The sequence below is a fragment of the Quercus suber genome, unplaced genomic scaffold (assembly GCF_002906115.3).
Source record: "Quercus suber isolate HL8 unplaced genomic scaffold, Cork oak 2.0 scaffold_119, whole genome shotgun sequence".
In the NCBI taxonomy this organism is placed as follows: Eukaryota; Viridiplantae; Streptophyta; class Magnoliopsida; order Fagales; family Fagaceae; genus Quercus; species Quercus suber.
Window position 1 is genome coordinate 1,326,035 of NW_027069584.1, and position 123,549 is coordinate 1,449,583.

The following is a 123,549-nucleotide window of genomic DNA, read 5'->3' on the forward strand; positions in this document are numbered from 1 at the left end:
AAAAATATGTTTAGGTGTTTGGTTATTTGGTTAGAGGTTTCCCAGATGAGATTTTGATTGTTGGAAATTGGAAATGTTTATTTCAGCTAGTTTGAATGGTGGGATTTTATGTTTTTGGGTTTTTGAGTGTGGGGTTTTTTTTGTGTGTGTTTTAGTTAAGCTGACAGAGCTGTTGAATCTAATATAGGATTTTGATTTCGATGTAAAGTTAAAAATAACGAAGATGTCAAGTTTGTGTTTTTCCAATAAGCTTCTATGCAATTTTATTATAGTGAAATTCATGAAAATTATAGAACTCATAAATAGTAGGGTACATGAATATGAACTTATTAAGGGATTTGTTTCCATTTCCTGTACGAGAAATAATTCTTCCACTGTGAGGTAGGGGTCTGTTTATGTCTTTACCTTCTGTCCTTTTTGAGAATTGGAAAGATACATTACTTACTTTATCAGATAAGCTATTGGGTATTCACTGTGTTGTTTTGTTGTTAAAGTGTATTGATATTAATCTCCCAATATAAGATCTGACAATGGTTAATTTGGTTTTGACGCGTTTACCGGAGTATCAGAATGGCTGCTGCAGTGTTCCACCAATGTATTGGGGCCATTCAGGTTCGCAGTTGTGGCACTGAGAAATCTGGGAATTCCTCATTAAGGTTTATCTCAAGGGGTTTTGTTATTGACTGTGGATTGTTAAGGAAAGGAACTTGTAGCTCTCATTGGTGTAAATTGCATGTAATACGTGCATCTACTTCCGATGCTTCGGTGATAGATCCTATTTCATCTACCTCACACAATGCCATTGACAGTTCTCAAAACACTTCAAGTGAGTTGATGATATAAATCTAACCAACTCTTAATTTTTTGTGTATTGAACTCTAAACAATTAGTACATTATGTTTCTCCTAGATTATATCATTCTTGAGTTTTGAAATGTCTATATTTTGGAATAGATTAGAATCTAACATCTCCAATTTTGCAATATGTGTTTATTAATGCTTCCTTCTTTCTTTTTTGGTTTTATTGAAAAAAATTGAGGTTCCCTTTTCTCTTTTTTTTTTGGCTGAGCAGGTTCCTTTTTGTCTTTTTTTTTTTAAATTAATTGTTGGTTCCATACTCTCGTTTTAGTTGAAACTGCATTGATACTAATTCGGCATGGTGAGTCTTTGTGGAATGAAAAGAATTTGTTCACTGGTTGTGTCGATGTGCCTTTAACCAAGAGGGGTGTAGAGGAAGCAGTTGAAGCTGGTAAAAGAATCAGTAATATACCTGTAGACATGGTTTTCACATCTGCACTGATTCGTGCACAAATGACTGCCATGCTTGCCATGACTCAGCACCGCCGCAAGAAGGTATCACTTATAGTTATATCTTAACATATAATATCTGAAGATTCTAATAAAATACTTCTGATCGCTTAGATTGCTTAAATTTACAAAAATAAGAATATAATTGTATTGTGAATTTGAAATAGAACAGAAAGAGAAGTTACATGTGTTGATCTGAGAATGGTTTGCAGGTGCCTATAGTCATGCATAATGAGAGTAAAGAAGCAAAAGCATGGAATCAGATTTACAGTGAAGAGACCAAGAAGCAATCAATTCCAGTTATAACAGCTTGGCAATTGAATGAAAGAATGTATGTAATTTTTTATGCTTGACTACATCTTCCATTTCCACTCCATCTTACTTTAAAAACATTGAGCTGGATTGAATTACCAGTTGTTTTCTCTCTCCCTCTCTCTCTGTTTTTCTGTATAGGTATGGGGAATTACAGGGTCTTAATAAGCAGGAGACAGCTGAAAGATATGGAAAGGAAAAAGTGCATGAGTGGCGTCGAAGTTTTGATGTTCCTCCCCCTAATGGTGAGAGTTTGGAAATGTGTTCACAGAGAGCTGTTGCTTACTTTAGAGAACATGTAAGCACATCTAGCTTCTTCTTGCTGACATTTGAGATTCACGTAGAATTTTTTTAAAGTGTTTAAAGTTCCTTAATATATATATATATATATATTTAGAAACCTGAATATTGAGAAGGAATACATTGCAGATTGAACCCCATCTTCAATCTGGAAAGCATGTGATGGTTGCTGCACACGGGAATTCACTGAGGTCTATCATCATGTATCTTGAAAAATTAACTTCTCAGGAGGTAAGAAATTATATTCTTGAGATTGCTCACTTCTGTGCCATAATACTTTCTGTTAGTTGATTATGGACAATCAATGATTCTGTCTGGCAAACAGGTCATTAGCTTAGAATTATCAACTGGGATACCATTGTTATACATATATAAAGAGGGAAAATTTATGAGGAGAGGAAGTCCTGTGGGAGCTACAGAGGCTGGTGTTTATGCATACAATAGGGTATGAACTTTCTGTCCTCTGTTGTGTCTGATCTTCTAATTTGTTAATTTTCTTAGATTTTCAGTTAGTTTTTTGCAAAATTTTTATTTGATGTTTTCTTACCATGTTCTTTTGAGGGGAATATTATCAGTTAATGGAAATAGAAAAAGGAAAAACTTGATAATTTTGTTTGGCATGTATGCTTGAGTACACTAATTCACCTTTTTAAAGCTTAGAGCCTTGTCTGTTACTGTAAGGTCAATCGTATTGGCTTGAGGATGAGTAGACTCAGATATATTTATCTATTTCACCTGCTGGATGGTTGTTGATTGGATGAGTTGGGGACTCCTTGTAATTCCAAAACCAAGGGAACTATTTATATCGGACTTTGGTTTAGTTCCATTCATTTATTGCAGTTTGATAAGTGAAATAACTGAAATTTTACCTAGGCATACAAGAAACATCATGCTTGAAGTGTTACATAGAATTGAAAAGTTTTTTATATGAATTGCATAGTTCTTTTTGGTGGAATTTCATTTACCAAGGACCCAAGGAAGCTTAGTTTCAACTTTTGGAAAGTTTTCATACAAATTGCAATGTATATTTTTCAACCCTTTTGTCAAAGAAGCTAGAACCTATTCCTGTTAATTACCTGACAGGACAAATCGGAGAATTTGTCAACATTTGCGTGTGGTGGGCTAACGTAAAAGGCTTTGTAGATCTACTGTTTAGAGTTGTAGAAGAAAGAGTTAAGACTTAAAATTGACTAGGGTTTTTTTATATGTTTATTCAATATAAGAAAGTATGTGTGGTTTTAGGGTTTTGATAGGTAAAACAAATTACTTGATTTATGGTTGTAAGGGAGAAGGAAAAGAGAGAAGAGAAAGGGAGAAAAGAACTTACAAAGGCTAACATGCATCAATAAAAAATAAGAATTATTTAGAAAGAGACAAGTACTCTATGTTCACGGTGGTGAGTGGTGACCACAAAGTATCTAAGGCTGTGTTTGTTTCGTGTAAAACATTCTCCGGAAAATACATATTTTCCGGAAATGCTATTTTCCGGAAAAGGAAAATATTTTTAACGTGTTTGGTTGAATTATGAAAATTGTTGTGAAAAATATTTTCATGTGTTTGGATGTATTCTAAAATGCTATTTTCCGGAAAATTTTTCACATTATTACAAAAAATTTCAACATGGCATCCAATTCAACAACAATTTTCGGTAGCAAATTCCGGCAACAACAATAACAACAACAACAATCAGTTCATCCAAAAAAAAAACCAACAACAACAATCAAATTAAAAAAAAAAAAAAAAAAAAAACGGAGAGACCGAGGATCAGTTCATCCAAAAAAAAAAACCAACAACAACAATCAAATTAAAAAAAAAAAACGGAGAGACCGAGGATCAGTTCATCCAAAAAAAAACCAACAACAACAATCAAATTAAAAAAAAAAAACGGAGAGACCGAGGAAGAGAGAGTGTGGAGGCGACGGGTCTGGGTCGGCGACGAGATCTCGGTTCGTGGGTTGCTCTGGGTTCGTCGGTTCGTGGGTTGTTGGGTTCGTCGGTTCGTGGGTTGCTCTGGGTCGAAGGCGATGGGTCGGCGACGAGATCGAGGTTCGTGGGTTGCTGGGTTCGTCGGTTCGTGGGTTGCTCTGGGGTCGAAGGCGATGGGTCGGCGACGAGATCGAGGTTCGTGGGTTGCTCTGGGTTCGTCGGTTCGTGGTGCTTGGGTTCGTCGGTTCGTGGGTCGAAGGTCGCCGGCGGTTGCTGGTCTGGGTCGTTTCGTCGGTTCGTCGGTTCGTCGTTCGCTGGTCTGGGTTTCTCTCTCTCTCTCTTTCTTCGTGCTCTCTCTCTGTGTTTTCCGGAAAATATCATTTGAAGTGAAAATAGAAGGTGAAATCAATTTCACCCGTGGGAGCTCTGTTTTACGGTCAAAAGGGAAATCAATTTCCGTTGACCCAATTTTCCCAAGCACCCAAACACAGCAATTTTCCGGAAATTGATTTCCGGAAGTGGTTTGAAGTTGAAACAAACACAGCCTTAGAGAGAAGATGTGACGTTTAAAATCATGCTATGCATTAGTCTTAAATATAAGATTAAAAAGTGCTAACTATTTATTACTGATCACCTGGATTTTGTTTTGATGCTTGAGTAAAGCTGAAGCTATTTCTCTTAATCTATTTCTGTGATATATGCTGGCGTAATTCTGCAATTCTGTGTTCTTGCTGACATATTATGAGATGTCATAACTGGGCTCGTCTGATTGAAATTTCTACTTCTTTGCATTGGTTGTATTTAGTTTTCTGCTATTGCAAACCTTTAATACCAGGAAAGTTTTCTGTTAGTCTTAATAGATTTTACACATTCAAACACCAACATAATAGACATGGTCAATTTGGCCTTTATTCGCACTCATACTAACATATACGACAACAACCAAGCCTTAGTCCCAAAAATTTGAGATCAGTTATGGATCCTCAACAGGCTAGACAAGGGCAGCCACACGTATTCTTTTCATTCTATTCTATTTGAATTCATACTTTTTTTTACTTCCTTAATTGATAGTAATACTTAAATATAATATTAAAAAAAAATGTATGAGAGGAGCCCAGGTTTAATGCTCCTGAAGGCCATTGACATTGCTTTGTTGTGGGAAAGGTATGCATTTATTAAAATGAAAGGAGAGCTTATTTGTGAAGGAAATAGATGATATTGACGATGATCTTTTTACCTCCCAAGTGGTTCTTTCTAGCCCTTTTCTTCCACAGGACTTGATAATTTGAATATTATATATCAGGAAGTAGATTGATACGGCACTATCTGAGCAGGTTGCTCAAATATTTATAACTGAATTCTTCTCTTTTTATTCTCAATAATTATTTTTGACAGCTTTCTTGAGTTTACTGTTTGGCAAGGGTGCTCAGGTTTTGCCGAGCCTTCCATATCATTTTGAACAGTCACGTCTTGACTTTGTACTTTATGCTCATCTTTAGTTGTCCATCAGTGAATAGTGATGACTTTTACCTCACACGTGCTCCTTCATTTTTTTTCCCCTGGCAAGTACTGAAACTGGCTATTTTTTCCAGGTTTCCTTTTCGAACAAGAATGTGGAAATATATGGCATTACATCACTAGGATACCTTTCTCTTGGTGTTGTCGCTTTTCATTTACATACCATATTCTAATTCATTGTCCTGATAACTTCTGTATATCTGGTCTGTAATCATCTTGTCATCCCCCGATACTTTTATTTAGATATTTGTGATCCCCCTATTGATGAAAAGATGAGGAAGAGTCACTTGAGCTAAAATAAAAAGAGGACTTTCACAATGCAAAATTTTTTAAGCAGGCTTCATATTCTGACATTTTGTGGCGGGATAATAAACCAACATAGACACATGTACATACACATCTATAGACAGATACCCCACATAACCAAAAGCATAAACACCCATGCAAGCATATACATATGTCAGAAAACCCATAACCAGATGGACACATTTTCTCACCAGTCTCTTATTCACCGAACCTGTCTGAGGTGCTTCTTTTATATATTCTTCCATTGTTGCAAGGAATGATGGAGGTGGCTGTTTAGTGCAAAAAACATAGTCTGTAAAAACATGCCTTTACGTACAAGGTAGATGTCATCTTTTTAAGGCAAAAAAGGAACCTGTCTCAAAGATGGAAACTGATAGTTCCTAGTAAGATCCAAACCCTTGCAACAGTCATAAAAATCAGCAAGATTTTCAATCTGTATAACAAGAAAACTAATAAACCTAAGTTCCCAAGAATAAATTTCATCCACATTGAACACAAGAAGAAATTCACTGCAATTCATATTGTCAAGAAAAATATCCAAAGAACATTGTAAACCTGTTTGCCAGCTCTTTTGTAAACATTGAGTGCTTTCATAGCATCATGTCTTGACATATCAAAGAACTGCAGGAATGATAGGGGTGAGCTTTGTATTGTAAGGAAAAAAAAAAGTACATGATACAAGGGATTCAGTCCAGAAGACAATAACCATAGTGGAATCCTACCACGTCCACAAGATTTATAATCCCATCATTGATTGCACAATAAATCTTAAAGCTCTCTTTCAATACCTGCAAGAACAATGTTGTTGAAACTTTAAATACAGACATTATAAGAAATTAAGTTTAACATAGATAATATGGTGTGAAAACTGAAAAGTAGTGCTTTTTGATGTACCAAACTGCATCAGTGAAAAAAGAAATTCTTATCTAGGTATCTCTTCATTATTTTGCCAAGGACAAACTGAACAAATATCTAAGCATCTATCCAGATAATTACTACCTAAAAGAAACCTAGAATACCAAACAAGCATTGGTAATCCCCAAAGAAGGACAGCACTTAATTACGGTCTAAGGCAAGTAGAGCTCAAAAGTATTGTAAAATGATGAATTTGTTAAAAGTTAGAAGGAACAGGGAAAGAGGTGGGAGAAGGGCTGGGGGGGAGACAAGACTTAACAACCAATTTTTTAAAAATTGTATATTATAACTGATAAAAGAGTACATGCACATGTGCACATACTTCTGCTATAAAATTTCCGCTGTAATGTTGAGAAGATACCGCAGAAAGCAATACTTGATATATATATATATATAGAGAGAGAGAGAGAGAGAGAGATATCATGCCTACCAGGGCCAAGGCATACTGTATGAGATAATTGCTATAAGCTGCTCCTTCAGGCTGCAAAACTTAGAGCATATTAGAGAGGCCATCCTTGGACAAAAAAATAGCAACTAATTCAATGGGAAGAAGATATCAAAGGCCAAAATTACAAGTATTTGAGATTCAAAGAACTGACTGAATTAGGCAATCCATATCAAACATTACCTGGCAACCAATAAGGCGGTAAAGAAGCTGCTGCAATGCAGGCAGCTGTTCCAAAAGCTCATCACAACCCAACATCCGTGTTCTAGTAGGTACCTGTTACAATCAAAGATAACAATTTTATTCTAATCATGATGAAAGAATTTGACGGATAACCAAGATAATGATATAAAATTATCAAAAGCACATACCTTGGATGCTCCAGCTGACTTTGTGAAACGCTCTGACTCAATATCATATTTTAAGACTCTAAAACACTCGAGCCGTTCCTCTAGATACAGTGCATATGTCCGAACCCATGCAGAACAATCCCATGCTGCAAAGAGATATTTGTTCTGAGAATGAGATGTTACTGTACTAAAAATTACCAAGGGTCTCCAAATCAGACTATTGAAGCAAAAGCTGGGAAAAAATTACAACTATAAATCTGGATAGAAGTATTCACCAAGAGGGCTCGAGTCATCTTTGAAATTGGATATTTGGAGGATGTGTCCTCTGTGCGAGTAATTTAGAAGCTCTTCTCTGAAGGTAGGATCAGCCTCTCTCAATGTTCTGTGAATGACTATCAATGTCTTTATAGCAACCTGCACGTAGTGATTACGTCCATTAAAATCAGTACTCTCTTAAGCCTTAGCACCCATAATGACCAGCTAAGACAGTTTTCCAATTCTTCCTCCTCCACGAAAATAAAATGCCTCAGTGTTCATATTATATGAATATCTAGAAAATGTATCAATTAGGAAAATACTGTCAAAATTATTTAGGCAGAAATTAAAAAAATTCCAATGATTTTAAAAATTGGTCAAGATGTGTTCCAAAAACAAGGAAATAAGAAACCAAAAATACACATGAATGAATGCAAAGAAGAAGAGGCATTACAATCCAATTTTTTGTCTTGGACAATCTCCTTGCAAGTGCATGTATACAGTATGCCACATCGGCCCTTGGACGTGATACTGATGTGGCTGAAAAAATTTCTACAATGAAGAGAAATAAGAACATAAATTAGATATTTAAATGATAATCAAAATGCTTATTGCATTAGAGTCCAACAAAAAATAAAAATTGAAGCAATGTGACACGCGGACACTCAAATTGGAGGTGGTATTTTGTGTAACGGTTGCATACATCATCCCTCTCTCATGGAGGTGGATGTTGTATGCAACCATTACACAAAATAATAAATCCCCAGCTTGGTTGAGCATTGTTTCGATATAGATCTAAATCCTCAATGATACAAAACTCTTACATTCGTTAGCTTTAGTATGTAGATTCCAAAAAATAACACAATAAAAAATAAATAAAACATTGTAGAAGTAGAAACAAATGAAATGCAATGCATAGTTTAATGAAAGAAGACATACTTCGAACATGACGATCCTTGGGAGGGCACTCCACGTGATTGGTGGCCTTTACAATGGCAATGTCCAAATCCTTCCAACCAAGAAAAAAAAAACAACAACAACAAAATTATAAATTAAAATTTTATTAAAAAAAAAAAAAACATGAAAAAGGGAAAACAAAACATAATGGAGGTGGTGGTGTGTATGTGTATATATATATACCTTGAAATCGCTGTTGACCTTGGCGAGGCCAACCATGGTGCTGTCTTTGAGAGCTCCATAGGCTTTTCTAAAGCTCTGAAAGGTACCCATTTGGAATAATAATAATGTGTTGGTATTGCTGAAACTTGTTTATTGTTTGTATGAACTCAGAGAGATCGATAGAGATTAAAATATTAAAAAATAAAAAAATAAAAAAGAAGAAGAAGAAGAAGGAGATGAATGTCTTTCTCTGTTTCTTCTCCGTAACCGTGTCGTGCCAACAACAACGAACAACCAACGACTCTCTCTCTCTCTCCCTCCAAAATGTTCGCAACCAACGATAAACTAAATATGTTAAAGGCCTGTTTTCCTACTTTTCTTCTTCTTGTCTCTCCGCTCTATCACCCTGGAATTCATATTATTGTAACCATTATTATTTTGTCAACTTACTTAAAAATTAGTCTTTTTTTATATATAATTATCTTATTATATTTCTCAAAAAAAAATTATCTTATTATAAATATATACATATATGAAGAATTTTTTTTTTTTTTGGATAACAGATATAGATAACAGATATGTGAAGATTTTTTTTTTTTTTTTTTTTGGTTAATGAGAGAATTCGCAGAGAAACTTTTTTAAACAGAATTCCATCTCATTCTCAAAATAGATAGTACTACATTAATTTTTTAAAGGGTTCAAAATAATCAAGTCATTATTTTAGCGTGTGTATATATGTATCCATTAAAATTTTTAGCATATCATATTTGATATAGAATTTGATATAGTTCCATATTCAAATACAACCATAATAAATGCCTAAGAAGGTCCTAAACAAAAAATTAAAGTGAGTTTAGCTTATCTTTAGTACATTTTTAACTGAACATGTTCTTTTATTTTAAATAAACAATGACAAGGGGTAGGTGGGTTTTAATTCCCCTCTTTTATTTAGTTAGTGGATGATGTGGTAGTCTCTCATTAAAACAAAATGAAATTCCTTTTAAAAATGTACTAGAGATAAGCCAAACCCAATAAAAATAAAAATCCAAACATTTTGACTTTTGGTTGACCTAATAATATTATGTCTCATAAGCTTTTCGAGACCTCATAATTATACATGTCATTAAATATTTGATGGTGGTCTGAATTAAGTTCAATTCGTCCATGGTAGTCATCCTTGACCAAACCGCATCCAGAACAATTCACAAGAAAGGGAACCCAACAAAAGTATCACAGATATGAATAGGATCCATCTATAAATATCATCATCGTCCCAAGCAACCTAGTTCATGTCACGCAAGAGCATGGACAACCAAGTGACACTTAGTAAATTTCAAAGGATTTTTTCTACAAACACTAAGCAATCGGACCACGATCTATCATTCCAGAACGTAGGGAGGATTCTCCGAAATCCGCTCCACTTTCTCCATTAATTATACACATCTTCCATGATGGTAATGGATTTGAACAAGTAAACCCACTAAAAACTCTCTATAAAAGGAATCTAACTCCATCGGCCCAGGATATGTTTTATTGGTCACATAGTCACTATCCTTGTGTTTTAGAGAGAAAATTGACTTAATTGTCGCAGAGTTCTTGACCAGTTCACCCCTGGTCACCCTTGACAGTCTTTCTCTTTCTTCCCAGGTCATCGAACCGTCATTATAGCCCATAGCATTTAGCCTACTGATTTTCATGCATCATCAGTTGGCGTCGTCTGTGGAAAATATAAGCAAAGTTGTGAAGTGTTAACCGCCTTGCTTTCCAAGAAAAAAGGCTACATGGTTCGGACTAGGTCGATGGCCACAAGTCTAGAACACTAGGAAGGCGAAAATGCTTTCAGTCATCCCAATCGCACACTGCCACTAATGACAACTCTGCTACCAGCATCAGTCCAACAACAGCTATAGTCTATGGTAGCTGCCATGGCAGACCTGATGCACCAAAACCAAGAGTTAACTCGAGAAGTTAATAGGCACAAGCAACGTCGCCAACAGCAAACAAAAGGTCCTAAGTAGAATTCAAAGGCTGGAGAAGCAGACAACAAAGCTGAAGGTAGAGAGCAGTCAAGAGGCACCGTCACACGAACGGTGCCACATCTAGAGAAAGAGATGGATTAGATGAAAAAGGCCATGGAAGAGATGAGAGACTCCATGAGAAGGACCAACCACGGGGATGATCTCGTCCACAAAATGGATTCTCCTTTCACTGCATCCATCACCAGTCACCCCTTGCCATCCAAGTTCAAAATGTCTACCCTAGACTCATATGATGGAACACTAGATCCATGTGATCACATTGCCGTGTTCAAGACTACTATGCACTTCTAAGGGGTTCTAGACGAGATAATGTGTAGAGCCTTCCTTACCAAGCTGAAAGGCCCCACTAGAGTGTGGTTTGGTAAGATACCACCAAATACCTTAACCTCCTTCTAGGAGTTAAGTAAGTTGTCCGTCAACAATTTCGTTAGAGGTCAAAGACACAAGCGCTCTTCGTCTAATCTGTTGAACGTTAAGCAATGGGAGAATGAAAGTCTACAGTCTTTTATCAGTCGTTTTAACAGAGAAGCTCTGTTGGTAGACAAGATGTACGACAAAATCTTGTTGGCAGCTTTTCATAACAGAGTTACTTCTAATCTATTCATTCACAAGCTCTATGACCGAAAGCCACAAACGATGGCCGAGTTAATTCACTCAACACAAAGCTTCATGAATGTAGAAGACGCGATCATTGCTAATGGAAGAAAAAGGCTGAACAAGTAGATGCACAGTATTTACATCATCCAGAACAAGGACCCCGTCCAAAGAAGGCCAAGATGGGAGAAAAGAGAGACAAAGACGACAAGAAGGTAAGGTGGTCGTCAAGAAGAAATTCAAGTTATACACCCTTGAATGCCCCACTTGACCAAGTGTTGATGCAAATCAAGGACGAATGTTACGACTTGAAACAGCAAATTGAAGTCCTTATTAAGTAGGGAAAATTAAAGAATTTCCTTGGACGAGATCATAAGGATGAAAGGTTACCAATGAAGGGCAAAGTAGAAGAACCACTACGTCCATTACTTGCAGAGATAAGAGTTATCATGGGAGGAACATCAACTGGAGGTTCGTCCAAAGCTAAAAAGACCTACCTAAGAGTAGTATAGAATGTCCAATTGGTCGTCCACCAAGGGTGCTGGGGGCAAAGGAACCAACCATTTCCTTCACTGACGAGCATGCAAGGAGATTGCATCATCCTCATTACGATGCAATTGTTATCACTTTGACGATTGCGAATTACACAACGAGAAGGTGTTAGTTGATAACAGGAGTTCTGCAGATATCCTATACTATCTGGCCTTCTAGCAGATGAGGATAAGTAAGGAATTACTTCGTCTAGTGAACGTGCCTTTAATCGGATTTGGAGGAATGAAAATTCTACTAGTAGGCACCATATCCCTGCCAGTTGTGGTTGGCTCTTACCTACAACAAATAACTAAGGAAGATAATTTCCTTGTTGTCGATTGCTCGTCCTAATATAATGCCATCATAGGACGACCAACCCTAAACAACTAGAAAGCTACAACATTTACGTATCATCAATATGTTAAGTTCCCGACAGAATACAAAATAGGAGAAGTACAAGGTGACCAACTAGTGGCCAAAGAGTGCTACTTGGCCATGTTAGCAATGGACGAGCAAATACAGATAATGAATATCAAGGAAAGAAGGACAGTTGTAGAGCCAGCCGATGGAAGTACTGAAGGATGTCCCCTTAGATGAGTCCAACCCAAAGAAGTTTACCATGATTGAAACAAGCATGGAGGAGAAGATGAAGTAAGATCTCGTCCGATTCCTGAAGAAAAGCACCGATGTTTTCATTTGGAGCCACGAAGACATGCTTGGGATTGACCCAAGTGTGATTACTAATCTTCTAAAGGTGTCCCCATCCTATAAGCCCATTCGTTAGAAGAGGAGAGTGTATGCCACAGAACAAGACAATGCCATCAAAGAAGAAGTCCAAAAGTTGGTAACAACGGAGTTCGTCCGCGAAATTACAACCTTGATTGGCTAGCTAATGTAGTGATGGTCAAAAAAGCTAATGGCAAATGGAGGATGTGTGTGGACTTTATAGATTTGAACAACGCATGTCCTAAGGATAGTTATCCCCTTCCATGCATTGACCAGCTGGTAGATTCAATAACTGGGCACCAATTGCTAAACTTCATGGACACGTTCTCGGGGTACAATCAGATTAAGATGGACGAGGCATACCAAGAGAAAACATCCTTCATCACAAGCCAAGGTTTGTTTTGCTACAAAGTAATGCCTTTTGCTTTGAAAAAAGTAGGGGGTACTTATCAGAGGCTAGTTAACCATATGTTTCATCCATAAATTGGACGAAATGTTGAAGTGTACGTGGACAATATGTTAGTCAAAAATGCAAAGAAGGCACAGCACTTGGACAACCTATAGGAGACTTTTGACATGCTTAGACGATACAACATAAAGCTGGACCCGAGCAAATGTTCCTTTCGAGTTTTGTCAAGAAAATTTCTTGGATTCATGGTTTCACAAAGGGGAATCAAAGAAAATCCTAACAAAATCCAAGCAATAATAACCATGGAGCCACCAAAGAATGTCAAAGAAATCTAGAGTCTAACTGGACGAGTAGCTGCCCTTAACAAGTTTGTCTCAAAAGCAACTAATAAGTGTTTACGATTTTTCAAAGTGATGAGGAAAGAATTTGAGTGGACGAATGAGTGTCAACGAGCATTTGAAGATCTCAAGATTTATCTCACCACAACTCCTTTGCTGAGCTCATTTAAGCTGGGTGAAGAGTTATATTTGTACCTAGCAGTATCTCTTCATGCAGTAAGCTTAGCCTTAATTAAGGAAGAAGGGAAGGTGCAGAAACCCGTTTACTACACTAGCAAGGCATTAAGGGGAGCTGAAGAATGGTACCTGCTAATAGAAAAGTTAGTCTTCTCACTGGTGACAGCAACGAGGAAGCTTAGGCCTTATTTTCAAGCTCATGTCATCAACGTCCTAACAGACTATCCACTCAAGAAGGCTATGAATAAACTGGAAGCGGCTGGACGATTGATTTAATGGGTAGTGGAGCTCAGTGAGTTTGACATAAGGTATTGACCTAGAGAAGCAATATAAGCCCAATCACTTGCAGACTTTTTCGTAGAATTCACTTCAGCCCATTACCAGCAAGATGGAGGAGAGGGTGCTAAACAATGGATCGTCCATATAGATGGTTTGTCTACTCAATATGCAGGAGGAGTCGGTGTAATTTTACAATCACCCAAAGGAGATCGTCTAAAGAATGCGATACGTCTACAGTTCCAAAAAACCAATAACGAAGTTGAGTATGAAGCCCTCCTCCAGGGCTGGAGTTGGCCAAGTCACTGGGAGCAGAGTCAGTTGTTGTCTAAGGGGACTTGCAACTGATTATAGGCCAAGTGCATGGAACATGTGAAACCAAGGAAGAAAAAATGAAGAGGTATTTGAGCGAAGTCAAGCATTGCATCAAAAGTTTCATATCGGCCAAATTTCAACAGATCCCAAGAAAGGAGAACATGGAAGCAAATAGCCTGGCCAAAACCACCACTACGGACGGCGTCATAAATGAACAAGTTAGGGTCCAATATATCCCAAGCATTGATGTCCCTAAAGTACAGCAAATAGATGGAGAAGCCAACTGGACTACACCTATTATATCTTACCTCAAAAATGGCATACTCTCTAAGGAGAAGGAAGAGGCATGAAAACTGAGGTTTAAAGCAGCTAAATTCATCCTTATGGATGAATTGTTATACAAGAGGGGTTTTTCTCAACCCAACCTGAGATGTTTGACCCCAAACGAGTTAAACTATGTCATGAGAAATGTCCATGAATGAGCATGTGGAAATCATTCAGAAGTAAAGTCCTTCGTCCATAAGACTAGTCGTCCATGCAAGCAGACGCTGAAGCATATGTCAAAGCATGTGACAAGTGTCAGGGCTTCAACAATGTGCCTAGACAACCATCAAAGTACCTTAATCCAATGGTGGCCCCTTGGCCATTTGCCTAATGGGGGCTTGACATCCTTGGTCCCTTTCCTATAGGAACAAGGCAAATGAAGTTCTTGGTGGTGGGAATCGATTATTTCACTAAATGGGTGGAAGCAGAGCTATTAGCGAAGATCACAAAGCAAAACGTTAGAAATTTCGCCTGGAAGAATATCATCTGCCGTTTTGGAATACCTAGGGTGCTCGTCTTAGACAATGCCAGTTTGATAACACACCTTTTAGAGAATTTTGCGAGCAGTTGGGAATCAGGAATCACTACTCCTCACCCTCCCACCCACAGGCTAATAGACAGGCAGAGGTTGCAAACCGATCCTTAGTGAAGATCATCAAGACTCAACTTGAGGGGGCAAAGGGGATATGACCAAACGAACTACCTAGTGTCCTTTAGGCATACAGGATGGCAATAAGGAATCCTACTAGAGAAACTCCTTTTAAACTAGCGTATGAAAGTGATGCAATGATACTCGCAAAGGTTAGCTTGACTAGCTATAGAGTGGCCCACCACAAGGATGAGGAAAACGAGAAACAGCCTCGTCTAAGCCTCGATCTCATCAATGAGGTAAAGATGGACATGGAACAAAGAGTAGCACGCTACAAGAACCTGATGACCAAGCACCATGACTCATTGGTCAAACCGAGGCAATTCAACATTAGAGACCTCATCCTAAAAAGGGTGTCCCTAGCTACTAAGAACCCTGCTCATGGAAAGTTATGACCTAATTGGGAAAGACCATACAGAGTCATCAATGACAAAAGACGAGAAGCATACTATCTGGAAGCCTTAAATGGACAAAAGCTAGAGCATACATAAAAGATGGAGAACCTGAGGAAGTACTATTAGTAAAGACTCGTCAAGAAGGTCAGCATGGATGACCTTAAGCATATAGACTTTTAGTTCCCACCAGCAGTCTACCTGTGTTATTTTTTAGCACTTATATTTTTAGCAGCATTGTTTCTTTTCTAGCATTTGAATTCCCTAAAAAGCACTAGCTACTAGCATGTGCAATGTTTATAGATAATGTCATGAACAAGGTCTGTTTGTATATAAAGTAGTTTGAATTCCCTAAAAAGAACTAGTTACTAGCTGAGCAATGTCTTTGGACAATGTTACGTACAAAGTTCTTCATTGTATATAAAACAGTTTGAATTTTCTAACTTAAGTGTTGATGATTCTCTATAAAACTAAGGTCCACGAAAAGCTTAAAAGCTACAGACGCGTAAAATCTCTGGACGCAGAGATGTATCGTCCTAAGCCATCCTTAGACGAGGAAAAGGCAAATTATCACATGGTGAAATAAAACCTTAAAGGAAAAAAAAAAGTACAAAAGGAAGGAACAAACACATCCCCGTACATTCGTTGATAAATAATAGAGGAAGAAAAGCATGCATGCAACGAATAGACAAAATTAAGGACGACAAATGGCCAAAGCCCCTAAGTAAAGTCCAAACCATGGACGAGCAAACACTTAGGCATTTTGAAACCCATAAATAAGTGAAATCCAAATAATGGACGAGTAAACAAAATTATTTCAAAACCCCTAAGTGAAGTCCAAACCATGGATGAGAAAACACTTGGATATTAAAACTAGCAACAAAAAGGGATAAAAGCAAATTTCCAAACACGGAAAAAAATGTATTTATAAGTACACTTGAGGGTAGACGACCACCGTCCAAAAACCCTTTAAAGTGATGAGCCTAAAAAGGCAAGTGTATGAAACCTCTGTCCTTAAACATGGACGAAGTGAATGTACTCAAAGAAATTTTTTTAAAAAAAAAAAATGGTCCAAAACAGTAGACCTTCAACAATACAAAAGATAAATTTTTGCTTACAATGTAAATTACTTTGATAAACCACTGGGGGCAACGTCCTTAGGCTTCGAATCGTCCTTCGTTGGAAGAGGAGTGGAGGCTATTAGGATTAGTGCCCTAAAATCCTATTGTATGCTATGTATGACATTATGTTATATGTAATAAAGTTGTTTTATTATTATCTAAAATAATGGTAACATGAATATTTAGACATTATTATATAGTCCTTGAAATGCGTAGTATGTGATTTACGTAATTTAGTTACAGAAAATATAAATCATAAGTTCTTTGTAAACTCAAAATCTTAGTTCGTAGTTCGTGATAAAATTGGGCATTTCATCTGCAAAGACTATAACATGTCAATTAAGATAATTTGTCTTGATCATAGAAGTGAAGACTTCTAATTGATATGTTAATATGTTTTAAGTGTATAAAATATATTGAACTGGACTGCTGTGAGATTTATTATTCTATTAACGACTATCAAATAAAAATTCACGACTTTCATTTACATAAACTCTCAATCTTGAGAGAATAATGAACCCAATCATGAAATTTAGGTTGTTTTAATATATCAGGAGTGAGATCTAAACATACGGTCAAAATCTCAATATGTTGGGCAACCACACATAATGTTGAAGGAACACATATTCTCAAGATGGAATTCATAGTTTCTTTATAGAGATATAAAATATTCTCTTGAGATAAGTTTAATGGATTTGGTTATTCAGAATATTATGCCTAACCACTTTAGTAAAGAGTTATTAAATTTTATATTTTATGAAATTAGATTTCATAAAATATATATGAATAACTTTGAAAATTAAATCGGGTACTCAAGGATCAAGATGTAGTAATTTTCAAAGTGATTGTTACACATTATGACTTTGTATTACTACGAATATTTTCATAAAGGGGCTAAATGTTTAATAAAGTCTTGGGATATAATTTATTAATAAGGCCTAGAGTGCAATTATATTTATATAGTGATATTAAATATAATTAATGGTAACTTTGGAGTTGTTAAGAGTTGATAAATAAGTCCAAAGCCCATTAGAGCTAGAGGTAGAGCTTTATTTGTCACCTTTGGTCCCACTCCAAGCCACACATTTAAGCCTAATTAGGTTAGCCCAAAAGGCTAACCCAATTAGATAATCAGTTATTTATTTAATAAGAGTTATTAAATAAAGTAACTGCCATACGTATGATTAAAAAGAGAAAGGTTCAAAGTTTTTTTCTTAAGAAAGACACTTGGTTATCCTCTTAAACAAGTATGTATAGAACTGATTAAGAGGCCACACATCTTGGGCACATTTTGAAATTAGAGTGAAGATTGAAAGTCTTCCCAAATTCAATCTTCATTTGTTTTGAATTTCGCTACACCAAGGTATGTCTTCTTATTTTTTGTTTCTAAAATTCAGATGTTGCATGTTATCTCACATGAATGAAGTAGATCTGGTTATTTCCGCTGCGTGTTTATGAGATAGAAAACTGTATTTTCCATATATTTTCCCTATAGAGGCATCATCCTCAATGGTCACGTCCTCTAAGCTAGTCTACAGTAAAGAACTTTCAACTGCGATAGGAAGCTTGATAGAGTTAAAGTCCACCCCTATAAAGGCTTTAGTGGTGTCCAAACAGAAATTCTCAAAGCCTGCAACATAGTTCTTGTCCAAAGGTTCGGTGAACTTACTAGATGTCCTAAATTCTCTGATAGCCTCACCCTTAGCCTTGCTCAAAGAGGAAGTGAGCTCGTCGCTTCTCTTCTAGAGATGATCTAAAGGAATCTCCTTCTCGATGATATTTGCCTTCAGCTCCTCGATGAGATTCTTCAACTTCTTCACCTCATCCTCCAACTTTACTCTCTCCCCAACCTTACAACTAGACTACTTCTCCATGTCACGAACCTTCGTCTCTAGCCTGATCCTCTCTTTGTCCAAATCAGTGACTTGTCTGGACACTGCCATGAACTTAGACATGACTTGTATTATGAAATATAGATGTGAGACAAAAGGACGAATAAAGTTCAATTTTTCATGAATGACTAGGGATGAAGGAAAATACTTTGAAGAGATCATTAACTGTAGAACGTTCAAACTCCTTCACGGGCATGTCATAGCAGATGGAGACGAGTCATTGCCTATTGAAACCTGTCCCAAGCAAGACACTCACTTCTTAAGAGAGTCAATGGACAACCCTTAGGAGGTGCAACAGCAAATGGAAGGGATGGGCTCGCATCAGGGAGAGGAGTTTTGGCCACCGACAGCTGCTTAGAAACAGCAGGAGGAATGGAAAGGTTAATGTTGACAACCAGGAGGTTGGACGAGGTAAACGAGCCATGTTTAGGCTTTTTATTATCTCGACGACTAGGAAGACTTCCAGTATCAAGCATCCTAGATAAAGTCTTCATTTTCTCCGAAGCTACTGGATGAGACTGGGTAAGGACCTCTTCTATTTGGACGGCTTTATCACTTGCAAGGCCTTTCCCATTATTCTTTTTCATAGTTGTCATTCCTATTCAAGGAAATGAGAAAGAAGATCGTTAGTGTTTAGATGAATTAATTGGGTATGAACGAGTAAAAGTGCAAGGAAACAAAGAACTTACATCAACGAGTGGTGAGTTCGTGAGCTAACGCTACATTTGTAGGAATAGGCCCCAGTCCCCAAGTTAATAGATGATGGATCGTCACTAGAGAATGGAAGGTTCTGTCAGCACAAGAGCATGCTTGCTGGACGCGATTCAAATAGAAGTTGCTGAGTGGAGGACGAGCTACAACTAAAAAGAAAATAATAAGAGCTAGACGAAGGTAATAAGATATTCAAGACAAGACAAAAGTAAGCAGCATACCCTGTGGGCGCAACGGATGGAGTCGCCACCTAGTTATATGGTCTAGGAACCATGAATATAGCGTCCTTTCGAGAAAGGACCTTTGATCTTACTACTAGAGTTTAGGTTTGGAGTTTAGATACATTCTTGGAAAAGTGTTAGGCACCTAAGATTTCCCAACCCTAAGGTTGGCCTCCCATTATTGTGTCTTATACCTTAACCTCATTAAAAGCACTTTCAACACTTGCATCTATACTCTCACACACACACACTAACATACATCTATGCATACAATCACGATATCCTTCATCCTAAACAAAACATACTTATCCAAACAAAAAATGAGCCAAACATATTCAAGAAACCCTAGCATTCATCAACATATGAAAACCCTATCATGCACCTAAAAGAAGGCAGCAACTTACACATGGCAACAAGGCATATCATCATAGTAAGGAAAACATATTACAAACCCTAATTATACATCTAAGCATGTTCATCATATCCTCAAAGTAAAACCCTAACACAAATGCATGGACATTGCTAATGCATGACTTACCTTTTACTTACCTCTCAGCAACGCAGCACACACCTATGACATCAATGCATGAACATGTAAATGAATGGCATTAAAGCTAAAAAACCCTAATCTAAACCCTAATCTAGACAGGTGATAACAGACAAACATGTTAACAGGTGAACAAGCAATTATAGGGCTTAAAAACATATGAAAAAGTGGCTACACAGAACAAACATGTGAATGCAGAAACAAAACAAACAAAAATTAGGGTTTCTGGGTAACAGCATCACGCACACTAGAATTGGTTTGCGTACGCATGAGTTCAACCTGCGTATGCAGGCTAGATCATGCGTACGCAGATCCTTACCCAGAAAACCTAATTTACACAAAAACAAAGCAGAAGCCAAACAAAACATAAAACATAAAATCTAACAACCTAACATGCTTAAAGACATAAAGAAAACCTAAAACTAACCTAAACAAACATATGTAAACATAACACATATTAAAATAAAGATTAAAGATAGAAAAGAAAAGGAAAAGTTTAAAAGGATACCTTAAAGCAAAAGCTCCTAGGCTTGATTTTGACAATTTCCCTCAGTCAAATCTATCACAATTCAATAAAATAGTGATTAGCAATCTTAAACTCAAAGGATTGGGGCCAAAAAAGGTCCTAATCAAATAAAAATTACTTGAGGGTGTTTTATGAAAAACTCCCTCTTGATTTACTATTTTTTAGTAAGTCTTAGGTTTTTCTTGTGGGATTTCTATGTGTTTTGAATATGTACCATGTAAGGCTTTTTATAGTTGAAAATGTGGGGTTTGGAATGGTTCCTAGACGATATGGGATTCATTCTAAACCTCAGCCATTATTGCAAAAAACTTGTCTTTCTTATGCTTCTGAAACCCTAGCTGCGTATGCAAAAATGTGTCTGCATACGCATGCTTTAGCTTGTGTATGCAAGCCGTGACTTACATACGTAGGCCGAGGGCTACTTTGGTCATTTAATTTTCCAAAAATTGATTTTTGCTCATTTAAAGGTTATATTTTTCATTTTAACACTCATCAAGTCATTTTAATATTTGATTGGGCTCTAAACTGGCCTTAGGCCTTAGAGTTTGAGCATCATTGGGGAACGGGAGCTCGAGTCGTAAGGGTACAAAATGCGGTGTCTACATACTCTGAGAAAGTAGACGACCCATTTCACCAGTGTAAGGGGGGAAGGTATCCCTACCTACCTTAATAGGGTTTCCTGCCCAATACCCTGAGATGAAGAAGAACTCCGTCTTCCACCTCCTATCAGATGAGGGAAGGGACCTAATTAACCTACAACTAGAGCCCCTAGCTAAGAATTGGTAGAAACCAATGGATTGACTTATCTTAGAGGGCTTATAACAATACAAGAACTTGTCCACAGTAAGAGGACGATTCCCATCGAAAGCCTCTCTTCATAGTACTTGCATAGACACTATGGTTCTCCACGCATTAGGGTTAAGTTGATTTGGCCCTATACCTAACCAAAGAAGGAGTTCTCCAGCAAAGGTGTTCAAAGGCAACCTAAGGCCCTCTAGTAGGTAAGCCTCATATATGCCAACCCAAGGGGAATTCTGGGTATAACACCATTCCCCAGGGGCAGCAAGATGAGGGTTGACCTCATCTGGAATTTGGTATTTATCTCTAAGCATGATAAGTCTCTTTTCATCCACCTTGGACGAAATATTCATAGCACAATTATGATGTCCACCTCTTCACTAGGAGAAGGAATGGGTGGTTCAAAACTCATGGACGGGCTAGCAGACAACCCAGAAGTAACCCTTTTCCTCATCTCTTCCTGGAGGACCTCTAGAGGAACCCCAGGAACCCCAAACGAGTATTGCTTGTCCGTGGAATTACCCTAACTACTACTACTCTTGTTGCTACTACCACTACTATTACTCTCATCTATTTCTCTCTCGTCCTTATCACTAGACGAAAACACTACAATCTCAGCCATTTGTAAAGAATTCTAAAGAAGAAAACCTACAGATGAAGAAAAGAGGATACTTGATTCTACATAGAGAAGACTAAGGACGGAAGGAAACTTCTAGACAAGGCACGAAGGACGACTGATGTTAGAGAAGAAAATATGAGAAAGTGAGAGGGTAGGAGAGGTATTGGCCTATTTATAGGCAATTGAATGTGATGGGGTTTTCTTAAAAAATTATTTTATTAATCGAGTGAATAAGTAGTTTTTGAGTAATTCAGCAAAAAAAAAAAATTTGAGTAACAATTTCATCAAATCTATATATATATTTTTTTTTGAAACTTCTACCAAAAAGTTCTGGAGTATGGATCTGATCCCTAAAATAATTATTAGAAAATTTGTGTCATATACAAAAATTAGGAACAGCAATCCAACTGAGTTAAGATAGTATGATTGAAGTCTTTCCCTTCTTAGGAATGCTGTGGGGAAAATGTGACCCTTGTGATTGTAAACCCTCATATTCTTTCAATAGACTACAGATGGTAACTATGAGGTTCAAGTAGGTACTTTAATTTAAATTTCATAAAGATTACTTGAACTTGGTGTGTATGAAACTACTTTGGTCTAACAATATCACTTTTTGGCAAGTATTTGTAGTTTCACCCCAAATTCCAATCACTTTATGATTAAGGTCTTGCTCCATCTCAGTATTGGGTCTGTTTTGGAATGTTTCCTCTGGTGAAGTGGATTCCTTGTATTAGTTTAATGCTTCAAAGTATTTACATGGAAATGTGAAAAAGTTTGAATGAATTGTTATGCCTTGCTTATTAGTGAACTTTCCCATGCAGGTAACATATAAAGAGAGTGTTGGAAGGTAGTTGATGAGTTCAGATATTGTTCATCCCTTAGGAATACCTTTGTTCATTATTAAAGTTCTTTTGTATGTGTCTTTATAGTTCTCAGTTCATTACGAGGAGCATAACCATGTGCAGGTATGTGGCAAGTGAGCTGGCGACGGACATCATTCTTATTGTAGGGGATGTAAAACTTTATCTTCATAAGGTACACTGTTCTTTGGCTGAGTAATTTAGTATGTAATGAAGATATTTCTTTTCAATTTTTATTTTTTATTTATTTTTTTTAAAATTTTAATTGCTTGCTCTAACACCTGTGTCACCGTCCTTGAATTGTGGAATTTATGATTCATAGAAGGGACACTAGCTACTTATGCAGCATGAGTAATCTATTTGCACTGGTTGATCCTTATACAAAAATCTGCTACAATTGTTTCTATTTTTAAACTTTTGATCCACTTCCCTTTCCTTCTCTAGACAAAGTACAAGCTTAGTTACTTATATATAAAAGTTTCTAAACTAATTCCAACATACAGAGTGACAATGATCTAAGCTAACTCAGAGTTATCACATGCTTGTGGAGCAGGGCATAAATTTTAAGTGTGATAAATTGGTTTGTTTAATGAAAATTCTATATATCTAATCTATTACTGGATAAAGATTATTAAAATAGCATTAGAATCCACTTAGTTAATAAATGCCTGATAATTTTATTATAGTAATCAAATTGGGCTAAAAAGGAATTATAGGCATGGTTATCAAAGCATGGAATCAAAAGGTTTGTTAAGAGGCATTGGTGGGACTACCTTTAGCTTATAATTTTAGAACTTAGCCCCTGTGGTCTCTAAATTACAACTTCAACGATAAACTGATCAGACTGGGGCAAACATGGCTCAACTCAATTGCCCTCATAATAATACATGTGAATATGTTGTGCAAAATGTTTATTTTCTGATGCCAAATTATGAAATATCTGTTGTGTAGTTTCCTCTACTGTCAAAGAGCGCTCGGTTGCAGAAGTTGGTTGCTACCACTAATGAAGAGAACGCAGATGAAGTTCACATTTCTGACATTCCTGGTGGTCCTGCAGCCTTTGAGATATGTGTGAAGTTTTGTTATGGCATGACTGCTACCCTCAATGCTTACAATGCTGCTGCAGCTCGATGTGCAGCTGAGTACCTATAAATGCATGAGACCATTAAGAAAGGGAACCTCATTTACAAGATTGATGTCTTTCTTACTTCTAGCATTTTCTGCGGCTGGAAAGATTCAATCATTGTTCTTCAGACTACCAAGACTCTCTTACCATTATCTAAGGATTTGAAGGTGGTTAGCATTTGCTTTGATTCTATAGCTACCAAGGCCGGTGTTGATGTTTCCAAGGTTGACTGGTCCTATACCTATAACCGAAAGAAGCTTCCAGAGGAAAATGGGAATGATCCAAACTGGAATGGCGTTAGAAACGGTCTGGTGCCTAAGGTCTGGTGGGTTTAGGATTTGTGTGAACTTGAAATTGATCTTTATAAGCGTGTTCTAATGATTATTAAAGCAAAAAGGATAGTTTCTAATGATGTACTTGGAGCAGCCTTAAAAGTGTACGCTTATAGAAGGTTGCCAGATTTCAGCAAGGGTATGATTCAGTCTGGAGATATGATAAAGCATGAGTCAATAGTGGATGCAATAGTGCGGCTATTGCCTGCTGAGAAAGGCTGTCTCTTGTAGCTTCCTGCTAAAGTTGTTGAAAGCCTTCATTTTGATGGATTCAGGAGAGGTGGCTAAGGATGAGCTAGTAAGGAGAATAGGACAGCAACTGGAGGAGGCTTCTGTAAATGATCTTTTGATAGGAGCACCAGAAGAGGAAACAACAATGTATGATGATGAACTTCAGGAAACAAGGAAGCCGGGGATTTTATCAGATGCTTCCAAGCTGATGGTCGCAAAACTGATTGATGGATACCATGCTGAAATTTCTAAGGATGCCAACCCACCCTTGTTAAGTTTTATTGATCTTGCTGAGATGGTGTCTGGTATCTCTCGGCCGGCTCATGATGGGCTTTTACCACGCCATTGACACGTGTATAAAGGTAAGCGTAAATTTTAATAGCGAACATACATTAATTGGCAAATTTCACGTTGTAAAACAAGCTGTGCATTTTGGTGTATTAGTGTTTCACACTAGAAATTTGTTATATAGTAAAGCACTGCTCGATTCTCACTGCTGTTGAATTGATGTGTTACCCGGATGTTTTTGCTACAAAAATACTAAAAAAGTTGTATTTTTCACTGTGCCTTCATGCAGGAGCACCCTGGGATCAGCAGGAGCACCCTAAAAAAAGGTCTTATTTCATTTAGTTTACCCCTTATAAGACCTTGCTGAAATATGTAGTCCAGAAAAAATGTTCTACTCCTATTAACATGCGTAAATTTTAGCATTTGTTTGGCAAGATTATTTTTGCCAACTTATTTTATTCGGCTTATTTTTTGCTACTATTCATAAGTCTTACTGTACTTTTGGTACTATTCATGGGTCCTACTGTACTATTTTGGCTAATTTTTACCTTTATCTACAATACTTCAAAAAGTTTTCAGTTTCAGCAAAATGAGTGAATTCCAAACAAACCCTAAAATGGTAGGAGTGACAAAGGCAAGGCCAACCTAAATTGGTGTATGCATATTATTATGTTCTATGTAGAATCTAGAAGAATTTTATTTTATTTGTAAGCTTGTTATTGCCTTCGATGTCTGGGATAATGGTAAGAATTTAATTTTGTATGCATCAAATTGGTTTTGTATATGCATAGCAAGATGCTAGGAGTTTTATGGGACTAAAAAGCATGTCATGCATAATAATGTATTTGCTTCTTAACTCCTATTTATGTTGAAGGATTTTGGTTACATATCTTGGCATCAACTTGTTGCTATGAGGCTGTTTAAGTAGTACATTGTTTTTTGCTGAACATTTATTGATATTACATGCATGTATTTGTGTGTAAGCATTTCTTATATTTAACAGAGATCTGGAAGGGTTGGAGAAGAGATTGAAATGCTTCATCTCAAGCTGAAACATATTGAAGAAGGTGTAGCTTTCAGTGGAAGGAGGGCAAAGACAGCTAGATCTCAAGGGAAGAAGGTTCAAATAACTGTTGCATGGAAATTTCAAGGTCAATATTGCATCTTTTCCATTTTTTGCTTTCATACTTGTTATATATTCCAAGGCGCTTACATGATTTTGGTGCTCTTATCAGTGCAGAATACTTGGGAACTTGGCCTTGGCTTACTTGCAGGAACATTACAGGTAAGTTTATTCATTCTTAGAACTCGGCTCGTTGGGCTTCTCTGATAAAATTCTTGGCATAAGCCCAACTTATGCAGTTAAGCATAGAAACAAAGCGTAAGAACTCTACCTTTAATCTCAGCTTGGCTAAGGAAGTGAAAGGGTGAAACTGACTTCATATTTATAAACAGGTTAATTTCTGGCCAAATTTCATGTTTAACTTGTAAATGAGTAGGGAAAAATCCTCCTCATTTTGCATTAAATTTTTTGCTCCGATAGAAATCCTTGTCATAAAGATTTCTTAGAGGGCAGGGTCTTGCTGGTATACTTCCACCAGCTCTAGCGAAGCAAACCAAACTGAACACTATGTAAGAAGAGTTGCCATTATTATTATTATTTTTTTTTAATACTTATTAGCAATTGAAAATCAATTTAAGTTTCCTTGATCAATTTCCTCTTGATTGTAGTGATCTCAATGCTAACTACCTTAGTGGTAATATACCACATGAATTGGGTTCTATGTAGCTGGAATATCTGTAAGTGACTCCAGAGTTCAAGTCCAAGTTAGTCAATAATTGCTCATTCTTACTGATTTAAATGAATTCCAACCTACTTGGGAAATATTACCTCTCTTAAAATAATGTATGCTCTTGTTGTATCTTTCTTTCTCACTAATTATTTAGACTAATAAAAATAAGTCATTTTTTCATTTGCTCTAGGTATAATCTTTAAAATTATATTTAGGAGCATAGAGAGCAATCAGTTTTCTGGAATCGTTGCCCCTAAGATAATTCACATTTGATTGGTAATTTTTAAATTCTCACTAATCTTCTTAATCACTTAACAATTGAAATGGTCTGAACCTTCCTTTTGGTGACTGCAACATTCTTAGTGCTAACAATCCACAGGAGAGTTGCCAGGCACTCTTACTAATCTAACCAAATTAAAAGTATAGTAAGTTGGTGGTATTGATGCCATAGGTGTTCTGAAAGTAATTTTAGTATTTTCAGTGAATGGTAATCTTTGGCATTTGTATTTTGTTCAATTTTCTTTCTAGTTTGGGCCATGTGCAGTAGAATTAGTAGTAACAACTTCACTGGAAGGATGCCTGACTTTTTTCAAACTTAGAAACAACTAAAGAAATTGTATGGGCTTTTCTTCTACATTGTTTTCCAAATCTCTTTTTTAAGTAAAGGATTCAGATCTGATCTCAATCCTTTTGAGCTATGTTGTTAACAGAGAGATCCAAGCTAGTGCTCTTAGGGGCCTATTCCTCCTAGCATTTCTGCCTTGAGTTATTTAACTGAGTTGTGAGTTCTGCCTTCTAAGTTATTAGTTCTTGAGTTTCTTAACCTCTAAGATACATTCATTTAATTTTAAATTTATAGTATTTATTTTTGAAGAGCCTAACAGTAATTGATGATGCAACCCTATTCAGACAAATTAGTGATTTATTCGGAGAAGGTTAAAAATTTCTATCCTTGCGTGGCATGACAAACATGAGCAAATTTGTAAGTCATTATTTTGTTGTAAGATGGTATAATACATTGCTCAGATCAGTTTTCCTTACATGAATTTGTATAAATTTAAGGTTGTTGAGGAGTTGTAATATCAATTTATAGGCGGAAAGAGCTCAAGAAAACTCCTGAAATCATCTTCAATCAGGCTACCAAGTATGTGTTGGGATTCTTGGATGCAGATCACTTTGACCCCTTGCAATCTGTGAGGACAGCTCCAAGGTGGAGGCCTCCTGATGTGGGTTGGGTAATACAGAATGTTGTGCGGTGTCTACTTTTATTTGAACCCTCGAATAGTGCTGCATAAAAACATTCAAAATTCTAAACTAAGTTGACATCTTTGAAACCATACATTCCCTTCACATAATGGCTTTCTGAAATTGCATTGATTATTAGTACAAGCACATAAAAACAAATTGCAGTAGTAGAATCAAGCACAGTACATGAAAATGACTCCTAAAGCAAAGGAGAAAGAAAACCTCCCATTAAACATTTCAACAGGCGAGACTAAACTTGCATGAGATTTATAACACACTTAGAAATCCTAGATTGCATACTTCATCAAGGAATTGTTAAAGAGATTTAGTCTTTCAATAGTTTCACACTCCTGAATTTAACAAAAAAAGTTCATTAGCACACCATTGTATACCTTGGTAGCATCAATAGTAATAGCTATTGCATGCGATAAATGGAAAAAGAAAATGGACAAGTATTATTATAGGAAGGCTGTGCATTTAAATAATTATGAAATTAGTTAGGATATACTGGAACTGATAAAAGATAAATGCAATATCTTTCTTGTATATATAATGTTAAAGAATTTAGGAATTGAAAAAAGAAAAGAAAAAGAAAGTTCATGACTATGATAGTCCTATAATATAAAATATATTTACCTCTTAGTTGAGCTCAATTTAGTCTACGTCTGTGGATCCTCAAATCAACGAAAGTATTTTTGTGCTTTCGTATGGTTTAGACTAATGGTTTTTTTTTTTTTTTTTTTTACCTTTTTGATCTTGATAATTTGTAAAGTAATGAATAATAGAATATTTGAATCTTGTAGTCATTATTACTAAGAAAGAATACCGAAAATGAAAATTCCAATTGATTGTGATTGTTGAACTTTTTTTTTTTTCCTAATAATTTCAGAATTGGATACCTTAATGTCTATTGTTGGGGGCTGAATTGATCTTTAAGGTTGTGATTGGATGAAGAATTTGAGACATACTTATAATTTCCAAATTGAAGGGATTTAAATATGATGGGATTTTCAATCCCATTAATCTAAATCTCTATTCACATATGAAAGGCACTTCTTCTGTCCTTTTGAGTATGCTCTCCAGCCCCTCTGTGGTATAAGCCAGAGCACGTAGTTGTAAACAAGCCTAAGGTACCATGTGGGGTGTCTGAATTGAAGCTGTAAACAAGCCTGAGATACTATGTGGGGTGTTTGAACTAAAACAATATTATGGACCTCAATGTTTTGTTGTTCCTGGAAACCATGGTTTGTATAAATTCTGAGTTTGAGTCTTTCATGATTTATTTTTGTTCCTCCACAAAAGAGAAAAGTTTTTGGAACTGATTATGTTGTTTTCATTTATGAATTCATTACCGCATTTATTTGATAACATGAACTAGTATCAATTTTTTAGACCTTGATTTTGCTCATTGAGAAGCCTTTAAACTTTGTAACTGTCTAGATTGTCACTATGGTGAAATAATATTCTCTTTTTGAATGCAAATTGGGTTGACGGTCTTAATATATTTATAAGGTTTATATGTCATAAAAGCTGGTTGGGCGGCTGGTTTATGCCTCAAAAGAAGAGTTATTTTGCTTTGCAACTCCCTGAAAGGTGGTGGGTATTTGGTCTCAGATCTAGCACTCTTTGATATAAAGGTCTTATTTCATTTAGTTTACCCCTAATAAGGCCTCGCTGAAATATATAGTCCAGAAAATGTTTTGCTCCTAATAACATGTGCAAGTGTCTGTATCTAGTAAAATGTTAGGAGTGGCAAGGCTAGCCTATATTGGTGTATGTATATTATTATGTTCCATGTAGCATATGGAAGAATTTTATCTGATTTGTAAGCTTTTCATTGCCTTTGATATTTGGGATAATGGTAAGAACTTAATTTAGTATGCATCAAATTAGTTTTGTATATGCACAGCAAGATGCTAGGAGTTTTATGGGACTAAAAAGCATGTCATGCATAATAATGTATTTGCTTCTAAACTCCTATTTATGTTGAAGGATTTTGGTTACATATCTTGGTATCAACTAGTTGCTATGTGGCTGTTTAAGCCATGTATTATTTTTCTTTTGAACATTTACGGATATTACATGCATAAGCAAGAAAATAAATTTAAAAAGAATAAGATAAAAAATACTTATGTCATCAAAGTTTCCATGTTAAAATTATAAGTATAAAAGATTTAAACTTAATAAATTAATATTTTCTAGGTAACAAGTAGAACACCATATATCACCATTCTCACTTTCCAAGCATGGCTACTGCATAAAAAAAATTTGGAACAATTAAATTTAGTGGATTGTATTTTAGATATTGCACAGTAAAATATTTCGGAAATCATGAGATTTCGTTAGGGTTTATCCAAGAGTGTATTAGTGGGGGTATATGCTCCTTTACAAAATATAAAGGAGTAAAATTTTCAACTTTAGTTTTGGGAAGGAATGAAACTACCCCAAACATAAAAGGTGAAAGTGATTTTTTACCTCTGTGTGTGTGTGTGTATATATATATATACACACACAACTATTGGGAGTTTTGTAAATTTACTTTGTAGATTTGGTAACTATGCACTTACAACTCAATAACATTCTATGTTAGACAACACTTCTAAACTATGGAAAAGTATAGAAGTCAAATATTTCTTCATTTTTTAAAAAATACTTGTAGGGACTCAATTTGGATTTGACCCAGAGTATGAATGGGTTTTCAGCCCAACAAGCCCAAACAATAAATTTGTAGAGAGTGGATTGAAGGTTTAGGCGCTGGCCGTCGTTCACCAAGTATGAACTCTCTTCTTTTATTAAAAAATACTAAGAACTTATTTACAACTGGGGGGATGCTCCTCGGCCATGGGCCGAGGAGCCCTTTTTCTTCCCCCTTTTTCCCCCCTATCTTACTTTACTCGCTTTTTTTATATAGTCTTCATCGTCCTATCTCGTTTTTCCATCTGTTAATCATCCATTCGCCTTTCTTCTGGCCGTCCGTCCCCTCAGAGGTCTTATCAGTACTCAAGTGGTTCACTCTGATCAACGTTGCCCTGCTAAGGGGTTATATCCCCATTAATGCGGCCAGAGGGGTTAGGTGAATGCATTAAGTGTGAGGGTGACAGCTTGCTCTGGGCCTGGTCTTTCCCAAAATCATCCTTGGCATGCCGAGGACGAAGAGGTCCTCGGCGTGAATCCGGAAAAAAGGCTTTCCCCAATTTAGCCTTGAATGGTCAGTCTTCCTCAACGTGGGCCTTGGGCCTACTACATGATGGGCTGAGGCTATCAGGCCCACGGGCCCTACAATAGCTCCTCAAAACCCTGCTGCACGTTCCCTCGGACGGGGAGGAGGGTTTTGATACCTGCGGGCCCTCTAGACGAATCGCCCCACTTCAGTTCGTGCTAATGCTAGCGACTTTTCGACTGCCCGATGTGCGTTTTTGGCGTTTCAAGACTTAATGTGTGCCCACATTAAATTTTGGCGGCACCATGTTTCCCACTTTCAACGGTATGATGGTAATTGTTCGGTGGAGATCTCCTGCTTTTATGGGCAGACGGTTACATTTGGGGAACCTAAGGGGGAGTATAAGTACCTGTTTGAACCGCCTGGTTTCCTCATTTTCGCGCTTACAACCATTGATGTATATGATTTGAATCTAGTTCAACTTGCACACNACACACACACACACACTTTAAAAAATGTGTTAAAAAAAAAAAAAAAAAAAACTAACCCAAGAAAATTGTGCATATTTTAATGAATTTGGCTCAACAAATTGACTAATCCCCAAAAAAAAAAAAAGTCCATGAACACAACAAAATTTCATGATATTTTTATAGTACTTTCATTTTTAGCTATGGTGAGTCATAGTCTAATATTTTATTATTTTATTTTAGAATAATGTTACGTCCACAGTGTGGATGCCCCCTTGAATTTTTTTTTTTTTTTGGGAAGAGGATCTCTTTATTTTCGGGTTTTATTGCACATTGGGTCCTTAGCAACGTGACTTGCATTTAATTGTGTATCTAGAGTGGGGTGTGTGTGTGTGAGTCCCTTTTTCTTATTTTTATTTTAGGAATCGCCACCAACTACTGGTTTTGTATTAGAGAGATGCTATGTCTATAACATTTTTACAACAAATCACAGATGGTTAGTTGTTATAGGTTCAAATTTGAACTTAACACTAAAATTACTTTTTTGCCCAACAATAACAACTAGTAACAACTTGCCACTTAGGATTTGTTGTAAAAATATTGTGAAAATTTTGAGGACATATCATTTCTCTTTGTATTATATGTGATTGATCATCTAGAAGTCTAATTTATTTTAAGTTACCTAATTAACTAAACCAAATTTTAGAGGGTTCATTAATTGAGGTAAACCAAAAGTCTCTGAACTAAAAATTCTAGGACTCGGAAGTTTGTTTATGTGTGGAGAATGTGTTAGGCACCCCACAATACCCATTCAAAAATAGTATCTCATTTTAATTAAATTCCAACGTTAACTTTTTGCAAATAAATGGAATACTTAGCATTTGGAATATTTTTGAAAAAGGTTTTTGGGAAAAGGGTTTTTGCAAATTGTGTGTATATATATACATATATACATGTGAGTAAATATTTACGTATAGTATTCATGTGATTAATAACTCCATCGAATTATACAATCAAAACATGTAAAATGTATATACCCTTTGCTTGTATATATGCATAATTAGCATTTGACAAGGCATACATATACCCTATACAATAACATGTTAGTATCTATTATTATGTAGCTAGTATGTGAATACTATAATCATACAGAGAAAAACAAGAAGGAATAAAAAAGGAGGGATGGACGAATAGCACCTTGTTGTCATTCACCATTTTCTCATTTGTATTCATGCAAAAAAGAATGACAAAAAGAAAGTTGTTAGTGCCAAATATATTAGGGACAATGTGTGCTTATGGAATGTCCAAGAACTCAAGAAAGTGAGCCTTGAACACAAATCCAAAAATTACCACTATTCTAAGAAAAATGATTAAAAAGAAAAGTCATAACGTTAACGTTATTAATTTTTTTTTAAAAGAAAAAAACCACTTTTTTTGAAAATATTTTACGTGGCAAAAGGTTTCTTGAAAAACATATTCTTTTTTGCAAACCAATGGCGGCTCTAGAAATATTTTTTTGGGGGGTCACTCAAATTTATGAAGTTGACAATGACCACATTGTAAATAATATTTTCTTATTTCATCTTGATTATTAGGATGATAAGATGAAATTTTTCGCAATCTATAATTCAAATGAATATTTTTCAAGTAAACACGAGTTTTTTTAAATAATAAATCTTAGGTGGGAGATGAATCTTGCGGTATACATGATTTCTTTATATAAAATTTATCCATAATACAATAAGAGAATAAAGGATAGACTATAAATTCATTGAGCATATTGTTCCTTAGTATATTGAAGATTAGTGTTGCTAAAATTAAATCTTGGCAATCATCAATTGTCTCTTATTATTATAACAAAGTCATTAATTATTATTGTTAAGTGAACTTATTATTACTTAGAATATTTAATTTTTTATTTTTTATTTTTTGTCTTAACTCTTTTCAATTATTTTATTCAACAATTCAACTCAATTTTGACAACTTATAAGTCTTAATAATTTATTAAGAATAATTTTTTTTTTTTTTTTTTTTTTTTGCATTAATCTATCAAGATTTCAATGCAATAATAAAATCATTAAAAATGAAAAAATAAAAATTGGCTTCACTTCCTAATTCCCACTGTTTACACTTTACTGCCCACTTAATTATTATTTTTCTACCACTGCACACTCTTAGTGCATTGGTAACTTCACAAGTATAAATGCTTGTGGGGGTGTGGGGGTAAGGGTTAGGGTTCAAGTCTTCAGGAGGGAGCTTCACATATATATACACTTAGATTAGGCTAGAATATAAATTTTATCTTGTATCAAAAAATTATTATTTTTTCCTGAGATTTAAGATCAACAAATTACTAATTTTTTTTTGTTAGGCTTGCTATTTTTTTTTTATCAGATTTTAGATCAAATTGATTTGTTGTTATTGTTGTTTTAAAATATATATATATATATAGAGAGAGAGAGAGAGAGAGAGAGAGAGAGAGAAGCCAAGATACATGTCGGTATTGAATTGATTTGTTATTGGTTTATTTAAGGGGTTCAAAATTTCAATTTAGGGTGGTCAAAACAAAAACTTTAAAATATTATTATATGTAAAAAAAAAAAAAAAAAAAAAGCCAGGGGTTCATTTGAACCCCCTGAACACTATGTGGCACCGACACTATTGCAAACCTCTTTTTGAAAGCCCTTTTTCTTGAAGCAATCTTGAAGTGTTTTTAAAAGAACACTTCAAAGACGATCATTTCAAGAAAAAATGTTTTTGAAAACACTTTGGAAGACACAAAAAAATTTGAAAACATTTTTTATTTATTATTTTTAAGTTTTGGCCCTCCCAAAAAAAACATATTTTATTTTTATTCGAATTTTTTTCTTTTTTTAAAAAGCCATGATTTAATGCAGAAAACAATTTTTATATAGCAGAAAACAGTTTTTTTATACAATGAACAGATTTCGTTTTGCGAAACAATTTTTTTTTAAAAGGGTTTTGAAAAATAGATTTTTTTTTTAAATTTCAAAAACATAATTAAAAAAAAAAAAACACTTTTGAAAAATATTTTGAAGAGAAGCAATTGACAAATACCTTTCTTAAGAAACTTTTGAAAAAACATGTGTATTATTTTCTAGGGTTTTGGGTTTCCTTCTTAAAAAGACTTCTTCTTTTTGAACCTTTCTCTTTCTTTTTTGTTAGAGGAGAGAGAAACGTAAAAAAAATATTTTGTTTTGAAAACTTTCAAAAAACATTTTTTCTTAGAACCCTTTTTCTTGAAAAATACTTTATTTTTAAAACTATAACTTTTTTTTTTGAAAAATACTTTATTTTGAAACAAGAACCCTTTCTTTTGAAAAAAAACTATTTAAAAAAAAAAGAGAGAGGTGGAAATAGATTTGTTTAAAAAAAAAAAAAAACATTTTCTTAGAATAGGGGGAGTAATGGAGATGTATACCTAAGCATTTTCTTTATGGCACATTATTAACAAGAAGTAGATAAAAAGGCAACAACAAGATAAAGTGCATAACACAAATGAAGCTTTAACGGTAAAGACTCGAAATATAAAGGCTTGGAATATAAATGACAAGGAAAATAAAAGATTGAAATGTAAATGACTTGAAATATTGTAAAGTTGATTAAAAATGTTTTTTATTTAATATTTTATTTCCTCCTTAAATAGAGTCTAATCCCCTTCAAGCCTTGTGGATCCTTCAACACAAAGAAATGGGAGTTCTTACACCATCACCACTCTTGTGATACAAACCCATATTATACCCTAATGGGGAGCACCATTTAAAGAGGAAGATAGAAAATATTTTTTTTATTGGTGCCTATATATATATATATATATATAGAACAACCATCTACAACAATGTAAAAGGAAAGATTTTTTTTTTTAATAGATGTGTAAAATGATTACAATGATGAAAAAAGGGGATGGGTTTAGTTATTAAGGAACTAAACCCACCCTTAACTCTTACCCACAAAAGATTACAAGATGTGTAAAATGATTACTAGGGTTTTTTTTTTTTTCTTCTCCTTTTTTTTTTTTTTTTTTTTTTTTTTTTTTTTGACTTTGCTCTCTTTTTTTTTTTTTTTTTTTCCTCTATTTCTTACACAAATCCTACATAAATTTCCTACCTCACTTTTCTAATCAATTTCTACATGATTTTTTTTCCAAAAGTGGAGGGGAGGGGGGGGGGTGTATTTATAGCAAAAAGGGGTAGAATAGGAGGCTAGCATTGGTGTACCCTGGTACACCAATGCCAGCTCCATCCTTATCCGTATTGTCAGCGCCTCATCAACATTTTTCATCTTTTTCTGATTTCTGGCCTAGCTGTCGCATGGTTTTTTGGAGGCCTTTCCGAGTTCTGTTTTCTTCAGATTTTATATGTATTGAAATCTTTCCAATGGTTCTGGCCTCATTTGATTTGGAACTACGACTGTCGAGATTTCATGCTTGGAAGGGAGGTGACTCAAAGCTGAAAAATTTTGGACATCTTCCCTTGAAAAATTCATATCTTTTAATCTAGAGTTGATATTGTCGAGCCCTTTGGCAACAATTAAGACCTTGTTCTTCAAGTTGGTCTAGCCCGTTCATCTCAGTTCTTACCTAATTGGTACAATTTATTGTGTGAAGTTGGGGTAAAAAACTGTCAGTTTTCCTGAAATACAGTGAAGGTTTTATTAGGGGTTCAGTATTTTTGAGATATCTTTTCCGTTTAACTCTGATTTTGGCCTATAAACTATCATTTCGAAGGGGAAAACATGCCCTATGAGACGGTCCAAAATTCAACACAACCAACGGTTAGATAAAAAAGTCAAGTTTTTTTACCATACCCAATTAGGGTTTTGGCTAGATTTTCTGTAAAATTGATTTTTCAAATATTGTGACTTTTTGATTCACCATTTGAACATGTTACACTCATTTTTTTTTCCCTTTTTGGCTTTGAAACTCATTTTTGTTTGCATCTCTTCTTTTTTTATTTTTATTTTTTTGGTCTTTATTTTGCCGGGTGAAGCGAGGCTGGACAATATACAGTATCGACACATAACATTTTCACTATAAATCTTAGATGGTAAATTGTTACTAGTTTTAAATTGTGTATTTAAAAAAAAAACATACAAAAAGTTAATTGAAAAAAAAAATAGTGCTTGAAACAATAAATTTTGGCTCACCAAATTTGACTAAACAAAAAAAAAAAAAGCTTGAAACACAACAAAATATCACAACATTTTCACAAAATCTTTTATTTTCCGCTGTGGTAGGTCCCAATCAAATATTTTATTTTTACATCCACAATATTTTCACAACAAATCTTAAGTGACAAATTGCTACTTATTTTAAATGGAGAGAAGTTCCATGATTTGGACATCTTGTTATTGGATGAGTTTCTAAAGTGATGCAAAGTTTAACATAACCTCTTGGTGGCAAGCTACTGAATATTTGCATAGGTTTTGAAAAACTCTTGGGATGAACCCTTTTTCACAACAAAAAAAAATCTTAAGGTGCAACACTTTGTTCCTTTCAGGAAAATTTTTGGCATAATTTGTATAGCAAAGGTTTTTGCAGTGATTAAAAAAAAAATACAAAGCTCTTTTTCTGATACAATATTTACAAAGATCTTTGAACAATGAAACCAATTTCAATACAAAAGGTGTTTGATACAAGGAAAGGAAGGTTCGATCCCTGAAAATTTGAAGAAAAACTTGGCTTTTTTGCTTGTCTTTATGGAGAGACTCGATTGCTTGTCACCCAATTTATCATTTGTATAGTTAAGTGAAAGACATCAGCAAATGCATGCATGCCCTTTTAGGGTCGGGGACCCTTAGAACTTAGGTGGATACTAATGCACGAGCGATTTTGGAACCATCTCTCCTAGGGTTTCTCAATGTTATGCAAGGGGAAAAAGATCATGCCTTCATTGAGAATTGTTCCCTTGCAATCGAAATACTTAAGGACATGCTCCTATCATTTTCAAAATTTTGGCTTGAACCCTTGATCAGGTTTTTATTATGGTAAGTTTCTACAATGATGTAGAATTAATACAAAATGTTTTGGCAAGTCACTAGAACATTCAAATCATGCTTGAAAGTACAGAATGAACCTCTCTTTTTACATTACAATGAAAGAATACTTTTACAAAACTTTGGCTTTTTATAATGACCTCAAAACTGGGCCTTTTACAATGGCACCAAAACAGAGCTTTTTACAATCCCTAAGGTAGATACAAAGAACTTCAATTTTGCAAAATACAGAGGCTTCATTCTTGATAGCCTAGCTTTCTTGAAAAATATCATGGACTTTTGGCAATGTCCTCCATGATGCGGAGTTATGGCTACTTGCCACCAATTTTATCTGTACACATTTAAATGACGAAGCCATTAGTGTATGAACGCATGCCCCTGTAGGGTTGGAAACCCTCAGGGTTTGGGTATGATCTAATGTGCAAGCAACATAGGTGCTTTTCCCTAGGGGTTGGTATGGACGAAGGGGTTGTTTGTTTTAGGAGTCATCATCTAGTTTTGTAATGGCCTAGGAACCATATATATAGCATCCTTTAGAGGAAGGACCTTTTGGTCTTACTACCAAAGATATGGGTTCAAAGTTATGGTACAGTCTTGTGAAGGTGTTAGGCACCCAAAACTGCCTAACCCTAAGGTTGGCTTCTTATCATTGTGTCTTATGTCTTAACCCTATTAAAGGCACACTCAATACTTGTTTCTAACTCACACACACTCTAATCATGCATCTAGCAATCAACATGGCATCAAGCATCCCTAACCATACATCTATCATGCTCACAAACAAAGCCTACCATACATCTAATCAAACAACCTATCATTCATCTAGCATACTTCATCACATCATCCTAGCATTCATATAATCGTGGCATAACATATCATCTCAAACAAAGCAGCACGTGTACCATCAAATCAAGGATATAGGTAGCAAGCACATCATGTCATTATTAAGAGCATTGTATATATATTTCATCAAAGAAGGATAAAGTTTATAAACAAATATATGCATGTACATATGAATGCATGACTTACATTTACTTATCTTGCAACAACTCAGTACCTATGACATTATGAATGAGCATATGAATGCATGATCATGGCAAAAAAAAAAAAAAAAAAAAAACACTAAATAAACCCTAGTTCTAACATGTGAAAGCAAGCAAGCAAATAAACATGCGAAACAAAGAATTTGAAAGCATAAAAACATAGAAAAAGAAGCTAAACGAAACAAACATGTAAAGGCAGAAGCAAAACAAATAAATAAAATTAGGATTTCTAGGCAAGTTCATACGCATGCATGAACAAGCCTGTGTGCACATAATCAAGCCTACGTGCGCAGGCAAGATTATGTGTATGCAAGTTTCTGCCCAAAAACCCTATAAACATAGCAAAGACTTAAGACACTAAATCTAGCATCTTAACACGCATTTTAAACATACACAAATGTAAACCTAGGCTACACAAACATATTATAACAAGAAACTAATGCAAACATAAAGATTAAAGAGCAAAACTGAATAAAAAGAAAAAGAAGGGTTTAAAACTCTTCAAGATTGATTTTTGATCGTTCCTCTCAGTCAAATCTATTTACAATTCAATAAAACAGTGATTAGTAATCTTAAACTTGAAGATGAAGGCCAGAAAATGCCTTAATCAAAAGAAAATTGACTTGAGGATGTTTTGTAAAAAATTCTCTCTTTGATTCACTATTTCTAGTGAATTTTAGTGTTTTACCATGGGATTTCTATGTGTTTTGAAAATAATGTACGGCTACTTATAGTGTGAAAAAAGGGGTTTGAAACGACTCCTAGATGATGTGAGATTCGTTTTAAACCTTAACATTAATGCAGAAAACTTGCCTTGTATTGTTTCTAGAAATCTCTATGCATGCACAAGATTGGGCCTACGTACGCATGAAAAAGTTGCGTGCGCAGGCTGATTCTTGCGTGCGCATAGCGAAGGTTTCCTTTGGTCTTATTTTTCAAAAATAGATTTATTTGCTCATTAAAAGTTATATTTTTCATTTTAATACTTCTCAAGTCAATTTAACTTCTGATTGGGCCCTAAACCAATTGTGGGTTTTAGAATTCAGCATCATTGACGAATAGGGGCCTGAGTCGTAAGGGGTACAGAATGCGATGTCTACAGTTAGTCATAAATGCTATGTAAGCGGGATGGAAAGAACTTGGAGTAGAGCACCACTTTCCAATGCAAGCGAGAACGCATAACCTGGAAAAGGTAAACAGACACTTTCCCCTTGACTCATTTTTTAAACAATCCTAACAAGGATATCCTACCCTAGGCTTGGATGTTTACTTGACTTGGCTTTGCTTAGTCCTCATGGGAATTTGACTTACTCTAGGCCAACTATATGAGACACAGTTTAACAAAAATTAGTTGGTCCTATCCTTAGGGGGGACCTCGATCATCTAATCATTCCCTTCATAGAAGTTATGGGATAGAGCGGATCCAGGGGAGCCTTTTTAGCTACTCTTGTCCACCCATGGACCCAGAAGTGCCTACAGGTTGGTGCCCAGTAACTATTTAAGGTATGCGCGTCAGCAATCGCCTTAAGCATTAAGTCTAGGTTTGAACCAAAATGAAGGGTTATGTCATGCATTTTAAAATGAAAGGGGAAACACTTTCCAAACAAGCACAACAGATATATAAACAGATAAAGGTGCAGCAGAAATTATTTGCAGCAGAAAATAATTTCAGAGAGTGTTGATAGAGTTCTATGTAGTTTTCTTATGAATAACATATAGTGAAGGACTAAGTGTTGATAGAGCCAACAGATGGAGAATCATAGGGATACGCAAAAAAACATTAGTTTACAAAAAGTTCATTACAATCTATCTAATAAAGATAAATTTCTTGTAGTTATACTATTTTTTTTTATTCATTCTTAACTACATTTTCCATTAACGAAATATTTTTAACAATCTTCTTAAGGTAATCAATTATATTAGTTTCGAATCATTCTTATCTAAACTCTTTACCTATTAACTATCTCCAAATTTTACAGATCCAAATTGGGTAGGGCACGTCTACCATCTCAAAATAAATTTAGAAAACTATGGCATGGGTACACAAAAACCACTGTTTACAAAGAAGTTTATAGCAATCTTCTTAAGTTAAACTTCTTTCAATTATAATATTTTCCACTTATTCTTAAATAAATTGCATTTGCTATTAACAAAATGAATTTAACAATCTTCTTAAGGTAACAATGAATTATTCTAAATTGAATAATTCTTAAATAAGCTCAATTACCTATTATCTTCGAATTTGTACAGATCCAAATTGGGTAGGGCAAGTCCATCATCTCAAGATAAGTTCAAAAAACTATGGTTTTGTGCCAAAAAGAAACACTTCTTTTTGTTTCATGATTCTAATTTCCCAGGTTACATGATCTTATTTTGTTTTTATTATAATAGTTTCACAGGTTGAATTCAGATAATTTTACGTTTATAAATGGTATAAAAAAGTGTAATAAGGCGCATAAATAATAAAATAAGTTGACAAAATAACCCATGCCAAAGGTACATTTAGTTTTCTAAATAGTTTTGAAAACGCGTTAAGCAACAAAATTGCTTGAAAATTTAATGTTATTTTGAAATAAAAAAAAAAAAACGAGAAAATTTGACTTGACAGACGACAAGAAGTATTTGGAATTTTGGACCCACTTTGAAATTTGCAAGTGCACACGCACAGCGGTTGGCGAGTTTTGGGTTTCTTTTGCTTGAAACCGAAATCGAAGTCCGGGGGGAATCTGAAAGTTGGAAATGACGGAGCAGATGAAGTTCAGCGTAGTGTGCAGCCTATTTAGTTGGATGCAGCGGAGTAAGTCGTTGGGCAAGAAGCGCTCCAAGTTCCGCAAATTCCTGGACACCTTCTGCAATCCCCGCGATTACTTCACAGCAATCCGCCTCGTGCTCCCCAACCTGGACCGCGAGCGCGGTACCTATGGCCTCAAGGAGTCCGTTCTCGCCACCTGTCTCATCGATGCCCTCGGCATGTCTCGCGACTCTCAGGACGCCCTCCGCCTTCTCAATTGGCGCAAAGGAGGCGCCCAAACTGGTGCCAATGCCGGCAATTTCTCGCTCGTTGCTGCGGAGGTTTGCTGCCCTGTCCTAAATTTATGGTTTGCTCTATTATTATTATTATTATTTTTATTTTTATTTTTATTTTTTACTGACTGAAGGCAGTCTCGTGCGTGCAAACAGGTTTTGCAGTGTAGACAAGGAATGGCGTCTGGTGGACTAACAATTAAGGATGTCAATGACTTACTTGATCGTTTGTCTTCCAGCGAAAACAGGTATATTACATAAAAAGAACAAAGTTTGTTTAAAGAATTACAATAAATCAGATAGAATAACTAAGATAGTTTTCAAAATCACTAGTGGAATTACAATGCGTAAAACCCCAAACCTACCCAAGACCAGTTCCGTTGAGCTGCCAACTCCATTTATTTTAGATCTGTTTGGTTATGTTTTCAGAAATTTGTTTGCAAAAACATTGAGGCCCCTTTTGATACATGCAATTAAACAACAATGTTTAGCTTTTAAACAACATTACACGTATTTTCAAGCATTTTTTTTATCTACACGTATTTTTAAAAAATACAAACGATGTTACTAGAATAACATAGCCAAAAGAAGATGTTTCAGTGGTACAATTATAACTGATAGCTAGTTCATGAACAGTACAAAGCACAGTATAGTCTAAACATTATGTATTTTTATTATTATTGTTTTTTTCATGATGTCATTATGGACCTTCTTGCTCATTTTGTTTCTTTGTATGATGCACTCATGGCTACAGGGCCGAGAAGACATCAGTTCTTTCTACTCTGATAAACAAGACAAATGCACAGGAAATGAAGTGGATTATTATGATTATTCTTAAAGGTGTTTGTTCATTGACATCCTCCATAGTTTGTTGAGCTCTTTCCTTCGTTACTGCAAACTATGTTTGTTATCTAACTTTTTATTTTTATGTTTTGAAGATCTAAAGCTGGGGATTAGTGAAAAAAGCGTTTTTCATGAATTCCATCCTGATGCTGAAGACTTGTTTAATGTTACCTGTGACTTAAAATTGGTTTGTGAAAAGCTGAGGGATAGAACTCAACGGCATAATCGACAGGTCTGTTACTAATTTTCAAGCAATTCTTTGATTCTGTTTTTCATAATTTATTTTCTTTTGGCACTTTTTTTTTTTTTTTTCCTCTTGTGCTTTTGGAGGCATGTTATTTTTAAGCACTAGTTTATGACACAATGTTGTAATGAATATGAGTTGTCAAATGAAGCCAGATATAATAGCATTTAGGGTTTGACTTAAAGTGCGTATAAAGAAACTCACTTGAAGGGCTCTCTTTACAACTGTTAGTGCTATGTTTGGAATCTAGACCATTTATGTCTGCCAAATCAATTCCTCTTGTTAGTACTATCTTTGATTTTCTTTTGCCTCTTAGAATAGTTTTATGATTCCTTTATTTCCCTTTGTTTCAGTTTTTTCCTTTGTTCACTATTGTGAACTCTATGTATTTTTTCTTCTATTCCTTTTTTAATTATATTACTTTCTTAACTATCACAAAAAAAAAAAAAAAAAAACTCATTGGAAGTACCCATTGAACCCAAGAAGACAAAGGTCCAAAATGCATATGCAATGTCACATTGTAACAGCAAATAATCCACAGTTTCGGGGCTTTTGCCATTGGTTTGCAATACTAATCTACTAGAGTGACCCAATTTTAAGAGATTATCACATGTTAGAATCTTTACCCAAGCTGTTGTCCGCACAAAGAATGCAGCCCTTTTGAGAGCCATAGCTTTTTTTATTTTATTTTTAATTTTTTATTATTAAATAGAGCCACAGCTTTTCTAAGAGAAATGTGCATCATTGAACCTCTCAACGCCACGTAATTGCCATTCAACCTCCACATCATATGATCAGAGTATTCTCTCCTTGGAATGCTTGAGTACAAAATATCACAAAATGAATTTGCTGACTCTAGTTCTCAATCATTGAAATTTCTATTGAACATGACATTCCATTAGTGTGCGCTCCCATCATTTTGATAAAGTAAGATTTAATTGAGGATCTTTATCATTAGCCATTGCATACAACTTGGGGTACATGTTCATCTCCTTCAAAGATTGATTACCACACCCTGCAAAATCTTACCTTGTTGCCATTTCCTACCCATATTGTGCATGATCCATTGATTGCCCATGAATGGTTATATAGGGTTTGTTTGGGAACAGCTTATCTAAGCTTTTTGTTGAAAACTTTGTGCTGAAAGTTTGCTAAAGAATACTTGTACCTTGAAAAAATTTGAAAAAGTGAGAAAAGTCGGGAAAAGTGAGGTTTTAAAAAGTTATGCATAAAAGCTAAAAGCTTAAAGCTAACGCCAAACTCACCCATAGTCGCCTCAGATTCAGCATACCACGTACAAGTTAGATTTGGAGAAAGCATATGATCACGTGCATTTAAATTTCTTGTTGTATATGCTTAAAAGATGTGGTTTTGGTCCTAGATGGAGGCAGTATATACTCATACTATCGTGTATTTCCGTGGTTCGATTCTCATTACTTGTGAATGGTAGTTTGGGTGGTTTCTTCCACAGTTTTTAGGGGGAATTTTTTTTTTTTTTATAAGTAATAAAGATTTATTGATATAAAAAAGAGACTTAAGTAGACAAGGAGTATATAGGAGTGTACAGATTAAATAAAAAAATTACATAAATCAAGTAAATTTAAAATTAAAGAAAAGGGTTGGTTTCTCCACACTGACAACCAGTCCAATAAGGTTCTAAAAAATAATAACTTGAAATCAGACATAGAATGCTCACTATCGTCAAATCACCTATTATTTCTTTCCTTCCAAATACACCACATCAAACAATAAGAAACAATGATCCATATATATCCGTTACGACGGTGACCAAATCGACCTTGCCGGCAAGCAAGAAGCTCAATAACAGACTTTGGCATAACCCAACAAATTCCAAATAAACCAAAAACCATAGCCCACAGATCCATAGCAACCAAATAATGAAGGAAGAAATGGTCAACAATTTCACTATCATACTTGCACATATAACACCAATCCAAAATACATACCTTTCTTTTCCTTAAATTGTCAATTGTCAAACATTTCCCCACGGCAGTAGTCCATACAAAGAAAGCCACTCTAGAAGGAATCCTTTGCTTCCAAATGCTCTTCCAAGGAAAAAATTGATCACTATGGCTAGCTAGAAGATAGTAATATGCACTAACCGTAAACCCCTTACTCTTATTAGGTAACCAGCACCTCTTATCCTCCCTAATCCCCTTACAAGATTGCTATAGATGGAATCCATGAAGCTCCAGAAAGCTTCCAATTCCCAATCATGCACATCCCTAAAAAAAATGTATACCCCATTGAAGGACTCCATTGGTGTACCTCATTAGATTAGCCAAACTTGCCTCCTTGGTTTGACAAATCCTAAATAATTCAGGATAGTAGTCAGTAAGAGAAGTCGTTCCACACCACCGGTCTAGCCAGAATTGCACTTTTGATCCATCTCCAACTTCATACGAGATAAATCGAGATAAAGAGGGCCACCCTTGTCTAATATTTTCCCACAAACTGACTCCATATGGACTAGAGATTGAACTAGAACATCAACCACACACTTCACATCCATACATCACCTCTGTCACTTGTTGCCAAAGAGCATCCCTTTCTTGCCCATATTTCCACAACTACTTTCCTAATAAAGCTACATTAAAAATTATCAGATTCCTAATCCCTAAACCACCTGAAGAAAGTGAGGCACAAACAATTGCCCATTTAACAAGATGAAATTTGGGTTCATCCCTTAGGCCAACCCAAAATAAGTTTTGCTGAAGTCTTGCAATTTGGTTAGCCATTGAAGTAGGAATAGGAAATAAAGAAAGAAAATCAGTAGGAAGATTTGGGAGTGCTATTAATAAAGTGACTTTACCTCCCTTGGATAAATAGAATTTTATCCAACCCGCTAATTTCCTTTCTGCCTTCTCCAAAATTGGATTTCAGATTGTCTTGTCCTTAAATTTTGCACCTAAAGGAAGACCCAAATATTTCATTGGAAGAGACCCTTCCTCAAGAGTCTTTTTGAGTGGATAATTGCTTTTGGGCTTGCTTTCTTGTGCTTTTTTGCCTGATTTGCTTGCTCAATGTTCTTTCAGCATGTAATTTTGGTGTATTTGTTGTACGCTTCTTGTGTACTTGGGTTATGCCCTTTCAGATTTTTTAATGAAATTTTACTTATTATTATTGTTATATTTATTTATTTATTTTTTCCATAGACGGGCTAACTCCCATAGAATAACATATCATGTCGGTTGTAGTGGTGTATGGTACAATATGTGAATAGGTAGAGGATTTGGATATCTGAGAACATATTCGTAGTTTGTACAGAACACTTTACCAAGAGCCAAAGAGTGGATGCGTCGGAGTTCTCTTTAATTGATGAGCAGGAACAATTGTCACTAGAGTGGGAATTTGATAGGGAGAAGGTAGTTAAGACATTGAAGGAGATAAACGGTGATAAAGCTGCAGGACCTGGTGGTTTCACTATGGCATTCTTTCAACACTGTTGGTGGGTTCTTGCAGGTGATGTTATGGCTTTTTTACTTTAAACCCCAAAAGAGTATTGCCCTTAATATTAGGGATTTTTGACCTATTAGCTTGGTCAGAAGCATATATAAATTGGTAGCAAAAGTGTTGGCTAACGGTTGAAAGTTGTGTTAGAGAAGTTAGTGTCTGATTCATAGAATGCCTTAGTAGGAGGAAGACAGATCTTGGACTTAGTCCTATTGCTAATGAATGTTTGGATGGCTGGATCAAGGGCAGTGTTCCAGGTCTGATTTGCAAATTAGACATTGAAAATGCCTATGATGATGTTAACTGGGGAACTTTGCTGTATCTGTAGGAGATAATAGGGTTCAGTGGAAGATGGAGGGGTTGGCTCTAGACGTGTGTATATTTCGGTCCGGTTCTCAGTTATGGCAAAACAGTTCCCCTGTAGGCTTTTTAATAGCTTGAATGGTTGAAGGCAAGGTGACCCTCTCATGATCTCACATCTGCCGTTTATTGATGATTTGATTTTGTTTTGTGATGCAAAAAGGGAACAACTCCTTTTATGTTAAAATGGTGTTGAATTGGTTTAAGGTGGTAACAGGATTGAAATTTAATTAGAATAGGAGTGAAGTAGTCTTGGTCTGAAATGTTGGGGGACTGGAGGAGTTGGTTTATATATATATTTTTTGGATAATAAGAGATATTATTACAAAAGAACTATCTCATGCATAAGATTTAAAAGTAACACCAGGCATCCTAATATATATATATATGTATATACTATATACATATAATTACAAGAAAAAGAAATCGATTCAGTAAATTCTGTAATGGTGCCACTATCACACCATGACAATCGACCATTCACAAAGAAGTTTAATAAAGGAACTCTTCAGTTGAAACTCTAATGTATCAATGTCTTCAAAAGTGTTTCACTCCCTCCACAATATCCACCTCAGACACAAAGGAGCTAAATTCCACACAGCAGAACATTTACCAAACCAATTTTGCCAGCCAGAAAGTCAACCACTATCTACAGCATCACTCAATGAACTCCAAACAGTCCAAAAAACATAGTTACACATCACATAAGAAAATTTACAATGTAGTAAATGACCCACCATCACTCTGCATACATAAGCACCAAGCTGCCGATATGACAAAAAAAGAAACCTTTCGGAGCTTTGGCACACCAATTTTCTTTCCATGGAAAATAGACCTTTGGGCACATAACACAGCGCTGTAAGATCTAACATCAAACACCCTAGTATCATGCAAGTGCCATCTCTTCCTATTAGGACCTACACCCTTCATATAGTAAACCAAGTAGGGAAGCAATAGAATTTAACTCCCAATCATTAAGAGCTTGTTTGGTTTGGGGCTAACTCATTACTCAATATCCATCACTCAAAACTCATAACTCAAACTCATTATCCATCACTCAAAACTCATTACTCACCAATAACCCAAAACTCAAAATAATTTGTTTGGTTCATCACTCAGATTTTGATATCACTCATTTTTCCCCCTTTTTAGTGGAGCCCACACCTGCCATAGGAGCAGAACGGTAACCTCAGCCCATATAAAAAATGTTTAAAAACTCCTTCCTTCTTCTTTAACACATGCGGACTCCCTTTTTCTTAATTTTGGCAAATACCTCTTCCCAAATCTCAACACTCTACGAATCCAATACCAATCTCTCTAATTTCCATCTCTAACCCATGCCATCAAATACCCATCTCCAACTCACTACAGATTCCATCTCATATCTCTAATACCCATCTCCCTAAATTCCTATCTCCAGAAAACAGAGAGACCCATCTTGTGAAGTTGTGCGTGGACCCATCAAAAGCAAAGTTCGAAACTTCTCTTCTCCAGCAAAAGTCGAAGACCATCTCTAGCAAAAATCAAAGATTATCGGTGAGTTTTTGTTTTCGTTTCTTAGTTGTAGTGCTCTGTTTCTCTTGCTCTATTGGTCTTCATTTTGTTTTCTTTCTCTGCCCCGAAAGGAACACTGAAATTCATGAATGGGTTCTTAAACTCATATCCTTACTTGCTTCGATCATGGACTGTGGTGCCATGGAGCTAGCTTGCTAGAGATGAAGAGGGAAGTGAAAATGAGAAGAGGCTGAGAAAGGGAAGTGAGAAGAGGTTGAGAGAGGGAAGTGAGAAGAGGGAAAATTTTCGGCAAAAATTTTGGGGAGAAATAAAATGGAACAAGGGAGCTCCAACGGTAATAACCCAAAGCTTGAGATGGATGTGACAATGCATTGGCTTCGAGGCCCACAATCTCATCTTATTTACGCTACTTGCCACTGAGTTTCAGTTTTCAAGTTTTGAAAACACTTGAAACCTGTTTTCACTTTCCATCACCTGCATCCATTTTTTTTGAGTATTTGAGTAATGAAAATAGTGATCCAAAACTCCTCCAAACAAATGCTCATTGGACCCACTCGATTTGGATGATGGATCATGAAAACTGAGTGATATCACTCAGTTTTCATCCCATCCAAACAAGCTCTAAATGGTCTAATGATTGAACACTTCAATCCTTCTCATTTCCGCTGAAGCTAAGTTCTAAATAAGTGGATTCAAATGCATCTGGATTGGCAACTAATGGGAACAAAGCTAGGTACTGCTTCTTCAAGGGTTGATCCCCTCACCACCTATCATGCTAGAAACCCACCCTATCTCCAATCCCCACATTAAACAGTCCCACCCCTAGTACTAATAAAACAGTCCCACCCCACTCGAATATAAGCTACACCACGTGGCTATGCACTGACTTCTTTGTTGTAAAGTTGGGAATCTGCTAATAAACTATTTTGGTATGCTTATTTTTTTGATAGGTAAAAAAAAAAAGGAGTGACAGTAGGGTATGGAAAAAGTTACATCTATCAAAGGGGGATGGTTAATCCTTCTTAACAGTACACTGTTGAGTCTTCAAGCCTTCTACCTCTCTTTGTTTGCCATCCTCTCTCATGTATCAAGTAGATTGGAGCAGTTGGAGAGAAATTTCTTATGGAGTAGACTAGGGGAGTAGTCCAAGTTTCACTTGGTGCATTGGAATATGGTGTGTTCTCCTATTGCTTGTGGTGGCTTGGGGGTGCATGTATTGGGTACATTTAATCACATCTCTTTTAGGGAAATGGTGACGCAGTTCATTTTTAAAGCTAGCTATACTAGTGCTTATGTTGTATGATAAATAGCTCCTTTTACTTTTAATAGCCTTTATCACCTGTAATAGAAAGTTAGTTAGTTGATAGGTTGTTAGTGATAAGTACAATAACTTATTAGTTAATTAGAGAAGTTTTTTAGGCTTTGACCAATCACATGACAACCTCATGGTGGGTTCTTATAACTAACTCAGTAGCTTGCTTATGTAACTATAAATAAGCAAGGTTGTTTGTAACTAGTTTTTTTGATAAGTAATAAGTTTATTGATATCAAAAAGGGAAGCACCCTAGTACATAGGGAGTGTACAAGGGGTCAAACAATCAAGAACAAAAATTACAAGAATCTAGGAAATCAAGAAAAGATGAAAATGATTGGTTCTGCAATGCAGCCAACCAATCCATTAAAGTTCTAAAGAAAAATAGCTTCAAGTCTGAAATTGATTTCTCCTTATCTTCAAAGCACCTAATATTTCTCTCTCTCCAAAGACACCATAATAAGCAGTGGGGAACAATCAACCATATATACCCATTTCGATGACAATCAAATTTGCCTTGCCAACATGCTAAAAGCCCCACTACCGACTGCGGCATAACCTAGCTCACTCCAAATAATCCGAACACCATAGCTCACATATCCCTTGCAACTGGACAATGAAGAAAAAGATGATCAACCGATTCACTATTACACTTGCACATGTAGCACCAATCCAATATCCAAACTCTCCTTTTTCGTAAATTGTCAATCGTTAAGCACTTCTCCAAAGCAGCAATCCAAACAAAGAAAGCTACTCGAGAAGGAATCTTCTGTTTCCAAATACTTTTCCAAGGAAAGCAATAGTCATTAGAGCCCACTAAGAGACTATAATAGTCTTTAACCAAGAAGCCCTTCTTTCTATCAAGTTTCCAGCACATCTTATCCTCGCCAAACCCTTTCACCGAAGCACCATAAATGGTATCCATGAAACCAACCAATGCCTCTAATTCCCGAGCATGCACACCCCTAAAGAAACTCACATCCCAAAAAAAGGACTCCATTATCAAGAAAGAAAAGATGAAAATGATTGGTTCTGCAATGCAGCCAACCAATCCATTAAAGTTCTAAAGAAAAATAGCTTCAAGTCTGAAATTGATTTCTCCTTATCTTCAAAGCACCTAATATTTCTCTCTCTCCAAAGACACCATAATAAGCAGTGGGGAACAATCAACCATATATACCCATTTCGATGACAATCAAATTTGCCTTGCCAACATGCTAAAAGCCCCACTACCGACTGCGGCATAACCTAGCTCACTCCAAATAATCCGAACACCATAGCTCACATATCCCTTGCAACTGGACAATGAAGAAAAAGATGATCAACCGATTCACTATTACACTTGCACATGTAGCACCAATCCAATATCCAAACTCTCCTTTTTCGTAAATTGTCAATCGTTAAGCACTTCTCCAAAGCAGCAATCCAAACAAAGAAAGCTACTCGAGAAGGAATCTTCTGTTTCCAAATACTTTTCCAAGGAAAGCAATAGTCATTAGAGCCCACTAAGAGACTATAATAGTCTTTAACCAAGAAGCCCTTCTTTCTATCAAGTTTCCAGCACATCTTATCCTCGCCAAACCCTTTCACCGAAGCACCATAAATGGTATCCATGAAACCAACCAATGCCTCTAATTCCCGAGCATGCACACCCCTAAAGAAACTCACATCCCAAAAAAAGGACTCCATTATCAAGCTTCATAAGTTCAGCCACACTAATCTCCTTATCTCAGCAAACTCTAAACAATTTAGGATAACCGACTACAAGAGAAGTCTCACCACACCAATGGTCTTGCCAAAATTTCACCTTAGATCCATCCCCAATATCATATAGAATGTGGCGAGAAAAAGAAGGCCAACCCCGACTAATATATTTCCACAAGCCAACACCATATGGACCATTAATAGGCCTAGTACACCAGCCACCCCATTCACTGCCATATTTCACCTCTATCACTTTCCTCCAAAGGGCATCTCTCTCCATCCCAAATCTCTATAACCACTTCCCAAGCAAAGTTTCATTAAAGAGTCTTACTTTTCTTATCCCCAAGCCACCCGATGCAATGGGGCTACAAACAGTAGCCCATTTAACCAAATGGAATTTTGGTTCATCTCCAATGCCACCCCATAAGAAATTTCTCTGAAGTTTCTCAATTCGGTTAGCCACAGTTGCAGGAATAGGAAATAGAGATAGGAAATAAGTGGGTAAATTAGATAAAGTGCTTTTAATTAAATTGACTCTCCCTCCCTTTGATAAGTACAAACGTTTCCATCCTGCTAATCTCCATTCTATCTTCTCCAGAATTGGGTTCCATATTGCATTATCCTTGAATTTAGCACCCAAAGGAAGACCCAAATTCTTCATTGGAAGAGTACCTTGTTTACAGCCGAGTACAATCAACAATAAATCCAAATTATCCACCATACCCACTGGAACTAACTCTGACTTACCCAAATTTATCTTTAGACCAGAGACCGCCTCAAACCAAATGAGTATCATACGGAGAAATAGAACCTGATCTAAATCAGCACCACAAAAAATCAAAGTGTCATCCGCAAAGAGAAGATGAGACACCGCCAATGATATTCCTTCTTCATGACCCACACAAAAGCTTGACATGTGACCATCATGGACAGCTTTATCCAACATTCTCCCAAGGGCTTCCATAACCAATATAAACAGCAAAGGGGACAATGGGTCACCTTGTCTCAACCCCCTGGAACTCTCAAAAAACCCATAAAGAGAGCCATTTATCAGAATAGAGAAACGAACTGCAGATATGCAAAAGAATATCCATTGCCGCCATTTAGCAGAGAACCCACCATTTTCTAGTAACTGCATAAGAAATCCCCAATTCACATGATCAAAGGCCTTCTCAACATCTAATTTACAAAGCAGCCCTGGTAACCCAGTTTTCAATTTGCTATCAAGACATTCATTAGTAATAAGTACAGGGTCAAGAATCTGCCGGTTCCTCACAAAAGCATTTTGTGAAGCTGAAATTATATCTTCCATGACTATGCGAAATCTGTTGGCTAAGACCTTAGCAATAATTTTATAAACCCCCCCAACAAGACTAATAGGGCGAAAATCCTTAACTTCAATTGCTTCAATTTTTTTTAGGTATGAGGGTGATAAAAGTTGCATTCAAACTCTTCTCAAACTGACCTTTAGCAAAAAAATGATGAAAAACAGCCATAAGATCAGTTTTGATAATACCCCAGCAAGCTTGGAAGAAAGCCATTGGAAACCCATCTGGTCTAGGCGATTTGTCACCATTAAAATTCTGTATGACCTCAAAATTTTTTGTCTCATCAAAGGGTCTATCTAGCCAATCTGTATTATCACCAGAAATCCTAGGAAATGCCAAGACTTCTGGAAACGGTCTATCAACTTGCTCCTCAGAGTATAATTTCATAAAGAATTGAGTAATACAATCAGTAATAATACCTTGATCTGAAAACAAGATTCCATCAACCATAAGGCTCTTAATACCATTATTTTTTCCATGAGAATTAGCCATTCTATGGAAAAATTTAGTATTAGCATCTCCCTCCCTCAAATGCAGCACCCTAGACTTCTGCCTCCAACTAACCTCTTCTAAAAGAGTGAACTTTTCAATCTCGGTACGGAGATCAATTTGTTCTAACTTTTCCTCAGCTGTTAATGGTTGAGTCTCCTCTCTAACATCCAAATCATTCAACTTGTTCCAGAGATGTTGTTTTTTAATAGTGACATTACCAAATTCCACTTCGATCCACTTTTTTAGATCCAACTTCAAAGCTGCCAACTTCTTAGCTAGTACAAAACTTGGGTTGCCTTGGAACAAATAAGATGTCCACCAAGCCTTCACTTTATCAACAAAATTTTCCACTCTCAACCACATATTTTCAAAACGAAAAGGAGTTCTACCCTTCCGATGACTTCAAGAAATCTCTACCTATGAACCTATCAAGAAAAAAAAAAAGGAAATCTCTACCTATGAGGTATTATTCTTTTTTTGATAGGTAACGGAAAAATATTATCTGAGAACATATTCGTAGTTCGTTCTTTTTTTTCTCTAAGCAACTTAGCTTTCTAAAGTGGCTTTCCTTTTTGCAATTTTGCTCCATCGTAATTTGGTATCAGAGCTTGAGATCCATTTGCGAATTCAAGTTCTTTCTTGTCCTTTCTATTCTCTAGCATAGCCTATTCAAGATTCAATAGTGAGCCTAAGGATTTGTGTTGATGGCACTAGTAGTATACAATAGAAGGAACAAGAAAGCTTTTGCAGCGCATGAACTTGAGGTGCAGGTTCATCCCAGGCAGCAGCCGCATCCAAACCAAGAAGGAGAACCCTAGGTGACATTGGAGTAGATTATGGAGCTGCTAAGGGGGCAGCTTGCTGCCTTGACTGAGGAAGTGAGAAGAAACCAGCATCATCATCCTAGAAATGATGATGAACTTGTTGAAGATGCTGAAACTGACAGTCATAGCAACTTCGGTAACCCAATTGGTCAGCTTGGAGGAGGTGTCCCAAGGCAAGTGTCTGGTCCTCCAAGGGGAGAACCAAAATGGGAATCCAAATTCAATATTGAGTTACCTAAGTTTTATGGTAGCTTGAATCATGAAGAATTCGTGGATTGGCTTTCCATGAGGTACTAGATTCCAAGAAGGTGAAGTTAATCTCTATCAAGCTGAAAGGGAGAGCTTCAGCTTGGTGGGAACAACTCCAAGTTTATAGAGTTAGGAGGGGGGTAAAAGAAAGATCCAAGATTGGTCCAAGATGAAGCAGAAAATGAGAAACCAGTTTCTGACTTTCAATTATATGCAGTCCTTGTACAAACAACTGCATAATTTGAAGCAACATGGTGGAGTGGAAGAGTATACAAAGGCATTTTATCAATTGGTAGCTCGAGTAGACCTGAATGAGAGTGAAAAACAGATGGTTACAAGGTTCTTGAGTGGTCTTAAACCACCAATTCAAAATGCCTTATCTTTGCACCAACTGTGGTTTGTTTATGAAGCTGAAGCTTACAATAGAACCTTGATGTTTGAGAAGCAACTTGCAAGAAAAGCTTTTGTAAAGTTCCAAGCTTATGGTGGTAGCAGAAGTACCCAAGTTAGCATTCAAGGAAGGCCAACTACTAACAGTTCATAGTCTTTCAAGATTGACAATGGAGGTCTGCCTTCAACTTTTGGTGTTGCCAACGTAGTCCCTAAAGCAACAAAAAGTTTTACATTTAAGTGCTACAAGTGTGGAGAAGTTGGACACAAGGCCACATATTGTAAGAAAGGGGGAGTTAATGCTCAAGGCAAGGTTAAAGCTTTGATGATTGAAGGTTGTGAAGACCAGGAAGATGAAGAATTTCTAAATGAGCTCATGAAATCCCCCAATGGTGTCCTTTTTTGGGATGTGAGTTTCTTTAGGGGTGTGCATGTTCGAGAATTAGAGGCTTTATCAAGTTTCATGGAAACCATTTATGGTTCTTCTATTAGGGGGGTTGGTGAGGACAAGATGTGTTGGATTCCTAACAAAGCTAAGGGGTTCTTGGTGAAAGACTACTATAGAATTCTTGCTGGTCCTACTATCTTCGGTTTCTCTTGGAGAAGTATTTGGAAGCAGAAGACCCCCTCTAGAGTAGCTTTCTTTGTTTGGTCTGCTGCATTAGGGAAATGCTTGACGATTGATAATTTGCGAAAAAGGAAGGTGTGGATTTTGGATTGGTGCTACATGTGCAAGAGTAATGCTGAATCGGTTGACCATCTATTCCTCCATTGCCCCGTTGCCATGGATCTCTGGTCTATGGTCTTGGGTTTATTTGGAGTTTCTTGGGTTATGCCCCCTACTGTTTTGGGGCTGTTAGGGTGCTGGCAAGGCAGCTTTGGTCGTCATCGAAATGGTTATTATGGTCCATCATTCCTCATGGCTTAATGTGGTGTCTTTGGAGGGAGAGGAATAGCCGTTGTTTCGAAGATTCGGAGAGATCTATTCCAGACCTCAAGCTTTTCTTTTTTAGAACTTTGTTGGATTGGTTGTTTGCTTTGCAAAACAAATCTTTCCCTTCTCTGTTTGTTTTCCTAGATTTTTGCAATTTTTGTGTTTGATCTGTTTGGCTCCCTCTTCACTCCCTGTGTACTAGGGTCTTTCCCTTTTGATATCAATATATCTTATTACTTATCAAAAAAAAAAGAATTTCTAATCTATGAAGAAGAATTTGTTATAAGGGACTCAGATGAGGAAGAAGGCTTGGCTTTGGTCATGAAGAAGACCTTGTTAGCTTTAAGACAGGAGTAGGAGGATTGGTTGGGGAGCAACATTTTTCACAACCCTTGCAATATTGGTGGCAATATTTGTAGCTTGCTTATTGATGGGGGAAGCTGTGAAATTGTGGTCTTTGAAGAAGAAGTTGATAAACTTGGTTTAAAGATTGAAGATCATCCTTACCCCTACAAACTGACATGGCTTAAGACAGGCAATGATATAAGTGTCTCCAAGAGATGCATGGTCTCATTTTCAATTAGAAAGAAGTTCCAAGATTTAGTTTGTTGTGATGTAGGGAAGATGGATGCATGCCATTTGCTGTTGGGAAGACCTTGGTAGTATGATAGGCACACCAACCATGATGGAAGGAAGAACGCCTACTGCCTATACAAGGATGGACAAGGATGGACAACAGTACACCTTACTGCCCATGAAAGAAAAAGTGATTCTTAGAACTCCTACTATGCAGCCTAGTTCTTTGCTTGTTGTTAAGAAATTTGGGTAGGAAACTATAGCAACTGGTGTGGTTTACATGTTATTCATTGCATTAGAGTTAGATGCTATGGTAGTGCCTCGATCTATTAAGGAATTGATCTAGTCATTTGAGGATATCTTCCCTAATGAATTACATACTTAATTGCCTCCCATGAGAGACATTTAGCATGCCGTTGATTTCATTCCAGGTTCTGCATTACCTAACAGGGCTGCCTATAGCATGACTCCAATGGAAAAGGATTAACTTAATAGGCAAGTGCAAGAACTATTGGACAAGTGATACATTAGGCCAAGTATTAGTCTATGTGTTGTACCAACCCGTTTAACCCCTAAGAAGGATGGTAGTTTAGAGCCATTAACAAGATCACAATCAAATCTAGGTTTCCTATACCTAGGCTAGATGATATGCTTGATTGTCTAGCTAGTTCTAAATTTTTTACCAAGATAGATCTTAGAAGTGGCTATCATCAAATTAGGATTAAGCTAGGGGATGAGTGGATGACTGCCTTTAAGACTCATAGTGGGCTATATGAGTGGTTTGTCATGCCCTTTGGTCTTATTAATGCACCACTACTTTCATGAGGGTAATGACTCAAATGTTGCAGCCTTTGCTTGGTGTATGTGTTGTAGTTTACTTTGATGATATCCTGGTACATAGCAGGACTTTGAATCATCATGTAAATCATTTGCAATCTGTGTTTGAGTTACCAAGAAGGGATAAGTTCTATGCAAATAACAAGAAATATACCTTTGCAGTAAGTAAGGTAGGTTTTCTTGGGTATGTGGTGACTGATAAGGGAATTGCAATGGATGAGGGGAAGTTTAAGGCCATTCTATATCGGCCTGTTCCAACATCAGTGTCTAAGGTAAGAAGCTTCCATGGGTTAGCAACATTTTATAGAAGATTTATTAAAGGTTTCAGCATGATTGCAGCACCACTTACTGATTGTCTCAAGCTGTCTACTATTGCATGGGATGAGGCCAAGCAGCAGAGTTTTGAGGCCTTGAAAGCTACCCTTACTATAGCACCAGTATTGCAGGCTTTTGACTTTGAAAAGATATTTGAATTGAATTGTGATGCTTCTGGAGTTGGCATAGGGGGTGTTCTCAGTCAAGAGGGCAAACCAATGGCCTATTTCAGTGAAAAACTCAACTCAACCAAGCTCAAATACTGCACCTTTGATGTGGAATTCTATGCCATAGTACAAGCAATAAAACATTGGGAGTACCATTTGGCTTACAAGGAATTTATACTCCATACTGACCATGAGGCTCTTAAACACCTTAACAGCCAAGCAAACCTCAATTAACGACATGCCAAATGGGTTGTCTACCTACAACAGTTCAACTTTAGTTTAAGATACAAAGCTGGAGTCCTTAATAGAGTTGCAGATGGTCTTAGTAGGAGGTCTTCCTTACTAGTGCAGATGCACAACACAGTTGAGAGCTTCGAGGCATTTAGGGAGCATTATAAAGAAGATTCCAAGCTGTTTTAGATTATGCAGAATTTGCTATAAGGCAATAGAGCTGCTTGTCCTAAATTCAACTTGCAAGATGGCTATTTGGTTAAAGGCTTGCTCCTTTGTATTCCAAAATATTCTCTCAGGCACAAGATTCTTCTTGAAGTGCATAACCAAGGCCATTTTGGGAGAGAGAAGACATTGCATCTCCTACAACAACAATTCTATTGGCCAAGCATGCTTAAGGACGTGGGAAGACTAGTTCAAAGATGCTGGATTGTATCTGCCCCTTCCAGTGCCTAACAAGCCTTGGACCTGCATTAGCATGGACTTTGTGCTTGGATTAACCCCTACTGCTAGAAGATTAGACTCTATTCTAGTGGTAGTGGACAAATTCTCCAAGATGGCCTATTTTGTGGCTTGCAAAAAGACTAATGATGCCTCCAATATTGCTGGTTTATTTTTCAGGGATATTTATAAGTTACATGGAGTTCCAACCAGCATTGTGTCTGATAGGTATGCCAAGTTTCTTGCCCATTTATGGAGAACTTTGTGGAGGAAATTTGGTATTGACTTGCAATACAGAACCAGTTTCCATCCTCAAATGGGTGGGCAGACTGAGGTGGTCAATAGGAGCTTAGGCAACCTCCTAAGGTGTTTTGTAAGGGACAAACCTAAGGAATGGTAGAATGTCTTACCTATGGTAGAGTTTGCCTACAACTCATCTACCAATAGAACAACTCAACATTCTCCCTTTGAGATCGTTTATGGGATGCAACCATCTAGTGTTCTTGACTTGTCAAGCTTACCATTACCCAAGAAGGAGCATCTGAAAGCCATTGAATTAGCTGACTTCATACAACAGCTACATGTAGATATTAAGAAGAAAATAGAGGCCAGTAATGCTAAGTACAAGGCATATGTTGACAAGAAGAAAAGGCAAGTGATTTCAAGGAAGGTGACATAGTATGAGTGATCCTGACCAAGGAGAGGAACCTTGTTGGACCTTATATTAAGTTGCAACAAAAGAAGATTGGTTCTTGTCCTATACTACATAAGATCAATGACAATGCCTACCAAGTCAAGCTACTTGATCATCTACGCATTTCTAACAGTTTCAATGTACATCACTTGCTGCCCTATCATGCACCAGATCAGCTTACAACTAGCCACACTTGAGGACAAGTGTGTTCTAGAGAGGGATAGTTTGGATGCAGTTCATTTTTAAAGCTAGCTGTTACTAGTACATATGTTTGTATGATAGATAGTTTCTTTTACTTTTGATAGCCTTTATCACTTGTAACATAAAGTTAATTAACTGATAGGTTGTTAGTGATAAGTGCAATAGCCTGTTAGTTAGTTAGAGAAGTTTGTTAGGGTCTGGCCAATCACGTGGCAGCCACATTAGGGGTTCTTGTAGCTAACTCAGCAGCTTGCTTATGTAATTATAAATAAGCAAGGCTGCCTTCATTGTAACTAGTTGAATTTGAATCCAAGAAATCTCTACCTATGAGGTATTATTCCAAGAGTGTGTCACCCAAGTATATACTAGGGACAAGAACAATCAAAAACACAAATTACAAGAATGATTGTCTACTAAAGACAACCAATCCAATAAGGTTTTGAAGAAGAAGAGTTTAAGATCAGGAATTTTCCTTTTTGAAATCTGGTTATTTCTTTCCCCACAAATACACCGCATCAAGCAACGAGGAATAACCATCCATATAGCACCATTCCGATATCGCCCAAACTTCCCTTGCCAACAAGCTAAAAGTTCAGCCACCTTCTTTGGCATAACCCAACAAATACCAAAGAAGGAGAACGCCATAGCCCACAAGGGATATCTCTCTCCCTTGGAGAGGAATTTGGTGTGCCAAAGCCCGAAAGCGGTACCGGCTTTCTTTGTGTGGGGAAATATTTTGACTAATGATAATGTTAGAAAGAAAGGAATCTTAGAGCAGGTTGGTGTGGGGATTTGGATTATTTGTTACTTCATTGGGAGTTTTGTTTTTTGGTTTTTTTTTTTTGTTTTTTCTCTTTGGAGTTCAGTGATGTCGCATAGAGTATTTAATGTACTTGCTGGTTGGTGGAATTGGTTTGGTAAATGTTTGACGTAGGACAACTAGAACAAAACTGAAACAATGGAAAACTAAAAGATATGACCTAGGTGTCAGCACCTAGGCCTTGCTTGGAGTCAGTACCAAGCGAGGAAACCGCTAGGAGTCAGCACCTAGGGTAGACCTGGAGTCAGCACCAGACCAAAAAAAGACCAAACGACCATTTTTTTCATTCATCAAAATATCAATTATCTCCTCAAGGAATACAATAGATTGCTTATAAAGAATTACTAAATCCTAGTTCTAATTGGCTAGGAAATCCTAATGGCCTTATTACAAAAATAACTTTACTTCTAAATTAAAATACTAAAAGCCCAATAAACTACTAGGACCTAAAACATAAAAATACAATTGACTTGCAAACATAAATAATATTAAATAATAATTTTCTTGCATCTCTCGCATCATTCTCCTCTGGTTGGAGAAAACTCGACCTCGAGTTTTAAAGCATTGAAGGATTAGGATGCTGACAAATAATACTTGCTTCAAGTCTGAAATCACCTTAGGGAGCACAAGAAAAAGAAAAAACCTTGAATTCCACTACATCAAACTCATTCGGAATAACAAAATCAATGTGGAATCAGTATAATCTCTTTTTGAACCTTATGAACCATAGGAAGCACTGTGGTTTTAACCTCTTCGACTTCACCAAGATGTAGATCTTCAAGGACTGTGGAGGGTTGATTAGAAGCACATTTAACAACTTCAATTTTCACATCATGTGCACCCTCTAACATAATACACTCTTTAGGCACCATCTCTTCACCTTGTTGCTCTTCAATAAATTCATTTCCTTGTACGCATGTTAAAGCAACACTCGTCGAGGCATGTACGTCTGTGTCAACATTAGGCTTTGGTGTTGCTAGAGGATTCTCTACGACTAAGACATCATCATCAATGTTGTCTTCTGTTGGGGCAGCAATAAGTTTATTGTGATTAAGTATCCTTAGTTTCCCAATTGAATCGGATTGAATCTTCTTTTGCTTCATTTGAGCAATCATGTCTTGAACATCCTTCATGAGTTTTATAGATAATTCCTTGATAGATTGTTCAAAAGTGCACTAAGGACATGAAATGGTATGAGGATGAGGATTCATCATAGTTGCTTCAATTTGAAAAGTACCACATTGAGATTGGGGTAGATACTTAGCTCGATAGTATGGTGATAAATACTCATCACAAAGCTTTTTTTTCATATCTTCCCACACATTGATGGCAGGTCCATAATTCATATAGCGGAAATATTCAAGTTTCTCCCAAAACCTTTGTGCGTTACCTCTTAACTTCAACTTGGCATATCTAACCTTTTTGTTATTTGCAAAATTTGCTTGCTCAAAGAATTGCTCCATCCCATTCATCCAGTTGACAAAATCTTGTGGATAAGTATCATCACCATCAAAATAAGGTGCTTCTAATATTACCATGATTCTCTAAAATAGTACTACAACAAATAGTTGCTGTGAATTTCTCTGGACAAATTGTTGGAATGGGCTTCTAAGACTGCTCTTCCAAATAGATGCTGGCTTCAAGTGAATGGATCTCACTTGGACAAGTGGGCCTGTGGGTGAATAACTTAAAGCCCAATACATACAATGGGCTGTCACAGTAACATTTTTTTTTTTTTTTTGCAAAATAAGAAAATACATTGTGCGATGGACTTAAAACATTACAGACTTTTAAGACACTTAAACGACTTACTCTAAAAGGAGCTCAACCCACGGACTAAAAAGAAAGACTCCAGAAACTAAAAGAGACCAGCGATGGGCTTGCGGTGCTAGGGACCAGCGACTGTGGCGGCGTGACAACAGGGAAGGCAGTGGTGGCACGACAACAGGGAAGGCAGCGGTGGCATGATACATGGAGGAGTCGTGATGATGGTGTCGGCGGCGGTGGCTGATGTGTGTGTTGATAGTGTCGGTGGCGGTAGCTGGTGGGTCGGCAGCAACTAAGTGCTAATCTGTGGGTTTCGGCGACTGGTGGGTCAATATCAGCGGTGGTTGGTCGAGGTTGCCAATGGGTCTCAATGTGGGTCTCTTCTCTCTTTGTGGTTATAAGGGATTTGGAGACTTGATTATGGGTTCTGGGCTAGAGTTTTTTTGGTTGGCTTCAAAATCTGGGATTTTTTTTTTTTTTTTTTTCTTTGGGTGATATTTTCTGGCTCTTCCTGCGGTGATGCTTCAACAGATCGATGTTTGTTCTGATATCAAATATGACGCAGGACAACTAGAACAAAAATGAAACAATGGAAAAATAAAAGATATGACCTAGGAGTCAGCACCTAGGCCTTGCTCGGAGTTAGCATTAAGCGAGGAAACCACTAGGAGTCAGCATCTAGGATAGACCTGGAGTCAGCACCAGACCAAAGAAAGACCAAACGGCCATTTTTTTCATTCATCAAAATATCAACTATCTCCTCAAGGAGTACAATAGATTGCTTATAAAGAATTACTAAACCCTAGTTCTAATTGGTTAGGAAACCCTAATTGCCTTATTACAAAAATAACCTTACTTCTAAATTAAAATACTAAAAGCCCAATAAACTACTAGGACCTAAAACATAAAAATACAATTGACTTGCAAACATAAATAATATTAAATAATAATTTTCTTGCATCTCCCGCATCAATGTTTGTCTGCGGTGTGGAATTTTGCTCCCTTGTTTTATGATTTGGCAGTAGCGGAATTCCTATACTTTTGAAGATGTATAGTTGAGGGCCTTGCGGCTTTTTTTTTATTACTCTTTGAATGGTCAACTGTCTTGGGTCTAAGTGATAGTGGTACTATCATTGAGTTCACTAATTTGATATCCTTTACTTGTAAGATTATTTGGAAACAATTCCTTAGACTATCTTGTGCTTGGCAAAATCATTTATTAATCAAAAACAAAAAATCACACCTCATAGGCATTGGTGCTCCTTGATTCTCCGCTCATATATACATTAAATCAGTAATGCAACTTATGTCTATCCACAAGCTAATGTAATTGAGTTTTAAGTTTTAACAAAATTGGTTCTGGTGATTCACTTTTAAATTTTTTTTTTTAGTAGTTTTAGTTTTCTAAATTATGTCGTATGATGTTTTAAATCTCTTGGGATTGTAACTTTCACTATTCTGTTGAGATTTTATTCTATTGTGTTGAAAAATCTCTGTGAAATTATATTGAAAATTTCATTATGACAGCTACCTGCAACTGTTTCTTTTAGGCAGAAACAGTTGAAGGTAGATCAGGTGCAGTCACTGACTAACAAGATATATAGTTTGTTGCTTCATAGATTATTTAGAGCAATTCTACTTCAATAGTGCCTTCTATGTTCTTATTATTTGGAGTTGGTAATCATTAGGACATTTTTGTTGACATCTTTTTGCAGGACATTGAAATTGGAAAAGCTGTGCGCCCTCAACTAGCTAAGAGAGTTACTGATACTACGGCTGCATGGAAAGAGGTGTTGTTTCAACAAATATTTAACTATCTTTATCACTTATGTTTAAAGTGTAATTTTCCATATTCAGCTAGGAGGCCTTGACATTCAAAAATAACTAAGGGCTCTAGTATTGCAAACATTCTTTGTTCCCTCAAACCAAGGTTCATGACTCCAATATTGTTTTCTTCATCAATTCAATATCTTACCCCCTAATTTGATAACATTTTCCCATTTGTTTAGCTCCATGGGAAAGAAGTGGTTGTTGAGTGCAAATTTGATGGTGATCGCATCCAAATTCATAAGAATGGAACTGAGATACATTTCTTCTCAAGGTAGGTGCACACCCATACCTTATCACCAATTTCTTTGGTTTATTAAATTTAGTGTTTGTTTGGGAACAGTTTATTTAGTTGAATTTGAAAACTTTTTGTTGAAAGTATTGTAGATAAAGCTAAAAGGTAGTTGAAATAGTACAGTGAGACCCATGAATAGTACTAAAAAGTGCAATGAGACCCATGAATTGTAGCAAAATAAGCTGAATAGTAAAAAAAGCTAGCTTTTTAAGCCAATGCCAAACACATGCTTAAGCTTCCAACCTTTATCCTGGCGATGCTTTTGTTTTGTTAATTTCCTTTAAACTTTTAAATGTTTTTGTACCTAAGTTTTAAATTTAAATTTTACTATTTAGCTAATTGACCACAAAATTAGGGAATCTTTTTAACATGAAATTAAGCAAGGCTTGGGCCATCTTATCCAAGTGATTTGAAAATTAAGTTTTTGAAATTCCTAAAACTTTATGTTCTTTGGTCTTGGTATGATTCAAAAGGTTGTTTCTTTTCTGCAGGAACTTTCTTGATCACTCTGAATATGGACATGGGATGTCAGACATTATCGTACAAAATGTTTTGGTTGATAGGTAAATATTCATGTCAAGTTGTCATTTCAAATTTCGTGTTATGTCAGTCTGGTTTTTCTTATATTTTCCTATATTTGTCTTCTAATTCTTAGATATAACCTACCCAATAAGCTTGTAGCTCAAATGCCATGTCCTTTATCTGAAAGATTAGGGTGGAAGGTGAAGTCTTGAGTTCAAGACTATTGGAATGCTTGTGTAGCTTATCTATAAAAAAAAAATCTTGCATTTTACCTACATTGGGTATGAAGCAGTTAAGTTATTTGTTAGAACAAATACTGAGAGATGAACTGAAGGGGACAATCTTCCCAGCAAAATCAACTGGCCTCCTTTAGAAAAGTAAAGCGTCTTCCGACCTACCAACCGGTGTTCAAACTTCTCCAATATAGGATTCCAAATAGTTGTCGATTTGTACTAGGCCCCTAAAGGCATACCAAGGTATGACACAGGCAAACCCCCTACCTTGCAGCCCAAAATATCCGCCAAGGCATTCACATCCTCCACATCCCCATAGGAACTATCTCACTTATACCCACCCACATTGACCCTTAAAACCTGTCGCAGCATTAAAACAAGTCAACAACATTCAAATATGGAGGATCTACTTGATACTAGCATGGCAAAAGAATATTGTATCATCTGCAAACAACAACTAAGATACATAACCCATCTCCTCCCACATCATCTGCCCTGAATCCTTTTATAATGCCAGCCCCCTCATTATTCTAAGCATCCTACTAAGCACCTCCATCATCAAAAGGAAGAGCAAGGGGGATAAAGGATCCCCTTGCCTTAAACTCCTCGATCCACCAAAAAAACTAGCTAGAGATCCATTAATTAAACAGCAAATTGTACCATAGAAATACAAGTATCTATCCAAAGATTGAATGAGGGTGTTTATAACAAATGGAAAGATAAGAAAGAAGACATTCATGCAAAGGTAGGGTTGGCACTAAAGAATTATCAGCCCACAAATGGAAAGTGGTCATTGAAGCTCCTTACATATAGGACTTACCCAACATCTGTGATGGCCTCAACTCTAATTTTATCATATTCTGCATGCAAATTACATTTACTGGGACAAACAATTTGGTATATGGAGCTCCATATGTATATCCAAATGGATAGTGGTAGAAGAGTGCATATATTGGCCATTCATGCTGATTGCAAAATATGATTTTTGGCTTAGTAAATGACAAATGAACTGATTTTCCCACCCCTTTGATTTTTTTTTTTTTAATTGGTAAGTTACACATGTACTTCCCTTGTTAGTTGGCTATATCAGAGTGTAGCTTAAAGGTACATGCCAGATATAAATGGATATGTATTCATTCACTTTCAAAAAGGGTGCGTGGTCAAGAAACCAAGTAATTTTTATTTTTATTTTTTGGGATGAGTAAACCCGGTAGATTTTCTTCTAAAAGAAAGAAGATTGTGATCTGTAGTGATGCAGTGTAATATCTGTCTGGCATTCTAAGTTGAACTTGAACCTTGATTAACATGAAAGAATTAAGCAGTGATAACATTTTAGAGTTAAGAGTTTTAGTTTCAACCAATAAAAAAAGGCTTCAGTTCATATCACAATGTCAGTTTTCTATCCTCAATCTGAAGGACAGTGAAGTTTTCCATCTTCAGTATGCATTTAATGCTTGTATCAGACAAATCCTTAGATTACACAATGTGCTTGGTGTGAAAAACATTTAGACTTTGTCATGCATAAAACAGTTTTGAATCTCTTACCTTGCTAATTTTCTTCTTGTAATGTTGTTTAGATGTATACTGGATGGTGAAATGTTAGTCTGGGATACATCTTTGAATCGTTTTGCTGAGTTTGGCTCAAATCAGGAAATAGGTTTGTGCGCCACTTTGATTTGATTGCCTCTTTTTGCCTTTTCATGTATAGTATCATCAACATTTGTAAGTAGTTTTATTTTATTTATTTATATCTTTATTTTCTCTTTTTTATAGCCAAGACAGTGAAGGATGGACTGGACAGTGATCGACAGGTTTTCTTTTTTGACTTTTCCTGATTTTTATTTTGGAACTTTATAAGCAGAAACTCTTTTCTTTTTTTCTTATTTGTTTTGATATTTTCTTTTTCCTGATGCAGTTGTGCTGTATCCTTTCTGTGCCTGACTTCACAGTTGAGGTCTGGTCTCTAGTTCAGGGACTCTAATAAGATTTTGATGGTGAACATACTTTGTATGTCTCTGTATATTTGTAAATTGAACTTGCATGTAATTGGTTAAAGTTTCTTTTGTTTGTCTTGACATGAGGTTGGCTAGATGTTGCGTTTGATATTCTTTATGTGGGGGATACCAGCGTAATTCACCAAAGCTTGAAAGAACGGCATGAGCTTCTACAGAAAGTTGTGAAGCCTTTGAAGGGTCGTTTGGAGATCTTAGTACCTAATGGTGGTCTTGATCTTAATACTCACTGCCTTTCTGGTAAAAAGTTGTACTTGAGATTCGTGTTTTAATAAATATTATCGAACATAGTACAAACTAATTCTCATGCATGAATGCTTATTCATCGTTGATTATGATATGTTGTTTTACTAGGTAGATTTGGTGGTCTTGTCTTCTTGGTACTATTATATGAGTAAATGTTTTACTCTTAAGAGCTGAATAGTTTTTGTTGAGATAATTGTATGCTTGGATTGATACTTTTGGCAGCTTTCCTTCTTTTTATTATTATTATTAATTTTTTTATGACAACAACAACAACAACCACAACAAAGCCTTTGTCCCAAATTTTTTGATAAGTAAAAATAATTTTATTCAAAAAGGTGATAGATCAAATTGCACTATGCAACTTGAGCTACTCCCAAAGAATTACAATCTCAAGCTCAAAAGATCTACTAAATTTAGAAAGAAGATGAAGGGATGCTGCCTAGGCCTAGCATTGTCATCCTCTCATATGGAGATTGCAACATCCTTTGCCTAATTACATTTATAGGCAGGCTGTTCAACCCCATCAAAAGTTTTACTGACCATTTGTCTCCAGATGGTCCACCGCATGCACAGTCCCACTCTGCGACAACTGAATAATGGTTTTTGCATGACCTAAGAAACCTCAAAAAGAGTAAACACAAATAATCATTAGTCACTCACCACTAAGCAATGCATACTCTTACACACGTAGCACCAATTATTATTCATAAGGGATCTTTTTTTGACGATTATCCATTGTTAACATGTTGACTCTTGTTGCAGTCTAAGCAAGAAAAGTGATGTTGTGAGCTATTTTTACATTCCAAACATTCATCCAAGGGAATGGACTCCTGTAGATTTTATAAGAAGCTCATAAAAAGAGCACATGTCAAACTTGCCCCACTTTTAGTTAAACTTTATAAAGCCTGATCTTCAGCTTGGCCTTGAGGAGAATGAGAGTACAATAAATAAACTAAACTATCCACTGCTTCTAACTCCCTATCTTGAAAAGATCAACAAAAAAGTGGATTCCAACTCTGTTCACCATTCAAATAAGAGGCAATGGTAGCATTCATATCCACTTCCAACTGAAACAAACAAGGAAGCCTGTTTGTAGGACAGGAGACACCACACCATGGATTGTGTCAAAAGACACAAAACCTGACCCTAGTGTCATCCCTAAGTGAAAATTTGAGAAATTTGTGAAAACATCCCACCCTCATCACTGGAAATGTACCATACGTAGAGAACAATCAAGATCCCAAATTACAACGATCCAACATGTGTACTATAGGTTAAAAGTACTTGGATTCCAAATTTCCTGTCCAACTTCCTTCAATGGTGAGCAAACTACCATATGAAAATTCTTTTCACTCCATTCTGCCCCACAAAAAGTAAAGAGTGACATAAGGTAAGTACAGAGAGATGATAAAGTACTTTTGATAGGAGTGATCCTACACCCTTCTGAGAGAGAGGAGTTTTTTCCATCATGCACACCTCCTCTCCATTTCTCAATAGTTGTATTGCATACTGCTTGAGCCTAAAGAAGATCCCAAAGGCAATTGAAGATATTGGAATATGACTGTTGAGAGAATGGTAAAAGAACCGCATATTGGATTAAATGGTAAAAGAACCACTTTTTGGATTCCAAATGGTAAAAGAACCACTTCTGTTTCCTTCAATTGTGCTAGGCTGCTAGCCTTTATATCTTAGATTTTAGACCCTCCTTCATTCGATCATCTCTGGATCTGCTTATTGTCTAACTCCTTAGCTCTTCCAACGTATGTTTCTTTTTAGCTCCCTCATTGCCAAAAACATCTCTATTCCATGCTCACAAGTCATCCTTAGGAGCCCATAGTTTTTTAGTCATCCTCCCACCATGTTTGGACTTGTTCAAGGAAACTTCCAGCTTTCAGCCACATATTTTAACCCACATATTTTAACGTGGAACCTTTTTAGAATTTTTGGATATTTTGAATTAAAATTGTAATTCTTTAGGACTAGTTGGAAACACCTTTTTATCTGGACTATCTTCTTCTTTAATAAATTATTTTACTTAAAAAAAGAAAGAAAGAATGAAAGAGCTGAATAATGTACATCCCTAGTGTATCTGAGAATTTTGATTAATACAATTTTATTATTTAAAAAAAAGAAAAAATTTAAGAGCTCATTTTCTGTCCAATCTAAGCTATTATTTTTAATTATGGGTGCCAATTAAATGGTTCAAATGGCTCTTCTCTTTCCTTGTAAGAACCTAGGTGATTCAGGAGGCAATGGGAAGACAGATTTATTATATTTTATTTGATTTTACGTATCAAGGGAAATTTTGTAATTTCATAATATTTTGGAATGGGCTGTGCTAATAGTCCATTAGATCTTCTTTTGGGTTTATATTTTAAGTTTGATTATTTAGTTGTGCTTAGTAGTAGAAGCCTAAGGAGTCCAAGTCCAAGTCTTTTTAGAGGGCGTTTGGTTCACTATGATGTTACATTACGCCATAATATTACGTTATTATAATCGTACATTAATGTAATCTCAATACAAGAATACAATAGTACATTATATAGGAAGGTGATAAGATTGAGATGATGTGATATATTTTGTAATTTTAAATTATGGTAATGTTATAAAAAATAAAATAAACCAAAAACCTTAATGTCACATTATCGTAATGTGCATCATATCAAGAGCACATCACAGCAAACTAAACGCCCTCTTAGGGTTTTAAGAAATCCTAGTTCAACTAGGATTAGGTTTTAAACTTCTATATAAAGAGTTGTAATGCTTTCTATTCAAATGACGAATGTTTTTAGAATTTAAGAGCTAGGAAGATTTCTTTATGGTTTGTGTGTTGCAACCTTATCCGAGGTGTGACACTTAGTGAGTCTAGGTGTGATGCCTAGAATTTACGTATTTTCTTTAATTTTACTATTCACGGTTACTATTCACATCACTGTTCACAGCAACTAAAATCTTGATTTTTACCTTTGTTTTCATTCCCAAACCCTACTAAACCTTGTCCCCTTTGGAAACCCTATAATCCCTATTATTTTCTAGCCTATTCCCCACCAAAACCTAACCCTAATTCTTCAAAACCCAATCTATGCAGATCTGCTCCCAAGAGTTATAAATCAGGTTTTGGTTGTTCCTCCTTGTCCTTCATCAGTTTGGTATCAGAGCAGGGATTTTATATCATGTCTACACGATTAGGGAGATCGTTTAGGGAGAAATTGGGTGATGGTGAGTGCGATGATTTTAATCTTGGCTCAACTCAATGAATATAACCTTCGATTGAATGATTTAGAGAGTCGAATTTCCAAACCTTATGATCAAGAAGTTGTTGGTACAGAAGGGGAAACATTCGGACCCAATAAGGGTGAGAATAGTAAGATTGAAGAGGAACAAGCAGAAAATGAGCGTGTCAACACCAATCAAGGGTCTAAATTGAATGGGTATCGTACCCAAGGAGTACCACAAGATCAAATTCTTGAGTGGACTAGAGATATTTTAGAAAGAAGGCAATATGAACCTTATGATACAACTGGTGATATCACAAAGGTGGGGATGGGAGTTCCATATTTTGAAGGAAGGGTTGATCCCACATTATTCTCAAATTGGATTGCTTCTATTGAGGAGTATTTTGATTGGTATGATATGGTGGACGATAGGGGAGTAAGGTTTGCTAAGATGAAGCTTGTAGGCTTGGCAAAAGTGTGGTGGTCTGATGTCGAAAACAATATAAGGAGAATAGTCCAACTGCCCATAGGCACATGGCAAGAGATGAAGGTTAAGCTTCGAGAAAAATATATGCCTTCTAATTATTGAGATAAGTTGTGTGAACAACTTTCTAACTTGAAGCAGGGCAGCATGTCAGTAGTTGAGTATATGCAGAAATTTGATGACTTAAGACTAGGAGTCAGGTAGCCGAAGAGACTTGTCAAACTCTAGCTCGATTCAAAACTGGTTTGAGGGTTGATATACAAAGAGAGATGCTTAGACAACCTGTCTATAATGTGGAACATGCATTCCAAGTGGCCCTAGACATGGAGGAATACTTGAGGTATCTAATTACGAGGAAAATTGGGTCACAAAGTGGGGAGACAAAATTTAAGAAGTTTGTTGAGTTAAGTAGTGGTGCTAAACCATTTAATTGATCGAATGGGTCAAAACCATCCACCAATTTGGCTGAATCTAAAAGCAAAGGAGTCATGTCAAATAATTCCAGTGGAAGAGACTTTAAATGCTTTAAGTGTGGTGAATAGGTCATATAAGTTATCAATATCCAAAGAAGAGAAGCTTACACGTTGGAGTTTAAGATGAAGAAGAAGGAATACTGCAAGATGAAGACCATAAGGATGATGCATTTGATTATGGAGCGTTTATTGCAAATGACTTGGAGGAGGACGAGGTGGATACTTCTCTTGTTTATGACCTGGAGGGGGACGAGGTGGATACTTCTCTTGTTTTTGTAGTGAGACGCATTTTAGTAGCCCTAAAGTAGAGAAAGAGGATTGGAGACGAACTTCAATTTTTCAGATGTTGGTTCGTTGTGGAAACCAAGCTAAAAAGCTTATTATTGATGGCGGAAGTTGTATGAATGTTGTCTCATCTTTCACAGTTGAACGCCTTAAGCTTCGGGTAGAATCTCATCCTCAAACATACAAACTAGCTTGGATAGACAACCTCTATTCTGGTAACTCATAGATGCCTTGTTTCTTTTTCTTGTGGTATTTATAGTGACTCTATCATGTGTGATAGAATTCTTATGCAAGTTACACATATCCTTTTGGTTGACCTTGGCTCTTTGATCAAAATTTCCAACATGATGGGAAAGAAAACACCTACACTCTAATGGTTGGTGAAAAGGAGTTTGTTTTGAAACCTTAAGTGAGATGGATAAATTTAAAGGATTGAAGCCAAAAGTCATTGAAGGAAAAGAAACAGAACCTAAAATTTCTGTTGTAGCAACAAAAGCTCCCAAAACAGTAGTTGATCAGCCTATAGAAGTGCCTCAAATTCTAGTGGATTTGTCCAAAGATTGCACTAATTTCTCTGTGAAAAATTTATCAAAGCCCTTATGTACTATGGATGAGTCCGCCACTAGCTTTGTCAAAGGAACAAGTTGTCTAGTGAGCAACATAGGAGATGCTGGGTTGAAGATACATGCAACTGAACAAAGGGAGATTGAAGTAATGCAACAATACTTGAAAAGAGATGGAAACTGTTGATGAAGTAGTTGAAATTGAGAAGGCAACATATCAAAATTACATGGCAGGAGTGAAGACTATAACACTTGAAGCATCTTATTCCCAAGTTCATGTTGCGTGCCAAAGCAGGGTTCTATTGCATACACCAACTTTTCAAGATTGATTTTGTCATTCCTGAAAAGTTTAATGGGTCAATTGAATTAGTGAGTATATCATTATCATTATTGTTGTCACAAATGAAGAAATAAAAGGACATTCAAATTCAAAGTATTTATTCAATGTTTAAAGAAACCAAGATTTTTTTTTACTTCAAAACTTGAGGTCTAGTTTTCTCCAACCAAGGGAGAATGATGCAAGAGGCAATGGGAAGATAGATTTATTATATTTTATTTGATTTTATGTATCAAGGGCAATTTTGTAATTTCATAATATTCTGGAATGAGTTGTGCTACTAGTCCATTAGATCTTCTTTTGAGTTTTATTTTAGGTTTGGTTATTTAGTTGGACTCAGTAGTAAAAGCCTAAGGAGTCCAAGTCCAAGTCTTATTAGGGTTTTAAGAAATCCTAGTTCAACTAGGATTATTTATTAGACTTCTATTTAAAGGGTTGTAATGCTTTCTATTGAGATGAGAATGTTTTCAGAATTTAAGAGCTATGAAGCTTTCTTTATGGTTTGTGTGATGCAACCTTCTTGGAAGTGTGATGCAACATTCTTTGAGGTGTGATACTTGGAAGTCTAGGTGTGATGCCTAGAATTTATCTATTTTTTTTAATTTTACTATTCATGGTTACTATTCACATCACTGTTCACAGCAACCCAAATCTTGATTTTCACCTTTGTTTTCATTCCCAAACCTGTGATACTTAAGAAGTCTAGGTGTGATGCCTAGAATTTATTTATTTTCTTTAATTTTACCATTCATGGTTACTATTTACATCACTGTTCACAGCAGCCCAAATCTTGATTTTCACCTTTGTTTTCATTCCCAAACCCTACTAATCCTAGTCCCCTTTGGAAACCCAATAATCCCTATTATTTTGTAGTCTATTCCCCACCAAAACCGAACCCTAATTCTTCAAAACACAAGCTATCCAGATTTGCCCCAAGAGTTGTAAATCAGGTTTTGTTTTCCCCCTTGTCCTAAGTCGCTAGGAGGATGGATTGTTCATGGGCTGACAAGACATTTTTAAGTAATAAAATTCATTAAGTGAAGAAGTGCAAAAGGAGTGCAACCGTAGTGCACAAGGAGGATACCAAGGGAAGCGCCCCCCCACCCCCCTAAGTCATCTATCCAGTGCTGGCAATTCAACAGTTGGAGATGTTGCACCGGCAACCATGTTAGCCTTCCGGAGGCTAGAGATGCCGCACACAATCAGTGCCAAAGGTCCGGTAACTAAAGACGTCATTTTGTCAACCATTATTCATGGTCCGATCACCGAAGATACTGCTTTGACAGTGATCGCCGGCAGTCCGATTGCCGGAGCCACCATTCCAACTACCAATTCTAGCAGTCTGGTCATTGAACCTCTTTTAGCGGCTTTGGTGCTGACCATTAGTTTTGGTGGTTGGTTGTGAAAATATTTTACTGAAAATTTTTTACATGTAAAATATTTTATATTTGAAAATATTTTACTTTAAAACAAATTGAGTGTAAAACATTAAAGAAGCATGTCTCCATAAAGTCATATCTCAATTACAAGAGTCCACACATGCTAAAATATATTTTAGGATATCACACTCCACATTAACAAATGGGACTAATAAATAATTGCTAACAGATGAAATCGAGTTGATAATAAAAGGGGGATTTGGGTTCATCAAAACATCTTATAGTTCATATAGAATTTTACAATCAAAATATGCAATCGGTACAAGGTATTGAGCCTAGAATTAAACGCAATTTTCTCTTTTTTAAGAATGATAAGTTAAACACACATCCAAGTTAAGAGATACTATAAAGTATTGAGACGAAGAAAGTTTTTCCTTAGCACGGCATTTGGAAAGTTAGGGTACCTCCAAGGGTAGCTTATTTCCGTGTGCACTGTATGGTGTTAAAAAAGACGTCAAGTATTGATAATCAAAGAAGATGAGGGTTGATACTTACAGATTGGTGATTTATGTGCAAGAACTAAGGAGAGAGTGTGGCTCATCTTTTTCTTAATTATGCAGTGACTCCGGAAGTGTGGTCTTTGATTTTCTGTTTGTTTGGAGTCTCTTAGGTAATAGCATTTCAAACTTGGAAATGTTGTCATATTGGAAGGGCATTTAGGAAAAGAAGCAATGGAGAGAGATGGAAAATTGTTCATGTGCATTTAATGTGGTGTATCTTGAGAGAAAGAAATACATGTTGCTTTGAGGGAAAAGTGATAAATTTGGCAAAGCTGAAGTTCGTATTCCAGAAGACTTCATATGAGTGGATTCCTAGACACCATAAACTTCCGTTAATTTTATTGTACATTTTAATATAACACAAAGAACCTTTCTAAAGAAAAGCTCTTTGGACTCGCCTCTAGCTAGTAAAACCTACAAGCAACTAATCCCACCCACCAAAACCAGTTGCCAGGTAATACAAGGGCATTCACCCAATAGCAATTATTTTTTGTACCTTTATCTTTTTTACCCCTTTTTTTTTTTTTGGGGGGGGGGGGGGGGGGGGGGGGCTTCCCTTGGTANAAGATATTACACTATACCAATTCTAAAGTCCAATAATGCCCAAGCATAATAATGCAATAAAAATAAAATAAAATAAAATCCACCAATAATAACTCAGCTACTGGGCTTATTTGCACCTGTAGCTAAATGACAAGTTAAACTTTTGCCCCCAAATGCATGGTAAATAAAGCTGACCTGTTCTCAATGGTTTCTTTGAAGAACCTCTCGACATCATCCACATTATGAGCAATAAGTGACCAACAAGGCTCCCCTACATAAGCACAAATAAGACACTATATCTAACCATAAATATACAAAAGCTAATAAATTCAAGATTAAAAAATTGAATGGGGTGGGTGGTCTTTTTTTTGTGGGGGGAGGGGAGGGGGGGGATGATGCAGGAAAATCCAAATGCAACAAATCCCAAATACGACCTAAGGTTACATTTATGGACTAATTTTTGGACTAGCAATATAAGATTACATTCTAATGCTCCATTTGTTTTTGCTTGAAAGTAAAATATTTTCTAAAAATGTTTTCCCATTTTCAGGTGTTTGTTTGCAGGTATAATATAATCAAACTTGTATAATATTTTCCATTTACTGTAAAATCCTTTATAAAAAGTTGTAAAATGTTTTACTTTTGAAAATTTGGTAAACATTTTCCAAAAACACACGGTGGCTTCCCCTACCCCACCTAGTCGCTAAGTCATCTATCCAGTGCTGGCAATTCAACATCTTCTCAGCCACCCTCACCCCCTTTAAAAAAAAAAAAAAACTGCCACCATTTTTTTCCTCAGTTTTCTTCAAGGACATTTTTAGCATTATATATTGGGCTTATAGAGGACTCCAACCTTTGGATTACTTACTTCAAGTTAGGTTTGTGTATGAAGTCTGATTTACAAGATTGTGTATAAAGCATATGCTAGAGGATAGCATGGTGAAACTATGGGCTGTGTTTCTAAGGTTAACTTGAGGAAGTTTCAGTGTGTTTAAATTTTAAAAGCATACCTAGGCAGAAGATTTTTTTGTTTCCTAAGAAAGAGTGAGTTGGTCCAAGTTGAGGGAACAAAAAAAGGTAGAGGAAGACCGAAAATCACATTAGTGGAAGTAATGAAAAAATGACATGTCAATTAAGGGAGTAATAGAGAGTATGGATTTAGACATGGTAGAATGGAAGAAAAGAATACATATGGCTGACCCTAACTAATTTTTCTAGGATCTAAGTTGACCCCAAAATTTTGGGACTAAGGCTTTTCTAGGAAGCACCGTTGTGGCCTGACGTGGGGTGCGGCCACCGATGCGGCTGCCTGCACGTCGGTGCCGGGTCTGAGTTTTGTTTTGTTTTGTTTTTTTTTTTTTTTTAAGGATTCGTGCCGACTTGGCTTCGATTCGGGCCAATTCGCACCGAACTGGGCAGATTCGGCTAGAATCGGGTCGTATCGGCCGAATCAGATCGTATCGGCCTGCGGCCAAAACTAACCGAAGCGGCCGAAACAGGCCGAAATCGGCCTTGAATCATGTGTGAACAGCCGAAATCGGCTTTGAATGAGGCCCAAACATCCTAAATTTTTCATTCCTCAATTTTATTCTAAATATTTGTTGCTTCTTTTGTGCTTTCTTTTTTGTTTTGTGTTTTGTTTTGTGTTTCTTGCCTTTGAAAATATATTTGAAATGAAAAGGATAACATATAGAAAATATATAGAAAAGGATGTTGTTTGCATGCTTTCCCAACAGTGAAATATATTTGTTATCATTTGTTGTTTGCATGCTTTCCCAGAATGTTGTTTTGCATGCTTTCAAAGGATGTTGTTTGCATGCTTTCCCAGAATAAAAATATATTTTTGCCTTTGAAATATATAGAAAATATAAATAAAAATATTTTTAATAATTTTTTAATCACCGCACCCCGCCGCACCCACACCCTATTTTTTCAAAAATTGCCGAGTCCCGCACCCGCACCCGTGCTTCATAGGGCTTTGTTTGTAGTTGTAGGCCTAGGCATAAATTTGTCCCCCGACATTGGCATTATGAATGATTTTTCCAGATACAAATATTCGCACCCAATTACCCATGGCAATGAGACCTAAACCAAAAATAAATACCAAAAGGGTCCTGCTACTGTTTTATGTTTGTGTCTGAGTGCATGAAGTCTCTATGATTGAAATGATAATCTGCAATTCAAAATGATCAAAACCTGAATTATAACTCATGACTCTGTTCATATGATGTTGTGGCTTCTCTTGCCTTGGATCTTAATTTAAAATTACCCAGCCTAACCCTTAGTTCTGAGCAAGAATAGAGTGTAATTTCAGTTTGTAGTTCGAGTTCTGGTACATGATTATTTCTCTTGTTCTAGAAGTATGAAATCTACTGCAAAATAAAATAACAGAAAACCGTAGTATTTGTATTTTATTTTGAATATTGTTAAAGTTAAAAGTTTAGTGACCCAAATATATTTGTTTGATTGGTCCTTAAGCATTAATTAGTTTTAGTTCTTTAGAGATGAAGGGATTGTTTTAAAGGACCTTGGTTCCAAATGGGAACCTAGTGATCGGACTGGAAAGTGGTTGAAATTGAAGCCTGAGTACATTCGTGCTGGTTCTGATCTGGATGTTCTAATCATAGGTCTGTAATTTAATTTTTCTCTTTCATTTTAAATATATATATATATATATATATATGATAAATACATCAAAGCAACATATTAGTTGCCTTTGCTTGCATACGTTTTCATAGGAGGATACTATGGATCTGGACGCCGTGGTGGGGAGGTCAGTTTTCCATCCTTTGTAATGTATAATTTTCTTTTCTCCGCATAATATATGTTTTATTTGAAAATCTACATATGGATATAAGTACTTACTATTGCAGGTAGCTCAATTCTTGGTGGGCATTGCAGAGCTTCCAGCCCCTAATACCTATCCTAGACGGTAGGAGTTTCTCAACAATTAGCTTGAATTTCTATGGTGACTACTGAGTAGCTTTATACCGGTAAAAATACCACAGAAACACCATGTTTATGGTGGTATCATCTACATATATGTTGTTAGGAACACAGTTGGGGGTTAGTGTTCCTTGATGATGGAATTCGGTTCTTGAAGTTTGGGTGGCTGGTTTTAGGTGTTTATGGGCTAGGGGATTTGGGGGTAGCAAGGGGTATGAGAAGGTCTAGATGTGGAGTGATGGTTCTTGAATAGAAATGAGACTAAGATGATAAGAGAATATTGAAGGAGAGAGAGAGAGAGAGCTGAAATTTGTAGAGAGAATTCAAGAGAGACATCTAAGCAAATGAATCACAATTCATTAATGAGCTTAGGAGTTACAAGTTGAGTATTTATACAAGTTCATGCTCAATTCTTATTGGATGTTCATCCTCTAGTCCCTATTGGATGATTGATTAGCACACGGAGTTTATTCCCCACACTTGACATGTGATAGATGAGCTCTAACTAATCCCTTGTATGTGCTACCATAAACTACTCTAACTTACTTCCTAATTGACCCTTTACATGAGAACATTCAATTCTGGACCTCCAACTCAGGTTCTCAACTGGCCAACAAGTGTTTTTAGCCTTCAAGGAGCTGATGTAGAAAAATAGAGGCAAGAGGAGAAGCATATGAAAATCTGCTCTCGTGTTACGAAATTAGTGCTGATTTAAGCCATCTAAGTGCGGTTAAATACTCTAGTTTCTACTTCCTCCATTTCTTGAGTCGACAAGGTGGTTTCCAGATTGAGTTCCTTTCCTACATTTTTCGTATTGTATTCAAACTGTTTTGGGTTCACTTGTGAAGAAGAGCTGATGTTTTGTGTTAACTTTCACTATAATCATGGATTAGAAAGCGGCAAGGAATGGCCTTTATACTAGCTGGATATCAAGGTCTTTGTGTTAATATTCAAAAGAAGGTGTAAAGGTATTATGGAGCAACCAACTAGTTTTATTGTTTAGGGGGTCACTGAAGGTTCGCAAAATTGAAGAGAGCAATTAATAGCCTCAAAATATCTTGTATTGCATGATTCAATACATTCAATTAGGTAGTAGCAACATATAGATTGAAAAAGAAACAATGTCAGATCAGATTATTCAGTTTTATTAGAATAAGCTCTAGTGGAGTGCTTGTTCTTGCTATGTAGATATCATGGTTGGTTCTGGCATTTATATAAATAGTATCAGGGCATCAAAGGCCATTTAGTAGTCATTCTGATATGAAAGATTTGGGTGAGTTGTACTTTCTTGGCAGCAAGGTTGCAAGGTTGAAGCAAGGTGTTTTACTCTTTCCAAGAGGAAGTATGTGTCTCATACCTTGTATATGAAGATCTGACAAAATGTACCCTGATTTGCTAAGGGGAAGTTTTCATATTACTTATGCGGACAGCAAACTGATTGGTGATCAATAGAGGTGTATTTGTATTGACTCTTTCTAATTGCTAATTTTGATTGAATATCAACATTATGTGATAGAGGGTTACTTGGATGTGAGTATGACCATTTAGAACCTTTTTTTAATTGGTAATTACACAAGCACCTAGTGGGTCTTGAACCCATGGCCTTGCCCTTTGACCTTATTCTTACAAGGTGATAAAATGCGATTTAAGCTAGAGCTTATTAGCAACGAAACCATGAGGACCTGATAAAATGCGATTTAAGCTAGAGCTCATTAGCAACGAAACCAAGAGGACCTTAACCTTCCTGAGGTAGGAGATAAATTTTGTTTGTTTTTGGCCTCTAGTTTTGGCTGTGCAATTGAATTTGATATGGGGTCTCCAACATGGTTTCTTGCACTCACGAAGAGTTGTAATCAAACTGATTATATTATGGATACATTTTCTGATTTTAGTTGGATTGTTATTTTATCAAATATTTTAGGAATACAAATGCTTTAATTTTTGGTTTTGGGTTAGCCTTTGGATAATGGGTTTAGCTCATTATTTGGGTAGATTGAATAGTTGACTGGAATGCATGCTAAGCTTGTGGTCTTGAAAATCCTAAAACTCTGAACTAATTTTAGGTTGCAGCTGATTTAATCCACCTGATGCTCAGATTTTAAAATTGTAATTGTTGTTTGTTTGACATGTATGCACAATACGTCCATGAAAGATTCTAAGAAAGTTCGGTCTTGCAGATTTCTTTCTTTCTCCAGAGTGGGCACTGGACTTTCTGATGACGAGCTAGATGCTGTTGTAACTAAATTGAAGCCTTATTTTAGGTACTTCTTAGATAACTCAAATACTTAAATGCTAGAAAAATGTGTTTCCACTGTTCTGTTGGTTAAAAATGTATGCTGAGCTAGATTATTTAGTTGCAAAGCATCTAAAACTGCTTTGGCTATGAGGTATGCCTGCCTGACCACTCAACTTGGGGGGTATCTGACCTAAACTTGATCTCATTGCTGATTTCCAGTATGGCTTTGGTCAAGTTTAGGCATAATAATTTGATTCAATATTTGGTAAGTGAGAAAAGTGCCACTGAGATGGATTTTATTCTGACATCCAAGGATGTCATATAGGTTAAGCATCAGAAGAGGGCTATAGATGTGCTTTCTTTTGCAAGCTACTAGGCATGAAGAAGCTTTTAGGTGTTTTAAAATGCTATATGCAGGGTTTATTCATTATTTATTTCACTCTGCTTTCTTAGGAAATATGAGTACCCACAGCAGCAACCACCAAGTTTTTATCAAGTAACGAATAACTCGAAAGAAAGACCGGATGTTTGGATTGACAGCCCGGAGAAGTTAGTAGCTTTTATATTACCTGGTGCAATATTGTTTTTTTTTCTTTTTTAACATCAATACTATATGTTACCCCCTTTTATTGACCTTGTTGCAGATCAATAATTCTTTCAATTACCAGTGATATCCGAACAATAAGGTCTGAGGTGTGTCCTTAAAACTACACAATTTCCATTCAGCTAACTTAAAAACCATTTTTGTACTTGGAAGTTTGTATTTTGTTACTAAAGTAGTTAATTGCATTATACCAAATTTATGCTGTGTCACTATACTGTTGATCTGTTCATTCGGGCAGGTATTTGCCGCTCCTTATAGCCTGAGATTTCCGCGTATTGACCGAGTGAGATATGAAAAGCCTTGGCATGAATGCTTGGATGTGCAATGTAACTAGATTATTTACGTTCCAATGCTTCTCTTGGTTTTCTCACTTAAGATGAATAGTATATTTTTATTTTGCTTTCCTTCCATATTTCTTTGATTTAAGCTTTTAACTGAATTATGTTCGATTAAAACTTTTCTTTTGTTGCAGCTTTTGTAGAACTAGTACATTCAAGTAATGGTACTACACAAAGGGGGATGGATTATGGTGGCCTTCAGGAAAGTAAGCCAAAACGAATGAAAACCTCTAAGAAGGGAAATGTCTCCATTGTTCCTTCTCATTTAAGTCAGACTGACGTTTCTGACATTAAGGGAGGCTCGTCAATATTCTTGAATATGATGTTTTGTATCCTATAGAATTTTTTCTCAGTTACCAATTTCGTATCCCTCAAGTGATTGACAAAACATCTGATCTTTTGAACTGTATTCGGTGTTGTATACATAACTCTGTGTCTTATGATATATAAATATATGCATTTTTTTTTTTTTTTAGGGGGGGGGGGGGGGGGGTGAGATTTAGGGTTTGAAAAAAGTAAAGGAATTTTGAATTTACTTGTCTGCAAGCCCCTGTTGAGATAGGGGCAAGGCCCTTAGTGTTTGTTCCTCAAGGCCTGCCCTGGTGGTATTCCTATATCTCTGCTCACCTTGCATTCCTTACTCCAGTTGGTGGAGATATATGCATTGCCTTTCACTAAGGGTTTGAGGCTTAGAAACATGTAGGGAAGACACAATTCTTGTCATTGAACCAGTTTCTGCAATCCATTGGACTGTCTCAATTCTGACCTCCTCACAGAATCTGCTAACACACATAAACCATATTATTTATATACTTCATAGCACAATTGCGTGTATATACTGTTGATACTGTCATGCTCCATATTATATTTTGATACTAGTTTCCCTTGGCATAGAAAAAAGAAACAGGTGAGAGAGGATGTAATGCAATACATTTAGACAATGCATTCTTTTTTATATCATGTTGCATGTCTTATCTGTTTAATGATGGAGACAATTTGATTGCATTTAAAATGGGATTTTAATCTTAATGGTTCTTTTTATGTTAGAAGTTGTTAAATTATTTCAAAGCTGTGCTAATCTTTCCTTGACATGTAGACTTTGTTAATGTCCCACCAACCCATTCTCTTGATTCATTCCACAAAATGGTTGCTGAGAATGGAGGGACTTTCTCAATGAATTTGAACAACTCAGTTACCCATTGTGTTGCAGCTGATAGCAAGGGTATTCTTCTCTCGCTTTGAAACTCATGCATGCACAACCACTCACTCACACAGGTGCACATATGCATTCACAAATGCATATCTATTACTGGCTGGAATATATGATGAATAAGAAAATCTGGCAGGGATTAAGTATCAGGCGGCGAAACGTCATGGAGATATTATTAATTACTCTTGGATATTGGATTGTTGCTCCCAGAAGAAGCCCCTTCATTTACAGCCAAAGTTAGTCATGCTTTGTAATCTATAAACTTACAGACAACCTTTTATACTAGTAAAGTTCATTTGGCTGTTTTCTGTTGAAGGCACTTCCTCTTCCTTTCCAATTCATCAAAGAAGTTACAAGAAGAAATTGATGAATTTTCTGACTCTTACTACCAGGATCTTGATCTTGCAGACATCAAACAGGTATATCTGCATAGGAGCTTAAGTTTTCTACTTTAAATTTGTTATTGTGATTAGGGTAATTAGTGTGATTTATGTGATTGGGAGAATTAGAGTCTGCAGCCTAAGTGAGGTGGCTGCACTCTTTATATATAACTAACATAAAATAAAATAGATTACAAAAAGCCCTTTTACGCTAATTAACAAAATTTAATAATATTTTGTGCTATAGAGAGACTATACCATTTATGGAAACTTTGAAAAAGTAATTATGGAAAAGAGGAGATGAAGTCTTGCTATGAAATTCCAGTACAACGATTTTGGCTTTTGAATACTTAGTGTTGCTATTAATGAAGAAACATAGAGCAAGCACTTGATAAAAATGGGATGATGTTTTTTAAAAAGTGAGAAAAATGAGATGATTTATTAAGTTTCGTTCTTTCCAGCTCTTAAGTAATGTGAACAGATATGAAGATACAAAAACTGTTGACTGTTATAAGAAGAAGTACTGTCCAAAGGAGAAATGGTCTCGTTTTCATGGCTGCTGTGTTTACCTTCACCCTCCAGTACCATCTTTGTAAGATTAGTGATCAATTACAAGTTTACATTTATTGGTGATCTATTTTCTTTGAATAAACTGATTTACCTGGTGTTCTGAACGGTTTGTTTTTCCAAACAGCTGTTCAATTGTATTTAAGTTTAACTTTTGTGTGAAGGAAACCGGATTGGGAAGTTCTGATGGGGCTTGCATTGAAGAGGTTGAAGCTTGTGGTTTCCATTGCTGGTGGAAAAGTCAGTGACAGTCTTGTCCTTGCTACCCATTTGGTAGTCTTGTCAGTACCAGGTTTTGAAGTGGACTTCGAAACTGTATTAAATAGGTATGTTTGTGTTATGTGTTGATCATGGATTTTTGGTCTTTGTATTTGAGGATGACTGTTGAATAACTTACAGTCAAAGTGTTTCATTGTCAGATAGTTTACGATTTCATCAATTCTGGAGACGAAGTTCCTTTTTATTTACTTATTTCTGTTGTAACCACTTCCATTGTGGTCCTATCATGACACTGCACCACATCATAGTGTAGGGCATGGTGTTAGCTACAATTATATATAGTTGATTAGATATTAAATTATTCATCAATTTTACTTTTCTGATAAAATTGACAAAGGGTCTTCCTTTCTAATGTGATGTGGCATGAATTGATCAACAATTTGTTGGTGAATGGTGAGAACTTGATCATTCAGGATAATACTTTGATTTTCTCATATGAAGAAGTGCCTTTCGGATGCATTACAGCTTGCTTATTGAGATATGTCTATGATAAACTAAATTTTCTAATTTGTTTCTTATCTTGACCATGTTCTAAGCATTAGCAATGGGGGGGGGGGGGGGGGTAGGGGGGGGGGGGGTGTGTAAAACCCCCCAAATTGCTATCTTACCAACATACACGCCTAAAATTTGCTTTACCCGGGTATGCATTGCTAAATTTGTTTAGCAACTGTGAACGGTAAATTCTCATATATACCAACTACTGTAGGTATATAAAACCAAATATATTATTTTATTAAAAAATATTTCCTCTTTCTCTCTCTTTAAATGCAAATAAAGACTAATAAAAGAATATTTAAATAAAATGGTAAAACAATAGAGATTGGGATGTCTGGTGTATTGTAAAGTGGGTTGGTATAATAGATAAAATAATTTTTCAGATAGTAAAATAGCAGTTGCTATGCAAACCTAGATGTGAATGCTAATGCATGGCTTTTGTTATGGCCATTATAATGGGGTGATATTTTCAAAAATCCAATGAATTATGGATTTGTTAGTATGAAATATGCAATGGTACGATGGAAAGAAATATCACCACCACAACTATGATTATGCTTGTTATAATAGTTCGTTATGTGTGCGCTTCTTTATTTTATTTACCATTTTTTTAATTACTTTGTGGTTAATGTTAGTGTTATGAATTATATATAATTATTATTGTATTAAGTTTAATAAACTTTGTTAGAATTTTTCCATTATAAAAGTTGTTTTTCCACTTGTCATCCTGAGAGGTATGAGCATATTCTTTTGGTTGTTAGGCCAGTCTCACCTTTCATGCAATTCCCGTCCATAGAATGATCACATGTCTGATCTTATCTATTTTCTATCTTCCAAATTATTATTATTCAATTTGTTCTCTTTTTGATTGCACTATCAATTTAGTTTGTTATTTCTTCTTCACTTGCTAACATTTTTCCTAAGACATACCTTGACCCAATACCACTCATTTGCCATGTAAAACACCTTTATTTTGTTGCTATTTTGTCTTCATGTGTGAAGGAGAGCTTATAATGTATTTTTCTTGTATCTCCCCCCACCCCACTCCCTTTGACAGCTTCACTTCATCAGAGAAGCATCTTTTAATGAACAAGAGGTTGCATGTTGTGAAATATCAATGGTTAGAAGACTGCATGGAGAGGGATGAAAGATTGCAAGAAGAAACATATAGCTTGAAGACCATTGAGGTGGAAGATTCAAGCACTGTAGAATGGTGAGTTCCTATATGCTTTTAGCTTTATAGGATAATGCATATGCTTTGAATATTTTGAGAATTGGCATTCTGGGAATTTCAAATCCTCTGCATTGGAAGGTCTATGCGAGTTCTGATTTGCAATAATATTGATTAACTTTGGAAGACTACAAACTGCTGATAACTTGGAATCTATTAATCTATTTTCTCCAAGAAAGAAATGATTGAATTATCAAAAATGGATGTTATCATGAGACAGAACAGTAACATGAATGGTTAGATCTCGTTCTAGATTAATGAAACCCTTAAATCCGTAAGGGGCTCATTGATACACAAGTAAAACCTAGAATCCACCCAAAAAAAGAAAAAACCCATCCGAAAAACTTATTTTGGGAGTCAAAATATTGCATGCCTATTAAGGCTCCAAAAAATTTATCTTGGAAGTCAAAATATTCCTAAACTAATCTTAATTGATATACTACCATAATAGGACTCTAATTTGACTAAAAAACCCTTAAAAACAGATAAAATCAAGGAAATAAAACCCTAAAAGCTAAAATAACTAAAATAACATAAAAATTAAAAAATAACAAACAAGAAAAATTAATCCCCATATCTTGTCCTACATCATACCCCTCCGCTTGAATGAAACTCAACCTCAAGTTTGCGTATGGAAGATGAAATCTTCTGGATGCAGGTTCTTTAAGAATTCAGCTCTATACTAGGTTGAGATTTAAGAGTTTTAGGTTAGAAAAGAAAGAATATTGATGGCTGTTTTGGGGCTGAAACAGGGGATAAACAAAAAATAAAATACATAAAACACTAGACAATCACACCTAGGTCTTCCAAAGCAATCACACCCTCAAAGCTTAAAATAAGCTGTTGAATTTTATTAATCAATCTCTAAATGAAATAATATTGAATACAATAAAGCCTTTATATAGAGGCCGTTGTTAATCCCTTTCCTAGAAGGACTTGGACTCTAAATAACCTATTCCTAGAATGAATAGGAATACTAATAACTAACAAAAGGACTTAATAACTCCTAAACCAAATAGGACTAAAAACATAAAATAAGACTCATGGGCCTCTAGGATAGCCCATTCCAGAAAATATGGATATTACCAAATTGCCCTTATTGTAGTAAACTAATTAAATCTGATCCCACAGCTTCCTAACCTAAAAGACTCAATACTAAGACTCAATAATAACTAAGATAACCTATCAAAAGTGCTAAGAAGGTCCGAGATCAAAACTAGACCACAATTCTTGAATCTTTGTATATTTAATCTTCTTTTCCCTGCAGCTCTTCATTGTCCACACCACTTCTGCTCCAAATAAACAGATTCTTTGAATACTTCAGTAACTTAACCCTGTTTTGAAACTTGTATCCTTGATATACTATAGCATAAAATTTCTTCTCAATGGCCATCAATTGATTTACAACATTAATTAACAACAGATTGAAAACAAAATCAAAGTTTTCTACTCCCAAAAAATCAATAGCCTTTGATGTGTTGTTAGTGGGGATCTTGAGACTTGAGGGTTATGTTCTCTCCTTTATATCTAACTCCAATTAAAACCTCCATATGATTTCTAACAATTTCCAACTCATGATTTTTTCCAATCTCTTCAATCTTACTTCATATTTTCCTCTTGAGCCTTTTCAACAACCTCTTGCAAAACAATATCTTGGCCTTCAATCTTGACTGTTGGAGGAAATTGGTGAAAAGGAAGGCTGTTTTAAAAAGCTAAGTTGCTTAGAAAAAAGAAAGAATACTAGCTCTTTAAGAGACACGGTCTTGGAATAATACCTCACAGGTAGAGATTTCTTGGTTTCAAATTCAACTAGTTATAATAAGTGTAGCTGCCATGTGATAGGCCAAAGCCTAACAAACTTCTCTAACTAATTGATAGGCTATTGCACTTACTAACAGTCTTATCAACTAACTAACTTTTTGTTACAAGTAAAAAGAACTACTTATCATAAAGCACTAGTAAACAGCTAACTTTAAAAATGAATTGCATTAGGACTGCCCCTCTCTGGAACACACTTGTCCTTAAATTTAGTTAGTTGTAAGCTAATCTGGTGCATGATAGGGCAGCAAGTGATGCACATTTAAACTTGTGGAAATGTGCATATGATCTGGTTGTTCACTGATCTACATTCTTGTTAGTTGATGTATCAAGCTGCTGCATCGTGCTAGAGATTAAGGACTGTTTCTGCTTTGTGTCAAGGCTGCAAGTGTAAGCAGCCATGTAGATGCTCTTGCATCCAACCTTCTTCATTTTGACCATTGGGTTAGGGCTAGTGTTTCCCCTTTTTTTGGTTGCAATGTGTAACGATCTCCTTTCTTGTATAAGTTGAATGTGTTGCTCCTTCCACTTGGAATGGTTTGATATGGACGTGATCTTTCACACCCAAGTAAGAGATGGCAAACATCCATGGTTGTTACATTACAAAGAATATAATCTTGAAAGTCATTAATTAAGAACACTAAGAACTTTCTTGAATCTCTAACTTCACCTTCTTTCTTGAAGCGAAATAGTTTTTGTAGTTGGGGCTGGTTCTATTCATGATTGTTAAAAAATTCTTGTGACACCATATCCTTGTAACTACTTCTTCTAAGCCACTCGTCATCCTCCATTTCTTTCTTTGGAACTTGTAAGACGTTTGTTACTAATGATAAATCCTCTTCCTCCTCTATATGAGCATCTACGTCTTCTTCCACATATTCATCATATACAGGTTCTTGAATGCATTCCCCTCCTTTATTGTTATCAATACCATATCACACATTTCTTCTTCTTCTTCTTCTTCATGTTGATCATACACAGGTGCATTAATCAACATATCTTCTTTGGGTGCTAGAAAGGTGTTATCAAAGATTAAAGCTATACCTTCTTCTTTGTATGCATTGGCTGCCTTTGATGAATCAAAGGCCACATTAACAAAAAAAAAACACGTTGCTGCATTTCCCTTATCATTATTGGTCTGCCAAGAATCATTTTTGTAGATAGCTTGCAAATAGTTGAAAGGCAGAAATTGCTTTTGCAATTTCCGCTTCATTTTGAACCATTCTTGGATCTTTCCTTTACCCCTCCTAAATCTTTGATTTTGGAGTTGTTCCCACTAGGTTGAAGCTCTTCCTCTCAAGCTTGATAGAGACCAACTTCACCTTCTTGGAATCTTGGACTTTATAGTACTCAAAGCTCTTGATTTGATTCATGGTGTCCCCAAATTCTTCAGGATTCAGGCTCCTTGGATTTTTGGAAGGTCAACTTTGATGTTTGGCTCCCATTTTGACTCTTCTCTTTGAGGAACTTGCGAATGCTCAAGACCTGGCCTCGGTTCTTGCAAGGGCACTTGCTGATTTCCTCTCACAGGTTGGCCAAATGGGTTGTTGAAGTTGCTGTTGCTATCTGCATCAGCATCTTCAGATTGTTCACCGTCACCTCTTTGATGATTAAGCTGACTTCTCCTTACTTCCTTAGTCAAGGCTTTTAATTGCCTCCTTAGCAATTCTATAGTCAGCTCCAAAGTCATCTAGTGCACTCCTTGGTTTATTTGCTACTGCTGGTAGGGATGAACCTGCTATGAGCCATCTGGTGCACTCCTTGGTTTATTTGCTACTGCTGCTTGGGATGAACCTGCTATTGGAAAACATAGTTTTGCATCTCATACAAAACAAGTAGTGGAAGCAACACAAGGATCTATTTCATTCAAAAGAGATAACAAACAACTTTGAATTTTAGAACAAAGAATAGAAAACATACCTTGATGTAGTGAAAATCGAAAACAAGAAGTAGATAGTATTCTGAGGAGACCTTCAATGTTCATCCTAATTCCACATGGTGCCCAATATGTGTGGTTTCTCAATAAGTTCTTACGTACTTATTTTTCCTTCTGTTGAAAACTGTGTTCAACAGAGATCAAAGGGAAAATTGTTTTTTTCTTCTTTTAAACGTACGTATGTTTTAACAGCCTAGCCTCTTATTTTATTTAATAACTCTTATTAAATAAACAATTTATTATCTAATTGGGTTAGCTATTTGGGTTAGCAATTTGGGCCAGCCTAATTGGGCATTAGTGTGTGGCTTAGGATGGGACCAAAGGGACTCCAATGGGCTTCAGGTGACGTAGGACAACCGCACTATATCACTAATAAAATTAAACAACGGCAAACAAAAGAATAAACCCTAGGAGTCAGCACATAGGGTTGCTTGGAGTTAGCACCAAGAAAAACTGAAATCGGCACCAGTGTAAAAGAAACACATGTTTATTATAATTCTCAAAACTGTCTTACAATAATTAGAAAAAGTGCTTAAATAGCAAACAACAAAATGCATAAAGAAACCCTAATTATTAAATGATCGAGCTTGCTTAATCTTCAAGCCCAATTACTATCAAGCTCCATCCATAAGGCCACAGGTTGGGGCGTCTTCTTTTTTCTCTTCCGCCCATACATGCACATAATTGGAGGCCTGCACTTCATGTTTGCACCAACTCCCCCTGGGTGGGAAGAACTCGACCCCGTCAAGTGGAAATCTGAAGAGCTTTGGTAGTACTCAAGCAAGTCAAAATCTAGTTGATGTAGCTCATCTCAAGTAATCCGTACAATTAAAATATGGTCCCCCTGCCAACGAACTAGGAAATGGTGAACTCCTCCATCACTTGTAGAAACAATTTGTTCATCTAAAATAACATCAATAGATTGTTTATGTGCATAGGGCAGACTTATGGGCATAGGGGTTGGGATAGGGGCATCAATAGGATTAGGCAAAAGCTCATCAAAAGGGGTATCAAGAATAATCGTTGGGCCTTTATAAGCAACTAGATCCTCTGTATTAAAGGAAGAGCTAATGCCATAATCATGGAGAAGGTCAATGACATGCATTTGGGCTAATTCGTTTCAATACCTTAAATGGTTCGACACTATAAGCCTGCAATTTCTTAATGGTCCCAGAGGAAAACCATTTAGGTCGAATGTGAATCATGACATAATCACCTACACGATGTCGACGAGTGTCAGCATGAATATTATATTGAGAATTACTTACTTGAATTCTTTTCCGAATCTCGTTATGAAAGTCATGAATATGTTGTGCAAGTGCCTTAGTAGACTTAGAAATTCTTACATGTGGGGACATGGGCAAAAGATCTAAGGGCATCCTAGGTTTATAACCATGCAAAACCTCAAAAGGACTAGCACCTATAGACCTATTTACAAAGCTATTGTATGCAAGTTGGGATGTGGGAAAAATTGAATCTCAATTCTGATTGGCTTCACCTACTAGACACCGGAGGAGGTTGCTTAGACTATGGTTAACAACCTCAGTTTGACCATCAGTTCGAGGGTGAAATGTAGTGGAAAATTTCAATTTGGTGCCTACTAAATGCCACAAAGTTTTCCAAAAATAACTCATGAAACGAACATCCCTATTAGACACTATTGTTTTGGGAAGACCATAAAGTTTGACAATCTCATCAAGGTAGAGCTTTGCAATCTGAGAAGCATCAGAGATCGAACATGGTAGAAAATGAGCCGTCTTAGAGAAGCGATCAACGACTACTAGAATGGAATCGTGTTTCCTAAGGGTGCAGGGCAATCCTAACACAAAGTCCATACTCACATTTTGCCATGGGCGATCTGGCACAGGTAGAGGTGTATACAAGCTAGTGTTTTGCTTGCGATGTTTGGCCAGTTGACATTTATGACACTGACCAACTATCTTGTCAATGCCCCTCTTAAGGTAGGCCAATAGAATTGGCATTCCACTTCCTTAATTGTTTTGTCTCGACCAAAATGACTTGCAAAACCTCCGGCGTGTGTCTCTCAAACTAGGAAAGCTCTCATTGAAGACTGAGGGATGTATAACTTGTTGGCCTTGAACAAGTAACCATCTTGAAGAGTATAATCATCTAGGATTGGTTGTGAGGCATTACTTAGGCTAATGTAGAGCTCTCCAAAATCTAGGCATGACTCATAGTCAGGGCCACTCAAATCCAATAACCTTAACACTCATGACTGATAGCAAAGATACCCTTCGACTTAGCGCATCAGCAGCCTTATTCTCAACTCCCACCCTATGTTTCACTACAAAGGAGTAGCGTTGTAGAAGTTCAACCCATCTACCATGCATAAAATTTAGTTTCTTCTAGGAATGGAGATAGCACAAGGCTTTATGATTAAAGTAGCTAACAAATTCTGGAGACAACAGGTATTTGTCATATGTGGAGTATTTTTGCTTAGCATCATTCAATTTCTCACTAAAATAAGCAATTGGGTGGCGCTCATGACTAAGTACTCCACCTATGCCAAAACCTGAGGCATCACATTCTCTTCAAAAGGCTTAGTAAAATCAGGGAGACACATGATAGGTGCCTCAGTTATCTTTTGTTTCACTCCATTGAAAGCCTTAGTAGCAACTTTCGTCCAATTAAACTCCCCTTGTTTCATACAATTAGTGATGGGGGACATAATGGTGCTATACCAACTGACAATAAAAGGATGTGAGCCCACGAAAGCTTTGAATGTCATGGATATTTTTGGGCTTAGGCCAATCCACAATTGCTTGAACCTTTTGGGGGGTTAGCTGAAACTCCCTTTGAAGATATGGTGAAACCTAGGAAAATGACTTGATCGGTAAAGAAATAGCACTTCTTGAGGTTGCCATATAAACTCTCATTCTTAAGGGTAGTACAAACTTAAGTGAGGTGGTCTAAGTGTTGCTTCCTAGATTTGCTATAAATGATAATGTCATCAAAGTACACAACCAAGAATTTGCCCATTAAAGGCTGGGCATTTGTGTCATCACTCTCATACTCATATAAACCATCTTTCGTCTTGAAGGCAATTTTCCACTCATCACCAGGACGAACCCTAATTTGATGATATCCACTTTTTGAGTCAATCTTTGAGAAGATTGTTGCTCCAGCCATCATATACAACATGTCATCCAATCGAGGGATGGGGAAACAATATTTCACAGTGATCTTGTTGATAGTACGACTATCAACACATATCCTCCAAGTTCCATCTTTCTTTGGAGATAAAGAGTGCAGGGACTGCACATGGATTCATACTTTCATGAATAAACCCCTTTCAAAATAGTTCTTCTACTTTCCTTGCAACTCGGCATGTTCTGTGGGGTTCATCCTATAGTGAGGCAAGTTTGGTAGGCTTGCTCTAGGCACAAAATCTATGGTGTGCTATATGTTACACATGGATGGTAAATGATTAGGGAGTTTCTTAAGGAAAACATCTTTAAAATCTTGGAGCATTGACTTCACTTTTTCAGGAGGCTCCTTACGGGCCTCCCCATTGAGTTCCTTGGCAACTAAGCCAAACACAACTAATTCTTGAACTGCCACTCTTTCAAATGCCTTTGAGCTTATGATGTTCAAACCTTTCGCCCTTGACACTTCTTTCTTCTTGCTCATGTCAATTGGCTTGGGTTTCAAAGGATTGAGCACAATTTTCTTACCTTCAAACACATATGAACAAGAATTGGATTGCCCATGAAGGCTAACATCCAAATTATAAAGCCAAGGTCTACCTAAGATAATATGCCTTACATCCATGGGAATCATGTCACACCATATTTCAGCCTTGTAGGTTAGGAATTGAAGCGGGACATCACATCTTTCTTTTATGGCTATAGAGGAGGTATCTACCTAAGGAACTTTTTATGGGTTAGGGTGTGTGCTCAATTTCAAGCCTAGGTAGGAAACAACACTAGAGGACACCAGATTAATACAACTCCTATTATCTATAATAACCTTCCAAGTTTTGTCCCCGCACTTGGTGTAAGTGTGGAAGATGGCATTCCTTCGCCAATCATTAGTGTCTTTCTATTGTGCCAACGCACACCTTACCATATTCACTTCGGGCTTTGGACACCAAAGATGTCCTTGAAATCATTAACTTGGGGAGATATGGCTCAAATGCATGCAAGATAGCTAGGATCATCTTCCCATTCTACTTCAACATCCTAGATCTATTCATCATTTGGGTCATACACTAGCTCCTCTACATCTTCTACCTTCTCTTCATCTTCTTAATTGACAAGGGTTTTAGAGAGACATTTAGCTGCAATATGTCCAACCCTATTGCATTTGAAACATTGGAGGTGAGAACCTAATCTTGAAGGCTCGTTAACCACGCCCTTTCCTTTATCCTCTTTTCCTAGTGGGGTGCTATTAGGGTTGACCTTAGGAGGGGGTAAGGCAAGTCTAGATTTGCCATCAAAAGCTTGAGGGGTACTTCGGAGCTCAAAATGTTGCCAAAAGATAGATTTGGATGCTAATTCACAATTCCTAGCGAGCTCATATGCCTGGTCTAAGGTAGTGGCCCCTCGGGTGATAATCTCGTCTAGTAGGTCAGCATTTAAACATTTCTTAAACCTATTGAGTGTGACAACCTCTTGACGATTTGAATTCGCCTTTTGAGTTCCTTGAATTTCTCTATATATTCAGCCACAAGAGATGTGCCTTGCTTCAAGGGATCCCATTCCTCAAAGAGGGAGCTCCTATAAGTTGGAGGAAGATAATTCCTTGAGAGTGCATCCTTCATCTCAAGCCAATTAGTAATGGGGGGTTGATGTCATTGCCTAACGGTATCCTCAAGATCCTCCCAAAAAGGTCGGCTCTTCAAATTAACTTCATCCTGGCACACCTAACTTTCTTATCCTCAACCCAATTGTAATAGTCAAAGATTTTCTCCATCTGATGTAACCAATCAATGAAACCCTCGGGTCTCGAAAATCATCAATGGTGGGTGTTTCTATCTTCTCCTTGGACATCCTATCATCATAATCCTTGGGCCATTGTGATTACACTGACCATGCTCAAAGTTTGGACCCTATTAAAGTGACCGTGATGATTGTGTCTAAGCATGTTATTTCCTCCTATGTGGGACATCTCACCTTCATGGTTATTGCTCTCTTTTTGAGATGCTTCAACTAGCTCTACCTTCTCTAGTAAGGCTTAGATGGTTTTTGCTAGGCCCTCAATGGTTTGCTCTAAGGAAGACTTAGTTTCAGAAGTGGATTGATGTTCAAGGTTTGACATGATGCAACCACTATGTAGATGCATGAACTAATACATTTATGAATGCAGTTGAGATTTGGAAAATTTTTCAAGCAATTAATTCTCAATATAAAATTAAGGTCAAGCAAGTGTGCGTATAGAGACTAAGTCAATGAATCAAAGGGATAAATTGCAGTCAAGTAGTGATAGTGTTCACAATATTGAGAGATAGCCCAAATGAAATTCAACTTCCAATAAGCTCCACAATTAAAAATAAGAATCAGTACTTCAAAGAAATTGGTGCAAAAGTTTTGTTTTTTGTTTTTTGTTTTTATTTTTATTTTTATTTTTATTTTTATTTTTTTTTCTTATGATAGACACTGAAAGAAGGAACTAATAATAAAAAACAACTAACTTAAGCACAAAATGGGTAGGCCACAGGAGTTATGGTGGAATATATGCACATAAAAATATAAAGATGATATCTGAAGGAAACAAAATTGAGTCCACCAAAGGAGAGTAAGAAACTGTACCCCTATTTGGGCCACCTTACTGCACTGGGATGACACGACTTGGCTCCTCAAGTGAGTGGGTCTGTTTGGACAAAGTGGGATTGTGCACGTGCAACTTAAGAGTCCAATACCTGAAATGGGCTGTCACATATAATACCTTCTCACTTTCTTTCTTTTGTTTTCTGTTCTTATGATTTTTTTTTTAAATGAAAAATATGGCTGTAAACAAGTCAAGCTTTATCGAGTAGTGCATGTTTGGGATTGGCTCGTCAATAAAAATCAAATACTCAAGCTTGACTCGAGCTTGAGACAAGCCTAAAAGCAATATTTAAACTCAAGCTCGTGAGAATGTCAAAAAGCTTGAGTTCGGCTTGGCTTGGCTTGGCTTGATTAATTAGTCAAGCCAAGCTTGAGCTCAAGTCAAGCTTTTTAGCTTGGGATCCAAAAAAATTGCATCACCAAAAATCAAGTAAACAAAATACAATAATATACTCATTTTATCATGCCTCTAATTCCACTGGTGATTATAAATTATTCAAATTACAACTTTACATAATTAAATTCATCCATTCATCATTCATTGTCTATAACTTGAGTAATTGTTCAAAATACAATTTTTATATCCACATTTGTCATCCATGCAACTATAATTTTCACAAATCTAAATAAATTAACATTTCAAAACATATATGAATAAACAAGCTATAAATTAATATTCTAAAACATATGTGTCATGTCATAATAATGAGTTTATTTAGTAAACATATATCAAACTATAAACGAGCCTAAACTTGGCATGTTTTTATCAAGCCTTATTGTTCATGAGCGTGTTCACAAACAATTTTTTTTTTTTTTTGTTTGGGCTCGGCTTGTTTATCAAATAAGACTAAAACTAAGGCACAAGCTTGACTTATTTATAAACAAACGAACATGAACGAACTTTTTATTGAGCTGAGCCCAAGTTGTTAATAAATGGCTTGATTTGTTTACAGTCCTAATGAGAAATAATAAAATACACAATACAAATACGAAAGAGACTGAAAGAAACAACAGAAACTCAAAGATAACCCAACGAAACTCAAAATTAAAACTCTCTGCGATGAAGGTCTTCGACTGGTGTTGGGGATGGACGGTTGGTGGCGGTGTGAAGGCAGGGAAGATAGTGGTAGCGTGAAACAAAGGAGACTGGTGGTGGCTTGTCTTGGGGCTTGGCAATGGATTCAATGATCTCAGCAATGGTGAGTTGAGGTTGGTGGTGGATCTCGGTGTCTGGTGGGCTAATGGGTCTTGCGTGGGTCAATTTTTTTATTTTTTATTTTTGGCTTGTGGTTTGTGGGTTATGTGATCATAGGTGCCTAGGCAAGCATAGATGATGGTCACATGCTTGGAAGGAGTAGCTGGCTTCTCTGTTGGCTTGGGGATGAAAAATTCATGTGGATAAAGGGGGTATATATAGACTGGGAATGGTTTGGGATTATTTAAGATCTCATAGGATAAGACGTTGAAGGGTAACGTCATATTTGTTGGTTTGTTCTTTGATGGTTTTGTTTCTTCAAGTGGTTGTCTACGGTTGTGTTGCATGGAATATAAGTCTGCTCTGATACCAAAATTGACGCAGGACAACCACACTATATCATTGATAAAATTAAACAACGGAAAACAAAAGAAAAAACCCTAGGAGTTAGCACCTAGGGGTTGTTTGGAATCAGTACCCAGCAAAACTGGAGTCTGCACTAGTGTAAAAGAAACACACATTTATTATAATTCCTAAAAATTTCTTACAATAATAAGAAAAAGTGCTTAAATAGAAAACAACAAAATGCATAAAGAAACTCTAATTATTTAATGATTGGGCTTGCTTAATCTTCAAGCCTAATTGCTATTAGGCTCCATCCATAAGACCATCGGTTGGGCCATCTTCTTTTTGCTTTTTTGCACATATGTGCGTATAATTGGAGGCCTGTATCTCATGTTTGCACCATCAGACTTCCATTAACTCTTGACAAGCTCAAAGTTACCACTAATTATATAACATGTACCACTATGCAAATATAATTGCATTCTAGGTCTTATTAATTAATTTTATCCCAAGAGTATAATATAATATCATTTGACTCCCTTCATGAAACATCTGTAGTGAATAAAGTCATAATAAACTGCCACTTTATAAATCACTATTTTATCCCTTAAGTCTGCAGTTTAATATTTTAGTTATTCATATATTTTATGAAATCTAATTTCATTAAATAAACTTTAGTAACACTTTACTAAAGTGGTTGGGCCCAACACCTTGAATAAACAATTCCTATTAAATTTATCTTAATGAGATATTTCATGTCTTTTTAGATAGAGATTATGAATTCCATCTTGAGAATATGTGTTCCCTCAACACTACGTGCGGTTACCCAACATACTGAGGTTTTCACTCATGCTTTTCTATATATATTCCTATACATATATTCCTGTTTTTTGTACATATTTTTTCCGGCTACTTCATGCTTTTAATGAATTACTCCTCTTAATACAGTTTTTCTTACCTATAAAACTTATTAAAAAAAAAAGGTCAATAGCCCTTAAAAAAAAAAAAAAAAAACTAATGTGTGGATGTTCAAAGTGCTAGTGGAAAATAAAAAAAAAAAAAAAAAAACGTGAAAATGCAAAACGCAGACGTGAAAACGTTAAATCCAAACGCATACTCAATAATAATTCAAAATCTAAAGCCTCCTAACAGGATATATTAAAATGAAATAAAACCCAATTATGAGCGATCTCATGAGATAAATAACCTTATATCAGGGTCTCCAACTATTAACTTATTCATTGACCCCAAGCAAATCGCTAATAAAATTTTTGAACCCAATCTAATAAATCATTTTTTTTTTTTGGTTCAGATACTACAGGCAATTTGGTACTTGGTAGTTATTTGGCTTTTGATTAATTTGTGCTGAGAAATATATGATATTTCTATAGTTAGTAGAGATAAAGAGTACAAAGTTGTATTGTGTCAAATTTCTCTCATTTTCTATAATGATTTTAATTATCTTTGATATATAACATCATCGCTACTTGCAATTTTTCACCTTAATTATTATTATTATTATTATTTGTGGAAAGTTTAAAAATACGATCTTCGATCCTATCCATGAGACCCTCTCACAAATCCTATGTAGGTTTCCAGATTTTAACAACTGTACTTACAACGAGGTACATGGATGGCTTAATTCTGATATCTTTCTATTGTGAGGGAAATAATAAAAATTAAAAGGAAAAAAAGAGAGAGCTAATGATGTCTTTTCCTTTTTCTCCATTTTCTTTTTATTATGGGTAAAATTAAATCAATTGAGAATTAATAGAAGATAAAAAAAAAATGCTCTTTTTTTTAAACTGTCAAGTATTTGTTCAGTGCTTAATATGCTCCGAGATTGTAGATTCTTACAATAAGTTCCTCTTTAGCCCACCTGCAGTCAACTAGGAGATAGAAAACCCATGATACAAAATGATGATAATGTAAGAATTATAAAATTAGAATCCTTCAATGATTGTCAAATTTAGTGTTACATTGAAGTCAAATCGTTTGAATTTGGGCATCACTTTTTGGTGGTACCAGGTGGCTTGTTGACAATGGTAGTTTGATCAATAGCATAACCCAACTTTGAAAACGCTGGTCCAATTGGATTGTGGTCCCATGCTCATATATGTTAGTTCTCCTAAGTTCATTGCAGAATTGATTATTGTCCTGGTTGAAGCAGAAATTTCTTCAAAGTTTCTGTTTGAAACTACTGGGAAGAAGATTGAAGTTTTGTTAGAATATTAAAAGTTTGTTTGTTTGTATGTTTGTTTTTTTTTTTTTCATAATATGAACACTTTCCATAATACTTTTTCTGTTGGCTAGATGTTGTAATTGATAGTTTTGCTCTCGCTACCTTTCCAGCAAACACGATGTGGCTCTAGGAGCCATTTGTGGATTGGACAATTTAGACAATCAGAATATATCCTCTTCTCTTGATGTAAGGGAACAGAGAAGGGAGAAAACTTCTCCAGAAATTCCTAAAATTTTGGTCTCACATGAGGAGGTTGGGAAAAGGAAAAGAGGAAGACCTGCTGGTGGTACAAGCAATAGAAAAGGAAAAACAACTGTGGCACAAGCTCGAAGAACACGAGCATGTACTGGAAAGAAGCCTGCTAAAATTTGTGATAATGAATCAGATGAAAGTGGGTCTCACGACGAGAAGACTTGCAGGGAAGAAATCAAAATTAGAGAAGGAAATAACAAAATGTCATGTAAGGAAAGTTCAGAAATCCAAGAGACTAAAATGGTACAAGACACTGAATCATCATATAGAGGCAAGGCAGCTGAGGAAGAAGTTGAAAAAGATGTTAGATATGAAGAGTACAATATAGTTCCTAATATTGAGCTGATTGAAACACATAGAATCCAAGACAGTGAGAGGCCTGAAAAATTCGAAGTTATGATCGATCCTGTTCAAGCCATGTTGTTGGACATGATTCCGAGCCTTGGAGTGAAGAAAATTGAGACTACAGATACAATTCTTGAAGATGAGAAACTGCTCTTGGATCCCAATACAGAGCCTACAAAGAAAAAGAAAGTCAGCTACAAGGACGTTGCTGGTGAGCTTCTGAAGGATTGGTAATATCTTACATTTGTGTTGGCTGTAAGTTTTGTATCAAATGTCTGTTGTAGAGTGAGACAGGGTTGGGGAACAAACTACCTTTCCAGTAAGCTTGTTTCGTGTGTACTATTGCAAAATTCTTGTCGGATGCAGGCACCAAAATTAGTCATTCAGTGGAGAAGTGGATGATAGTATCTGTTCAAAATAATTTATTTTTTTGTTGTTGTTGTTGGTTTGGTCTGAACACATTTCATTTATGGGTTTGCCCCTAACATCGTCCAGCAACGTATTGAAGGACCAATAGTTTATACCACATGATTTGTTCCTCCAGATCTTTGGGTTGATGTGAGCCACAATTCAAAAGGAGCGTATGGAAGTGTTTCTAACTTTCTATTGATTTTTACATAGAAACATATAATTAATGTTGTTAAGTGTTGCTGTTATGTTGATGATCTTGCAAAGCAAAGTGGATTAAAATGTTGGCTTTCAAAATACGTACTTCGTTAATGGTGCTTCAACCGTTACCTTTATGTTGTTTTTGCGTCTGGTTGGCCTCCCTCCCCCGAAAAAAAGTCTTGCATTTCATTATATATATATATATATATATAATTAAAGGAATTGAACTGTTAAATATATTAACAACGCGATGTGTATACTATGTTGTATATGTTAGAACGGACGTGGAAGGGGAATCATAGAATAAGAACACTGAGAATACAAGGGTTACGTGATTCAATCTTGTCGGTCTACGTCTACGAAAGAAACCCTTAAGGACTACATCTTTATTGTATAAGAGTGTAGTGCAATAACTTGTATTACAATAAACCATAACATGAGTAATATAGGCAACTAAACTTTAGACTACTAGAATATGGTAGGTATAGGTTTGGGCTTATTACATTGGCTAATATGTCTAATATCTATTTAACACTCTCAAACTCAAGGCAAAAACTTGATGAAGGTTTGAGGTTAGATAAGCATGAGAAGATCTCTTAAAGATGCCTTGAATTCACCTCTGAAGAAATCATGATGAAAAATGTGCCAATTGACCCATTTTGAAGCTTTAAATGAAGAAACAGAGTTCAAAATTGGAATCTACACGAAAAAATGAGCAAGACAGGTCCTTTCAGAAATTTTAATTTTTTGTTAATGGTCAACGCAAAAGGTCAAAGTCAAAGGGTAGTAGTCAAAGTCAACGAGGCAGTCACGGGTCAGATCCAAGATATACTAGTTGGGTTGGTCCAAGTTAGCAGGGTTAAAGATGATGCGATGCTAACATGGAGACTCGCTGACGTGGCGATGCTTGCATGGCGACTGACGTGTCTAGGGCTAACGTGGCTCTCAATGACGTCATCAGAGGATGTAGTTCTTCTGTGCATGTATGATGTCTGATGGCAACGGTGCGTGGTGAGAAATCTAGGTGGCACGTGTGAGCACATGTCCTAATTTACAAGCTACATAAAAAGATTACAAAGCTTTGTCTTCTAGTTACAATCTATTAACAATAAAGGCTATTTTACGAACCTAAAACCTAGATTTGGGGGCTAAGTTACAGGATGGGAATGTGTTAGTTTGGGTGCAAGAGCCCACAACACGTTTTTGGTGTTCTCCTCATGGGAAGTATGCCTTGGCCTAGGACCAGGCGGAGGGTGTAAATAAAGTCGCCACCTAGATTAGGTTTAAGAATCATATATATAACACCCTTTGTGGAATGATTGATCTTTACCAGAGCATGTGTTTGAAGTTTAGGTATGGGGATGAAAAGATGTTAATCACCCAAACCCACCCATCCTGTAAGTTAGCCTCCACTTATTGTGTTTCAAATCTTAATCCCATCAAAAGGTCTTCTAATATGTTATTCTAAACTCATACACACTAACATGCATCTAAAAGCAAACAAACATTGACATTCATAATTATCCAAGGGTGGCAAGTATATCACAAAGCAGCAACATCAAGCATGCTTGATTATTCAAACATAGCATCATGGCATTCATCAATCAAAGAGGCCAATTATCGTGTTCAAAGATGCATGTTCATCTTTATATGCATGACTTATCTTCACTTACCTCACTGCACCATAACATCTCAGCACCTGTGCATCAATGCATGTTCATTTTCATATGTATGTTTATTGCATTCAAGAAAAGCAAGAATCCTAATCATTCATCTATCAATTAAACAAAACAAAGCATGTCATTCTACTGACTATAGGACTTAAACATATGAAACCAAACTAAACCGAAGCTAAACATGTGAGAAAAAGTAAGCAAAAATCAAAGAAACTTGAATCTAGGTTTTTGGGCATGAGTATGTGTACGCATACACAGGGAATGCGTGCACATCCGAGTTGTATGCGTGAGCATGCATTAAGCATGCGCACACATACTTGCCCAAAAACTTAAACCCTAAAATACAGAACAACTAAATCAAAGCAAAAAATCTAGCACCTTATCATGCTTCTAATATGAACGTGAAATAAAACTAGACTAAAGCAAGTATATCAAAGCATTAAAACATGGAAGTAAACAAACAAACAAAGACGAAGTGAAGAGACAAAGTTGAACCTTTATCTCAACACAAGAACTCTCTAGAGCTTTGATTTGACCGTTCCCCTCTGTTAATCTAATTAAGAACAAAACCAAGAAGGTTAGTAAACTTAGAACTCGAAGGCTAAGACCAAGATAGGTCCCAACCAAGTAAAACTTGACTTGAGAATGTTTTGGTATAAAAACTCCATCTTTGATTTACTATTTTCTAGTGAATTCTGTATATTTCATCCTCCTTTGTAAAAGTTCTTTTCTGGGCTTTTTATAGTGATCATAGAAGGGTGTAGGCAGCTCCCAAACAATGTGGGACTTACTCTACATGAATTTATATCCAAAAACTTTCCTTACAGGTATTTTGGAATTCTAGATGTGTGCGCATACTCGGGACATGCGTGTACATACTCAGGGCATGCGTGCGCATGCCCTAAGTATGTGTACACATACTTCAAGTGTGCTTGCGCATACGTGTGTATGCATAAGCATGCTTAGGGTTTTTCCTGCACTTTTTCTTTTCCAAAAATAATCTCTCAAAGTGTGCTTGCACATACGTGTGTATGCGTAAGCATGCTTAGGGTTTTTCTTGCACTTTTTCTTTTCCAAAAATAATCTCTCAAGTCAAATTTCAATAGATTAGGCCCTAAATCAACCTTGGGCCTCCGAGTGATGTCGTCATTGGGGATCGGAGGCTTGGGTCATAAGGGGTACCAAATGAGGTGTCTACAGTTGCCCTTCTTTTGATTCATAAGCTTCGTCAAAAGAATCAATAGAAAAAGAGACAACACATTTTGTTTCAACATACGACTCGAGCTTAACCCACGCATACGGCAAACCATACACGTACATGGGGTGGGGTGCAACTCCAAAGAGTTGTGTGGGATTCGTACGCCTAAAGTCCCACAGGTGTTACTTAGGAAATGAGCAAGAACAAGTTCACTATCCCAGAACCTGGTTTGCCAATTTTCAAGCAAAAGGCGAGTAACTCAATATCCTAGAGTCACCAAAAAGGAAAAACAAACTTGGCCAACAACCTCAACCATCAACCAAACAAACAAATTGTTGTTATGAGCTTAAAGGATACATATCTATGGTGTCCATTTATGGCTCTTGCTTCAAACTTATTTGGGTGGCTTTCACCTATGGGTGGATTTCGCTTTTGTCTCAATCTCTTATGTTCTAGGTGGCTCATGCCTCTGTCTCAACCTCTTTTGTTCATGGTGGCTCATGCCTTTGTCTAGGTATACATGTTTAGTTCCAAGGAAGATATGTACTAAAGTTCTGTAGTCATTAATTTTGATATCAAACATTCTGAGAACTTGGCTTGCATGTTCAATTCCCGAAAGATATGTACAAAAAGTTTGATGCTTCCTTATGGTGATGGTAGTGTTCTCATGATCCTGGTGAAAAACTCGCTCATGGGGTTTTCCAAACATTCTTGGGATTTCTTGTGATTTTTGGATTGCTTAACTCACTGAGGAGTTTCTTGGTGATTTTCGACCCACTAGGGAGTTTTTCAGCATTCCTGGACTCGTTGGGCCCTTCGTGTAATTTTGAATTTTCCAAACCCACCAAGAGGTATTTTTGTAACTTCCTGATATTTGGGGCAATTTGGTAATTTTTGATGTTCCTTGAACCATTGAGGATGATTTGAGATTTTCTAGTTTTCTTGCCTTTTGAAGGTCCACTGGGGTGTCTTTGTGATTTTCTTTCCTTCGAAAAAAAAATTGTGATTAAACTACACGTAGTTTAGCAATGTGGCCTAAACTACACATAGTTTAGCTAGTGGGTGCCTTTCCCGCCTCTTCATTTTTCTAATGGCTATTGACAGTTTCTTTTTCTTCTTATTCTTTTTATCTTTTTCATTTCTTCATTTCTTCTCTAACTCTCCAAGTCCTTCTCTTTGTCTACAAAACCTTTGCATCTCTCTCATTCCCTCATCAATGGCTCGAAAAACTTAAAAAGCTTCCTACACCATTTCTGGCAATATCTTCAATCTCACCTGTTGGATTGGTGCACAAGGCTAAACGAGTCTCCCCTATTGCTCTATAGGCTAGAGGAACATCTCTTAGAAAATGTATGGCTCGGATTGGTAAGTTTTCCAAACTTTTCTCATTTTCAAGTTTCACTTTGATCTTTAATTTTAATATGTTTTTATACTTATAAATGCTTAGGTTTTTCTGTGGGAATGGTTTAGATGAAAACCTGATGCCTTTGGAAGGGTAGGAACATGTTTATGATGAGTTTTATTCAAAAGAGGTAAAAAACGGAACACGTTCTGATTTCATCCATGCATGTGCATACTTAGTGTGTGCATGCGCATGCCTTGGTAGAGGTGGCCGATTTTGGGCCACTCATGCATGTTTTTCCAAAGAGCTTGGCCAGCAGTGTGCTGCTCTAGGCACTAGCTAAGAGGTGGTGGGACATTACCCACACTTTGCACATTACTAAGTGGGAGATGACTGTGACTCCCCACGACTTCCACTAGATGAATGGTTTAAGATCCCACGGGCCCATCATCAACTAAGAAGGCGAGTCAGGTGTGGAGCTTGGCCTAGACCTATTAAGGTGTGCTTACTCTAGTGAGTATGTCCGTTACACCTATTTGGAGGCGAACTTCAAGTGACTCTTGAGGACCAAACTCAGATGGCTAGGGCATTCTTTCTCTATGTGGTAGGGTCATATCTCTTCACCAATGGGGTTAGACAGTGTCCGTGAAGTGGTTGGCTCTCTTCCACAACTTTGAGGATGCTTGAGGGGCAAATTAGGGGCATGCTTTCCTGGCCTACTTTTATTCGGTCATGGACACACTGAGTCGGAGGACTCTACGCTAACTAGCGGGGCTTTGGAAGCTCCTTGAGGTTAGATTCTCTCTCTTTACTTCTCTTTGTAGTCTTACAAATTGTAGTTCATACTCTTGCAAATTGTGTTTGTTCCTTATATTTGAACTGCTATTTTGGACTTGCAAACTATATATGTGCTCTATTTCTTGCAAACTATTCTTAACTAACAAAATAGTAACTGTGTTCTTTTCTTGCAAATTGTTCTTAATTTGCAAACTGTATTTGTATTTTATTTCTTGCAAACCGTTCCTAACTTGCAAACTGCATCAGTCCTCCCTTCTTCATGCTTACCCCTCTTTTTATGACCAAGGCTGAGTATCAGACTTGGAAAGATGACTTTAACTACACTAATCGCCTTTTGGAGGACCAAGACTATGATGAGTTTAGCGAGGGTCACCTCATGCCTCCTTTCGGTGCTACAGTATGTAACTTTGTTCATCATCTCTTTCTTTTCTTTGTCTTATATGTCATGTCCTATATGTGTTAGTCTATGCTTATGGCCCGAACAGGGTTTCTCCGGAGCGTCCTATGGAGCATAACCCCAATGCCACGTGTTATCCATTCCCCGAGGGGACACGAGCTGTGAATTACTTTATCCTTATCCTTTGCATTTTTCCTTCCACATTTTCTTAGCTCATCCTAACATGGTCTCTTTATCCAAGATATTAGCCTACTATAGCTGAGCATGAGGACCTAATCTGGCTAGCTAGAAACCTCAAGCTAGAGGTGATAGAGTATTCTAGGAAACTCTATGGTCCTAGTGGGTATGCCCAAGGCCTAGATGGTGATGATGATGATGATCTTGAGGCAACTTTGAGGGTCTAGCCAAGGAAAAGGCATTATCAGCGATGATCCTGCAGATAGATAGACATATAGACACATTTCCACTTTTATTTTCTTTTTCTTTTTCTTTTAGCATTTATTTCCCGTACTTTTATTTTATTTGAGACATTAGGTTGGAATGTATGCATGCTTTACAGTTTTCCTCCTCTTCTCTCTTCTTTTCCTTTTTCTTTCTTCCTTCTACAATCTTGGGTGAAATTCTTAGTCTAAATATGCCTTTGGACAATCCTTTAGGCTATAGGAGACTTAAAACTGGTCCTTGTTGTAGGAACCACACTCCAAAAAGGAAAAGGAATCCAAAAACCCTAGAAACCATGTGCACGCATACTTCCACATGTATACACCCATATTTGGACTGTGCATACCCATACTTTGACTATGTGCACTATAATTGTAGGCAAAAAGCCCTAGCCATCATTTTTCACTATAAAACAGTTGTAAAATGTCTCTAAACCCTCACAAAATGTATTTCAAGCCTAGGAGACAATCTTTAAGGTTCCTAATGTCAAAATTCTCTCCACTTGAGGTCTCTTTGTGGGTTAACAAACTCAATCTCAACTTCAAGGATACCTTCATCCCTTTTGGCCTTTCTTGCATCTCTCACATCCACCAAATCAAGGTTGATGAGCCTTTTTTGCATACTGCCACTGAGTTTTGGATTCCTACCAACCATGTCTTTCAATTCAATGGCGTAGAGTTGTGCCCCACTTTTGAAGAATTTGGTGTAATCATGGGTGAGTGTGAATTTGGCGCCATCATTCTCCCTCTTGAGGAGGATCTTTCTAAACTAACTCACCAACTTTATGGAATTCATTTATCCATGGCTAAAAGGTGGTGCAAGTCCAAGAAGCTGAATGTCTCTGTGGTTTTCAAATATTTCTCTAAGAAGAATATTCCCTTAACTAGAACGGAGCGTGCTCATCATCTCAACACTTTCTATCTTTGCATTCTTACAAGGTTTTTCCTGGTGCATGAAACATCTCGAGTGGATCCCGGAATTCTTCATGTAGACAAGAACTTGGGAAGTGGGAGCCTAATACCCATCATCTTAGCTAAACCCCTCGATGGTTTGGATGTCGTTCATAGGGAGGAAGAAAATTTCTTTGCGGGGATCCCTAAGTTTTCTCTACCTAACGGGATTCCTCTAATTTTTGCATGGATTGCCTTTTGGTTTTCAACCCATCAAGGCTCCTTATACCGTCTTTGAACATTTCTCCCTTTTTTCTTTTTCTTTTTATCTCTCATTTTTCCACTCAACACTTATGCTCTCTTTTTCTCTCCTTCAGATATGGTTGTATGAGAAGCTTAAGTTGATTCATCCTCCACTTGTTTCATTCAATTGGTATCAACTGAAGCATTATTGAGATCAAAAGCTCAAGGTCAAAAAGATGGAACTCGCTGCACTTACGAAACTCTTGAAGCATCTTACCGCAACGGACATCCAATGGGTGGTTGAATGGTGACGCATCAAGGCCATGACTAACTATGATTTCAAGGAAAATTGTGTCATCTTGGTTGGGCTTCGCCATTGCTCTAACTATCCCACATGTCGTATTGCATGGCAATTTGATGATCGTCAAGGTATGCCTTGTGATGATGGCTTTTACCATACAAGGTTTTTAGGTAGGCACTCTAAAACTTGGCCTCAGAGGGCAATGAACAAAGAAATCCACTTTCCTTAATTCCTCGCTCCTACTTTGAGATACAAAGGTTGGTTATCCATTAATATGAGAGCAGTTAATAGGGAAGAAAATGATCACAAGAAATTCGACAAAAGAAAGAGGACTGAGTGACTACCTTGATATGCCCTAAATTTTACTTTTCTACACTTTTATGATTCCATGTCTTTTCATTCGAGTTAATAAAGGATTAGAATGTTCCAAATCCCCTATGAAAACAATTCATCTTCTTTTAATTAGTGCAATGAGAGAATTAGTCATTTATTATCTTTGCATATTGTCTCTATTTTCTTTTCTTTTTCAGTGCCTTGTAATTTTTTCCATGACGTCCTTGTGGGAATTTTCATCATGCCCATGGTATTTTACCCTAATTTTTTCTAGATCACCCTTGTGAATTTTCAACCTAGCAGGTTTTCACTACCCTAACTTTTACCTAGGCCACTTGTGATGCCCCAATTTGATTGATTGTGTGATGTGTGTAGGTGTGTGATAAGTCTCACGTTGGGTATTTATTGGATAGATCTAGGCTTTATTAACAACTACAAGGAGCCTCAATTATGACTATTCCTTTTGAGGTATAGTGTAGATATGGCTAGCGCTTTTCCTTGGGTCGTTACATATGATATCAGAGTCGACCCAGTAACCTCGTGTGGGCTCAAAGACATTACCCCACAAAGTGGGCCCTAACGAGGACATTAGGGATTTAAGTGGGGGAGATTATGATGCCCCAATTTGATTGATTGTGTGATGTGTGTGGGTGTGTGATAAGTCCCACATCAGGTATTTATTGGGTAAATTTGGGCTTTATTAACAACTACAAGGAGCCTCAATTGTGACTAGTCATATGTAACGACCTAAGGAAAAGCGCTAGCCACATCGGCGGTATACCTCAAAAGAACTAGTCACAATTGATGTTCCTTATAGTTGTTAATAAAGCTTAGATCTACCCAGTAAATACCCAATATGGGACTCATTATACACTCACACAAATCACACAATCAATCAAATTGGGGTATCACAATCTCTCCTACTTAAATCCCTAACGTCCTCATTAGGTCCCACTTTGTGGGGTAGTGTCTCCGAGCTTACACCAGATTACCGGGCCGGCTCTGATACCATATGTAATGACCCAAGAAAAAGCGCTAGCCATATCTAAACTATACCTCAAAAGGACTAGTCACAATTAAGGCTCCTTGTAGTTGTTAATAAAGCTCAGATCTATCCAATAAATACCCAATGTGGGACTCAGCAAACACCCACACACATCACACAATCAATCAAATTGGGGTATCACACCACCTTTTCAGGTTTTAAACTTAGTGGGCTTTTTCTTTTCTTTTCTTTTCAAGGGTTGTACTTTTGGAGTCTATCCATGTTGATTAGTTAGAACATCTCTTCTCCATCCAAATTAGTAATTTTCATAGTACCTCCTGACATGATCCTCTCGATGACAAAGGGTCTGGGCCATCTTGGCTTCATCTTGCCCCTAGGGTCAGAAATTTCTCCTCTAAGCTCCTTTAGAACTAGGTCTCTTAGTTTTAGATTTCTTGACTTGACTTTCTTGTTAAATTCTCTTGCAATTCTCTTCTGATAACCTTGTACGTGGTACATGGCTTGTATACTCTTCTTATCTATCAAGGCCAATTGTTCATATCTTTCGCTCATCCAATCTCCTTCTAAGGCTTGGTTTCTTCTAACACTCTCAAAGATTGTATCTCCATCTCAATGGGAAGCACCACCTCACTCCCATATACCAAAGAATAGGGATTGCTCCAGTTGATGCTTGAATAGAAGTCCTACAGCCCTATAAAGCGAATGGAAGCTTTTTGGTTCAATCCTTGTTTGTTACCACTATCTTGGCTAGAATATTCTTGATATTCTTGTTGGTTGCTTCTACAAACCCATTAGTATCCAGTCTATACGGTGAAGACTTGTGATGCTCAATCTTGTACAATTCTATGATCTTTAAGACTTCTCCTTCAAAGTGGGACCCATTATTGGAGATGATCTCTTGTGGTACCCTAAATTGACAGATGATGTTGTTTTCTATAAATGGCCACATGCTTGGCTTTCAAAACAGAAAGCCCAAATCCGTATGGGGTCCATTTTGGCTTTCAAAATAGAAAGCTCACCGAGAATTTTTCGACCTAGGAATGACCCTTGCACAAGCATATCAGAACTTGACCTCCAAAGGATTTCTCAAGCCTTTAGACCCTACACCTATGCCTAATTCTATACCTCCTACTAGGAACTTCAATGAATATTGTCACTCCCATTAGAAATCTAGTTATAAGTTTGACAATTACTTCTGCCTTAAGCTTGAGATACAAGACTTGATAGATAATGGAACTCTCCCAAATCCAAACATCATCACCAAGCCTAACATTAGGAAGAACCCCCTACCTAATTATCACCGAGCTCCTCCCTCATATCAGAATTGTGTCGAGGTCAAAGGGATTGATTAGGATTGTTCTAAGTTCATAGAGGTTGTAGGGATTGACATGGTTGAAATTTAAGGAATTTGGGACGGAAAATATGTGAATTTGAAAAGTGCTATAGCTGTGTGGGTAATTGTCCCCAAAGGGATGTCCAAATTGAAGAAAAGAATCCAAGAGGATGATGTGGCCAATGTCACTATGAGCGGAAAAATATTACAAGCCATCCTTTTTGGAGAAAAATCACCCTAGTAGAAACTTAGGAGAGGGAACCCTGGTAGAAATTTAGGAGAGGGATTGAGGCCCATTGGACTCAATGGGAATGAGGAGAAAGAGGAGGCTGATGAACATTGACATGACTAGAAACAGGTTCTTGCAGTCTTAAATGGAAGAAACAATCAAACATTAAGATGCATTAAAATTTTGTCAAAACAAAATCCTATATAACTATTGGCATCTTATGGCCAGATTTCTGGTGGAAGTGACAATATTCATTGAGGTTCCAAGTAGGAGACACAAGATTAGACATAGGAGTAGGATCTAAAGGTTTAAGGTCCTTTGGATGTCAAATTCTCATATGCTTAAGTAAGGGTCATTCCTAGGTCGGAAAATTCTCGACGAGCCTTCTTTGTGAAACTTTGGTAAGCTATAGGTTGTTGAGATATCATGCCACTCATGCTCACGAGGTTGGGTGCTTTAGCATTGAATGATCCTCCCCCATATGTCTTTTTGATAGTAAGCTTGCTTTCCCCTTTCTCCAACTTTTCAGTGTTGATGGCATCTTTAATTCTAGTTCTACTGTCACATAATTCTTCAAAAGTAATATGCAATGACAAAAGCATAGTGTTGTATTGATAATCATGTTGATTTGGTCCTTTTCATTTGGCATGTTAATCACCTTGGAAGCCTTTGCCTTCTACCTTGTCATGTACTCAGAAAAAGTGTCTCCAACCCCTTGCTTGGTAGTCTCGAAATCCCTTAGAGTTACATCAATTATAGTGTTGAAGATGAATCGATCCACAAACAAATCTACGAACTCATTCCATAATTTGGTCTTGCTTGGGTCCAAGTTGTAGTACCATCTTGAGAAGCCTCTCATTAGTGACAAAGGGAGAGCATACAATGTTTGCTTATCGTCCAAGCCTTTCATCTCGGTTATGCTTATGTATCTTCCGTCAAACTTTTCCACATAAGAAATCCTAAACTTAGGAGGCTGTGAGAGACCTGGAAAATTAGGTGCTCTCAATAAAAGAGATTTGGGTGCTTTAAGGCACCTCTCTTTTTTGGTAAGTGGTGTGGAGTGACCACTTATTTTTTTTTTTTATACAAAAAAAAAAAAGAAAAAAAATACAAATTTACATGATTGAAATGCTTCATTTTCATTGATTAAATAAAAATATATACAAGCTTGATAAATTGAAGTTTACAAGGCTTTGGGTCCTAGTTACAATCTACCAAAAGAATACATGGCTTTTTGTCCTAGTTACAGTTTACCCAGAAATAAAAAGAAAGACAAAGCATAGATTTACCTATCCAAAAGAACTAAGTTTGGGGGCTAAGTTACGAAATGGGAAGATGTTAGGCACCCATTCCTCCCAGATAGAGTCTGGCCTTCTAGACATTAATGACCAATATTCCCTTTTTTTATGCATGATGCGGATGATATGTTGCATATATGACAAACACTTGACTAACATTAACTCAAATTATCTTATGAATGTATCCTCTTCTTTTTAGAAAGAAAATTTAGGCCTGTTCTTGTAAATAAATAAATAAATAAATTTGATTTGATTCATAAAAAGAAACCATATTTGTTTTTGTGCAGATAAAAAAAAAAAGGTTTTGTAAAGAAAATCAAATATGTTTTTGTATAAAGAAGGAACAAGGTTTTTGTAAAAAATATCAGATCTGTTTTTGGTGTAAAGTTAAAAATGATTTTAGTTTCTATGTAAAAAATCAGATTTGTTTTGTAAATAAGAAAATCTAGATTGGTAAAGAAAAAAAAAATCAGATCTATTTTTATTTTTTATTTTTTTATGAATAAAATAAGAAAAAGATTTATTTTTAGAAGAGGAACTACACTCATGAAACAAATCTGTTACATGCATCAAACAAAAAACCATCTCAACTTTTGACTTCTTCTCTTAAATTTCAAAAATCTGCTATTTTGTGACAAAGAAAATTCTCTTAAAAAAAATCAGATTTGTATTTAAAGAAAATACAGAGTAGTTTTATGTGTTAAAAACAATCAGATCTGTATTTAATGAAAATACAGATTTGTTTTGAGTATTGAAAAAAAAAAATCAAATCGGTATTTAATGAAAATACAGATCAATTTTGGTGTGTAAAAAAAAAAACAGATATGTATTTAATGTAAATATAGATTTGTTTTGAGTTTTGAAAAAAAAAACTGATCTATGTTTAATGAAAATACAGTTCTTTTTTAAGTTTTAAAAAAATCAAATTTGTATTTAATGAAAATACAGATCTGTTTTGAGTTTTGAAAAAAACCAGATTTGAAAAATTCAAGTCAGTTTTAGTTTTTAAAATAAATCTTTGTTAATTGGTAGATTTTTGAGACTTAAAAAAGAAATCATAACAACAAAAATATACTAAGAACATGCTTTAAGAAAGATTTAAACAACATATGGCAACAACATCAAAAATTAAAAATAATAAATACATCCGAAAGCTATTCATGCATCATCAAGTAGAATTAATAAAAAGGAACAGAAAAAGAAAAGAAAAACTACCTTTTGCATGAGCGTGCTCTTCTTACTAGTGAAGGAGTATTTTAGGGTTCAAAGAGATTCTCTTTGAAACCTAAAATATTTTGCTTACAAGAAAGAAATTCCTTAGGCTAGAGCCTCCTGAACGTCTTTAACTTAAGAGGGAAAATAAAAGAAGAGAAGAGTTAGAAAGAGGGGAGCCAGAAAGCCTAAAAAAGTGTGCTGAATTTTGAGAGACCTCCTTTATTTATAGAGCTAGGATGTTCAAAAAATTAGCTAAATGATTAGAATACGAACTGGGATGCGTCCTTATCTCTAAAATATAAAAAATGATGAGTTTTATCTCGATCCAAGTGCCCTCGGGCCGTGGCCCATGTTTGTGCCAATTGGCACTCCAAAAGTGCTGAATGGCTCCTTTGGGTGCCGAACTCGTGTTTGAGTTCCAGTCCACTTTGGACTCCTTTTTTGAAGTTTTTTGAGTCAGGACTTGCACTTAGATGCATTTTTAATCCACATTCTAAAAATTAAACTAATTTTCTGATAAGTTAGGTCTTTTCAACAATGATTATCTTGTAGATAAATACTCAAAAAATTCTTGATTATCCACAATTTTGTTGTTAGCTGATTATCCTCTTTTATTCCCATGTAGCAAGCCTCTTTTTTACACTAATTAACAACCAATCATAAAATTAATTAATTAATTTTAATTTCTAGCCAATCAGAATTAATTTAAATTAATCATGCGTGATTTGTTCCACCAAAACAAAATGCATGCAGATCGTGCAAACTTTGATCATGCGGTATCTTTCAATCCAACAGTCAATTTGGAAATTGGATATACCATCGTGATCGTGAGAATCTAAAGATCATTTTTATGATATGCAATGAATGAATTAATGCATGTAATACAATCATGAATTTTGGGTATATGAATGGTCTTTTAGCCATCTTCCTTGATTTAATTATGGGTGCAAAATCAAGTGTCTACAGAATGCCCCTCATTGACAGAACTTGCAAAGCGAATGTCAATGTAAAACAAAGAACCGATTTTAGCCATGATTTAATTGAGGTTGATTTTTCAAAGATTACCTAACCCTAGAACCTAAAACTTTGGAACATAGAACTAGTGCCTTGCTATTTTGAAAAATGAAAACTGTGAATTCTTGACCTACTTGATAATTGGTAAACTTGAAGTGAATCTTGAAATTTGAGTGACGGAGAGGTTTTCTATCCCATACTTGAAGTGAATCTTGAAATTTGAGTGATGGAGAGGTTTTCTATCCCATCCTAAATGCAACAAGTCGACAAAGGAAAAGGGGCTCCTTTACCTCGGTCTTGCTGAAACGTCAATCAAAGGGCTTCTCTACCTCGATCTTGCTGAAACGTCGATCAAAGGGCTTTTCCACCTGATCTTATTGAAACGCCGATCAAAGGGCTTCTCACCTCGATCTTGCTGAAAGGTCGATCAAAGGGCTTCTCTACCTCGATCTTGCTAAAACGTCGATAAAAGGGCTTCTCTACCTTGATCTTGCTGAAATGTCAATCAAAGGATTTCTCTACCTCGATCTTTTCTAGGGCTTCTCTACCTCAATCTTGTGGAAACGTCAATCAAAAGGCTTCTCTATCTCGATCTTGTTGAAACATCGATCAAAGGGCTTTTCTACCTTGATCTTGCTGAAACGTTGATCAAAGGGCTTCTCTATCTCTATCTTGTTGAAAAGTCAATTGAAGGGCTTCCCTACCTCAATCTTGCTAAAAGGTCGATCAAATGGCTTCTTTACCTCGATCTTGTTGAAAGGTTGATCAAAGGGCTTCTCTACCTTGATCTTACTGAAATGTCGATCAAAGGACTTCTCTACCTCATTCCTTTCCAGGGCTTCTCTGTCTCGATCTTGCAAAACGTCAATCAAAGGGCTTATCTACCTCGATCTGGTGGAAACGTCGATCAAAAGGCTTCTCTATCTCAATCTTGCTGAAACGTCGATCAAAGGTCTTTTCTACCTCGATCTTGCTGAAACGTCGATCAAAGGGCTTCTTTGCCTCAATCTTGAACTGTTGCCTGCAAAAAGTCAAAATTTGGGATTAGACTTTAATTGATGAGTGCTTTGTTGTCCCATTGTTTTTTAGATGTGGATTTTCGTCTGTTCCTTCTTGATTTGAACTTTTTCTTTTTTAGCAAGAAAATTTTGATTGATTTTTGGAGTTCTTTGAAAGAGATTTTATCTTTGAGACTTGAAACTTGGAATTTGGAACTTGGAATTTGTAATTTGGAGTTTGAAACTTGAAACTTGAAATTTGGGATTTTAAATTTGGAGCTTAGAGTTTGAAACTTGGAATTGAGAGTTTAAAACTTTTTCTCCTTAAGAAAAATGGCATCTTTGTGATGGAAATATAAGTGTACGCAGCGAAAAAATGAATGGATCTACTTCATTCACAATTGATAACAGGGACTATGTAAGTTTCAGAATATAGAATAAGAGAGTGTACCTTGGTGTGGTGAATTTCAAAAACAAAGATTAAAAGTTCTCGGGAACGCTTTCAATCTTCACTCCAATCCACTAACGCTCAAGATGTATGATCTCTCAATCAGTTATATGTGTATGTTCTAGAGAGAATGAGAGAGTGTCCAACACTCTTATACATATCAATTCATGCACTTGTGATTGTTACAAAATTCTGTATGTTTCTCTCCTATAATTGATTATCTAATTGGGCCAGCCTTTTGGGCATTCCCAATTGGGCTTTAATATGTGGCTTGGAGTGGGACCAAAAGGGAACAAATAAGACACTAGTTCTAATGGGCCTTCGGCTTTTCTGTCAACTCTTGACAAGTCCAAAGTTACCATTATTTTATATTTAATACCACTATATAAATATAATTGCACTCTAGGCCTTACTAATAAATTATATCCCACGACTTTATTGTACATGCAACCCCTTCATAAAATATTCGTAGTAACACAAAGTTATGAATGAAGACTGCCACTTTGTGAATTACTTCATCTTAATCCTTGAGTACCCGGTTTAATCCTTTAAGTTATTCATTATATATTTATGAAATCCAATTTCATAAATATATACTTTAGTAACTATTTACTAAAGTAGTTAGGCCTAACTTTCTGAATAACAAACTCCATTAAACTTATCTCAAGGAATATTTTATATCTCCATTAAGAGACTATGAATTCCATCTTAATAATATATGTTCCATNGTCGATCAAAGGGCTTTTCCACCTGATCTTATTGAAACGCCGATCAAAGGGCTTCTCTACCTCGATCTTGCTGAAAGGTCGATCAAAGGGCTTCTCTACCTCGATCTTGCTAAAACGTCGATAAAAGGGCTTCTCTACCTTGATCTTGCTGAAATGTCAATCAAAGGATTCTCTACCTCGATCTTTTCTAGGGCTTCTCTACCTCAATCTTGTGGAAACGTCAATCAAAAGGCTTCTCTATCTCGATCTTGTTGAAACATCGATCAAAGGGCTTTTCTACCTTGATCTTGCTGAAACGTTGATCAAAGGGCTTCTCTATCTCTATCTTGTTGAAAAGTCAATTGAAGGGCTTCCCTACCTCAATCTTGCTAAAAGGTCGATCAAATGGCTTCTTTACCTCGATCTTGTTGAAAGGTTGATCAAAGGGCTTCTCTACCTTGATCTTACTGAAATGTCGATCAAAGGACTTCTCTACCTCATTCCTTTCCAGGGCTTCTCTGTCTCGATCTTGCGAAAACGTCAATCAAAGGGCTTATCTACCTCGATCTGGTGGAAACGTCGATCAAAAGGCTTCTCTATCTCAATCTTGCTGAAACGTCGATCAAAGGTCTTTTCTACCTCGATCTTGCTGAAACGTCGATCAAAGGGCTTCTTACTGATCTTGCTGAAATGTCGATCAAGGCTTCTTGCCTCAATCTTGAACTGTTGCCTGCAAAAAGTCAAAATTTGGGATTAGACTTTAATTGATGAGTGCTTTGTTGTCCCATTGTTTTTTAGATGTGTGATTTTCGTCTGTTCCTTCTTGATTTGAACTTTTTCTTTTTTAGCAAGAAAATTTTGATTGATTTTTGGAGTTCTTTGAAAGAGATTTTATCTTTGAGACTTGAAACTTGGAATTTGGAACTTGGAATTTGTAATTTGGAGTTTGAAACTTGAAACTTGAAATTTGGGATTTTAAATTTGGAGCTTAGAGTTTGAAACTTGGAATTGAGAGTTTAAAACTTTTTCTCCTTAAGAAAAATGGCATCTTTGTGATGGAAATATAAGTGTACGCAGCGAAAAAATGAATGGATCTACTTCATTTACAATTGATAACAGGGACTATGTAAGTTTCAGAATATAGAATAAGAGAGTGTACCTTGGTGTGGTGAATTTCAAAAACAAAGATTAAAAGTTCTCGGGAACGCTTTCAATCTTCACTCCAATTCCACTAACGCTCAAGATGTATGATCTCTCAATCAGTTATATGTGTATGTTCTAGAGAGAATGAGAGAGTGTCCAACACTCTTATACATATCAATTCATGCACTTGTGATTGTTACAAAATTCTGTATGTTTCTCTCCTATAACTGATTATCTAATTGGGCCAGCCTTTTGGGCATTCCCAATTGGGCTTTAATATGTGGCTTGGAGTGGGACAAAAGGGAACAAATAAGACACTAGTTCTAATGGGCCTTCGGCTTTTCTGTCAACTCTTGACAAGTCCAAAGTTACCATTATTTTATATTTAATACCACTATATAAATATAATTGCACTCTAGGCCTTACTAATAAATTATATCCCACGACTTTATTGTACATGCAACCCCTTCATAAAATATTCGTAGTAACACAAAGTTATGAATGAAGACTGCCACTTTGTGAATTACTTCATCTTAATCCTTGAGTACCCGGTTTAATCCTTTAAGTTATTCATTATATATTTATGAAATCCAATTTCATAAATATATACTTTAGTAACTATTTACTAAAGTAGTTAGGCCTAACTTTCTGAATAACAAATCCATTAAACTTATCTCAAGGGAATATTTTATATCTCCATTAAGAGACTATGAATTCAATCTTGAGAATATATGTTCCATCAACACTAAATGTGGCTACCCAACATACTGAGGTTTTGACCGTTACTTTAGATCTCTTTCTTGATATATCAAAGTAACCTACATTTTATGATCAGGTCCATTATTCTCTCAAGATTAAGAGTTCATGCAAATATAAGTCGTGAGATTTATTATTCATTTGATAGTCATTAGGAGAATAATAAATCTCACAGTGGTCCAGTTCAATATGTCTTAACTCTTAAAACATATCAACATATCAACTGGAAGTCTCTACTTCTATGATTAAGACAAATCATCTTAGTTGATATGTTATAGTCTTCGCAGATGAAATGCCCAATTTCATCACCGACTATGAACTAATATTCTGAGTTTACAAAGAACTTGTGATTTATATCTTCTGTGACTTTTTACATAAATCACATACTATGCATCTCTTGGACTATATGACAATGTCCAAATATTAATGTTACCATTATTTCAGATAATAATAAAACAACTTTATTAATTACAATATTAAGTCATACATCATGTCATATATAATATAATACATAGCATCATACAATAGGATTTAAGGGCACTAATCCCAACACTTTGTCCTTGATCATCTCCAAGAAAATTTTTCACACAATTTTTTTTTTTTTTTGAAATTGATATCATCTTTTTTTTTTTTTTCAAATTTTGAAAAATTTTCATTCATTCTTCATGATTTAAAAAAAAAAAAAAGGATTTTTTTTTTTTTGGGAGTTTGATTAAGCCAACTCAATTAAGAGTTGACTCAGCAACTCAGGTCACTTAAACATGGGGGTGCCGAATTTTGGCCCCCATTTCCTTGTCTTTTCTCTTCTTCTTTTTCTGCCTTTCTCTCTTTCTTTCTTCCTTCTTCCTTCATTGTCACTAATCACTTCCTTCTTCACTTGGATTTTCTCCTTCCCTACACCATTTCTTCTCTAAAAGAAAACTTTACTAAGCTTCTCGACCTCCATTCACTCATCTCCCTCAATATTTTTTCAGATCCTTGTGTTGTTGGCCATTTTTGCTACACACCCATTTTGTGAAACCCATTTTCAAACTTCCTTTTTCTTTGCATTAATAATGTCGTCATCTTCCAATAGGCCTTCTTTTCTCTCTTTTCATGGAAAAAAATACCATCCATCCCTTGAATGGAATGACGAAGAGGGGCTCCTTCAAGACCCCAAGACTCATGCTCCTCATTCCAACATGGACTTTAAGGTGAGCTTATTTTGTTTTGTTTTTTTTTTTTTTTTTTTTTTTTTTTTTTTTTTTTTGGGAAATTTGTTTATTTCATGCTTTATTGCAAGTTTGGTGTTGAGACATTGTCATTTTGTTATTGTTTGCTTTTATTGAAATTTTGGACATTGCATGGTTGATCATGTTTTAATCTTGCCTTTGGGACATTTTGAATTGTTGAGTTTTTTGGCATGGTGTAACTTGAACAATGTTGATGGGTCATGAATTTTAGCAATGTAGGTCATATGGTATTGTTGGATGAATTTAGACTCGAATTTTGGGAGCATTGAAGTTATGGAAATTTGTTGTGTAGGTGGTTGAACAACTTCATTTTTGATGGATGCGGAAACTTTGTTGGAATATGTAAAGTCTTGTTTCATGATCATGGAAGATTTTTTAGATATGGGTTTGTATTTTGTGTGTTGGACATGAAGTTTTGGACATGGAAAATTTTGTTGAGTATGAGATTTTTGATCATGGAAATTTTTGTTGGACATGTAATTTTTTGTTGTGGAAAATTATTTTGGGACATGTAATTTTTGGTTGTAGAAAAATTTTAATTGGGCATGAGATTTTTGGTCATGGAAAATTTTTATTAGGGCATGTAGTTTTTTAGCATGGAAGATTCTTGTCGGGTATGTAATTTTTGAGGAGAAAATTTTTGTTGGACATGTAATTCGTGGACATCCTAATGATGGGTCAAAATTTGTTTTACAAAACCTCAAAAGCTGAGGTAGCCTTCAAATGCTGAAAGGTATATGGGAAATATTGTCCCCGGATATCAGGAACATCATTAATAATGCGGGCTTCGAGACTTTTTTTGAAACTTTATTGAATCATGAAACTCATGAGTACAAGGATCTCCAGTTGCTCCTTGCTTTGTTAGAACGGTTTTGGGATACCACATGCATATTCCATTTTCCACACATCAGTGAAGTGATGTTGACACCTTACGATTTCTTTGTTATTACTGGTTTGAGATTGGGGGTTGAAAGAATCAAGGTTAATGATTTCCTTACTCCGAAAGAGATTAAGATACTTTTAGGTGTAGTGCCTTCAAAGTTGAAGAGTAAAAATGTCTCTCTGATGTGGCTGTATGAGAATATTGAGAGCTGCAAAACTGTGGCAATGGGTACACACATGTTCATGCTCCTCTTTATTGGGACTTTCTTGTGTCCATACTTGGGCAATACTGTGAGCTTGTGCTATTTGTGGAGTCTGAGAGATATTGACCAAATCAAGAATTATGATTGGGGTGGCATGGCTTATGCAACCCTTTTGCATTTTATGACTCAACTTTCCAAGCGTAGTCTCTAAAGCTTAGGTGCACCATTTGTTTGGCAAGTAAGGTTTGAAATTTTTGGGCTATGTCTGGGTTTTGGAAAGTTATTTTGGCTAGGTTGTAATGGTGTGTGAATTTTTTTAGGTTTGGATGTATGAATATTTTGGGGTCGGTCCTCAAGTTTGGGAAGATGTTGATGGCATATATCCTCGATTTCTCCTTTGGTTGCCCAAATGCCGTTTGTCAAAGCCTTCCATGTGTTCTTTGGAAACTTGGCATATGGTGATTGACAATTTAACTACTGCTGATGTGAGTTTTTTTTTTTTTTGGGTGGAATTTTGTGTTTAAGGGTTTTTATGGTTTGGTTGTGGTTGTTAGGATTAATGCCCTTAAATCCTATTGTATGATGCTATGTATGACATTATGTATGACTTAATATTGTGATTAATAAAGTTGTTTTATTATTATCTGAAATAATGGTAACAAGAATATTTGGACATTATCATATAGTCCATGAGATGCATAGTATGTGATTTATGTGATTTAGTCACAAAAGATATAAGTCACAAGTTCTTTGTAAACTCAGAATTTTAGTTCATAGTCGGTGGTGAAATTGGGCATTTCATCTGCGAAGACTATAACATATCAACTAAGATGTTTTGTCTTGATCATGGAAGTGGAGACTTCTAGTTGATGTGTTAATATGTTTTAAGAGTTGAGACATATTGAACTGGACTGCTGTGAGATTTATTATTCTCCTAACGACTGTCAATTGAATAATAAATCTCACAACTTATATTTGCATGAACTCTTAATCCTGAGAGAATAATGGACATAATCATGAAGTGTAGGTTGCTTTGGTATATCAGGAGTGAGATCTAAAGTAACGGTCAAAACCTCAGTATGTTGGGCAGCCACATTTCGTGTTGATGGAACATATATTCTCAAGATGGAATTCATAGTCTCTTAACAGAGATATAAAATATTCCCTTGAGATAAGTTTAATGGGTTTAGTTATTCAGAGAGTTAGGCCTAACCACTTTGGTAAGAAATTACTAAAGTATATATTTATGAAATTGGATTTCATAAATATATAATGAATAACTTAAAAGGATTAAACCGGGTACTCAAGGATTAAGACGTAGTAATCTTCAAAGTGACAGTCTATATTTATGACTTTGAATTACTACGAATATTTTATGAAGGGGTTGCATGTATAATAAAGTTTTGGGATATAATTTATTAATAAGGCCTAGAGTGCAATTATATTTATATAGTGGTATTAAATATAATTAATGGTAACTTTGGACTTGTCAAGAGTTGACAGAAAAGCCCAAGGCCCATTGGAGCTAGTGTCTTATTGGTCCTTTTGGTCCCACTCCAAGCCACACATTAAAGCCTTATTGGAAAGGCCCAATAGGCCGGCCCAATTAGATAATCAGTTATATATAAAGGGAGAGACATACAAAATTTTTATTAGAGAAAAAGTGAGACACCATTGTGAAGTGGTGTGTATGTGTGAGTGAAACCACTCAATTATTCTCCCTTGGAAATTGATTGAGAGACCACACTTCTTGGGCGTAAAGTGAAATTGGAGTGAAGATTAAAAGCATTCCCAAGTACTTATAATCTTTTGTTTTGAATTTCTCCACACCAAGGTACGCTATTTTGTTCTTAAATTCTAGAATTTATATAGTGCAAGTTATCAATCATGAATGAAATAGATCTTTGTTTGTTGCTTCCTATGTGTTTTGTATGAGATACAAAACCAAATTTAACCAACAGTGGTTTGGTCTTCTTTTCATTCTAGGTTCTTTGTGATTTTTAGATGTCTTTGAATCCTTGGCTTCGATGTGAGGAGTATGCTGAGTGTGAATGTGCTCTACAGCTGAACAGTCGCCAGGTATTGTTTGAGTGTGGCCATGGGAGATATTGGTATCTTGGTGATCGGGTGTTGGCTCAGGTTCAACACGTATATCCTCCTATGACCATTCCGGTTCCTTCTTGTCCTTCCATTTGGTTGGTTGCTCTTCTAGCTAATGAAGAGATTGCTCGTGCTCGGATTGGCTATGTTGTTTTAAGGACACCAAGGATTTATTTTGATTTCATTCAAACTCAACTACAAGGTTGTCTAGCCAGCATTCCTGTTGCCTCGATATCTTTCTTTCTTTCTAAAATCGAGTTGCATTCATGTTGCATTCTCAGTCTTCTGAAAAAAAGGAAAAGGAAGAAGAGAATCCCCCTCCTAGTCATGCTAGCGGCTCTTCTAGTTCTTTCATGGAGAACTATCCTCATTTTCTTGAATGGCAATATGAAGTGATGAATCCTGATCGATCGTACAGCTCCATGACTTTAGACAGGCTAGAACACACTCCCAATGTCCCTTGTGAAGTCTTGAATATTTAGTTCTTTGTCCTCATTTCTTCTTGGCTTATTGAATTGCTTATGATCTGGCAAATTCGTGTTTCAGGTTGATGTTGATCTTGTGGAAGAAGGCATGTAGATGATTGGAGGTTTGCAACTAGTAGCACACACTCAATCTTCTTGATATGTGATCAATGAAGCAAGCTGGGTATAGGATGATGCTTTCCGAGTGTCTTTGCCTGAACTTCCTAATGATTGATCTAACACTTGTCTTTGTTGATTTTTTAGGTGAGTCGAATGGCATTGGTTGATGCCAACACACGAGCCTTGGAAGAAGGATCAGGAATCATGAGCTTGAGAACGGCAACAATAATCTTGATTCTATGCAAGTCAAGATGGAACACTAAGGGCGGCTCCTCTAGAGGTGGGTCGAGGAGGTCTTTGCGTAGGCGGACCTGGAGTCCTAATGATGCTTGATCAGTGTCTTTAATTTTTGCAAAAACAAGAAGAAACGTTTCTTAGACAAATTTGTATTAATCTTAGCTTTTAGCTCTGTCCTTTGAACTGTTTCAGATCTTGTTAAGACTTTAGATGAGACAAATTTAGAATTCACCTGATGAAGTCTTGTAGTAACTAGTTAAACTTATTTTACCAATTTCAATGAAATTTTCTCTTACTTGAATGAGGCATAACCGAATGCCCTTAGTTTAAATACTTGTGCATAATGATCCTTTATTTTGAAAAGCATTATCTTTTTTTTTTTTTTTTTTTTGAAAATAATGAGTGATTTTTACTTGTTCTAGAAAGAGGGGATAAGGCATACCCGAATGCCCCTAGTTTAAAAGATGAATACATGACTTTGAAAATCTCAATTTGATAAATTGTTTTGGAAAGTAGTGATGCAGGTAAATTTTTTTTGAAACAAATGTACAAAGTATGTCTGAATGCCCCAGTTTAACAAGAAAAATCTCTTTTGAGTGTTTAAATAAGGTCAAAAGTGGATCTAAAGAGTGCCCAAAAACGCAAAATAGGGAAAATAAGCCTTGGTGGAGTCAAGTGTCGTTTGGCACTTAAGGAGTGCCGTTTGGAACTTGGAGAGTGCTGAATGGCACTCTAATGCACCGACTAGCTTTCACCATGGTGGGCATACTCCTCATGTTTTTTCGACACGTGTTTTGCGTTTTCAAGTTTTTTGAAAGATATTTTCTTCGTTTGTGACCATGAAATACTTTCCTACTTAGCTACAAACTCTTTGAAATTTATTTAAACCTGGTTAAAGACTGAAGTAGCTAATTTTAGCATCTTCCTACAAACGAAACTCTACATTAAGGTTAGCAAAACACAATAATCACAAGCAAAAGTCATCCATTGCTCGTAATTAAAATTTTTCTCAGCCAACCATTCATGATATCAACAAATGGGTTGGTAGCTTTGATTTTAGTACCAAGACCAATTTTACAGCCTATAAACTAGAGGGAATCAAGGCTTTTAGGAACGTCAAAATCAAGTGGGACTTCCTCTGTGCTGCTATGAAGTTCTAGGACCCTGAAAATCATGTGTTCTGGTTTAAAACTGTTGAACTTGTCCATAATTGAATAATTTTCAGCTATTCTAGGTTATGATCAGAGCAAGAAATCCGTAGCAATTTCTTATGATCCTAGGCATAGGGAACTTTTGGCTGATGCTCTAGGTCTTCCTACTTCCATCACTAGTAGTATGATTGAAGGACATATGGTGAGTCTTCATGCAATTCTTTCAAGATTGATTAACAAACGCACTTATGGAGTGACTAACAACATGCAAAAAAAAATTTGGCTTGGCTATTTGCTTTGTGGGAAAATTTTTGCTTTGCTCTAGAAGGCACGGTTTTGTGGA

At 36.3% G+C, this 123,549-nt stretch overlaps 3 protein-coding genes and 1 pseudogene across 3 annotated transcripts; 3 read left to right on the forward strand and 1 right to left on the reverse strand.

The window, feature by feature from the left end:
* The first annotated feature begins 185 nt into the window (after positions 1-185).
* Positions 186-3,602, forward strand: LOC136068524 (2,3-bisphosphoglycerate-dependent phosphoglycerate mutase 1-like). Its single transcript, XM_065775816.1, has 6 exons — positions 186-826; positions 1,129-1,352; positions 1,520-1,638; positions 1,761-1,917; positions 2,049-2,150; positions 2,245-3,602. The coding sequence occupies exons 1-6, from the start codon at positions 571-573 to the stop codon at positions 2,368-2,370; spliced, it is 984 nt and encodes a 327-aa protein (XP_065631888.1). The 5' UTR covers positions 186-570; the 3' UTR covers positions 2,371-3,602.
* A 2,258-nt stretch (positions 3,603-5,860) lies between these two features.
* LOC112025880 (putative clathrin assembly protein At5g57200) lies at positions 5,861-9,202 on the reverse strand (the record flags this gene model as incomplete). Its single annotated transcript, XM_065775815.1, is given in 11 exon segments — positions 5,861-5,938; positions 6,022-6,102; positions 6,225-6,290; positions 6,392-6,457; positions 7,015-7,065; positions 7,213-7,305; positions 7,401-7,525; positions 7,655-7,793; positions 8,089-8,186; positions 8,574-8,643; positions 8,775-9,202. Coding segments are annotated over 11 exon segments (957 nt in total), but the record flags the coding sequence as incomplete, so codon positions are not given.
* Positions 9,203-22,882: 13,680 nt separating this feature from the next.
* Positions 22,883-26,226, forward strand: LOC112025875 (BTB/POZ domain-containing protein NPY2-like; annotated as a pseudogene).
* Positions 26,227-41,133: 14,907 nt separating this feature from the next.
* LOC112026514 (DNA ligase 4) lies at positions 41,134-99,185 on the forward strand. The gene is made up of 29 exons (XM_065775787.1): positions 41,134-41,590; positions 41,699-41,790; positions 42,297-42,382; positions 42,481-42,617; positions 62,976-63,050; positions 63,270-63,361; positions 63,874-63,945; positions 65,715-65,794; positions 65,911-65,948; positions 66,053-66,059; positions 66,228-66,418; positions 66,504-66,529; positions 69,541-69,614; positions 69,679-70,160; positions 76,729-76,861; positions 76,973-77,007; positions 77,108-77,166; positions 79,358-79,441; positions 79,870-79,965; positions 80,061-80,109; positions 80,259-80,346; positions 80,493-80,687; positions 81,455-81,580; positions 81,705-81,804; positions 81,885-81,987; positions 82,410-82,540; positions 82,680-82,841; positions 84,347-84,502; positions 97,956-99,185. Exons 1-29 carry the CDS (start codon positions 41,258-41,260, stop codon positions 98,674-98,676), a joined length of 4,023 nt encoding a protein of 1,340 aa, XP_065631859.1. The 5' UTR covers positions 41,134-41,257; the 3' UTR covers positions 98,677-99,185.
* Positions 99,186-123,549: the final 24,364 nt, after the last annotated feature.

Bases quoted from the DNA above. Each gene is read 5' to 3' on its own strand.
- LOC136068524 (XM_065775816.1), top strand. From the start codon at position 571: ATGGCTGCTGCAGTGTTCCACCAATGTATTGGGGCCATTCAGGTTCGC. The intron at 827-1,128 runs GTGAGTTGATGA...CTCTCGTTTTAG, and splicing joins CAGTTCTCAAAACACTTCAA to TTGAAACTGCATTGATACTA. The intron at 1,353-1,519 runs GTATCACTTATA...AATGGTTTGCAG, and splicing joins CTCAGCACCGCCGCAAGAAG to GTGCCTATAGTCATGCATAA.
- LOC112026514 (XM_065775787.1), top strand. From the start codon at position 41,258: ATGACGGAGCAGATGAAGTTCAGCGTAGTGTGCAGCCTATTTAGTTGG. The intron at 65,795-65,910 runs GTTTGTGCGCCA...TCTTTTTTATAG, and splicing joins TGGCTCAAATCAGGAAATAG to CCAAGACAGTGAAGGATGGA. The intron at 70,161-76,728 runs GTTAAGCTTCGA...AATTAGTTTTAG, and splicing joins GCACATGGCAAGAGATGAAG to TTCTTTAGAGATGAAGGGAT.